Source organism: Anabrus simplex, chromosome X (genome assembly GCF_040414725.1).
Source record: "Anabrus simplex isolate iqAnaSimp1 chromosome X, ASM4041472v1, whole genome shotgun sequence".
Taxonomy (NCBI): domain Eukaryota; kingdom Metazoa; phylum Arthropoda; class Insecta; order Orthoptera; family Tettigoniidae; genus Anabrus; species Anabrus simplex.
In genome coordinates this window covers 154,668,560-154,812,738 of record NC_090279.1, presented here as the reverse complement: position 1 = coordinate 154,812,738, position 144,179 = coordinate 154,668,560, and the positions used below count along the sequence as shown (strand labels likewise).

Sequence of the window (144,179 nt, the reverse complement as noted above, 5' to 3'; positions counted from 1 at the left end):
TAGCAAAATCTCCAGTGTGCTCCCTGGCATTGTCAGTCGAAACGAACAGCTGTCAGTGCAACGGAGCTTCGATATAAGTCGAATGCTTTCGATCGATTGACGAAATCAGGTCGAAGTAAGGAAACAATTTTGAATTACCCGTATCCATAAATGCGTGAATATGCGCTACAACTGGGTGTTCACGTGCTCATGTGCTCCTGAGAGCCCACCACCACTGCACTGGGCACTTCCAGGAGGTCACGATACGATAGTGCCACGAATATTACTTTTGAAATACTACCATCTCATTAACTTACTTTTGGCATGTTACCAACACCAAATGAAATATCAGAACCAAGGATACTGGATGGATGGGGTAAAGGACATTTTGGAAACGGTAGAAATGTGGCACTACTGGGAAAGGGATTGTTTAAAGCAGCAAAGGATATGTAGAAAAACATAGTCCTAAGCGTTAAGGAAATTGAAAAGCAACAAATTTGTAATGTAATTGGGAGAATGTGGACAAATATAGATAACATTTTAAAAAAAGGAAAATGAGGGGAATACTATAGTGGTTTATGGGAGTACACAAAAATAAAGCGTGCAGACAGAATAGGGGTGATAAAACATGTTCGTTATGTTCTAAAGAAATGGGATGGGCACATCTTATAAAATATTGGTTTTATTTCTAGTTGCTTTACGTCGCACCGACACAGATAGGTCTTGTGGCGACGATGGGACAGGAAAGGGTTAGGAGTGGGAAGTAAGCGGCCGTGGCCTTAATTAAGGTACAGCCCTAACATTTGCCTGTTGTGAAAATGGGAAACCACGGAAAACCATTTTCAGGGCTGCCGACAGTGGGGTTCGAACCAACATATTGTTTAGAGACACGGGAAATAACAGAGATGAGGAGGAAATTTGATAATGAAACTCAGTTGTATACCGTAATTTCTACCGGGTTTAACGTCCGAGTTCCACAGTCGTACAAGGCCACCATTCAGACAAAGGAGACTAGCATCCTAATTGGAATATTTACACGAAGTTTGTTTGTGCACAATATTTCTTCATAAAAGCTACTTTAGCCTTAACTATTATACACTTGACTCTTGTGATACATCTAGCATCATTCAGTTATTTTATGCCAAAGGTACTTGAACGTTTTCACTTGTTCAATTTGATCGTTACATGTTTTTAATCATAGATTCACAGGCATATGTACCATAAGCAACCCGGCTGACTGACTGATTAATCGTCGCCGACCCAAAACTACTGGACATAAAGAAATACATTTTGGGGATACATTTATATTACAGAGTAAGTGCTCACTAAGGATATTCTGTCTCTAAGGGGGGTGGGGGTGGGGGTGCGGGGCTGAAAAGAGGGATGACATTTTAAAATGAGTATATCTCAAAAACTAAACAGTTTAAAGATGTGAACATCGGTATTTGGAATCTCGTTTAAAAATAAAGAAACGCGTATTTTTTGTTTTCGGAAAATCCACTTAATCCTTTTTATGAGGATACTTATATCTCAGAAACTGAAGATGTTACAGACGTGAAGGTTGTTACATAGAATCTCCTTCAAAAAGAAAGGAACATGTATTTTTTGTTTTCGGAAAATGTACTTAGGAGAGGTAAAGAGAAGTGCAAAAATGGGTGAATTTTTAAAATTGGTATATATCAAAAACTTAACACGTTATAGACGTAAAAATTGGTATTTGGAATATTCTTTAAAATAAAGAAACACGCCTCTTTCTTTTTTTGGAAAATTAATTTAAGAGGGGTTAAAATAAGTGAAACTGTGGTGATTTTTTAAAATGAGTATATCTCAAATACTCAACATTTTGCAGATGTAAAACTGGTATTTGGAATTTCTTTAAAAAATAAAGAAACGCGCAAGCTTTCTTTATCGGAAAATCCACAGAAAGGGGATATAAAGGACCGAAAAAGGGGGTTGATTCATTCAATTGGGATACTTACTGTATATTTTAAAAACTGAATGTGTTACAGACGTGAAAATTGTTATTTGGGATCTCCTTTAAAGGTAAAGAGACACGGTTTTTTTTTTTTTTCGGAAAATCCGTTAAAAGGAGCTGAAAGGGATCGTAAAAATGGGTTGAATTCTTTTTATGAGGATACTTAATCTCAAAACTGAAGCTGTTACTGACGTGAAAACTGGTATTTAGAACCGACTTTAAAAATAAAGAAACACGCCTTTTTTGTTTTCGGAAAATCCATTTAACCGGAGGTTGAAAAGAAATGAAGAAGGATTTGAATTATTTTTATGATTATAATTAAGACCTTAAAATTTTGTATCTGGAATTGCCTTTAAAAGTAAATAAATAAACACGTGATTTTTGTTTTTAGGAAAATCCCCTTAAGTGGGTGAAAAGAATTGAGAAAGCAGTTGAATTTAAAAAAAAAGAGTATATCTACAGCATATCCCAAAAACGTAACGTGTTTTGAGGGGTGGTGTTTCGAATCTTCTTTAAAAATAAAGGAACACATATTTCTGTTTTCATTTTCTACTTGAGAAAGGACTGTTTCTCATATTTACAGTTCTATGTCGCATGTTCCAGTGTTAGCTATGCCAGTAATCTGGTCATCTACCCGCTAGAACAGGGCCTCTCAAACGCCCAAAATCTCACGCGTGCAAACTGGGGCGCAGAGTTCCTGTGCACAGTGCATCGGTCCCGCTCGGCTCGGTTCGGCTCGGCTCGGCTCGGCTCGGCTCGGACCAACGCTTCGTCTCTGGGCTACTCGGCTAAGCTCGGCTCAACTCGGCTCGGATTTGGAGCGCTACGGAGCAAGTGAGGAAGAGGGAGACAGGGAGAGCGAGCGAGACAGGCGTGGGGGAAAGAGAGAGACAGCGCTATTGCTCCAAATCGAGGAGTGGGGGTCTGCACTCTGGTCAACCAAGCGAAGTCGTCTTTTGCACCGTGCACAGTGTATGCACCAGGCGCTTGCACTCTGACTGCGCTAGAACTGTTTGGACCGGACTAGTTGATCGTGCGGTCAGGGGTGCGCGGCTGTGAGGTTGCATCCAGGAAATAGTGGGTTAGAATCTCACTGTCGGAAGTCCTGAAGATGGTTTTCCGTGGTTTCCCATTTTCACACCAGGCAAATGTTGGGACTTCACCATCATTAAGGCCACGGCCGCTTCCTTCCCACTCCTAGCCGTTTTCTGTTCCATTGTCCCATCGTCGCCATAAGACTTATCTGTGTCGGTGCGACGTAAAGCAGCTTGTCAAAGAAAAATAACTGCTTGCTCGTCAACAAACTTTATATATATATACCGGTCGAGTTGGCCGTGCGCGTAGAGGCGCGCGGCTGTGAGCTTGCATCCGGGAGATAGTAGGTTCGAATCCCACTATCGGCAGCCCTGAAGATGGTTTTCCGTGGTTTCCCCATTTTCACACCAGGCAAATGCTGGGGCTGTACCTTAATTAAGGCCACGGCCGCTTCCTTCCAACTCCTAGGCCTTTCCTATCCCATCGTCGCCATAAGACCTATCTGTGTCGGTGCGACGTAAAGCCCCTAGCAAAAAAAAATACATTGATCATCTCCTCGCTCACTTTGATTCCCATGTTCGTACTTGTTAAGGCTCCGGTCATCAAGTCCCTAAAAATCGCCGAAGAGAATTGTTGATAGAGGGCAGTCCTGTCTCACACCTTTCTTGATAGTTACTGGGTTCGATTATCCTTCTTTATGTGCATCATCTATAGAAATAATATTTTGTCCATACACTTCAAATTTTGGCCTCGCACTTCGTATTTAGGCCGTATTAGATGTACAAACGCGATCACAAGAATTCCGGGTGGAAAAGGAAACAGGTAACGTTTGGGCGAAGATTTTGGCCAACCCTGAGGATGAAGGAGAAGTAACCAAGGCAACGTCACATGTGTTCGTCTTCCAGGAGGTGTGGTCTACACTCAGAGGCCACTCCCAACTCCATTTTTTCGGGAACTGATAAAGATGTTTGTATGGTTAAACATCCTGGCAATACTAGCGTTTCCTGATCAAGGAAAACAATTAATTAAGTGTAATTTAATTGCGATGAAGTGCGCACGATGTAATCCCACCCCAATATATGGCATTTAATTGTTCGATCAGCGCTGACAATAACTTCATAGGAATGGTTTTCCAAACGCCCGTACGTCTCTGATAATCATACTTATTTAATGCCAGGTTATTTTTACTTTGGTTTTTGAGGATAACGATTATTATTATTATTATTATTATTATTATTATTATTATTATTATTATTATTATTATTATTATTATTATTATTATTATTATTATTATTAGTAGTAGTAGTAGTAGTAGTAGTAGTAGTATTTAACAGGGCCTATATTGACGAAAATAAGGGTAATTCTTTCTTACAGTGGTTGAGCGCGATGCCATTTGATAATGAAATCATAGTCGACATTGCTAACATTTCAGCCATACTTCGCACAGAAGAATTACAAAGAAACTGGAGAATTTGACCCTCAATGAGTTAACATACACATTACGTCTGTTGTCTTGAAGAAGCCGTGTGGTTCCTCCCTTCATTGTCGAGCCAGTGGGAAGTGTGGGGTAGCAAGTACCTTCCCCTCCGCGTGTGTTTCGTTCATGCTAGATATCCTCGTACTTCATTTTCTCCACCTCCCCTCACTCTTCAGATGTGTGCAGGTGTGGAAGTGACCAATGAGAGAGAGAGTGTGTGTAAGCAGGTACTGGGTGGTTCTGAGTGCTGTACTGATTTCTTGTCTGAAATAAATATTTCTGACCACGAGATACTAAAGATTTCGAGTATACAAATTTCGACAACTTTTGGATAATTTCGCAGAATTCTGATCATGTTCTCTTGGTCCTACATTTTACCACGATCATCTGCTTCTCCATATCTCCCACTCTAAGGCTTCGTCTGCACCAGAGGTGACTCGCTTAGCTCCTAGATGGAGGATAGTCGCTGGGATGATTCATCCAAGCAAACGAGCTCCCAAGAACGAATGTAGAAGTGACCGCACCGAGCGCTTGGCTTCAGGGTTGCCACCTTTAGTACTTTATTACTAAATCCAGTACATCATAGACATTTTTAGTACGCTAGTTCTTTGTATGGAGGTAGAGTAGAAGCTCTTCTATTGGTGCAGAATAACAAGAAATAAATTTATAAGAAGTTTCAGAGCCAAGTGCCCATTTTTCATATTGAGTTCTGCGAACAGATTTTTAAGGCGGTGGATTTTCGTGATCCTATTTTAAGAAATCTGTCCATATCGAACCTTTTAAAAAATGCAAAAGAGATGGCAGTTTCATCAGTATAATCCGATTAGCTATATATTTCCCTAATGTAATTGCAGAAAGTAATTATGAAGTTAGATAGGAAATGGTGGTTAGCCAAGTACAAAGAGCCTTAAAAGCTTTTCCATCCGGGAGATAGTGGACTCGAACCCCACTGTAGGCAGCCCTGAAGATGGTTTTTATGGTTTGCCATTTACATACAAGGCAAATGCTGGGGCTGTACCTTAATTAAGGCCACGGCCGCTTCCTTCCCATTCCTAGGCCTTTCCTATCCCATCGTCGCCATAAGACCTATCTGTGTTGACACTGAAAATTATGGCTTCCTTATTAACAAACAAGTCCACAGAATCGTTGAAAGAAAACTACGAATTTATGAAATTTTTGAACTCTGTTTCTGAAATGAAAAATTCTGTAGGCGACTGCATCTTTCAGAATTTGACGAATTTTGTAAAGGCACTGCTCTGTTTACCACATTCTTCTGATCCAACACGAGGGTTTTTTCCCCTGCTATTCCTATTAATGAGACCAAACTGAGAAACAAACTCCAATCCTGTATGTTGAATGGACTCCTTCCAACAAAGGAGAAACTAAAACACTCGTCTCCCCGAATTTTCACATTTCAAAACAGTTCATTGCTTTGGCAATGTTTTCCGAGAATTAACAGAATAGCAAAATGTGAAATGCATGTGAAAGTGTATGGAGACAAAAGGTGCATGTGTGTGGTGTGAATGTTGAACAGAAATACATGAGAAAATTCATAGGGCCGATTGCAGAAACGATCGATAAACGACGATAATCATCGTCTACCTAAACAACGTCTACATCGAGCACGATCTTCCATTGCATAAACAATGTTCAGTCGATGCTTGACTAGACATCCCTTAAAGCTTCAATTTTGGTTTGAAAATGGAGACAGAAGTATCTTTCATGCAACTCTTTGCTTGTCGCAACCAATGAAATTCGTCGGTGCGCGCGCCGAACGCCAGTCAGCTGTTTGTCTTCCTACACATTACTCAAATATGGCTGAGCATGACTTGCCCACAGATAAGAGTATCGCTTTCGGTGGAAATCAAATCTCATCATAATATTATCGACACTAAAGCGACACGCTGTCGTAGCTTTCATTATAGCGTTGTTACGGTGAGTGTAATCTACTCATAAATACGGTAGCTTCGACGAAGAGAAGATGAAGCCATAGTAATGTGTAACCGAGTGTGTTGTACGGGCCATATATTGTAGATGTAGCTTGCATTCTGGAGATCGTAGGTTCGAAACGCATCATTGGTAGCCGTGAAAATTGTTTTCCGTAGTTTCCCTATTTTTACACCAGGCAAATACTAGGGCTGTTATTATGGCCACGGCTCTTCTTCCCCAGTCCTCTTTAAACAATAATCACCACCACTTGCCTTTTCCTATATGATAGTTGCCGAAAACTTATACGACTATATATATATATAAACCGCATACAACCTACTTTTTAGTTTTCACTATTATGTGTGTTAACTTGGCAGTAATGTCGTATGGCTTTTAGTGCCGGAATATCCCAGGACGGGTTCGGCTCGCCAGGTGCAGGTCTTTCTATTTGACACCCGTAGGCGACCTGCGCTTAGTGATGAGGATGAAATGATGATGAAAACAACACATACACCCAGCCCCCGTGCCATTGGAATTAACCAATTAAGGTTAAAATCCCCGACCCGGCCGGAATCGAACCCAGGACCCTCTGAACCGAAGGCCAGTACGCTGACCGTTCAGCCAACGAGTCGGACAACTTGGCAGTAAATATAAGTGAATCCCTCCCGGATGATGTATGTGACAGCGCTCTTACGATCGGGACACGTAATTCTGATATGTATGTAGTCGAAGTGACCTATAATTCCATGGAAATTACCCTATGTATATAATAAAATATATCGGTTGCCAAGAATTGTATTCAAGTTGACAGTTACCGGACTGTTTCTCGCAAAGCGAATCCTTATTTGAAGATCTATCTCCCCGTGCTTGTCAATCGAATTGCTGCGATTTGGCAGCGGGCGACCCACAGAGAGGCCGTCGGACTAACCTTTCTTCCCGGATAATACCAAATACATGTTTCTTGGTACATAACCTCTGATTGTGATTCACTCCTCTCATTTGAGGTTAAACAGTGCTCTCGGCAGTGTTTAAATATGTCCAGTTGAACATCGGTTTTAGACAGTGTGTAAGTGACAAATAACGTCTCTGCAATGCGGCAGCCATACTCACGCATTGTTTAACCGTCGACATCGTCTAAACACCGTTTCTGCAATCGGCCCATAATGTTCATATTCTTTCCTCTTAAAAAACAATAATCACCAGCACCATCACCTGTTCATATTCTAAACATAAATAGAAGACTCAACTCGTAGTCGGCTTGGAACTGGAAGTGTGCTTCCCATCATAGACATCAAAACCAGTAAGTTCTAATAATTATACATTTCTCATTTAATAAATGTGTTTTCTATAAGTACAGGCCTACTTTGTTTCCTATACTGCCTTTATGAATAATCCTACTCCATTGTAAAAAAAATGATTTAGTACTTTTTTCCCATAAAATTTACTACGAATTATTTTCCCGGTGGCAACCCTGCTTGGCTTGGCTTGGCTTCCTGGGTAATCGCTAAGCGTCTATCCTAGCAAACGAACTGGGCTGTTTTTCTTAGCTTCTATCCAGGTAGATGCGTGAAATTGTTTTTGTACTTATCGTACATTTTACGTAACTTTTATTCACTTTTGACTTAAAAATGGATGAGTTATTTACTGTATGTCAGCAGTGTTTGAAAGAGGAGCCTTGTAGAACTCATCACAGGAGCTACACAGATATGTCATTGTGCTCAAAAGGTTTCGAGAAGAGTTAGCGCAGGAAGCTGGCAAAGATGGTAAGAACAAATCAGTAGTGTATTATTTATGTATTTGTGATACCTAAAGTATTTACAGATTGTGATATTAATTAACGTTTCCATCAACATTTATTTGTTTGAAATTAAATGCGGCCATCATAGCGTTGGATTATGTTTACAGGTAAAGCTACAGCTCCATTTCCGTTTACTTCGTTTACCCAACAAGAAGAAGAACGCAGCTACTTCAAACTAGCATTCTCAATAAGAAGACATTTTCTTCCTGACTTTGACAGAGACATGTTTAAGTCGTCCTCGTCTTGAGAGCAACTATCTAGGCACCTTCCTTTTGGTGCGAACGTAGCCTATTAGTTGTTCGGGGCGTCGACCCGAGTGGATCTTTTACCGCTACTGGCACCATATTGTATGAACCTGCGCGTAATTGGAATGGCGGTAGTGTGGAATGTTGTGTGCCACAAGGACGTCACAAATACCCAGTCCCCAGGCCAGGAATATTAATCATTACAATTAAAAACCCTGACCCGGCCAGAATCGAACCCGGGCCCGTCGGGTGATAGGCGAACGCGTTGCCCCCTACACCGCGGGGCCGGACTAGTTACTTTATTACTTGGCTTCTTAACTTCAATAGATCAATATTTAATGTTTTGTCCTATCTTTTCGAATAGTGGTGATGGTGGTGTTTATTGTTTTAAGAAGAACTACAACTGGGCACCAATCCTCCATTTCGAATTGCCATTAATATCACCTTACCGTATCGTGAACAATGTCTGCGGTGTCGCTATTTCATTAGCACGTGCCCAATTGAATCCTCCCACGTAGCGCCAGTCACAATGAAGTTTCCATCCGGCCTGTTTTACTACTTCCTGACTACAGGAGGCCATTGATCTGTTTGTGCCGGCCAACTGGACCAGAAAGATAGCCTACAATCGCAGCCATACAGGCTGTGGCTGTCTCTTTTATTGTTTGTTGTTCACTGAAATATGATAAAATGCATTCGGAAGTCACAATACATTCATTACGAGACTAAAAACATCACGTTGTACCTGTGACACCTTTCAGAGTGTACTAGAAGGAAATGAGACATACATACATCATCATTATTCTCCTAGGTAACCTATCCTCCTCCATTCGCCTCACATGACCCCACTACCGAAGCCAGTTTATGCGTACACCTTCATCCATCGATTACATTCCTAACTAAGCCTTTATTTCCTCATTACGAATACCTTCCTGCCATTGTTCCCACCTGTTCGTACCAGCAATCATTCTCGCTACTTTCATGTCTGTTGCTTCTAACTTATGAATAAGATATCCTGAATCCACCCAGCTTTCGCTCCCGTAAAGCAAAGTTGGTCTCAAAACAGACCGATGTAAACATAGTTTCGTCTGGGAGCTGACTTCCTTCTTACAGAATACTGTTGATCGCAACTGCGAGCTCACTGCAGTAGCCTTACTACACCTTGATTCAATCTCACTCACTATATTACCATACTGGGAGAACACGCATCCTAAATACTTGAAAGTATCTATCTGTTCCAGCTTTGTATCAACAATCTGACATTCAATTATGTTGGATTTCTTACTTACTGACATCAATTTAGTCTTCGAAAGGCTAATTTTCATACCATTACTCATTGCACCTATCTTCAAGTTCCAAGATATTAGACTGCAGACTTTCGGCACAATCTGCCAAGGGAAGTTAGGACTGAATTTATAAAAAATAGTAATTATTGATAGAATTGAATGAAATTTAGTTTATGGTCTCCTAATGGTGAAAGAAGGCAATATACCAATTTTCAGAAAAACACCAACAAAACTTTCTGAGAAATGAACACTTACAATTTAAAGTTTTAAAAAAATCTATAAGCATAAAAAATGCTCCAGCTGAACAGTTACTTCAAATATCACATTCAAAACTGGTGTACAGGCACTTCAAGGTATGGGAAGAATTTTAACAGAGAGAAAGTCTGCATATGTAGTCCATGAATGTGAGGAAAACATGTGTTTATGTTTTTCTCAAATTATGCTAAAATAATACCCCTTTGTAGGCTACTTTCTTTTAAAGTATCAACATTATAAAAAAAAAAATCCTTCTGTTAATATGAAGACAATACAGGTGTTAACAACCCATGAAAATCTCATGGAATTTGAAACCAAATTGGTTCAGCTGGAACATTTTAAATACCTGAAAATGTATATATGAAAAAAAAAACAAAAAAAAAAAAACAACACATATTTGTAAGTAAAAGCTAGTGGATGGGGACTCAACCGGACATTTAAATGTCACGCTAGTACTTTAAAAATGGCGGAACCCAAAAAATACCCCCGCCAAATGATCCGCAGGAGTCCGGCCTACAATAATATGCATAAATTGAAAAATCAATAATTTTTACTTTTTTCACCAAAAACTCATTCCCAGCCTCCCTTAAGACCAAGTCGTCAGCATAGGCCAGACTGCTTACTACATTTCCACCTAACTGAATCCCTCCCTGCCATTTTATACCTTTCAGCAGATTATCCATGTAAACTACGAACAGCAAAGGTGAAAGATTACAGCCTTGTCTAACCCCTGTAAGTACCCTGAACCAAGAACTCATTTTGCCAATCAATTCTCACTGCACCCCAATTGTCAACATAAATGCTTTTGAATGATTTTAATAATCTACTTTTAATTCCATAGTCCCCCAGTATGGCGAACATCTTTTCCCTCGGTACCCTGTCATATGCTTTCTCTAGATCTACGAAACATAAACACAACTGTCTATTCCTCTCGTAGCATTTTTCAATTATAGTGGAACCTCGATATATCGAATCACCTAAATTTTATTTCGAGATATCGACATTTCGAGATATAGATAATATCGTTTTAGAGCATGTACAGCACATAATTGAATCATATGTATCTACGGGCTTACATTGAATACATTATTTTAACATTGCACGTTATAAATTTCATATTAGAGCCCGTATTGTCAAAGTATCAACTTGTGAAAATTTAGTTTTTATAATTCCACCTTTACAATACTGTAATTGTCTTTATTAGATGTCCTATAAGAGGACGAAACATGTTTCACGAGTGTAATTTTTTCAAAGGTGATACCATTGGCCTCAGTCCATTAGCACATGGACTTAACCGCATGCAAAACTCATTTAGGGCTCAACTATAAGGGCGATGGCACACACAGCGGTTTTAACCGAGTCGGCGTTTATCGCCCTTTTCTTGTGTTTGTACCGACTCTGCACATCGAACTACCGCTGCGCAGCGAGCTGTTTTATTACTAGGAAAAGGATTATAAGGCGGAAAGAATGGTTAGAAAAGGGCGATAAACGCCGACTCGGTTAAAACCGCTGTGTGTGCCATCGCCCTTATAGTTGAGCCCTAAATGAGTTTTGCATGCGGTCAAGTCCATGTGCTAATGGACTGAGGCCAATGGTATCACCTTTGAAAAAAATTACACTCGTGAAACATGTTTCGTCCTCTTATAGGACATCTTCAGTCACAAATACAAATACATAACATTAAAAATAAGGCGAGGACACATTAAAATATATAAATGTAAAGTCTTTGTATCCTGTGACGCAGCGTGATAGCGTCTTGTCAATCTTCAATATTAAAATGGTGCAGCGTGAACATCATATGAAGCATGAAGTCCAATTAAAATCATATGTTAAAAATGTTGTTCAAAACAACGAATTGTCGATTATAAAACACCGTAAGTGGCTATGCGAATAAAATTATGTGCATATTGTACATAAAACAGTGTTGTGATGATGCCACATTATAATAGTTTTCTTGATTAGGGGGTGGAGTTATACTGATGCAAGTTGAACCTGATTGTGTGTTGACAATAGGGGCCTCCTTGCCCGTCCTACGTCGACCACTCCACTTCAAGTGCTAAGGCTAACTAAGTGACGTCCTCGAAGGTCACAAGTTGTTATTTTAACAGTAATTAAAAGTATACAAACTCTATTTTATGGCATTACTTTAATTATAACACTTACTATAGTAACTTTTTAGAAGATAGGATACAGTATATACAGTAGTGAAACAGGAAACATAGCTCCATTAAAACCTTTGGAAAAATCCGTTAGTCTCCTGTGTTTGTCACGGTTAACCTTTCCTCCCTTCACGTTGGAACTTCTTGTCAATACCACGCAGCCGAGTTTCGTAAATGGAGCTTGTCACCGGCGACTTTGGGCGTTGCTTTCGTAAGTGACCGTTAATAAATTCACATCCGAGAAACATGAGGCTTCGCCGATTTTCCGATCATTAGAAGTTCTAGTTTTTCGGTTCCCGTCATATTAGCTCCCAGCATCACAGTGACTTTTTTTTTTTTTTTTTTGCTATTTGGTTAATGTCGCAACGACACAGAGAGGTCTTATGGCGACTATGGGAGAGGAAAGGCCTAGGAATGGGAAGGAAGCGGCCGTCGCCTTAATTAAGGTACAGCCCCAGCATTTGCATGGTGTGAAAATGGGAAACCACGGAAAACCATCTTCAGGGCTGCCGACAGTGGGGCTCGAACCTACTATCTCCAGGATGCGAGCTCACAGCCGCGCGCCCCTAACCGCACGGCCAACTCGCCCGGTACTGTAACGCTTTCTTTACTTTATAACTGTTCCTCACAAACCACAAATGCCGTATCGGATAGTTAATATTGCACAAAATTCGAGTCACAAAGTATGTTTTTGCTTCAAGGGAGGAAATGTTTGTTTCGAGAAATCGAGAAATAAATGCACGTGAAAAATAGGACAAATGGCCGGGAAATTTAAGTTACTTCGAGGTACTGAAAATTCGAGTTACGGAGTTTCGAGATATCGAGATTCGACTGTACCTGGCGCATGTTGAAAATCTGATCCTGACAGCCCCTTTGTGGTCTGAAACCACACTGGTTGTCATTCAACTTCCGCTCAACCACTGATCGCACACTCTCTTCCAAGATGCCAGTGAATACTTTGCCTGGTGTAGTAATCAATGAGATATATCGATAGTTGTTGCAATTCTTTCTGTTCCCTTGCTTATAGAAAAGCGCAATTACTGCTTCTGTCCAATCTGAAGATACCTTACCAACACTCCATGCTAATCTTACTACTCTATGGAAGTGAGACTTCAGTTATAATTGGCCTCAGGAATCTTTAGTCCCTAACCCTTTCCCACCCAGTTGCGGTAGTCGCTCCCCACCACTTCGTGAAGAAAAATAATTTTTGTTCCATTTTAGACACCTAAAACTAGGGATTATTAAAAAAACACGTTATACAAACTCTGTTGTCTAACACCTAATTCTTTCCTTCAGTTTCTTTAAATATATATTAAAAATGCTTAGCGTAAATACGCACAAAATGTCATGCCTCCATTCCTGTATGAACATCCGACTAACTCAGGGTTGGGCAGAGTGTGGGTTGGTTGTCGATTGGGTCAGGATAAAAAGTCGAAGTTCTACACTATAATAGCAATCAATGACAGGAAATGGAGGTATAACACGAATGAGAAACAATCATAGGGGGTAAGATGGATTTATTAACAAATATCCCCGATCAAATCACTCGAAAATAAATTAAATAAAAAAAATAATAACTTGTAAAAAATGAACTCAAAGTAATGAAATAAATCGAAATCAGAGACGTTAATAGAGTAATGTACACATCTGACATAAAAAAGAACAAGTTCACCAAAGAACATTTATATCAATCAAGACTGAGTATCTTCTCATAGTCCAATGTTTATGTTATATGGCAACAAGTGTACGCAAACACTGCCACGTGGTATTTCGGTATGGAGTTTCACACTATCGCATCCCAACGACACGGTTTCAAAATTAAGTTACTCCCGAGAGTCATCAAACTATTTCCGTAAAATCAAAGTTACATCATATGAAAATTTACGACGGAAAGAAAATTAATTAAGACGCACCGGACGCTATGTAAGTAATGCAAAATACTAGGGGCAAATCCTACACTATAATTACAATAATTCAAATAATCAAACTAAACATATATATACATCGGATATCGAGTAAAGTCTTAAATGCTACACTGCTTCTAATGTGAATCCCGGTTCACTACAAAAGATCTAGACAGAACTAGATAAACCAACGATACATCAGCACTCGGGCTGTTCCCTTTAAAAAAACAACGAGACAAGGTATGCAATCACAAAATAATAAGGTAAAACCATCCTGTAAGAGAAAAACATATAAATAATCCTTGATGTCATGAAGAAAGCAATGGGCAACATTGCCTCCTTCTGCTGCGTTTGAGCGCTCAACAGCGCGGTCATCCGTCATGTACTTCCGGGTAGATTACGAGCTGTAAAGAAATATTGAACTCCACTACGCTAAAGATTGGATTTTGTCTCCCGTGGCCGCCGCAAGGAAATACTGTCTCTTTCACACATGCCGATAACACAGGCCAGGAATTAACTTGCCATGAGATAACGCCCATCATCAACTACACGGAAACTCCCGTATATTAATTACTTCTTAGCATGCTTGGGCCATTTAACAACATCAGACTCAATAGTCTGGAATTAACACTGTCCATTCTGATCACAATATACTCAGAAGACGCTAGGCAGGCGCACACATCTGCACAATTTCTCTCTATCTTGTCAGGCATACAATCGGCCTGCACCAATACATTATAATTAAGCATGCAATTATTATCTCATCATTCCTCATGAATCCTACTGGCCTTTCTACATAACGAGACGCTGTTCGAGTTCTTGGCAGGCCATCGGGCAAACAGAATCCAACTTAACTTCAAAGATCTTAATTTAACAACGACGTTCTGCAGCTCCTTCTGGCAGCTTCTGTAAAACCATGCATCATGCAAAATAGCTATACCTGTCTCTCTGAATAACCGAAATAAAATGAATTGATACGTGTTTGACGTAATATAGAAATGAACCTGTCGATCTAGCCCTTCTAGCATATATTTAAGGAAAACACGGAATATCCTACTCTAATTACTAGACAACAGTACTGGACCATATTTACGATAAATACCTCCGACTCCAGACTAATATTCCAGCATAGGTTTACCAGTCCTGAATCATCAGCATTCATTGCAAATATCATCACCATTTTCTTAAGACTGAGGCGATCTTAAGTTCCTAGCCTTACTCTAAATCAAATAAAATTATCGTTACTGGCAATTGAAATTTGATCTACACACAAATTCCAGGCTATGTCAAGATCAACATATGTCTGAAGGACACGACCTCGACCACTTTACCGCATTAGAGGAATCTTTTTATAGTTCTCTGACTCAAATAGAGTTCCTTTATTACTACGACACGCCTTACTTATCGGCCATATGTTTCTCATTCTTCCTAACATAATTTAAATCAAACTTTTTGCCGATGTCCCTACCGTAATGCATTTAGATTTTACTCTATTTTCTAAACACACGATTTCCGATGAAATCTTGCCCTTTCATGTCCGCCTACTATCATTCGTAGTACTGAACATGGGACTCTAGACTCAAGTTGTCTGAACGTTAGGTTGCCAGATTCCTAAGTTGCGCCTATGGTTCGAAATTACCTATCTACCTCTCTTAAATTTAATCATTATCTGGATACCAATTATTGGTCTCTTCCAGCTTTCGAACCATGATCCTAATCCTATCTAGCCTTCGGAATAGCTTGTCAAATCACATTCACTCTCGTAAATCTCAATTTGACCTGCCCAAGTTTGTAAGAACAACCTAGACATCTTTGGGTAACACAAAAATACTCCCAGCGGGATACGAACATACGCCAAAGTGTCTATTTGCCCCACGTTGGGCGCCACATATATATGTACCGTACCCAGGGGAAAATACCCTCTAGGACGATGCCTCCATTCCTGTATGAACATCCGACTAACTCAGGGTTGGGCAGAGTGTGGGTTGGTTGTCGATTGGGTCAAGATAAAAGTCGAAGTTCTACACTATAATAGCAATCAATGACAGGAAATGGAGGTATAACACGAATGAGAAACAATCATAGGGGGTAAGATGGATTTATTAACAAATATCCCCGATCAAATCACACGAAAATAAATTAAATAAAAAAAGTAATAACTTGTAAAAATGAACTCAAAGTAATGAAATAAATCGAAATCAGAGACGTTAATAGAGTAATGTACACATCTGACATAAAAAAGAACAAGTTCACCAAAGAACATTTATATCAATCAAGACTGAGTATCTTCTCATAGTCCAATGTTTATGTTATATGGCAACAAGTGTACGCAAACACTGCCACGTGGTATTTCGGTATGGAGTTTCACATTATCGCATCCCAACGATACGGTTTCAAAATTAAGTTACTCCCGAGAGTCATCAAACTATTTCCGTAAAATCAAAGTTACATCATATGAAAATTTACGACGGAAAGAAAAATAATTAAGACGCACCGGACGCTATGTAAGTAATGCAAAATACTAGGGGCAAATCCTACACTATTTTTACAATAATTCAAATAATCAAACTAAACATATATATACATCGGATACCGAGTAAAGTCTTAAATGCTACACTGCTTCTAATGTGAATCCCGGTTCACTACAAAAGATCTAGACAGAACTAGATAAACCAACGATACATCAGCACTCGGGCTGTTCCCTTTAAAAACAACGAGACAAGGTATGCAATCACAAAATAATAAGGTAAAACCATCCTGTAAGAGAAAAACATATAAATAATCCTTGATGTCATGAAGAAAGCAATGGGCAACATTGCCTCCTTCTGCTGCGTTTGAGCGCTCAATAGCGCGGTCATCCGTCATGTACTTCCGGGTAGATTACGAGCTGTAAAGAAATATAGAACTCCACTACGCTAAAGATTGAATTTTGTCTCCCGAGGCCGCCACAAGGAAATACTGTCTCTTTCACACATGCCGATAACACAGGCCAGGACTCAACTTGCCATAAGATAACGCCCATCATCAACTACACGGAAACTCCCGTATATTAATCGCTTCTTAGCATGCTTGGGCCATTTAACAACATCAGACTCAATAGTCTGGAATTAACACTGTCCATTCTGATCACAATATACTCAGAAGACGCTAGGCAGGCGCACACATCTGCACAATTTCTCTCTATCTTGTCAGGCATACAATCGGCCTGCACCAATACATTATAATTAAGCATGCAATTATTATCTCATCATTCCTCATGAATCCTACTGGCCTTTCCACATAACGAGACGCTGTTCGAGTCCTTGGCAGACCATCAGGCAAACAGAATCCAACTTAACTTCAAAGATCTTAATTTTACAACGACGTTCTGCAGCTCCTTCTAGCAGCTTCTGTAAAACCATGCATCATGCAAAATAGCTATACCTGTCTCTCTGAATAACCGAAATAAAATGAATTGATACGTGTTTGACGTAATATAAAAATGAACCTGTCAATCTAGCCCTTCTAGCATATATTTAAGGAAAACTCGGAATATCCTACTCTAAGTACTATATTTACAACAATAACTGATCCTATCAATCCCTCATTTTCCCAAACATCTAATCATAAATCAAAATGAAAATAAAATAAACATGCATTAATCTCGTATCCGAATCTACCATAGTAACCAAATTAAACAAATACATGCCGTCAGGCTTACTTTAAATGAAAATAAAAATTCTATCTACACTGCCCTAGTACCTTAACATAACTTACATATCATGCCATATATAATACGTGCGTCTTACTTTAGATGACTCTCGGGGAACCAGGATAGCAGCTTACATCCCCACTAATTTTGGGATCTACACCATGTTGATCACAGCATTAATATGTGGGAATGCACTTCCTTCCTCTGCAGGCGTATCCATCATCTTGCTGGAAAACAATTCACTGGAACACAGAAGACTATAGTTGATAATCTCTTCGCTGCTTAATGCTGCGAGCCGCAATACCCTTTCCTTTACCAGATCAGCTAACACACTGATTCACATATATATAACACACTTCACTTAAAGGGTAAAAACACAGTTTTTAAAAGCAGCCCACGGTTCGGTACGGAAGTTCCACGCGAATACGCGCCCGTCGCGAAATAGTGAAACACTAGCACGTTTCCACAACACTTGTTACTCAGCGGTCACTACACCGTCTTTATCGATTAAAAGTAAACTCTGTCAAAGCACAGTAAATATTACGACTGCACAATTTGAAGTATCAATGAGAACCAGTTACTGTTTCTGGAATATCGCCACGTTAATTACAATCACCAGTCACAGAGTTGGTACATCCGCACTGTTCAAATTTTAACTACAGAGTGCCGAGTTAGTACATCCGTACTGCTCAAATTTCAACTACAGAGTGACGCTCTCCAGAGCTTGGGTTACTAAGGAGGCTTCGGTGACGCTAATAATGTTGGGGTTCCCGGGTATCTGAACCAACCACCAATCAGAGAGTTCGTCATGTATGATGATACAATACTTATTGTGATATATTTATAAAACACAGCTCAAACATTAGCAAATCTCTTCCACCAATTTCTATAATACATTTCCAAATATATCTAACTTCAGAAACTGTGGAAAACCGATTGTCTACAGAGACTGACTTTATCCACAGAGCATGTTGGTCATCCTGGAATTAATATATGACGCGGTGTAGCCTCCAGGTTTGCCAAGTCCTTAAGTTCCCATTGGCTGAAATATCTTGCTTGGTCAGCATGTAATACACGTGTCGATCCTTGCCAGCGCGTGGGTACGCTTACTTTCTCACGGTCATACGGAAATATGAAGCAACATCCAGCGACTTACAGTCTTGCTCAACATCCGGTATTAACTATCTTGTTATACGATACTTTAACATATTGAACTGTAACTTTTTATGAATGAAATTCACATATTTGGTCAAATAATATTCCAATTATTATTATGGGCCGGTCGGATACGGCTCAGTATAGTGCCACAGCAAGTAGTGGAGACTCGCGCAGCAACGTGTAGAAGCGCGATAACAATCTGATAGCACAAAACCTTTTGCGATGGTACACATAGAGCGGTTTTCACCGAGTCGACAGCAGATTCGGCGCTCCCTGCTTAGCATTTAAGTCGGTGAAACCACACGCAGAGACGATACCGTACCGGGCGAGTTGGCCGCGGCTGTGAGCTTGCATCCGGGAGATAGTAGGTTCGAATCCCACTATCGGCAGCCCTGAAAATGGTTTTCCGTCGTTTCCCATTTTCACACCAGGCAAATGCTGGGGCTGTACCTTAATTAAGGCCACGGCCGCTTCCTTCCAACTCCTAGGCCGTTCCTATCCTATCGTCGCCATAAGACCTATCTGTGTCGGTGCGACGTAAAGCCCCTAGCAAAATAAAAAAAAGAGAGACGATACCATTCTCGCGGTGCTTGGACCGACTCTGCACATCGAACTACCGCTGCGCAGCGAGCTGTTTTATTGATAGGAAAAGGATTATAAAGCGGAAAGAATGGTTAGAAAAGGGCGATAAACGCCGACTCGGTTAAAACCGCTGTGTGTGCCATCGCCCTTATAGTTGAGCCCTAAATGAGTTTTGTACGCGGTCAAGTCCATGTGCTACAGCGTGAGTGAAAGAGAGGGGAGAGGATCGTTCACTTTGCTATTTGCTACCGAAGTGTTCACATCGGCTCTTGGCGACTACGTTAGTATGACAAGGCCTCATACAAAAAGTGCAAAAAATGTGTTACCGGGCGAGTTGGCCAGTCGGTTAGGGACGCGCAGTTGTGAGCTTGCATCCGGGAGACAGTGGGTTCGAACCCTTCCCATCGTCACCATAAAACTCATCTCTGTCGGTGCGACGTAAAGCAAATAGCAAAAAAAAAAGTGTTGATGAAATCACGTTATTAAGGTTTAGAACAGTTTCATGAACTTTCCTTATCCCATATTCTGGGTTCTTATTAACTGATTTTTCAGAGGGGCACTACTATCAGCAGGCAGGTTACGTCAGAAAACGAAGAGATAAAAACCGGACGGTCGCTCGCAGCATTTTTCTCAGCGCTACCCGTCTAATGCAACCCCTTGGGTTAGAAAACCTCATTTGCGATTGCATAGTACTAGGCTGGTGTATGTACTATTGTATAGAAGCACTACATTTGTTGTCTGGATATCGACAATGGCTAGTGTGTTCAGCAACAACGAATACACAGACATCATTTTAATCTGTGGAGAATCTTGTGAGAATGTAGCCGAAATTCCAAACAGACGTCTCCCTTTTACACACGTATTTCGCTGAACAGTGTTAATTTTTATTTCCTAAAACAACTCTTTTATAGAGTGGATAAATTAATAAGTTATTAAATTTTCTTTTCTGCACCTTTGGCGTATTTACAAATGCACCTGTTATGGAACGTGTGGTGTAAAATGACTGCTACTTGTTTCACAACATCCACTATATAGCACGTTGTAGCACTGCTTCGGAAACAAGTGATCAGGCATCCCATGTATCACTAGTGCAAGAGGGACAATTGTAAGTAGAAAGTACGGCGTTCGCGTGCCGCCTGGTTTATAGAGAGAAACTCCGCTCAACATGTACAGAACCCAATGAAGCATATCTCAGTAAAATATTAGAGGCCTTTGAGATATGGCTATACCGAAGGATGCTAAGAGTGTCATGGACAGATCATGACACAAATGCAGAGATCCTTCGAAGAATGAGGAAAGATAAGGAAGTACTAACCACTGCAAAACGAGAAAGCTACAATACATCGGTCACATCATGAGAAACATAAGTACGTACCACCTACTGCAAGAAATCCTGCAAGCAACGATACCTGGAAAGAGAGGTGTTGGCAGGAGACGAACCACCTGGCTAAAAAAACTTCAGAGACTGGACTCTCAAGACATGGGCAGAGTTACTCCAGTCTTACCTAGTCAGGTATCAAGAGCAGACATGCTGAGTCGAGTGTGCCGGTAGAGCGGGAGTGGAGTGTGAGCGGTGAGTGGAAGAAGGAAGACGGGAGTGAAGAGGAAGATGATTGGTGTGGTTCAATATCGGATAGTTATCGGAAGATGGTAGGGGAGAGGGAAGAAGGAAACAGCCAGGAGTAAAAGAGGTAAAGTGGAATAAAGATTGAAGGGTGAAATGATATTGGTGGCAGCGGTGATTATGGTACTGCTAGTTATAGGGGCTGTGGAAGTAAACCCCGCCCCGACTCCCAGTGGCAATATGAGCTGGGATGATGAGGAGGTCATAAGGAGGGAGGTTAAGGAGGTTGTGGAAGAAGTATACCCATTTGAACAGATTAAAAATATGATGGAGGGAGAAGTGGAAGAATTTGAAAATATGAGGCAATGGATACAGGGAAAAGCAGACCAAACAATAACCAAAGTGGGAATCAACGAGAGAGAAATTGTGTCACTCAAGGAGAAAATAAGGGAGATGGAAGAAGAGGTGGTGAAACTGAAGACAGTAGCCAAGAACGCAGGTTGAAATGCTTATTTATATATGGAGTGCTGGAAGAAAAAGGAGAGGACAAAGTGTTGACAATCTACAAAGTTGTGGAAGTCATCCAAAGAAGGATAAAAATTAACTTTAGTGAAGTTGATATAGACGATGTGGAAAGGATAGGTAAAGTACTGGGCAACAGGCCGATAAAAGTGAAGTTGTTTCCACTCGGATGGCGGAAATAGTGATAAGAGGCGCGGATAATCTACGGAGTACAAAAATTTGGATTAAAAGAGACATGGGAAGAGAAGGGGTTAAAAATATAAATACCCTAAAGAAACATTTAGACTGGGTCAGACTTCAAGGGTTAAGAGCTTACATTAAGGTTCAACAACTAGTGGTAACCAATGGCCAATGGACCAGATTTTGGACAGTGACGAAACTACGGGAATTGGAAGAGAATATGAAGAAAGAAGAATGGTGAAGAGAGTGGAAGAAAGACAAGTTATAGGCAGCAGTGTTGGTGAAGACGGACATGGTGATAAGGAAAAAACCAAGGGAAACAGGAAGTTAAACGAGGAAAGGCAGGGAGATGAACATAGTGAAAGTGTGATCGTGAATAGTGAAAAGGAAAGAGCAGTGGACAGCGGGGTGAGAACAGGAAGGCTTAGGGATACAGCTATGGACATAGCCAGAGAAGAGGAAAGACAGAGAAGTGAATGCAGTGAAGGAATGGATATGCAGGGTGAAAAGGATAGGTCAGCGGAACAGTTAGCACAATCACACAATCACACCTAACGAAAAAAAAAAACACTGAACCACTTGGTACACTATTAACTTGTTAAAAGTATATTCACTTAAAATACCATACTCTTCTCTTAATCATCATTCATGTCAGAAAATCTGCTTGTCTTTTGCGGCAAACCATTCGTCGAGCCATTTTCCAACTTCCTCGAAATTGCTGAAGTGCTGCTGTGCGAGGGCGTTTCCCGCTGATACGAAGAGGTGATAGATGGTGCCACGTCGGGGCAGTACGGCGGGTGCGGAACGATGTCCTAACCAAGCAATTTCAAGGTGTCTTTCACTGGTTTTGCTGTGTGAGATGGCGCACTGTTTACAAATCGTTTTCGGATCAATGCGTGATTTAAATTAATCATTGTTGGCGATAGCGTTATGCATTGACGGTTTCGCTGGGCTTCAAGAGTTAATAATACACAATACCGCTACCAGAGTGCGCACTGTCCTTCACATTGAAATCACCTCGTTATATTTAAATCACCATGTTTAAATCGTATCACATGTTCTAATCCTTGGAGCGTGTTCTTCACCATATGTTTCTACCAGCAAACGAAGTCTTTCCACAGCCTTTTCCTTTTGATTAAATAAGAAAAGCAATGCGTGCCGCCAATGTTCTTTTTCAGGCACAAACGTCATGTTCACTGAACGATACAACACAGACACTAGTGGTTGGCGGACTCAACATGTGTGTGTTGGTAGATTAATATCAGACGAACAAACTGACGTATGTGTCAAATTCATACGCTGCGTACTGTTCGCAGGAGCCATCTCTTAGTGAAACCGAAAAATACTTATGCATACACCTGGTATATCGACCTAATTGTATGAAAGTGCTGCACCTTAATATGCCTTCACTATTTATTACTCCGTCCATTGAATTCAATACCACAGGGGATTCAGAGTCGGCCCATGTAATGTTCTCATATAATTTGTAATTTGATTCTTCTTCTTCTTTTCCTACCGCTTTTCCCACACTTGTGGGGTCGCGGGTGTGAACTGCGTCACACATATATATATATATATATGTATGTATGTATGTATGTATGTATGTATGTATGTATGTATGTATGTATGTATGTATGTTATGTTGATTTGGCCCTGTTTTACGGCCGAATGCCCTTCCTGACGCCAACCCTATATGGAGGGATGTAAGCACTATTGCGTGTTTCTGTGGTGGTTGGTGGTGTAGTGTGTTGTGTGAATATGAAGAGGAGAGTGTTGGGACGGACAGAAACACCCAGTCCCCGAGCCAGAAGAATTAATCAGAAGCGATTAAAATCCCCGACCCGGCCGGGAATCGAACCCGGGACCCTCTGAACCGAAGGCCAGTACGCTGACCATTCAGCCAACGAGTCGGACATAACTTGTAATTTGATTATTGAGTAAAAATAAATAATACTAAATTCAGTTTAAAATGCCAGTGTGTGTTTGGTATTTACCTCAGAGATAACCAATTTCTCCTCCGGGGTTATACTTGTATACGAGTATTTTTCTTTGTTAGTTTTGTTTTCAGTAAATTAAGTAATTCGTCGATACAAGCGATTAACATTCGGGTGACCGAGCCAGTTGGCCCAGCCGGTTTATGCCAGACGAAGTACAGCGAAAAACCCCGATATCTTGAAATCACCTCGGGAGCTAAACTATATTTCGATTTATCGAAATTTTGAGATATAGCGAATACCGATCATGAGCATGTACAGCACATAATTGAATCATATGTATCTACGGGCTTATATTGAATACATTATTTTTAACGGTATTTAAAAATATACCCGCTCTGTGGTGTAGTGGTTAACGTGATTAGCTGCCACCCCCGGAGGTCCGGGTTCGATTTCCGGCTCTGCCACGAAATTTGAAAAGTGGTACGAGGACTGGAACGGGGTCCACTCAGCCTCGGGAGGTCAACTGAGTAGAGGTGGGTTCGATTCCCACCTCAGACATCCTGGAAGTGGTTTTCCGTGGTTTCCCACTTCTCCTCCAGGCAAATGCCGGGATGGTACCTAACTTAAGGCCACGGTCGCTTCCTTCCCTCTTCCTTGTCTATCCCTTCCAATCTTCCAATCCTCCACCAAAATCCCTGTTCAGCATAGCAGGTGAGGCCGCCTGGGGGAGGTACTGGTCATTCTCCCCAGTTGTATCCCCCGACCCAGAGTCTGAAGCTCCAGGACACTGCCCTTGATGCGGTAGAGGTGGGATCCCTCGCTGAGTCCGAGAGAAAAACCGACTCTGGTGGGTAAAACAGAAGAAGAAGAAGAAGAAGAAGAAGAAGAAGAAGAAGAAGAAGAAAGCCTTTACCTTCCACCCTTCCAAGGGCCTTCACGGCGTGTACGGAGATGGCTTTGCTTTGCTTTACACACACAGACACTATTAGGTCTTAAACCTTTGACATTTGCCAGTTGACGGCACCAATATCAGAAATGGACATACGAAAATACTTAAAAAGCTTTTTTCCATCTTTTCTTAGATCTTCGCATAGCGTATAAAACAGACCTGATTCGTCCCTCTTTTCATTTTTTGATGAACCCAACAAATTCTATTACTTTCGTTTTTTTCGGTAGCGTCTATACAAAAGCCACATGACAATAATACGACTATAATCCATCCTGTTCAAGAGCTGGCGTAAGACTGAACGTCTGGTTTCAACCGGCAAGTGTGAAAATGAAACTCAGGTCAAAAGCGCTGTGTGTGAAGGGAGCCTTAGGGGCGCGCAGCTGTGAGCTTGCATTCGGGAGATAGTGTGTTCGAACCCCACTGTCGGCAGCCCTGTAGATGGTTTCCGGTGGTTTCCCTCATTTTTACTTTTGAGACTGGCTTTTTATATTTTTTAAGTGCTAGCAACTGTTTTCCTTAACTAACACTATTAGAAAAGTTCTTCCTTGTATCTAGACTAAATGTTTTTGTGTGTTTTAAAATATGTCATCTGTTGGGAATCTTGACTTGAGGGGTGTCACCTATAGGGACAAATATTAAACATGAGGATAAATTTAATTATCAATAGTCGAATGAAGAACATAGAAAACTAAACCCATATTGCAGCAGGGGATAGTCGAGGGCACTTAAGCTAGGTTCTTGTTCGATAAAATAGCATTATGTGTAAGCACAGCTCTCATTTTGCCATTTTTTGTCTCTTAACGGTGTCAGCTATTGGTACCTTTACATTATTACTACTAAATGCAGACGTACCAACTTTCAAAAGTAAAAAAAAAATCAGAAGATTTTTTGGTGGAATATCCCGACATGTTACAACACATTATTGATGACGTAACTTTGAAGAATATTTAACACATCATACTACTCAATTATGTAATTTCTCTGGTTACGTAGCGGATATATATCTACGAAATGTCACTGTAATGTTTATCCCAAATGGAACACAATAATTGCTTTTACACAAATAAAGTAGAAAATCTGCGGTAAATTAAGAAATAGTACGAAATATTTTACTTGCAGAGAATGATATGGATACATACTTTACTACCTTACAACTATTGTTTTCTGCTACCTCGCAGTGCTTCCGTATGTATTTTGTTTGTCTAACACTTTCGTGTGTGATGTCTTTGCTCACTTAAGTTGTTTGCATTAATTAGGTGTCGTTTTCTTCATGTTGCTCATTCGTTTTGTGTCCTAACTCATTCATTAAATTATATATTTATTGGTCCAGGTATCATGCTATTTTGCTGTTTGAATTGCCCGCGCTAGTCATATGGACAAAGATAATGAGAATTCACAGACATAACACTCCCATTCGTCGGTGCTAGTCCTGGACCTCAAGAAAGAAACAAAAGACGGCACGAGCAGCGGAATACAATTGTCTACAGCCCGTGAGTACGTATACCGTACGCGCACCTTTTAGCGATACATGGACCAAGACCGACTCCAATCCTCAGACCTTAATGCTACTCTCGATCGTTCAAAGATGGCGAATCGAGTAGCCGGAATTGTTGGAAATCTGGATTTGTTTTGGTTTGTTGTTATGGTATGTACTCTCTGTAATTTTATGAAAGTTGACGATAAATGTTAGTTTCTTTGTAGAATATAAGTGTGCGAGTGTATTTATATGAGTCAGTGGACACACAAGATCTGTAATTATACGCGGTAATGTGAGAATATGCTTGATTTGATCGTGTTTTTACCCAGAACATGAGTGCACAAGGTGGGCCAGGTTTTAGTCTAACTATAACAATGCCTCTCATACAACTATTCTTAAGTTTCCTACGGAATAGAACATTAAGATAGAAATGGATTAGGAATATACATCATGACTATTTTGAAGTCCATGAAAAAACTGTAGCGAGAATACATCATTTTGAGAATAAATCTGAGGTTAGGAAAGCCATTTCCCTACTTCCAAACTATTCGTGTTCCTCGAACAATTTAATTTAGATAAAATATAATTGATATTGTGTTATTCCGTCAGTGTCTGTATGCTTCAAATTGTCGAGTGATTTAGATGCAAGTTTATTTTACAATAATCTGTGCTTTGCCTGCGGAAATGTTTGGCTGGATCTTGGAGTATAACAAAACGTATAAGTGTGACAATTATAGCAATCTGTATACCTGTATACTGTTACACAGAAGAAATAGTGACTTAGAGGAATTAGCTGGGTTTGTAACGTAGCGTTTTACACTGCCAACAACCTTCCGATTCATGTTGTGGTTATCTGTTATCAAGCAGACTGCACCGAATTGAAGCTCGTGCATGTGGTTAAATATCAGTGTTTAGTCATAGAGTTCTTGCACTCATGTTCTTTAATGACTAAAAACCTATTAAGTCTTTAGTGTCTGAACGTTTCATTACTAAGGTTACTATCATTGTGTGAAGTGCTGTTATGCCATATGTCAACATTATCTTAACATTACCAGGGCCTTTCGTTGGGTTAACATAATCATTTCGGGTTTACTTGGGCTAAGTTAAAGCGCTGGCCTTCTGACCCCAAGTTGGCAGATTCGATCCTGGCAGTCTGGTGGTATTTGAAGGTGCTCAAATACGTCAGCCTCGTGTCGATAGATTTACTGGCATGTAAAAGAACTACGGCAGGACTAAGTTTTGGCACTTCGACGTCTCCGAAAACAGTAACAAATGTAGTTAGTGGGACGTAAAGCCAATAACATTATTATTTCGGGTGTACTTCCTATTCGTTGGGTGCTGAATTTAAGAAATTGTCCATCACTTCAAAACGTTTTTTTTTGCTAGTTGCTTTACGTCACACCGACACAGATATGTCGTGTGGCAACTATGGGATAGGAAAGGCCTCGGAGTAGGAACAAAGCGGCCGTGGCATTTATTAAGGTACAGCCCCAGCATTCGCCTGGTGTGAAAATGGGAAACCACGGAAATCCATCTTCAGGGCTGCCGACAATGGGATTCGAACCCACTATCTCCCGGATGCAAGCTCACAGCCGCGTGCCCTTGACCGCACGGCCAACTTGCCCGGTACACTTCGAAACTAAGGCAACAAATTATGTTTCACAGTTCTCATGAGAGCGAATAAATCGAAGAATTTCGTACCTTAATTTATTTTGAGTCCGCCTCTGTGGTGTAGTGGTTAGTGTGATTGGCTGCCACCCCTGGAGGCCCGGGTTCGATTCCCGGCTCTGCCACGAAATTTGAAAAGTGGTACGAGGGCTGGAACGGGGTGCACTCAGCCTCGGGAAGTCAAATGAGTAGAGGTGGGTTCGATTCCCCCCTCAGCCATGCTGGAAGTGGTTTTCCGTGGTTTCCCACTTCTCCTCCAGGCAAATGCCAGGATAGTACCTAATTTAAAGCCACGGCCACTTCCTTCCCCCTTCCTTGTCTATCCCTTCCAATATTCGCATCCCCCACCAAGGCCCAATGTCTCACGCTCCAGGACACTGCCCTTGAGGCGGTAGAGGTGGGATCCCTCGCTGAGTCCGAGGGAAACCAACCCTGGAGGGTAAGCAGATTAAGAAAGAAAGGAAGAAATGTATTTTGAAACATTCAAAATGATGTTTGAAGTATCATTTTAACAGTTTTATCATGTATTTTCATCTATCCAGCGAAGTGAAGTCTAAGAAAAAGCGTTATTTGACGAATGGAAATTTTTTGGTCTCTTTTCTAGTAGAATGTTGGCGAAGCGTTTTCATACGCGTAAAAGTGATTTTCCCCATGATGTTACATTTATCATGTTAATTTGCCGGCGTTTATATAATATGTACGTGAGATTTTCGTATTAGCCAATGCCAGCAATCCGGCTACTTCGGCCGCCATATTTTTTTAAATATTACGGTCTGAGGATTGGAGTCGGTCTTGCATGGACACCCTAGTGCTGAATTGGTCGACCTCGGGCATCTTCGAGATTCGTATTGGCAACCTTTGAAACACAAACTATGAATCGCTTATGCATCGCTGTGTGACATCTGGTGTACACTTTACGTACTAGTACTGTTGTTGTTTACACAGCAAAGCCAAACTATAGAATTCATGCTGGGAACAAGATTCGCATCGAGAAATGTTATATAATGTAATATATAGTGTGTATGATACAGTTGTTGGCTTAAGATAATAAAGGTTTAGAAAAAAAATGAAATCTCTTATGGCTTTTAGTGCCGGGATATCCCAGGACGGGTTCGGCTCGCCAGGTACAGGTCTTTCTATTTGACACCTGTAGGCGACCTGCGCGTCATGATGAGGATGAAATGATGATGAAGACAACACATACACCCAGCCCCCATGCCATTGGAATTAACCAATTAAGGTTAAAATCCCCGACCCGGCCGGGAATCGAACCCGGGACCCTCTGAACCGAAGGCCAGTACGCTGACCGTTCAGCCAACGAGTCGGACAAAGGTTTAGAAAATTCATATCGATCGATCAAATTAACGATTCAATTCAGATTTCATTTTCATTCAGTTGGCAGTATTACCGGAACCGTGAGAGGTCCCTCCTTACTCCACCGCCCCGTACAAAGAAATATCGCTTAAAGGTGCGCGGACTATACATATTTTTCTAGTAACGACGGTATTTCTTAATTTACCGCAAATTTTTCACTTCATTTGTGTAAAAGGAATTATTATGTTTCATTTGGGACAAATATTACAATGACATTTCGTAGATAGGTATGCGCTACATAACCAATTTGGGGCAATTTGTCTTATTACTTGATTTATAAATACTGAAACCTTGCATGTATTTTATAAATACTGGATGTATCTGAACTTGAGAACACATGACTCTTCATTGTAACTGCCTTAGGCCTCTTCAAAATTGTTTGAACTAGATTCATGCTCAAAGCGTTGGCCTTGTTGAACGGGTTTTTAGATTTCATTTTTCAGAATCCTTTTTTCGGGGAGCTTTGATCTGAATTGAGTTTTTGTCTCTGTAAATATGATACAACATATAGTCGGCATTGCTATGTGGAAATGTTAAAATGAAAAGCATTACGTTAGAGATTCTGATATGTTTAAGAACATCACCAGCTGATTGCATCTGTGTTGTCAGAGCCCACTGAACATAGTTCTCTCCAGCTATAGAACGGGAAAAAAACCTGGGATTTTCAAAAAATACAGGAATACTAAATCTGTTCTCAGAATCAGGAGAGGAGGAGGAAGGGCCAAAAATAGGGAGACTGCTGCTTGAATCGGGGGAGTTGGCACGTATGTAAAATGTTTTCATTCCTCCCCTGAAGGGGGAGGCGGGCCTCCTAACCGGTGATGCCGTCTCTCAGACCCGGAGATTTGAATCGGAGAAGGTGAGAGGGTTGGTGGCCGTGGCCTATACTAGGAACTGCACCGGCATTCGCCTTAGTGCAGGAGAATGGAAAACCATTCTCATGATAGTCGACGATGGGGACCAGCTCTTCACCGTTCCCCAAATGCAGAGCCGTAGGGCCGTAAGACACACTAGTCCAAAAAACAAATGTACATCAAATGTGTTCTATCGCTGAAATAATTCGGAAGAGGGCATATGCCCATATGAAGGTTTTGCTTCAAACGATAGTTCCTGCCATATTCCTGAATATTGACCATTCCTCCTGGGACACTCTGTATATAAGAAAATAGAAAGGTCCAATAATAGTGCCTTGGGGGACCCCCTGTTAATCACGAAAGGATCAGATAACGCTTGATCTACTCTAATTATTTTCTAGAAACGTAGCCACTCATTCAACCATCTATTGTCTAGTCCAATAGCCCTCATTTTTGTCAGTAATCTCCCACGATCTGCCCTACCAAAGCCTTGGAAAAGTCAATAGCGATACAAACAGGCGAGTAGTGTCCATGGATGTGTTGGAAGCACCATTGCCGTTCAAATTTTAAATACTTCGTGAATTTACTGATTTAGAATTCGTATGCGATGTTATAATTTATATTATGCTCGAAGATGCCGAAATATAAATATTATATGCCAGCAAACTGAATGTTAATGCGGCTCATTATAGTTCAAGTTTCATTATGATACCGGTTCTCCGCCAATCAGAGTTCAGATTTTCATTATGATACAACTGTTTGACCAATTGTGTAAGGATAGCATCGCACCTGCGCTCAACCATCTAGCTTCCCACTTGTTTCCAGAATCAAAAATGTCAGACACAAGTGAGAACATTGAACTTACAACAACCACACGGCACATTCCCGCAAATTCACTTCACCAACTGTACAATAAACAATTTGTATTTGAAATAAAGCTAGGTTATGATAACCTTCTATCAAAGCTTTGAAAACATATGACATTGTCAAGGTCTCCGATTAACTCACGGACAATCAACAACCCAGCGCATGCGCTCTGTTCACTAAACTCAACTGTCAAGCGACATCTCGACAGAAATTTATGAACATTTAAAAAATAGAGTTATAATTATCGTCGAGCTCGTTTTATAAACATATTCGTGTCTTAATCATTGCCATTATAGGCTTGTTGCATAATGTACTATTAACTTTCTCTAGTAAATCCGCATGCTGGCTAGCACACAAATCCCCAACCCTCATTGCAAGGTCGGCCGTCGGTTGGTAGCACGTAGGATCTCCCGAGCAAAATGGATGTAATTCTGAAGTTACAGGCAAGGTGACGAAGTTGTACGATCGCATAGTAAAATTATCTTCTGTATTGCTGTTTAGTTTATCATTAGGTGCATTCTCAAAGTCAGTAGTATACAGAGTGTTTCTAAATTCCCAATACAGACTTCGAGGGCTTGCAGTAGGGACCAAGACGGTTAAGTTTATCACAGGAACTTGTGTCCGGAAACGTACCGTCTTCCCGCTACCTGCAAAAAACCACCACAGCACACGTTCACAGCTCCCGCATTTTCGACGCTCTCTCCGACTCCTGCTGCTTGTCGTCTGGGTCCAATTACAGGTGGGGCTCAATGTGACGACCACCAGCGTCAACACAGACACGGCACCTCCGTGCCATGTTCTCGTATACATGATCACCGATCTCTGGCCCTCCAACATCCACCGCAGCCACAACCCACGCCAGTAGGTCTTCCTCGGATTCCACATGGGTCTCATAAATCAAGGATTTCATGTGACCCCACACCTAGTAGTCTAGCTGTGCAGGCCAAGCAATCGGGCCACCACGACCTATCCACTGTTGCCAAAATCTTAGGTGCAGATGATCTCGAACCGCAAGTGAAAAATGAATGGGTGCGCCATCGTGTTGAAACCACATGATTTGACGCACATGCAGTGCTACATCGTCTAAGATCCCATGCAGTACGTCTCCAAGGAATACCAAGTACGCGGCACCCGTGAGATTTCGTGGAAGGAGGTATGGCCCAATCACACATCCATTCAAGGACCCTGCCCAAATGGTATCGTTGCTGAAACCCATGGGGGCGCGGACCATGCGGGTTTTCAACAGCCCACACATGACTGTTGCGGGAATTGAAAACGCCTTCCCTGGAGAACTTTGCTTCATCAGTGAAAAGAGTCCGCCGTGGGAAGTGGGGATCATCCACAGAACGGTGAAAGAAACACCTGCAGAAGTGGGCTCTTGACGCAACATATTGTACCCTCTGGGTTTGGTACGGGTGTAGCTGCTGCTCATGTAGAACAGGCTAAATAGTTGTGTGATCCACATTCAGTATCCTTACTATGTTTCTGGTACTCGTAGTATCGTCCTCTTCCACTGCGTGGAGTACAGCCTCTTCAAACTCGGGTGTGCGGCGCCGCCGAAGAGCACCACAGTCATCTCTGTTGGCGATGAATCTACCCGTCTCAGAGGCTCGCTGATACACTTTAGCAAAGAGGGCGTTCTAAGGCGTCAGGCAGAGTGGAAAACGCTCACCATACAACTGACGAGCATCTCTCACATTGCACCGAGCTTCGCCGTACATCAACATGTCGGCGTATTCCGCAAACGTGTACGCCATGGCCAACAGCATCACACTGCTAAAGAACGAGTGTAAGTACAGCTTACTGCTGTAGTGAAGAATTGCTACTCTACTGTAGTATGAACGAAGATCACAAGCACAACAGCAGGTACAACACGTCTCCGTACGCATCACACACTCAACTGCATGGCATGGAATGTCAACAAACCTGTAGAGGTCAATCAATCAATCAATCAATCAATCAATCAATCAATCAATCAATCAATCAATCAATCAATCAATCAATCAATCAATCAATCTATCTATCTATCTATCAATCAATCACTACTGATCTGCATTTAGGGCAGTCGTTCAGGTGGCAGATTCCATATCTGTTGTTTTCCTAGCCTTTTCTTAAATGATCGCAAAGAAATTGGAAAATTATTGAACATTTCCCTTGGTAAGTTATTCCAATCCCTAACTCACCTTCCTATAAACGAATATTTGCCCCAATTTGTCCTCTTGAATTCCAACTTTATCTTCATATTGTGATCTTTCCTACTTTTAAAGACACCACACAAACTTATTCGTCTACTGATGTCCTCCCTCGCCATCTCTCCACTGACAGCTCGGAACATACCATTTAATCGAGCAGCTCGTCTCCTTTCTCACAAATCTTCCCAGCCCAAACTTTGCAACATTTTTGTAACGCTACTCTTTTGTCGGAAGTCACCCAGAACAAATCGAGCTGCTTTTCTTTGGATTTTTCCCAATTCTTGAATCAAGTAATCCTGGTGAGGGTCCCATACACTGGAACCATACTCTAGTTGGGGTCTTACCAGAGAATTATATGCCCTCTCCTTTACATTCTTACTACAACCCCTAAACACCCTCATAACCATGTGCAGAGATCTATACCCTTATTTACAATTATATTTATGTGATTACCCCAATGAGGGTCTTTTCTTATATTAACACCTAGGTACTTACAATGATCCCCAAAAGGAACTTTCACCCCATCAACGCAGTAATTAAAAGTGAGAGGACTTTTCCTATTTGTGAAACTCACAGCCTGATTTTTAACCACGCTTATCATCTTAGCATTGTCCACCGTCCATCTCACAACACTATCGAGGTCACCCTGCAGCCGCTCACAATCTTGTAACTTATTTATTACTCTGTACAGTATAACATCATCTGCAAACAACCTTATCTCTGATTCCACTTCTTTACACATATCATTGATATATATAAGAAAACATAAAGGTCCAGGAATTCCCCTCTTAATTATTACAGGGTCAGATAAAGCTTCACCTACTCTAATTCTCTACTCAGAGAATTATGGAACATCACGTGATCGTTCAATGACGTACGTACGCTAGTCAGTGGCGAAAATGCGGGAGATTTGTACGTGTGTTGTGGTGTTTTTTTGCGGGTAGCGGGAAGATGGTACGTTTCCGGACACAAGTTCTTATGCTAAACTTAACCGTCTTGGTCCCCCCCCCCCCCGCTGCAAGCCCTCAATGTCTGTAATGGGAATATAGAAGCACCCTATATTTAATCAGTGTATGGTGTTATGTATATCGGTGAAGTGAATTTTATGTTGCGCTAGAGGTGAATTAAGTTACTCATTTGCGTCTTGCAGTACAGTGCGTAGATGTTTGTAAGTTGGAATCTCACATCCAACTGAACCCAGCATTGGGGACTTGGTGACTGTGGTCAAAAGCGCTGTAAATACGTACTGCGGCACAGGGATTACAGAAAATGAAGTGTTCAATTGAAAACTACTTAAAGTTCCTTTCTTTTTGTTACCATTTCATGAGAATTTAGATATTGTTGAAAATGATCCACTAAAGCTAATTCTTTGTTTGAAAACGAAAACAATTCATTTCACCAGTTCAATGAGCGCATTTATGATTGTATATCTTGGTTGTGTGGATGTATTGTAGGCCCTGACTTTTATTTTCCGAAAGATGGACAGCAGGCAATGGTATGTTGATAAACGGGGTTAAAAGTCACTAATATGAAATGTCCTCTACTGCGTTGATGGGGGTGAAAGTTCCTTTTGGGGATCATTGTAAGTATCTAGGTGTTAATATAAGGAAAGATCTTCATTGGGGTAATCACATAAATGGGATTGTAAATAAAGGGTACAGATCTCTGCACATGGTTATGAGGGTGTTTAGGGGTTGTAGTAAGGATGTAAAGGAGAGGGCATATAAGTCTCTGGTAAGACCCCAACTAGAGTATGGTTCCAGTGTATGAGACCCTCACCAGGATTACCTGATTCAAGAACTGGAAAAAATCCAAAGAAAAGCAGCTCGATTTGTTCTGGGTGATTTCCGACAAAAGAGTAGCGTTACAAAAATGTTGCAATGTTTGGGTTGGGAAGAATTGAGAGAAAGAAGAAGAGCTGCTCGACTAAGTGGTATGTTCCGAGCTGTCAGCGGAGAGATGGCGTGGAATGACATTAGTAGACGAATAAGTTTGAATGGCGTTTATAAAAGTAGGAAAGATCACAATATGAAGATAAAGTTGGAATTCAAGAGGACAAACTGGGGCAAATATTCGTTTATAGGAAGGGGAGTTAGGGATTGGAATAACTTACCAAGGGAGATGTTCAATAAATTTCCAATTTCTTTGAAATCATTTAGGAAAAGGCTAGGAAAGCAACAGATAGGGAATCTGCCACCTGGGCTACTGCCCTAAATGCAGATCAGTATTGATTGATTGATTGATTGATTGATTGATTGATTGATTGATTGATTGATTGATTGATTGATTGATTGATTGATTGATTGATTGATTGATTGATTGATTGATTGATTGATTGATTGATTGAAGAAAAGAACGTATGAAACACGCATGGGTAGGACGATTTGAATAACATTTATAAAGCAGATAAAAGACACAAATCTAAAAAAGCTTCAGTTATCTAGAAAAAACTACGCAAATTGAGTTCTGTTTAAGAAAGCAGCATAAAAGAGCTATGGAAAAGCGCAATGAAACTGTTAAACTGAACAGGAAAATTATGTGTCTTAATAACTACCGTTTACTTTCTAGGCTCGCGGGGACTTGATTTTAGGAATAAAAAGGAAAGTAGTGTATCTTTGAACCGAGATATCTATGTTCAGATTTTGAACATCTTGGTACGTTACGACCATCATCAACTTGGAACCTACTTGGACACTTCAGTGGTACTGCACCCGACATTCAGAATGATTTAATATTCTCTCTCTCTCTCTCTCTCTCTCTCTGTCTGTCTCTCTGAGGTGTTGACTATCACAGGCGCGTTCTGTTTCCTTCATTCTTACCTTACCTATCCATCAAAAACGGAAGAGTTGATCTAGTTTACAAGGAGTAAGTTTAGCAATATTTTACTTAAATGCTTTCATAACCATTCAGTAACTATTAAAAAGCTAAAAATAATGTACTGGGTTAGTTTTGACGATGAACGCAATTGAATTCAATAACATGTTTTAGTTGACAGTTTCCTCTAAGTAGAAAACCACGCTTAGCCCCTGGATACAGTCCATTTGCCTTCTGAATCTAAAGCCTTTACAGCAGAGATGTAACCGGCAAAGCCAGTGTTGCCATGACGCTAAGAAATGTGTAAATATATTTGTGATGATGATTATGATGATGATGCTTCAACAGGATGGAGGACTGAAATTAAACAAGACTAATACACTTTATTTGGTAAACAGGTACTTTATTTTTATTCATTAAATAACGTCACTCTGTTGTAACAGAAATATTGCATTGCTTTTGCCGTCATTTGTAAGGACCACTATGAATTCACGAATACTAGGTGCATGTAAATGAAATACTAAGCAACAGAACTATCATTACATTAGACAACGTCACACTTAGTACCATTAATAGCGGCCGTTACTGGCGCCATAAGGATCCTATAATTAACTTCTTCTGGATTAATTTTCCTGTACAAGAATGTTGGGAGCTTGTCACTGAGTACCCAGAGATTGTCATTGTTACAAACTTTCAGGTCATTAACAAATACCAGTGTCTCTTCGTCTTCCGCCACGATGTCCTGGTTTTCTTCGAAGTCCTTCTTGATGTTCCAACAGCCAACAGCGTTCTTATTCGGCTGGGTATAGAACATGACACCGGTCTTCTCATGGATGAAGGAGGCACCCGATTGCCCCTTTATCCCGCGACATCCTACTAACATGTACTTGGAGAAACTATTTGAAGCGATGTTCTTGTCCTGGACAATCTTGGTGGAGACGGAGAATTCTCTAGTGCTGGACAGAGGATGGAAGTACAATGTCCGGTAACCGTCTGCTTGCACGGGCGAGAGAGACACACCAAATATGCCGTCAGTCCACTGGAAGTCGATTCCTGAAATGCGATAGCTACCCTCCAGAGGATCGAAATGGAAGAAATGATGAGTGACCCTCCAAGAATCACCCTGCTTCCAGCTGTACACTACCAGACTACTGCTGCCGAAATCTGGCAGGTAAGCATAGGCATTCTCGCAGTTCTCCTTGGACACGTCGACGACGATGTTGGCAAAGAAGGAGTCAGGCGTGACGTCGTCGTCTTTGAGAAAGTAAGTGCGGATGAGGGTGTCAGTGGTCAGGTCATACACCATGATCTTGGGTTTGGAATACTTCTTGATCCCGCACAACAGATCAGACATACCTGTATCCATCACCCACAATCGCTTGCAGGCATCCGCGCGAACACGGAATGTAGAAATGATGACGGAACTTAAATTGTACACGCCGTCTTTAGGTATCGAGTTTGATTCCCAGTTTGGGTACGGAATTAGCGGCGGAGACTTGTTCTTCAGCGTTTCTGTAACAGAGGAAAATTTCGATTATGGAATGCTTACGTCTGAGTTCATAGGCTGGGCCAGATTTGGCAGGATGGTTGAAAGAAAAAGAAAATTCAGGGGGGGGGGTGATAACAGGGGAAATTAACATAATTAACAGATAATATTAAATGTAGTATTGTTGTATTGTCGTGTCATTATCTTTTTTCCTTAATTTAATTTTTAAAGTGCTGGTGAATAGAATGAGAACATCCCTTCACTCATTCATTCATTCATTCATTCGCTCAACCATTCATTCATTCATTCATTCATTCATTCATTTACGAGTATTTACACTCCCGGCTAAAAGTTTCCGGACAAGTATTGAAATGTTAAAGAATGGAATGAGATTTAAAAAAACAACATACCTATGCATGGAAATGACAAATAGAATGTATCATAAAACTAATATTTTAGAATATTTTACATCTGAGCAAGGGACAATATGTACACATTTACTCCCACAGATCGCCAGAACACATCAAACTCTCTTCACATCAAAGAAACCCCGCTTTGCTGCAAGTACATTTTAAACTATTCTCGGAATTCTCAGAACAAGTTTTTTCTAACACTGATACAGGCATACTTTTCCAGGCATTCTGAAAGAGACCCACATCTTTTCCAATGAAGGACACTCTTTTCGGACTTGCAGATCCAACTACTGACACAGAACGTCAATTGGATTTAAGACCGGGGATTGGCGGGGGGCCATTCCATTACAAACAATTCCCCAGAGTTTTGTTTGTTTTGTAGATAATTCATGCACTAGCGAGACCTGTGTCGGGTCATTGTCTTGTTGGAGGACAAGCCCACATTGCTGTCCAGATGGAAGAGCATAACGAGATATGATGGACTGGTAGCCTTGCATTCGGTGCACTCTGCCAACTCCACTGAATGTGAAACAACCCCACACCATCACAGAGCCCCCCCGCCCCCATGTTTCACTGTAGTGTTATACAGCAGAATGAATTTTTTCCGATGCCGAACGTCGAACATAAATTCGTCGCCGTTGTCCGAAAACCTTCGAACATGGTCACATTAATATATCGTCGCTGCCGGGACAAAACCTCCTATGTGAAATATTTTAGCTTAGAACTTTGGCCGCTAAGCTTCTGTCATCTATTGTGTAATATTGTGTGAACATTGTCAAGGCATTCTCGCTCTTCATAATGTATGTGCTGTGGGTCAGTATATCTCCTAAATTATTTTCACATAGGAGGTTTTGTCCCGGCAGCGACGATATTCTGTAATTAAACTGTACCGTGAATTATCACTGGCGAAACCTACAGAAAGTGCGGCCTCCATAGGGTCTGGACTCCCCGAGAATATAGTACAACCCAGAGGGCAAGAACACAGATAGCCGAGGGAATCAGGTTAACAAAGTTTATTAAACAAATAGGTAAACACCAAGAAAAGTAAAAAGATTTAAAGTATTTAAACACCAACATCACTCAGGTTCCTCCGACACGTGCCCTATTGTAATTTACAGGGATCCAGCCCCTGTTCACAGTTCATCACCCAAAAAAACAGTGTAAAAGGTAATTCTGGATAAGACTTATTGATAAAACGCCACCTCAGGTGGCTCAAGGAGGAGCGCAAATTTCCCTTAACATGACATACCATGATACCATATACATACATACATACATACTAAGGGCACAAGCGCCCAATAAGTTAAGTTGCAGTAAGACTGCAATAAACGATCCCAAGAGGTTCACACATACATTACGATTTAGAGGCAACTGTACTTTTATAACAACTTGAAACAACTCCAGCGCCTATTCAGTGGTTTACAATCAATAATGTCCTCCCATCGTCTGTGATCGTTACGTAAGTTCAGGGTGCTTACCTCCCATACCCCCTAGCGGTCCGGGGTTCGAAGGCGGTGCGTGAGATGCTCAAGTCAGAGAGCGAGGCAAGAATTAGAGGTGGGGACGGAGCGAGTAATACCGATGAGTAATCCGGTTGTAGCGGTAGAGCGCACCACCGATCCCCTCCGCTTACAACTGTAAGTACTCGCGGAGGACCAGAGCACAGTGTAGCGCACGACAAGTGTTTAACAAGGGCAGACCACGACGTTGAGATCACGGATCATCTTCAAATTTTGTAAACTTTTAGTAGTCTATTAGGACAAGATATTGTGCAAATAGTAAGGCGTACTATTAAAGCGTTTTCAAGAAAATAGCAAGAGAATTTTCGCGTCGAATGTGTACCGGTGCGTTGCAGTTACGAGCACGAGGTGGCGATGGTCGAGTGGTTAGCGTTCAAGCTCCGTAATCGCTGGATCACTGGATCGAGTCTCGCTTTTCACTTTTTGTTTTTCAACACTGGTCATATTCTTTCATATATATTGCAGGTCAGAGCGTCCAGGTGCAAAGCAGTTCCGGGTACCTTACTCGATTTCACTGTGAGGTATGAGGGATTTCACAAATCGCGACAGGCATACATTTTCAGGAATACTTTATGCATTGGGCCGTTTACTTGTTGATAATTATAAATGATATATTTGTTTTGTAGTCCACCTCTGTCGTGGAGTGGTTCGTGTGATTGGCTGCCACCCCCAGATGCCCGGGTTTGATTCCCGGCTCTGCCACGAAATTTGAAAAGTGGTACAAGGGCAGGAACGGGGTCCACTCAGCCTCGGGAGGTCACCTGAGTAGATGGGGGTTCGATTCCCTCCTCAGCCATCCTCGAAGTGTTTTTCCGTAAATTCCCATTAATTTCTCCTCCGGGTAAATGCCGGGATGTAGGCCCCTACCTAATGTAAGGCCACGGCCACTTCCTTCCCTCTTCCTTGCCTATCCCTTCCAATCTTCCCATCTCTCCACAAGGCTCCTGTTCAGCATAGCAGGCGAGGTCACCTGGGCGAGGTACTTGTCATCCTACCCAGTTGTATACTCGACCCAAACTCTCGCGCTCCAGGACACCGCCCTTGAGGCGGTAGAGGTGGGATTCCTCGCTGAGTCCGAGGGAAAAACCGACCCTGGAGGGTAAACAGATAAAGAAAGAAAGAAAGAAAGAAAGAAAGAAAGAAAGAAAGAACGAAAGATATTTTTTTTTGTAATGATAAACATTAGTAAAGAGCCAAATAACATTGGAAATCCAATAAAGTTCATGCAAATATACCTTTTTTTCAGTATATTACCTTTGAATTGTAATGTATATGAAAGAATTTGACCAGTGTTGAAAAAAAAAACAACACGCGGGACTCGATCCAGCGAGCCAGCGATTACGGAGCTTGAACGCTAACCATATTCGACGCGAAAACTTATCTTGAGATTTTCTCGAGAACGCCTTAGTAGTACACCTTACTACTTGCACATTATCTTGTCCTAATGGACTACTAAATGTGTACAAAGTTTGAAGATACTCCGTGATCCGAACGCCGTGGCCACCCCTTGTAAGGTTATTATGCCTGTATTCAGTCTGTGTTTCTTAATTTGCGTCTATATTTCCTCCGCTTGTTGTGGTTTGTAGATAATACAAAGCATAGTAGATAATAATTGTGGCATTAGTTTGATATTTAATCCCATTTTGAGATGGTATTCATCATCATCATCATCATCATCATCATCATCTGTTTACCCTCCAGGTTCGGTTTTTCCCTCGGACTTAGCGAGGGATCCCACCTCTACCGCTGCAAGGGCAGTGTCCTGGAGCTTCAGACTCTTGGTCGGGGGATACAACTGGGGAGTATGACCAGTACCTCGCCCAGGCGGCCTCACCTGCTATGCTGAACAGGGGCCTTGTGGAGGGATGGGAAGATTGGAACGGATAGGCAAGGAAGAGGGAAGGAAGCGGCCGTGGCCTTAAGTTAGGAACCATCCCGGCATTCGCCTGGAGGAGAAGTGGAAAACCACTTCCAGGATGGCTGAGGTGGGAATCGAACCCACCTCTACTCAGCTGACCTCCCGAAGCTGAGTGGACCCCGTTCCAGCCCTCGTACCACTTTTCAAATTTCGTGGCAGAGCCGGGAATCGAACCAGGGCCTCCGGGGGTGCCAGCTAATCACGCTAACCACTACACCACAGAGGTGGACATGATGGTATTCATGGTTTAGAAAATTTAAGGAATTGCATAATTTTTTACAGAAATTTGTACCACAAATGCCACGAAAACCGTCTGATGCATGGCATTTCTTTGAAATTACTGGTGATAAAAATAAGCAAAATGCAAATTTTGCGGCCGCATTTACTTGACGGGTGGTGGCGTATCAAATTTGTGGGATTATATCAAGAGGCATCACAAGGATGAAATGAGTAGGTCGGCTTCTCCAGCAGAAAGCAACATTGCTGTATTCAGCGAAATGGTTATGTTGTGAGAAAAGGGCATTGAATTTACGTTGCCATACCAATAACGTATTTAAACGTGCCACCACATTACATTCACTCGGTAGTTTACTCGGTACTACCGGGTGATGACGTCACAACAACTGCTCCGCTCCGCTCCGCTCCGTCCCCACCACTAGCAAGAATGACACTTGCTCCCAGCCAGACCGCACGGCCTGGCCAAGAGAAGCCGTGACGCGAGACCACGTGACGCGAGGCGACACGGTGTGTCTGCGTAAAGAGCTTGGCGCATCCGCAGGGGTACGGGAGGGAAGGCAGAGGGGAGGCAGCACAGGCCGGGCCGTTCCCAGGGCGGAAATAGTTCCTTTACCCTGGGAGCATCTTTTAGGAATAATTTTATTATTATTATTATTATTTGCCCAAAGGGACAACAACGGGCGAAAAAACACAATAATGTACCAAAATTGAAAAGCATTAAACAGGCACAATAAATAGTATAGGAGGGGAGAGAATATCAAATACATGGCTCATAAACAATCATAAAAAATATTCGTGAGGGTACATACGTTTTGTCCGGACACTTTTGGCTGGTAGTGTACACAGTCAACATTTAAGGGGAGTACAAAAGGTGGTACTGGTAAAAATTCTATTTTTAGTTTTATACAGAAAATTATTATTTGGAGTTTTATCTTTAATTTGATGTTCGTTTCATTGATTTTGAATGACTGTAAGTATTTATAAATCTGAAAAGAATATATTACTGCACAATCCATTTCTCCAGATTTAGTGAGCATTTGTTCAGTCAAGACAGGATATCTCGGGAATTACTTGCTCTAGAAGGCGGTAAAATATGTTGATTGATAGTAAACACCCTTTTGCATAAGTTGGCTACATTTTTTGGTATGATATCACTAGAGCCAGGATTTCCATGCAAATGCCAAATTTTGCAGATATTCGTTTTATGGCTTAACGATTCCAAATAACCGTTCTTTTTCCGTGCATGTTTGCATGTTTTGGCCGTTTTAGGAGAAAATTCATGCATAATGCATATTTTGAATATTTTGGATTTAATAGTGAATATTTGGACATTTAATATTGCATAATATGACTATTCTTCTGACTTTGGCGCTTATATAATGTTAACTTGCATGATAGTGCCTTTTAAAATGTTGGTTTGCAGAATTTGGGACCGCTTTTCCAGGTTGTACAGTATGTCTGTTATTGAGAGACGGAGAGAATGTATTCCTGGCATTCTGTCTGATAACCGAAGTTAGTATATACGGTAGAGGTCCTATAAAGCAATTAAACAAGCACTTTCTTATCTGGTGCTTGAGTAAAAGTTGACGTAAGCCGATCTCTGTAATTCTTAGGAATAAGGTATAAATTTAACCGTAAATTGTGTATTACTAAATTACGGCTCATTTTTCGTCACTGTTAGACGAAAAAAACAAAACATGTATCACACTTCTGCGGCACCGTGCTAGTGAGACAGCACCTTACAAAGCTTGGTTTTGCATTGAACCCTCTTCCGTTGTTATCCTGGAATTTTCTACCCGGAACTCTCCCTCGTCACACGTCTTTGTTATCGCAGCTACAAACTTTAGTAGTTGAAGACATCATCTGCAATCATCGCGTGGAGAAGTAGCTGCTCGGCAGCTAGAGTTAGGTCGAACAAAGTGATCCGTTCAAATCCTGACTTTGAATTCGTCAAACTTATATAAGACAATGCAAAAGACGTACAATTTGACCTCCCTTTGTCCCAAATGCCTTCATTTAAGTATGCATCTGTCACTTCTTGTGACGTAAAATGCTTAAGAATGTGCTGACAGATAAACGGATGAGCTTAAATCAAGACAATTTGGAGAAATTACGGTAGTTGTACAATGTTTCAAAAGGAACTGAATTTTGATTGTGCATATTTTCCAGTTTATTGTGCATGTTTTGCCATATGATAGTGCATGAATGCATGCATATTTTGAGATTTGATAGTGCACGGAAATCCGGGCTCTACATATCTTTTTTTTTTTTTTTTTGCTAGTTGCTTTACGTCGCACCGACACAGATAGGTCTTATGGCGACGATGGGACGGGAAAGGGCTAGGAGTGGGAAGGAAGCGGCCGTGGCCTTAATTAAGGTACAGCCCCAGCATTTGCCTGGTGTGAAAATGGGAAACCACGGAAAACCATTTTCAGGGCTGCCGACAGTGGGGTTCGAACCTACTATCTCCCGAATACTGGATACTGGCCGCAATTAAGCGACTTCAGCTATCGAGCTCGGTGCTCTAGATATCACATTATATCTGGTGTTTATGTGGTAAGAAATATAATAACATCCACGTTTTGTAAGTGGCATTACGCTTTCAATTGTGATTTCTGAAAAATACCTTTTTTTTTTCTTTTTTTTTTTTTTTGCGAATGTTTCCCATTTCCTCAGAAACTACTTAAGATACAGCTTAAGCCCTATAGCTTTATCTTAAGTAGTTTATGAGAAAGTGGGAAACAGAAACTACTTAAGATAGAGCATTGATTTTTTTTTTTTTTTTTTTTTTTTCGATATAGATATTGCCCGACCAAGGCGAGTGGATCCGCGGAAAGAATGTGAACTAGTGCTGTGACGTTGGCGCAGCGCACGAAAATACCGTAAAGTCAGGTTCAACGAGCTAGAATAACATAGAGAGGTGGAAGCGCAGCCTGGCTGAAGCTAATTGAACGAACGTCCGCCATGTTTTCAGTGGTTACATTAATAAAGAGGCGTGGCAGTCGTATGATAAAAAATGTTGAAAATGCGCATTATAGAATCACTGGTGCAAAATAAAAGATTGATCCGGTTAGATGATACCCTGTCTCAACACTTACACTGTAACGTTCTTTAACATGCTGTGTTTGTTTGGATAATTTGAGACGGATTTAGCTAAGCCCCTCTTTAATTGCAAGACCTGGCATATGTTATATATGTAGTTAGAATATATAACCAAGAAGAAGAATAAAACGGGTAGTCGTATTTCTGTCCTAACAGGACGGTTAAGTTCAGTTATCGGCTAGTAATAAGAGGCCGGATGCAGGTCTTTCGAGTTGACAGCGTATGGGCGACCTGCACATCTGTGAGAATGGGGACCTGCCTGTGATGAATTATAATGCTGAAGACGGCACACACACCCAGCCTTCGAGCCATTGGAATTAACCAATTCAGGTGAAATTCCCCAACCCGGCCGGGAATCGAACGCGGGACCCGCTGGTCCAAAGTCCAACACGCTAACCATTTAGCCATGGAGCTAGGGATGGAGCGTAAACCGATTACATTAATACATGAACAGGCTCGGCGTGTTATTCAAATATCGTTAAGTTTCGTGAAGAAGAAAGGTATGAAAATACCGGTTACAAATGCTACCGAACGTGCTGTTGCCTCTACCGGCTGTAATAAGAAAAAAAAATATGTAAAAATGTAAAATACGAAAAGAGTGCCAAAGAGCAAAATTAGGCCACCTCATAAAAACGGCAAACCGCCTGTAAATAAAATTATCTTCTTCTTCAACAAGGGATCCCACCTCTACCACCTCAACGGCAGTGTCAATCAATCAATCAATCAATCAATCAATCAATCAATCAATCAATCAATACTGATCTGCATTTAGGACAGTCGCCCAGGTGGCAGATTCCCTATCTGTTGTTTTCCTAGCCTTTTATTAAATGATTGCAAAGAAATTGGAAATTTATTGAACATCTCCCTTGGTAAGGTATTCCAATCCCTAACTCCCCTTCCTATAAACGAATATTTGCCCCAATTTGTCCTCTTGAATTCCAACTTTATCTTCATATTGTGGCCTTTCCTATTTTTAAAGACACCATCCAAACTTATTCGTCTTCTGATGTCCTCCCACGCCATCTCTCCACTGACAGCTCGGAACATACCACTTAGTCGAGCAGCTCGTCTCCTTTCTCCCGGGAGCTTCAGACTCTGGGTCGGGATGAAACTAGGGAGAATGACCAGTACCTCGCCCAGGCGGCCTCACCTGCTATGCTGAACAAGGGCCTTGCGTGGGGGATGGGAAGATTGGAAGGGATAGACAAGGAAGAGGGAAGGAAGCGGCCGTGGCCTTAAGTTAGGTACCATGCCGGCATTTGCCTCGTGGAAAAGTGGGAAACCACGGAAAACCACTTCCAGGGTGACTGAGGTGGGAATCGAACCCACCTCTACTCAGTTGAACGAGGATGACGTATTTGAGCACCTTCAAATATCGCCGGACTGAGCCAGGATCGAATCTGCCAAGTTGGGGTCAGAAGGCCAGCACCTCAACCGTCTGAGCCACTCAGGCCGGCAAAATTGGCCTTCTTTGGATTCGACCCGAGGTTCAACCTAACTGTCCTACTAGGCAAGATGGCTCTTACACATTGCTCTTATGGGGCAAACTCTCGAGAGTTACACAGGAGCTCACATCTTGTAACTTAGGACCTATTGGTCGTACTTGGATTCAACCCCAGGTTTAACCTAACTGTCCTACTATGCAATAAGGCAACTATACATTGCTCGTATGTGGAAAACTCTCGAGAGATACCTCAGAGACTCAAAACTTGTAACTTAGGACCTATTCGTCTTATCGCTTTAACTCTGAGGAGCTGGCGTAAAGGCTACTGGTCTATATGGCTGCTATACATTGCTCTTATAGATCTCTCTCTCTCTCTCTCTCTCTCTCTCTCTCTCTCTCTCTCTCTCTCCAGTTGGTGGCTATCCGTGACTGGGAGAGAGACCTCTTTTTACGCATGCACAGATCATTAATTAATTAATCATTCATTCATTCATTCATTCATCATTCATAATCCCTATTGTCATCTAAAGATAACATTTTTCATACTAGTGACACAATTAAATACTTGGAATAACACGAATTAATAGGGGGTAAGATACATATTGTCCTAGAGTATATAACAATGTTAATGTCTAGGACAAAAGTAAACATCTTAGAAACTACAGTTTAGAGATAGGTGTACTTAGTGAGTATGCGTAATTGTATTATTTCAGGTGCCTAGTAATATATTAATTGTAACAAAAGTTTGCATGTGTCAAATAATTTAGATTGCAATAAAGGATTACTCTCTCCCCAGTTTCTGGCGATCCCAGATTGGGGTATGAGAATATTCTATTTTCATAGAGCTAACTGTGGAGAGCTACCTCACAGACTCACAACACGGACTAACTCTAGCGAGCTAGCGCAAGGGCTACTGGCCACGATGGCTGATATACATTACCTTTATACGGCAAACTCTTAAGAGCCACTTCAGATACCCACAACTTGTAACTTATGACCTATTGGTCTCATTTAGATTCGACTCCAGGCTTAATCTAACTCTCCAACCAGGCAATATGGCTGCTCTTATGGGGCTATCTCAGAGACTTAGAACCTGTTGGTCTTATTCGACTAACTCTGGGGAGTTGGCGCAAGCACTACTGGGCAAGATGGCTCCTATAAATTTCTCGTATGGATCTAATACTGGAGAGCTACATCAGAAACTCACAACTTGTACCTTACGACCTATTGGTCTTGACGGACTTACTCTAGGGACCTGGCCCAGGGTTGACTGGTGGTGATGAAGGTAATTCTTGTTTCAAGAGGAAGTACAACCCGTCTTCTCTGGACGAAATGGCGGAAAAAATTAGAATAAAAACTAATGATTTACCTAATGGAGGAACTTGAAAATGAATTAAAAATAAAACAAAACTGATTTTATTAAGCCGAAATGGTCATAAACCTGTCAAAAGTGAACGTAAGTTGCTTGAGTAACCGAACACTTGAGATAATGATATAGGCTTTGAGGCTTTTGCCATGTTAAGAAAACAAAGTTAATCTCTTTACGTTTCGCAGAGAACTTTGCTCCGCGTCTTCAGGAGAAAATCTCGACTGTTCACGAGGAAGACTTCTCCAATAATGAGGGTTTGAATTTAAGAATGCGTTACCTTTGGAGCTGTAGTGGTACGCTCATTTGTCACCAGGTGGTTCGCTGTATGCTACCACAGCGCTCCAAGCGCGAGCTGACGACAACATTAAGCTCCAATTAAGACGTTCTATCACACCGTGTGTGCGTGAGAAATAACAGAGAAGATATCAGATGAATCAGGAACGAATGTGGTAGAAACTAGTTTCTATTTACTTCTGTTACCACATTCGTTCCTGATTCGTCGGCTAATTTCGGGGCTGCTCGTGTCTATTACTGGTCCACTCACCAGTGATACATGAGCTATGTTTAGGGAAGGTTATTCCACTGAAGCTCAATTTGTAGGATTCCAGTAAGATATAGCAGATCTCCTAGATTCGGGAGGTCAAATGGACTGTGCCGCGATTGACCTATCGAAGGCATTTGATAGGGTAGATCATGGGAAAAGTTAGTGCAATTGGACTATTGTCGCGGCCAGCAAATTAGGCGGGTCAGAGAAACTACGCTGTTGCCAAGGTTACGTCGCAACTGGCGAAGAAATGTCTAACTGAACACATCATTTCGGAGCGCGAAGCAAGTTGGTATCTCTCAAGCTCCTGATGTCACTTCATATAATGTTTCAAAACAAATTATATTAGAAGCTTCAGAAAATACTGCTGATTTCAGTGATATAACTATTTTCCATATAAACCACTTCAAATAATTATTAAAAATAAAATCTTGAACTAGTAAATTTAAATCCGTAGAATCATGTATTGAAAATTTCAGTAAGCGGCCAAGTTTTTATTTCTTCAGCCAATAAAATTTTGTCTGCGGGAAAATGTAAAAAAATTGCCTGACTTACGTTTTTTATCTGAAACATATTTCCGTGAGTCTTGTAATTTTCCTGGAAAATGGCCCGGAAAGCGATCATGTAAATGTCGCTGGCTGGGGCAGTTCGGGGCGCGGGCGCCAGCACAGGCTGCAGGACGCCGTAAATACTTTCGGATTACATATTAATCGGTATCAGTTTTATTACATTATAACTTTAAATATTTGAATACTGTATATTGTACTGAGTAATATGGAAAAAGAACGACTTTAAAGAATAGGTTAACGTTAATTTACAATGAATTAAGAATCGGTTTCTAGCTTCAAGGCAGTCTAAGATTTCTTAGTCACTGTCATCACTCATCTCACTATCTGTCGAGTCGTCATTTACACTGATGATGAATGGCTCCATTCTTTCGTCCCTTACTATTTCCTTGGCCCGATCGTCTGATTGAAGATTTTCCGCGCGATTGAAGTACTTTTCCCAATATGCAGCAGTCACGCGGTCGATGGCTTCTGACGTGAGTTTTTCTACGTCCTTTATTTTGAATGTCTTGGTCCTCTCTGCCAATTCTCTCTTGACTTGAGCCCAAATCAATTCACATTCACTATCCATTTTAACTGCATTTACGGTGCGAGCTCAACAGCTGCATGACAGGGAACAACTCGGGTTAAGGTGGCCTGGAGCGGATGGGCTTCAACTAGACAGCACTGCACGATCAGCGTTGCCAATCCGTGCCCAGGGGTAAGGGACTCTCGACCATCTGTCGCTTTGTCGTTCCCATATCTGACGACAGCGCAGTTTTCCTCATCCGCCTAATTTGGTGGCCGCGACTTCAGACATACCAGACTGAATGGGTGGCTATATCTCTAGATAACAGAACTCAGAGAATTAGAGTACGTGAAGAATTATCTGATCCTGCAACCTCAAGGCAGTATTATTTTCTTATCCAGGATGGCGCACGAAATGTCATACATCGGAAATGTTTTATAATATGTGTAAACCTGGGCTCACAACCATGTCCTTATTCCATGCGTGATCCGACAGGCAGCGCCACATGTCACGCATGCGTACCGGCTGTGAGTTATACAGCATGGCGGACAAAGGGAGATTGACGCGTGAACAGAAGGTGAAGATAGTGTTGTTTTATGCGGAAACAAAGAGCGTAGCTCGGACCTATACTGCTAATAATAAGAGTCGGCGTGTGACATTTCTTAGAGGGAGGTCCGTTTACTGCCCGCCGAGACGGGATAAAAGGAGTGGCTGTGTGGTTGCCATGGAAACGAGGGTGAGGCGACTGCGGTTGCCATGGAGATAAAACTTCAGGGCAGCTCGTCTTGCTGGGAGTTGCCAAACCTGTCACTGTCACTGATAAGAACCTGATTGTTTGTTAAGAGCGATCGCAAGTGGGACGACACCGCCTGGCCAGGTAGTCTACAACAGATCACAGCGGTCAGAATGAAGGAGGGAACAAGTGAGCCGGAAGCGAGGGGTAACAGCATGTAGAAAGGAATGCTGGAATGTGGCAACATCGTGAAATGGCACGTGCAGTGCTCCTCCCTCCAACCTTACCTGTCAGACGCCAACTTTAGTTAAGTCTAGTATAGGAAAGGTTTCGTGTTCATTTCCGTGCTCGGTGGGCTCCTTGCCGGGAGACTGTATACAGACTGGCCAGGCAATTTGAAACAGAAGGCAACATACTGGAGAGAAAACGTCCCCGCCTCAAGCCGGTCCGTTCACCGGAGAATGTTGCTGCTGTGAGAGCAGCTGTGGCTCGGAACCCCTCCAAATCCACCAGAACTTCATGTGTTCAGCTGGACATTTCTCGTCGGTCAATTCAGAGAATACTGCAGTCTGACCTTGACGTGTTTCCATACAAAATGACAACAGGTCATAAACTAACGGCGCTTGACAAGCAACGGCGAGTACAGTTTGCTGCATGGGCTATTGCAGAAGGTGATCCCTTATTGCACAACACATGGTTCAGTGATGAGGCACACGTCTGTCTCAATTGGTGCAGTGAACAAACAGAATGTCCGGTTTCGGGCGAAAAAACGGCCTGCTGTTGTGCACGAGGTTGAAAGTCATGGTGTGAAAGTGTATCAGTATGTGTGGGCTGCAATTTCCAGTCATGGAATTATTGGGCCAATCTTTTTCAGTGACACAGTCAATAGTGCACGTTACTTGGACATGTTGACAAACAGTTTCCTTCCAGAACTCTTTGCATCACGACTACCAATAGAGAGACAATGGTTCGTGCAAGATGGAGCTTGTCCGCACACAGCAAATGTTGTTCTGGACTTCCTGAATGAACATTTCGTGCCCCGTGTGATGTCCCATCGATATCCCGAGCGTTTTCAGAGCGGCTCAATCTGGCCACCACATAGCCCCGATCTCAATCCCTGCGACTTCTTCCGGTGAGATATTTGAAGGAGACAATCTACCGCCATAAACCAGAAAATGAACAGGAATCGCAAGCGGTCATTGTGACTTTCTTCCGAGGGTTGAGTGAGGACTTGCGTCGTAGAGTGATCACGAGCATGCGGGTGTTATACATCGAGAAAGTGGACATATTGAACATGTCCTGCACACGGACGAACCATGCACATGTCAGTGAATGTTGTAACGCCATTTTGTATTCAATATGTAGTATATTACATTTTCTATAAACAATTTCCAGTGTATGACATTTCGTGCGGCACCCTGCACGTATAATTGATATTAGTAAAGAACTGGAATCAGAGATACGGATTTTTGCGGTTAATGTCATTCTGTATAGGGTAATAAATAAGTTACAAGACTGTGAGTAACTGCAAAATGACCTCGATAATGTTGTGAGATGGACAGCAGGCAATGGTATGATGATAAACGGGGTTAAAAGTCAGGTTGTGAGTTTCACAAATATGAAAAGTCCTCTCAGGTTTAATTACTGTATTGATGAGGGGGTGAAAGTTCCTTATGGGGATCACTATACAGTACCTAAGTGTTAATATAAGGAAAGATCTTCATTGTGGTAATCACATAAATGGGATTGTAAATAAAGGGTACATATCTTTGCACATGATTATGAGGGTGTTTAGGGGTTGTAGTATAGATGTAAAGGAGAGGGGATGTAAGTCTCTGGTAAGACCCCCAAATAGAGTATGGTTCCAGTGTATGGGAACCTCACCAGGATTACTTGATCCGAGAATGGGAAAGAATACAAAGAAAGGCAACTCGATTAGTTCTCGATGATTTCCGACAAAAGAGTACCGTTACGAAAATGTTGCAGAGTTTGAGCTGGGAAGAACTGGGAGAAAGAAGACGAGCTGCTCGACTAAGTGGTATGTTCCTAGCTGTCAGCGGTGAAATGGCGTGGAATGATATCAGTAGACGAATACGTTTGAGCGGTGTTTTTAAAAGTAGGAAATATTACAAGATGAAGATAAAGCTGGTATTCAAAGGAAGAGGAGTTAGAGACTGGAATAATTTACCGAGGGAGATATTAATTAAATTTCCCAATTCTTTACAATTATTTAATAAAAGACTCGGTAAAAACACAGATATGGAATCTGCCACCTGGGCGACTGCCGTAAATGCAATGTTCTTCTTGTTCCTCATATCCCCTCGCTTTGCGTCCCACAGCCCCACATCCACAGTCCAGAAATTGTTCCGGGGAGCAACCGAGTGTTGACGTCAAATTTAATAATAATAATAATAATAATAATAATAATAATAATAATAATAATAATAATAATAATAATAATAATAATAATAATAATAATAATAATAATAATGTTATTTGCTTTACGTCCCACTAACTACTTTTACGGTCTTCGGAGACGCCGAGGTGCTGGAATTTAGTCCCGCAGGAGTTCTTTTTACGTGCCAGTAAATCTACCGACACGAGGCTGTCGTATTTGAGCACCTTCAAATACCACCGGACTGAGCCAGGATCGAACCTGCCAAGTTGGGGTTAGAAGGCCAGCGCCTTAACCGTCCGAGCCACTCAGCCCGGCGACGTCAAATTTACCGCTATGTGCGCAAATATACAGAGCTAATTAAAGGAGTAGGCTCTGAATAAACCTTTTTACTAACACTCTAGGAGGTTCACTGAACCAATGAACATATAGAACGCGCCACCACGCCGAGTAGTTAAGAAAGAACGGGCTGTGGCGGTATACGCAGGGATAATCAATCAATCAATACTGATCTGCATTTAGGACAGTCGCCCAGGTGGCAGATTCCCTATCTGTTGCTTTCCTAGCCTTTTCCTAAATGATTTCAAAGAAATTGGAAATTTATTGAACGTCTCCCTTGGTAAATTATTCCAATCCCTAACTCCCCTTCCTATAAATGAATATTTGCCCCAGTTTTCCCTCTTGAATTCCAACTTTATCTTCATATTGTGATCTTTCCTACTTTTATAAACGCCACTCAAACGTATTCGTCTACTAATGTCATTCCACGCCATCTCTCCGCTGACAGCTCGGAACATACCACTTAGTCGAGCAGCTCTCCTTCTTTCTCTCAATTCTTCCCAACCCAAACATTGCAACATTTTTGTAACGCTACTCTTTTGTCGGAAATCACCCAGAACAAATCGAGCTGCTTTTCTTTGGATTTTTTCCAGTTCTTGAATCAGGTAATCCTGGTGAGGGTCCCATACACTGGAACCATACTTTAGTTGGGGTCTTACCAGAGACTTATATGCCCTCTCCTTTACATCCTTACTACAACCCCTAAACACCCTCATAACCATGTGCAGAGATATGTACCCTTTATTTACAATCCCATTTATGTGATTACCCCAATGAAGATCTTTCCTTATATTAACACCTAGATACTTACAATGATCCCCAAAAGGAACTTTCACCCCATCAACGCAGTAGAGGACTTTTCCTATTTGTGAAACTCACAACCTGACTTTTAAACCCGTTTATCATCATACCATTGCCTACTGTCCATCTCACAACATTTTCGAGGTCACGCTGCAGTTGCTCACAATCTTGTAACTTATTTATCACTCTATAGAGGATAACATCATCCGCAAAAAGCCTTACCTCCGATTCCACTCCTTTACTCATATCATTTATATATATAAGAAGAGCAGTCGGCTTTTCGCTGGCCTTTCCAAGTTAAAGATAGTCTGGACCAGTTTATGAACAACGCTAACAGCTAACTTACTATATACTATAGTTGGTGGAACAGTGGTTTCAGTGGTCTCTTCTTCATCTGATAGGCGCTTGTTGTTGTGGCTTGGCTTGTATTCCCTCTCCTCTTCTCCTTTCGCGTCACCTCTCGAAGTTCCTGAAGGAGAAACACTAAATAAAATGAAACGAGTGCTAAAGTATTTTATCTACTGTTCATACTACTCCAACTGCTACAAGACACAAACATCTACGTTTCTAACTACTTAGGAAGAGTCTATTGCTACAGACGACACGCTTTTACTCGCTGATAAGAGCGGCGCATCAATTCCGCCGTGGTTCTGAGCCAGTGTTCCACAAAGTACCTACTATCCGCGAAACATTTAATGACACTTCGTTTTACGGGGGTGAGGACTAAGGAGGGAGCTATAACGGCTCTGGTAGTACTGCCAACTGAATGGAAATGAAATCTGAATCGGATCGATAGCATGATCGATTGTTATGTGTTCCTAACCGTCGTTTACGTGTAGGAGTTCTATACTCCGTACGGCTCTACTTCTAAATTGACGTTTTGGCAGATTTTGGCTCTGTCTGGTGGTTATGCGCTGAAGCACAGACATCCAACCAATCTCAAACTGCCATTCATACCGATTTATATTGGCAGAGCACGATCTCGAAACCTAGTTGCCAACTCTAATATTTTATTCACCACGTGGTTAACCTATCTCGCTCAGCGTGTATGGTATTCGATACGGTTCGCGATCTTTTGCATTTTCCTTCAGTAATTAGTGTGTTTTTCATATTGCTGGACTCTGAGATCAGTGGAGTGTTCCGTTTGTAGGCAATAACCTCCTTGTGCCAGCCATTAGCGGTGAGTGATGTGTTATTTCCTCATTCCCTTTTATTCGTAATAAAATATTCTCTTTTAGTGTCAGAAGTTGCTATTAAATGTAGTTTTTGTGCATTCTTTTTCAATCCATATTCATTAGTTTTTCTGATTACGGTATTACATTTGACAAGGGCTGTATACCGCGGTCGCATTGCATCAGCTGTTCTCGCGGGTGTAGCGCGCTGGCAACAGAGGAAAGGCGATGCTCATTTGTTTTGCGAAACTTCAATTTAGAAGTAAGGCCGTGCTGAGTATAGGTTGTTCCTGTGATATACTTTGATTTTCTTCACTCATGTTCAAGCTTAACATATATTTTGACTTTGCTGTGTAAATAACAACAGTATTTAAAGTGTTGCAATTATACCGCCAGATGTCTCACGGCGATGCATAATGGTTTCATATTTTTTGTGTCAGAGGTTGCCAGTACGAATCTCGAAGATAACCGAGGTCTACGGATTCAGTACTAGGGAGCCGAAGTATCACTAAGAGTTTCGTGGATAGTAGAGAGCGCGTCTAAGATCGGGAGCTCATACTCAGATGCTCAAGAAGCTCTTCCAATCCTATTCAGACCGAATATACTTTCAAGGAAACGCACTACCTTACCGTACAATGGGGTGAAGTCGATCAGGTGGGGTGAAGTCGATCATTGTGACATCTCGATGTTTTTTAATTGTTGGCATCCTGTAGGTAGATGGAGAAGTAACAAGTTGAGCTTCTTTGGAATGTGGAAGCTCCATGCTATTTATGCGATATTCTTTAGATGTTATAATGATAACAAGTAAAGTGTGGTTATGTATTCAATAAGTGTCCGGGTTTAGCATAGTTTGAAAAAGGTCGTAAAAAATCTGTCATCCACCGGTACAATTAATAACCTGACCTCATCACTGACTTCATTTGGTAACTTAATGTGTTGTTCTCTTTTCCTGCACTTTGGATTACAACCAATTTTCTCCGCATTCGGGCAATGATGCAATATGCCTAATGTTTACATTTTATAGGGTGAAGTCGATCATGAGACGAATATACCAGAAGAAGCCAGGTCCTGTCGGTAAACGAAATTATAATATGGAAGATGAAGAAAATAGGTGTGTTACCCAAGTGTGAGTTTCCTTCCATGCTCAAGAAGGCGTTCAGTGTTGTGGGAGCCCATGACAGCTCAACTATTCTTTCTGGTTTCAAGGCTTGTGGGATTGTTCCAATAAATCGAGAAATGGTCTTGAAGAAATTGCCAAGCCTTAACCAGGATCCCGGAGATTCGCTAATAGGAGCAGAAAAGAGATGGAGTGACACACTTGTGGAACATCTGCACCAGGCACGAAATGGAGGAACAAGACCTAGTGAAAGACGTCCAGCAAGAGAAAAGAGAATGAATATTGCTGCTGGTAAGGGAATAGTCGTAAATGACCTCCTTGATTCTGATGAAGAAGAACTAGTTGAGACAGCAGCATTGGAGGAATATTATGATGATGATCTTCATAATGCCGAAGATAATGAAAGTCACTCTGATGTGAATGAGAATACAATTGCAGTTTAAACAATCAAAGTGATGTCAAAGGTGAACTAGACATTTTTTGTGTTGATGATTTTGTTGTGGTTTCATTTCCCACTGAAAAGAGACAGAAACTTCGTAGGACAAATTGTAAAAGAAGTTGATAATGGCCACGAGATATCATATCTGAAAAAGGAGGTGTCAAGCAAATATATTTCTCATTTCCAGATGTGTCCGATATTCAAGAAGGGCGTCTCCGAAGACCGTAAAAGTAGTTAGTGGGACGTAAAACAAATAGCATTATTATTATTATTATATTCAAGAAGCATCTGGTAGACAAATAATAATGAAATTGTCCTCAGAAAGTTTGCAAAGGGGACGCTATATCTTTCCAAACATAGATGTCTCCAGTATTGAATGATATCGCAGAAATGTACAGAACATTAATTTAAATTAAATAGGGATTTTATTTTGTGATTTGTATTCCATACTTGGAGACTAGGCATCCAGGTGTCAAATATTAGTTAAATGTAGTCATTTTGTCATTTTAAAAGTGTTAAATCTTTAACGAAACATTTATAAAACTAAACTGATGATCGAAGTCACCCCACATCATTTATAAAGTCGTTTTTAGGCTGAAATAAATCTGTGATCGACTTCACCCCACCTGGTGGGGTGAAGTCGATCACACTTCAGACCGTAATAACTTCGTAATTTATTGAGATTGTCATGTTGTTACGCAACCTTTAGAAAGATAAAGATTCATTACATGTATGTACGCTTTTTGAGAATTGTTTTTCTCTATTTTCATCCCGTAATATGCAAAAAACTATTTATTTTGATCGACTTCACCCCATTGTACGGTACTTGGAATTTCATAAGTGCTGAACAAAAATGCTGGCAATTAGACCCTGTCAGGCACGAGTTCGGAGATTAGGTGCTGCCATACGTTTTTGACCACAAATATTTCCCCAGTGCCCTTCCAGATCCGAACTTCCACCCATTGTAGCTTACAAGGAAACCCTTTCATCTGTAATTCTCGGATCTGACTGAGATTTGGCACAACAACTTCAGTAGGAATACTTTATTTATCCTTATCAAAATTACATGCCGAGTCGTACATTTAGCACCTGTTTTGAGGTGTCAAAGTTTGCTTGGACTGGAGTGAGCGGCGGGAAGCAGGTAGAGCACTCTTCACGTAAGGCTGTACACTTCAAGGCAAATATCGCCGCCCTGTTCCTTTTATTAGTGACTCATCACTGCTGCCAACTTGACTAGTTACATACTGAAATCACGAGACATAACCATCAACAAACGGTACAACTTTTTCTAACCCTCACCAGCGCAGGATCCGCTGTTTAATGTTCATTTTTGTCATTGGGGATGTAAGTACGTAAGTTCTTGGCGACTGGTACCAACTGATGTGACGTAATTAGTTCCTAGTACCAGCTTTGGTCGGGCTGGTTAATTTATTCGTGGTTAGTTGTTACGGTGGTAAATAAATTCTTCGTTGCTATGGTAATCAGCAAGGTATTGTTAAACATGGATGTTGTTCCATACGGAGGTTGCTATGTCAGAAGTACCGATTTTCGAGGGAACGAATTATTCTTTAGATTCTCTCCAATAAGCTATGCTGAATTTTGATATAAATTTTCCTTCCTTCCCTTCTCCTATCTATATTAAACTTTGTTTATGTGTATGTATCAAATGATTTTTGAGCATTCGTCTACCCTGGACCATTATTGTCACTTTTCAAAGGCCCGGCTAGTCAGAAAATCATTTCACTGGATAGGTTAGGTCCGGGTAGAGACAAAACCATTGGTCTGGATACGTTAGGTCCGGCTAGTGACAAAACCATTGGTCTGGATACGTTAGGTCCGGGTAGAGACAAAACCATTGGTCTGAATACGTTAGGTCCGGCTAGTGACAAAACCATTGGTCTGGATACGTTAGGTCCGGGTAGAGACAAAACCATTGGTCTGGATACGTTAGGTCCGGCTAGTGACAAAACCATTGGTCTGGATACGTTAGGTCCGGGTAGTGACAAAACCATTCGTCTGGATACGTTAGGTCCGGGTAGAGACAAAACCATTCGTCTGGATACGTTAGGTCCGGGTAGAGACAAAACCATTCGTCTGGATACGTTAGGTCCGGCTAGTGACAAAACCATTCGTCTGGATAGGTTAGGTCCGGGTAGAGACAAAACCATTGGTCTGCATACGTTAGTTCCGGGTAGAGACAAAACCATTGGTCTGGATACGTTAGGTCCGGCTAGTGATAAAACCATTAGTCTGGATACGTTAGGTCCGGCTAGTGATAAAACCATTGGTCTGGATACGTTAGGTCCGGGTAGTGACAAAACCATTGGTATGGATACGTTAGTTCCGGCTAGTGAGAAAACCATTCGTCTGGATACGTTAGGTCCGGCTAGTGACAAAACCATTGGTCTGGATACGTTAGGTCCGGGTAGTGACAAAACCATTGGTCTGGATACGTTAGGTCCGGGTAGTGACAAAACCATTGGTCTGGATACGTTAGGTCCGGCTAGTGACAAAACCATTGGTCTGGATACGTTAGGTCCGGCTAGTGAGAAAACCATTGGTCTGGATACGTTAGGTCCGGGTAGTGATAAAACCATTCGTCTGGATACGTTAGGTCCGGCTAGTGAGAAAACCATTGGTCTGGATACGTTAGATCCGGGTAGAGACAAAACCATTGGTCTGGATACGTTAGGTCCAGGTAGAGACAAAACCATTGGTCTGGATACGTTAGGTCCGGCTAGTGACAAAACCATTGGTCTGGATACGTTAGTTCCGGCTAGTGATAAAACCATTCGTCTGGATACGTTAGGTCCGGGTAGAGACAAAACCATTGGTCTGGATACGTTAGGTCCGGCTAGTGACAAAACCATTGGTCTGGATACGTTAGGTCCGGGTAGAGACAAAACCATTGGTCTGGATAAGTTAGGTCCGGGTAGTGACAAAACCATTGGTCTGGATACGTTAGGTCCGGGTAGTGACAAAACCATTGGTCTGGATACGTTAGGTCCGGCTAGTGACAAAACCATTGGTCTGGATACGTTAGGTCCGGCTAGTGACAAAACCATTGGTCTGGATACGTTAGGTCCGGGTAGTGACAAAACCATTGGTCTGGATACGTTAGGTCCGGCTAGTGACAAAACCATTGGTCTGGATACGTTAGGTCTGGGTAGAGACAAAACCGTTGGTCTGGATACGTTAGGTCCGGTTAGTGAGAAAACCATTCGTCTGGATACGTTAGGTCCGGCTAGTGAGAAAACCATTGGTCTGGATACGTTAGGTCCGGGTAGAGACAAAACCATTGGTCTGGATACGTTAGGTCCGGGTAGAGACAAAACCATTCGTCTGGATACGTTAGGTCCGGGTAGAGACAAAACCATTGGTCTGGATACGTTAGGTCCGGGTAGAGACAAAACCATTGGTCTGGATACGTTAGGTCCGGGTAGAGACAAAACCATTGGTCTGGATACGTTAGGTCCGGCTAGTGACAAAGCCATTGATCTGGATACGTTAGGTCCGGGTAGTGACAAAACCATTGGTCTGGATACGTTAGTTCCGGCTAGTGAGAAAACCATTGGTCTGGATACGTTAGGTCCGGGTAGTGACAAAACCATTGGTCTGGATACGTTAGTTCCGGCTACTGACAAAACCATTGGTCTGGATACGTTAGGTCCGGGTAGAGACAAAACCATTCGTCTGGATACGTTAGGTCCGGCTAGTGACAAAACCATTCGTCTGGATACGTTAGGTCCGGGTAGAGACAAAACCATTGGTCTGGATACGTTAGGTCCGGGTAGTGACAAAACCATTGGTCTGGATACGTTAGGTCCGGCTAGTGACAAAACCATTGGTCTGGATACGTTGTAACGTTCCAGACGTTACAGTGTAATTATGTTAATTTTATTATGTGTAATTAATTCAGGAATTTAACGTCATGATATTTATTTTGGTATGTAATTGTATTATAATTCATGTTTAATCATTTGCTCACTATCATTTCATTACTTTGTAACTACGACTTGTAAACGAGGGCTGAATATCCTAATATTCACTTAGATTCTTGCGACATTTGTTTAAAATTAACTTGCAGTAGATTTCCTCTATCTTGCCACATCACCGAGGAAGAAGGAAGGACAAATTTAGACACCAAGTTCTGGGAAAAGCGAGCACGTGTTCAAGCGTTCTAACGTAAGCTACCGTATTTCGACCAGAATTATTCAAACTGATCACCGCCTATATTTTCAAAGGAGCGTCATGTTGCCATGGATACTGAGTGAAAGGACTAATAGAAGAACAGTTGATATCAGGGTTAAGACCCGTCAACTCTAATATCTGGAGTGGGGAGAGACGTGTCATCTGATTGGACCACGTGTAGCGACCTGTAATTAGCGCCAGAGAAGGTTATAAAAGGGCGTGTTGGAGCTCTTGGCTGGTCTCTTCTGCATTCTACTTGATTCTTCGGATTCTTCGTTTGATTCTGCATTCGTATTCTACATTAATTACTTCATTTACCACGACGTGGTACTTAGAAATTCTGAATGAGGGGTGTATAGCCACTCTCATCAGGAAGTACGTACAGCTCGGCTACAAGACCGGTTTGAACCAGTCTAAGTCAATAGGTAGTATTAATCGAGATAGAAATGAAACTTCAGAGCACATTTTCAGTAAAGTTGGAAGGATTCTTAATTGAGTATCCTCTCCAAATAACCCAAGGTGGTTCTTCTAACTATGACTTAGGGCTTATCTCCAATATATGGGATAGAGCATAATAGGGAGTGTTAGTTTTGAAGCCATCTTCCAATTAGTGGGAGGTGCAATTTGCAAGGTAGGAATGGTACTTAGCTGCAGATGAAGAGATCTCAAAGACGACCGGTGATGTTCCCGCTACAAGGATGGAAGCTTCCCAAGGACCAGCAGAACAAGACTACATGGTGAGCAAACGAGTTAAAGATATTGCAAGTTTTCGCGAAGTAGAGTCATTCAATTTTTTGTTAAATTCATTTTCTATTGTAAATTCAGTTCTCGTTAAACCGTCGTCATTTATATTAAATAAAATAAATAGTATTTTTCTAGTTCACTTTAATCAATCTGCCTTAATTAGCCTTTTGATTTCTAATTCTCCTGCTTAATGATTAGTGCACTATCACCCCACCCCTGTGATAAGAGTCCGTCCAAGCTTGATTATAAATTTTTATCTTTAAGTCCTCAACTTAAAGATTGGCGCCCTTAGCTTGAATGGTTGCATTTCTCGTTCGATGATTGTTCTCCGAGAGGGGAAGTCACATAAATGCCGCTCCAACGTGTGGCGAGAAAATCATTAAGTACGGAGCAGTTAATGACAGTAACGATATCAGAATTCGTATTATGGGCAAAATTTGGATATCCACGTTGCATTAGGAGTGTTTGATTGTGGGAAGGGTCATGGCTGATCAGACGAAAGAGGAGAGGATGTTGCGCAGTGGACGGGCGATAAAAGGCAATAATGTATTGAGTTCAGAGGAAGAGTTGTGTAGTCTAGTAGAGGAAATTGAAGATAGAAGTGTAAGTAGTATGGAGAGTGAAGGCAAGCAGAAAGAAGTCAGTATGGAGTCAGATGATAGTAGGATGGGGGGCGAAGCGGAAGTAAACACTAACAATGAAAGTAATAATAATGATCAGTTAATGGGAATGATGCAGTTAATGTTAAGTAAGATAGAGGACAGTAAAACTGAAATAAAAAGTGAATTGGAACAAATTAAAACAGATGTAGAACAAACTAAATCTGAGCTTAAAAGTGAATTAGAACAAACTAACACTAAAATTGAGAATATTAAATATGAACTTGAAGAACAGTTAGAACAAACTAAAGCTGAATTAAGCAGGGAGATGAGGGAAAATAAGGAGGAAGCGAATCGGAGAATGGACGAACACAGTAGGCAGTTACGCGATCTGGTGGTAAAAAATGAACATTTTAATAAGCGATTAGAGGACCAGAAAAGCGAATATGTACGGCAAGGGAAAGAGGTAGAAGAAAAGTTTGCGGAGCAGAGAAGTGAATTCCTGGAATTAATGGGGAAGGAAAACAACTCTACTAGGGAGGAAGTAATGAGGCAGGTCACTAGTATTGATAAGAGAGTTGAGACTCAAAGAGGGGAAATACGGATATTTAAAGACCACGTCCAACAAGAGATTGACACGGTAAAGCTTAGAATAGAAGATGAGACCCGGGCAAGTGAAGAAAGGTTTGCGATAGCTGAAGAGAATAAGATTGAAATTAGGACATTGAAAGAGAAGCAGGTTAATTTGGAGAGAGAAATTGATAGGAGAGACAGAGATGTAGAATGCCGGATGGAGAAAGCAGAAAATAAGTTAAAACAGGTGGCAAAGGATAAACAGGTTTTCACGGGAAGGCAATGTCTAGGAAATAGCTACATTAGGGAAATTGAACTACCTAAATTTAATGGGAAACAAACGAACCCGCTAGATTTCCTTAAGATGATAGAAAAACGATTTGAAAAGCGTCTAGAGGAAGGGTCTATGGACTGGGAAGACGTTATGGAAAATATTGACCATGCTTTTGTAGGAGAAACTCGGTCTTGGTTCATGGTATATAGGCAGACGATGATGAACCTGAAAGAATTCAGAAATAAGTTTAGAGAGAAATTCTGGAATGAAGCGATACAAGCTCGGGAGAGAGAAAGGGTGGTATTTGGGAGGTACAAACAGCATGAAGGAGTTACTATGACCGAGTACTTCCTGGCACATGTCATGATTTGTCAGAACTTAGATGGTATAACCGAGGGGTCTGATGTAGTAAGACTACTTTTGAGACATTTTCCGGACAGGGTGAGAGAAGCGGCCTGCATGCAAAAAGTTGGAACTATTCAGGAGATGGAGAACCTACTAGGCAGTTTTGATGCGTTAGGTAACCTTAGGAGTAGAACGGAGAATATTCAGAACTCTAGTCATCACAACGGAATGAGACATAACGGTAGAATACAGAATCACGAAGCTCGCAATCAGTTCAGACCTCAGCAGAACAGCAGGAGCGGAGCACTTGAATATAGGGCAGGAAATTCCCAACGGAGGCCAGAGCAATGTACTAATGAGTCCAACGTCAATACACAAAGGGAACCTTTAAACTAACTAGAGGCTGTAATGTTAGGTCAGAATTCCAGCCTAGTACGAAGGTAGCGAAGTGTCTTGCCATGAAAGTGTTACCATATGACCTAGATGTTAGAGACGATTTGTTGTATGAACCCGAGCAGAATAATGGAGATTCAAGTAATAAAGTAGTCAATCCCGTTGTTAAATTGAAAGTCTGGGGGGCGTGGGTTAAAGTTTTGATTGATTCTGGTAGCCAAATATCATGTATTAGTTCTCAGTGGTATGAGTCATTAGTGAAACAGGGTATTCAGTTGGAGGAAATGCCTGTTAAGTCTACTTTCATCATTACGGCTGTTGGAAAGAGGTCTAAGCAAATTTGTAAACAAGTAGCTGTCCCGATCTGTATTAATAATTTTATTAGCGTTCAGATATGTTTGGTAATTCCGCATTTAATATTTGATCTTATCTTGGGATCTGACTGGTTAACGTTAAAATTGGCTCAGTTAAATTACAATGATCTAGTGCTAAATTTGAGGTGGAATAATGAGGATATCAAGGTCAAGTTTGAGGAGGAAATTCAGAGGAAAACGGAAGTTAGTACAGTGTGGAGAATGAGAGAGGTTTCTAAAGTAAATGAAGAGGCTAGTGAGGGCCTGAAGTTGTGCCAGTTGTGGATTAATGAGGATAAAATATGTGGCTTGAAAGAAGCCGTAAGTAGAAATCAGTTGAATGAAATCCAGAAGGACAAGTTATATGAAGTGTTATGTGAACACGTGGAGATTTTCTCCGAGAAACCTGGTGTTACCCATCTGTATGAACATTCTTTTTCTGTGCTGGATAAGACTCCATTCAGCGGACCGCGGTATCCGATACCACACAAATATGCCAAAGCCGTAGAGGATCAAATTCAAGCTATGTTAGCAGACGATGTGATTGAATTATCAAACAGTCAATATGTTAATCCCTTAATTGTCGTGCCTAAGTCTGATGGATCAATACGTTTGTGTATTGAATGCGAGAGCGTAGTGAGAGTGTTAGGTTTGCCTGAGGAACCACCTCGTAATGCTGAATTTTACGTCCGACTGGCACGGGAGAACCTGATTAAATCTGGAGATAAACGTAAAAGGCAGCAGAAACGTAAGGTACTTGATAACTGTGAGGTAGGTGATATGGTTTTGGTGAGAGTTCCCATGTTGTCAAATAGTGAGGATAAGGTAACAAAGAAATTTTTTCTTTTATATCAAGGCTCTTATAAAGTACATAGAAAACTAGGACCCTGTGCTTACAAGTTAGCGGATGGTGAGAGCGTAATGAATGGTTCATATAACATTAGTAGTTTACGGAGATACCTGTCGTGTGAGGTGGCTGAACCGGATTGTGAGATATAGGTCAGTAACTCGGGGAAGTTGCTACTTGTTATGTCAGACTACGAGCGAAATGAGTTTACGTCTCAATTGTGGTGGTATTTCCTAGTGGTGTTTGTAAACAAGGGAGGTGTTTGTGTGGCGGTAGATTTACGCTCGTTCATTGACGATAGATCATCTGTTTTCCGTATGTGAGGCCATGAAATTTTATATATTTGTTTTCTGAGATGTTACAGAAGGCTAATTAAAGCTGACGACGGCAAATAATTAATTTTCCCGTATGTGCATTTCTAACTTGCAATAATTTTACCGTGAGCTTAAATCACGTGTGGATTTGTGCGAAGTGTATTGCATCCTGCTTCAAGATAAGGTTGAAACATTCGAAAGAGTGATAAAAGTGTAAATTGTTTGTATCATTTGTTTTCCATGTTTCTAATGTAAAAGATTGGAAGAGAACGTGTTACTGCTATCTAGCAAAGAATGTCGGAGAGATGGGGAGTAAAAGGACAAATAGACACTCGGCAGAGTCTGTAATCTGAATTGTATATATATTATGTTATATTCTCTAGGATAATCTTGTTTTTTACAAAAATGGAAAGTTGCTTGTGTTGGGCATAATTTAGTATCTAAACCTCAAGATGAACTGAAATAACAGACATTCGCAATGGTAAGCAGTCTAAGAGAGATATGGAAACAGTGAGATATAATTAATTGTATGAAAATAATGTCGCTCGTAATGGGCAGGTAATAGAGGTATTTCAAGTCAATGTGGGAGTAAGTGTGTGAGTTCTCAACTCATGTGATATTTGTTAAGAACTCATGGGGGCGTATGTAACGTTCCAGACGTTACAGTGTAATTATGTTAATTTTATTATGTGTAATTAATTCAGGAATTTAACGTCATGATATTTATTTTGGTATGTAATTGTATTATAATTCATGTTTAATCATTTGCTCACTATCATTTCATTACTTTGTAACTACGACTTGTAAACGAGGGCTGAATATCCTAATATTCACTTAGATTCTTGCGACATTTGTTTAAAATTAACTTGCAGTAGATTTCCTCTATCTTGCCACATCACCGAGGAAGAAGGAAGGACAAATTTAGACACCAAGTTCTGGGAAAAGCGAGCACGTGTTCAAGCGTTCTAACGTAAGCTACCGTATTTCGACCAGAATTATTCAAACTGATCACCGCCTATATTTTCAAAGGAGCGTCATGTTGCCATGGATACTGAGTGAAAGGACTAATAGAAGAACAGTTGATATCAGGGTTAAGACCCGTCAACTCTAATATCTGGAGTGGGGAGAGACGTGTCATCTGATTGGACCACGTGTAGCGACCTGTAATTAGCGCCAGAGAAGGTTATAAAAGGGCGTGTTGGAGCTCTTGGCTGGTCTCTTCTGCATTCTACTTGATTCTTCGGATTCTTCGTTTGATTCTGCATTCGTATTCTACATTAATTACTTCATTTACCACGACGTGGTACTTAGAAATTCTGAATGAGGGGTGTATAACCACTCTCATCAGGAAGTACGTACAGCTCGGCTACAAGACCGGTTTGAACCAGTCTAAGTCAATAGGTAGTATTAATCGAGATAGAAATGAAACTTCAGAGCACATTTTCAGTAAAGTTGGAAGGATTCTTAATTGAGTATCCTCTCCAAATAACCCAAGGTGGTTCTTCTAACTATGACTTAGGGCTTATCTCCAATATATGGGATAGAGCATAATAGGGAGTGTTAGTTATGAAGCCATCTTCCAATTAGTGGGAGGTGCAATTTGCAAGGTAGGAATGGTACTTAGCTGCAGATGAAGAGATCTCAAAGACGACCGGTGATGTTCCCGCTACAAGGATGGAAGCTTCCCAAGGACCAGCAGAACAAGACTACATGGTGAGCAAACGAGTTAAAGATATTGCAAGTTTTCGCGAAGTAGAGTCATTCAATTTTTTGTTAAATTCATTTTCTATTGTAAATTCAGTTCTCGTTAAACCGTCGTCATTTATATTAAATAAAATAAATAGTATTTTTCTAGTTCACTTTAATCAATCTGCCTTAATTAGCCTTTTGATTTCTAATTCTCCTGCTTAATGATTAGTGCACTATCACCCCACCCCTGTGATAAGAGTCCGTCCAAGCTTGATTATAAATTTTTATCTTTAAGTCCTCAACTTAAAGATTGGCGCCCTTAGCTTGAATGGTTGCATTTCTCGTTCGATGATTGTTCTCCGAGAGGGGAAGTCACAACGTTAGGTCCGGGTAGTGACAAAACCATTGGTCTGGATACGTTAGTTCCGGCTAGTGAGAAAACCATTGTTCTGGATACGTTAGGTCCGGGTAGTGACAGATCATTGGTCTGGATAAGTTAGGTCCGAGGTCCGACTAGTGTCAAACCCATTGGACTGTAACCAAGCCAAGAGGGTCTGCGGACGTAAGCCCCCAGGTTAGGGTCGCGAAGTGCCTTTAGGTCTGTTGACATCAGCACAATATACACCTTACTATGTCGACTTTTACGTTCCTCTCAGATATGGACCATTTACAAATACTACTGCTTTTCTTGTATACATATAATTCTGTTTCCATTATTGAGGTCGTATGTATTCCAAGAGTGACGACAGCGTAATCTATACTTTACAGTGACGAGATCTGTATTTATTGTACCGTAAGCTATGAACCATTTCAACTTGTTATTATTTGTCTTTCTTATTCATATCAAATCATAAGTGGCGCAATCTATGCTTTGTAGTGTTGAGATTCATAATCATTGCATCGCTCCCTCTCAATTATTTAAACATGTTGTTATTTGTCTTTGTTATTCATATTAAATCATGGCTGGCGGTGGCACGAATGGACTTTGCCATTGCCGTGGATGACGATGAAGACAAGAACGAAGACGATGAAGAAGAAGGTTTATGTAACGTTAAGTGCTACAGATATGCCCTATCAGACGTAAACAGAACATTCAGTCTACTTCGCTAACGAAAAATGACGTAGAATTGTTGTATATAATTCTGTATAGTAATACTCCTACACCTTATAATTAACCCTACTTGCTCATTAGGAAGATTAAACTCATATACCAAAATGTGTAATCAAATAATAAAGACACATACTAGGAAACCAATATAGAAAATGACTGACAAGTCTCATTTTTTTAAATTCAGACAACACTCATTTTAGCAAAAATAAAGTTTAACACATAAAAAATTCGTACAGTTTTATAGCAAAATATGTTTTTAATCATTTAAGCATATGGATACGCATTCCGTATAAACATGCTTCATATAACAAAACATCTTTTGCTACAAATCGACGCGCCATGGGAAGACAAATCATGTACCGGGCGAGTTGGCGCGCAGCTGTGAGCTTGCATCCGGGAGATACGGGTTCGAACCTTACTGTCGGCAGCCCCGAAGATGATTTTCCGTGGTTTCCCAATTTCAAACCAGACAAATGCTGGGACTGTACCTTAATTAAGGCCACGGCTGCTTCTTTCCCACTCCTAGGCCTTTCCTATCCTATCGTCGCCATAAGACCTATCTGTGTCGGTGCGACATACAGTAAAACAAATTGTAAAAAGAAGAAAAGCTATCGTGTAACACGGAAGGGATAATAAACGGATTTTTATTACTAAACAACCCAGGTTATTTAGTCAGACTAATATGTTCATAATTTGATTTGGACACCAGATTTCATTCTTGATCGCTGTCCCAAACTTCACTTTCACATGACACAAAATGTCAACGCTGGTTTAGAAAGGGAAAGAGTTACTTAACGAGTCCCATTTTAACATCAACAGATGCGGAATCATATAAAGACAAGAACCAGAGTAATAACTTATATACCACGAAAATGATGACTAGTCCCGTATTTTATCTCAGCGCCTGATTTGAGAATCAGGGATAGTGGTGTCCGGCGTACAATTTATTCTGAATTACTGGAAGAAGAAAATGATAGTACTACTTATTACCATTGGTGTTATTTCTATAAAGTATGTCATGTGTATTAAATAAGTGTATGTACTGTACTGGGCTGCCTGGCCGAGGCGGTAAAGGCGTGCTCGGCTCGCCCGGAAGGACGTGGGTTCGAATCCCCGTCAGGAAGTCGAAAAATTTAAGAAGTGAGATTTCCACTTCCGGAGGTGCATATGGCCCTGAGGTTCACTCAGCCTACACCAAAAATGAGTACCAGGGTAATTCCTGGGGGCAAAGGCGGCCGGGCGTAGAGCTAACCACTCTACCCCATCAAGTGCCGAGGTTACGGATAGTGGAAGCCTTTACCTTCCACCCCTCCAAGGGCCTTCATGGCCTGTAGGGAGATGACTTTGCTTTTACTTTTATGTACTGTACTACAATGCAATGCGAAGAGGTTCTAAGCAAGAAGAGATTTGTGTTAGAGCTCATGAACTAGTGTATACAGAAGATCGTTCGGAATCTCTGGTGACGAGTTTGAAGGCCACTGGTGGTGCTGTTATCAGCTTGAGCACATCACAACGGGGAGTGCTGATTCAAGTCCGTACTGAGAATGTGACATTAGCTTGATGCAAGTGTAACTAGTGTAACTTCGAAACAGTTCTCTAACCCATGGGTAAATAATGAAAATATTGAACTCGATTATTATTATTATTATTATTATTATTATTATTATTATTATTATTATTATTATTATTATTATTATTATTTGAGAAGTGTGGCTATAAAGTTGTTTACGTCTATTAGTATTATTATTATTTACGTAGTTATGTACGGACTTTATTTGGTACAAATCGTGGTCTTATTATTTTTGAGTTGTTTGTGAGGTTATGTTAACGACACGTCAGCTGTAGCCTATGTATATTTCTAAGAATTGATTTAATGTAAGAACACATAATTAATATTATATAATTTATTATTATCTGTAAATATGATGTGTAAATCCAAGGCAATGTTGTAAACATACGGTAATAGTCCAGAACAATGTACGAGTATCTTTGTCACTAGAGAGTTACAGAAAAACTCTAGAAATTACGAAAAAACATGCTGTGTCGTACTCTTGTACAAGCCTGGCAAGGCAATGTACGAGGGTCGAGTCATACGTCATGGCAACTTTTTTTTTCTCGCAAACAGGAGACAACACGGAAAATCTAAGATATGCATTTGGAAATATAGGGCATGTACTTATGCCTGAAGACAAATTCTGACTTCGGGAGATTCTCGTAGGAAAGTGACAGAACACAGGTCATTGGTAAACATTGTTTTACTATGGTATAGACAGCAAATACACAAGACTGCGTACAAAGGACAGGTCTCCACTGGTTACAGACTTTCAAAATAATCACCCAACGTTTCCACTGTGCGTTGCCAGCGGTGGGGCAGGCGCTGAATACCATTCGCTGCATGTGTATCGCTAACGTGTGACACCTCTCTCCGAAATTCTGTTACGATGTCCACCCACCTTGTCACTGTTCTATAGAGCATGGCATGCACACCTAATGCTTCCCGCAGCTCTGCATGGCATTGGCGTGCAATTCTGCCGCGGAGAACTGCTATTTTAATATACGATCGTTGTTCCTGCTTGTTGACATCCATTTTTTGACGCTCTCACTCACACACTGAACTTGGGGGGCATGCTTAGATCCACACTGTTGTTTACATACACCATCTAGTGGCATCATACGTAAGTACATACCGTACGTTTCGAAATGCATATCTTAGATTTTCCGTGTTGTCTCCTGTTCGCGAGAAAAAAATAGTAGCCATGACTTATGACTCGACCTACGTATATAAAGAGGTAGTCGTAGGTAGTGGGGTTGAGTTGTTTAGTGAGAGTTGTGAGTGCAAGTCGTTAATCGAGTATGTGAATGTTGTTGCGTTGGTAGTACGTTGACATGCTATTGTGGCAGTCTTTTTATTTCTTCTTCTTCTTCTTCTTCATAGCAGTGTTTTGTTCAAGACGGCAGTTTATTTGTGTGTGTGTGTGTGTGTGTGTGTGTGTGTGTGTGTGTGTGTGTGTGTGTGTGTGTGTGTGTGTGTGTGTGTGTGTGTGTGTGTGTGTGTGTGTGTGTGTGTGTAAAGGTGCGTCCACACCAAGATGTTTTCGTTAACTTTGTTAATAAACAAAATACCGTGTTCATTAACTTTTCGAGCATGTTGATAAACAAAATTTCTTTAACTTTTGTGAATGAAACTTTTCATTAACATTTCGTGTTTTCGTTAACATTTCGGTTCGCACATGCGCAAAGACGCAATTAGAACACGCAAACTCGTAGCGCGGAATACAATACTTTTATTTATTTTTCGAAATCGACTGTCGAATCGCAAGCAACTCATATACACCATACAAATACATAAGTGAAGTGTAGGAGTACCTATTTCTCTTACACTCTTACATGATCCTTGGTAGGAGTCACCAGTCGCTAGGAATCTTCAAGTTATACTTAGTCTAACATTAATGCAGATGACATTCCGATAAATTTGTATCATTTCTTGCAATTTCAGACTCAATTACTATCAACAAGAACTGAAAGTCTTGTGGGGACATTCTCAGAAAGTTTTGAAAGCCTGCTGCATCATGAATTGAAAGTTCTGACATAGGCCTAAGTGTCCTATCCAAACTTCATTCTAAACGCTTTTCCAATATTTTTCTTTGCCACACTTTGCGTCTTCATTTTTCTCTAATTGCACTCATTAAAATAATGAAAGCTGCAGCTGTATTTTCTTCTTCCTGACCCTATCCATTGTAACCTCACAAACAGATATTTTTGTGTGGACACAATGTTAAAGAAGTTTGTTAACAAAAGTTTACTTGGTGTGGAGTAATGGGAAGAAGCAGTTCACCTCTGGGAACTAGTTCATTCACTCTCGCTCCCAACAAAGAACTACTTTACGAACTACTTCGCGAAATACTTCAAAATGTGAAATGTTTCCGCCAGAGCACTCTGCAACCGCTGAAGTAGTTCGTACGCGAACAAGTTCTTTCTCATTCCCTTCACTCAAGGCTTCATCGCTTCGCGAGCTTTCCAGAACGAGGAAGTACACAAAGCGGACAACAGGTAGCACGCAGGTGCACTTCTCTGTAACATTCATAAATGCTGTAGAGGTGAACGTTCCTATTACCGGTAATGTCAGTTCACACTCTGCCCCCCGCCCTCAAACCCTCAGAAATGTAAGTGTAAGAAAAATCCATTTCTTTTCAAAGATAATCAAAATTTCTGTTAAATATTGTCGACTTGAAAATGATATGTTTTAAACGTGGATTTGCTAACGCAGGAGAATCCTTTTCTTGGGGATGATTTCATCCCCTGACTGAAACATAAATTTATAACATCTGAGCGTTGGTCAACCTTTTCCTTGCCGGTGGCGCTAAACGTCAGACTCCAACACTCTCGCTCCCAAGAAAGAACTACTTCACGAACTACTTCAAAATGTGTAATTTTCCCACCAGAGCACTCTGCAACCGCTGAAGTAGTTCGTCCGCGAACAAGTTCCTTCCCATTCCTTCACACTCGTGAAGTCCTACAGTTCGCGAAGTAGTTCTCGAGAGACGAGTAAACACTTCACAGTTCGTTGGAGTGAAGTAGTTCCCGAGAACTAGTTCGTTCGCGAACTACCCATCACTAGACTGTGGAGACAATGTTAAAGAGGTTTGTTAACAAAAGTTTATTAACATCTTGAGAAATGTTTTCGTTAACATTGTTTATTAACTTTGGTGTGGACTAACCATAATGTGTATATAATTTGTAAACAAGACAGTGTACACATTTGCCAGCATCTCCTGTGTGCGTCCTTGTGGTAACAATAAGCTGTACCGATGCCGAAGCGGATTGGGAGGGCTACATACAGCCCATTTCGATGCTAAATATAGCTATTCTACAATCCAAAGAAAGTGCAAGAAGCGTGATTTCTTGATACCAAAGAACAGGATCAGTGCTGTATTGAATTAAAAAAAGCAAAGGCTGACGGGGCTTAATTCCAAAGGGGAAACGGTAAGCAAATACACCACCAGCCGTACACCAGAAATGGTGAGGAAAGTGAATGCCCTTGTCTCAGATGGTAGCCCTGCCGCCCAAAGGAGTATCACACGTAAGTTGGGGGTGTCAGTTTCAACAATTAACACCATAATCAACAAGGAGCTGCAAATATAAAAGCGGCATAAGCGACGAGTTCACAAGCTGTTGCCTCGTCACATTTCGTAACGTCGAACTAACGCAAGAAAGCTGTATGAGGGCTATCTGGCAGGAGACAGGCGGAAAAATGGGGTGACATTAGACGAAGCATATGTATACCTTGGTGACTATAACAAACACTGCTCGATTTACTGCCGCCCTAGAGACAAAAATGGTTTATCACACATTGTATAAAGAATGTCAAGAAAGTTTTCAAGGGAGTTTCACGATCATCGCTGGATACTGCTACGATGGAAAGTTAACCATTCGCCGTGTCGCTAATAATATTATTTATTATTATTATTTTCCTCCAGATCTACAGTATTTCCTACTTTAGTGATCCTTAATGGAGAGAAATAATATTGCCCAACCTAGGCGAACACCTTCAACTTTACTCTTCTAGATAAAATAATAATGTAATAAGAATAAGCATAATAATAGATATATAAAGGTAAGTTACTTGGTATAGTGGGTCCTTCACGCAGTCAACACTGCGCGGTGGAGCGTGGTATTGGCCAGCTATTCGGCAATCGCCAGAGATTCACGAGGCTACTGGCAAATCTAGTAGGAGTATGGTATAAAGGGATGATTGCTCCCCACTGCAGTGCTAACTGCTGGCTGGAGCCTGAAGATTTACAGGAGAATAACTGTAGTATGGCTAGTGGGCCCTCCCGTCGTGATCACTGCGCGGTCGAGTCTGCTGAATACCATATAATCGGTGATTGCCAAGGAATTGCGAGGCAACTCACGAAAATAAGAATGGCAACTCAGCAGCAGGGGGTTTAAAGACCTCCACCTCCAATTTGGCTGAAACTCGCGAACCTCACACATCCGTAACTAATGCCTTCCACACTCGCTGACCTACTACCGGTTCGCTGATTCGTGTGGCTAATAATATGAATAGGGGCCGATGACCTTCGATGTTAGGCCCCTTAAAACAACAAGCATCATCATCATCATCAATGATATGAAGGTGAACTCTACAAACTATCAGCAAGAGGTTTTAACACCCATTTACAACACAAATATTCCACCACTGTTTGGGAGGGGGAAATATCAGGTATGGGCACATCGAGATATAGCATCCAGCCACACCTCCTGTTCGACTCGTCTGTTCTTAGAGAGAGTTGAGATGGAAACTGGAATCCGTGCAATTCATTCTACGGACATTCCGGTGAAGGCACCCGATGGATCATCCATGGACTTCTGTACATTTGGACTGCTAAAAAGGGCCTTAGGAAATAGACGTCCACGCATTATCAATGGCCTCTGGGAAGCCTGTAGGAGGAGTGGGATAAGGCAGACTCTGCTGCAATTACAGTACGTTGTCGGGATATAGCTAGAAATGCTGGCTTTCCATCTGAGCATGATTGTTGGTGGAGCAATGTGTTTTCATAAGCTAATTAATTACCCTTCAGACATCGTCCCCAGAGATGCAGAACGACCATCTGTATAAGTGTGTGATAAAAATCATATAAATATACTGCTGCATTATCCACCGGAAGTATACACTATCACATTTATGTTATACTAGCAGGTGCCCGCGACTTCGCCCGCGTTTATTAATTCAACCGCGTTAGAGTTTTCTAAACTGTTTAATTAAAGGCAAAAGAAAAACGATATTTATTAACATACATCGTTTTCACTTATAACATTGGTCGTTTTCTATTATTGTAATATTTCACCCCCTTTCCACACCCGCCCGTAGGGGTGTCTTACCCTACAGTTATCTTTCCCAAACAGTAAGTCATATGAGTATCATGTTTGGTTGAGAGTTATGCTGGAACATGCACAAGTACATTCATCATCTCGGTCATTTTGGGCATTCCTTCCACTCCTTCTAACCCCAGTCCCGATTCGGAATGAAATTTGGCTCAAACGGCATCCAGAGTGTCACAATTCATCTCAACTACCCCAAAGACTATGAATTCGCCACTAATATCGCTCATTTTTCGGATTTTTACATTACACCCCTTCCTTCAGGGGTGCTAAGGGTTTCTTGCCCCTACCGTAATTTTTTCGGATAGTAAGTTATATGTGTATGTAGTTTAGTTGAGAGTTATGCTGAAACATTCACCCGTAATCTCTGTCATTTTATATATTTTCTTTCTTCACTCCTTCTCACACCTTATGGGGACTGATCTTGGACTTTTCATTGTTATCATCATAACCTTCACATACTGTTGGCTAGGCAACCCACTGATCAGATTTGTCATGCGGTTTACTTACCTTCCCCTATTTCCTTTTTTTTTTTTTTTTTTCACCTTGCTCACCCCCTATGCCGAACTACCCATCAGATTTCGTTCAATCCTCTTCCTAAACCCTCCCGGGAGTAATAAGAACAAATTGCAATATTTTCAGCCAGATCGCTCCAGTAGTTTTTGAGTCCATTCGAGACATACAAACAAACAAACATTCATTTTTATATATACTAGCAGTTTCCCGCTGGCTCCGCCCGCACTGTACAAAGTATGGTGTTGTTCGTTATTATCCTCACGGATGTATTCGCAAAGTTTCGAGTTAATGAAATAAAGCACATGATCTGCTGTGGTAATAGAATGTAATATTATGTCAACAAAACACTTGACAATACATCACACAAAGAAATTGAATTAAACGTTCATTGGAACGACACTACGCGCCGAACTGTTAAAAAGCCCTTCAAAAATCTTCGTCATGGAGACAAATTTACTCATAACTTTTATCAGAATCTACCAATTTAAGTAGTTATTACCTCAAAAGAAAGCGGTTGATCCACTGAGTGTTTTAGACCAAAACGAATTGCGTACCTAAATTAGAACGAAAGATATGATTGCTTCTATGAGAAAAAATGTTGAAGAAATGAGGCGTCAAACTGAATGTGCACTCATAACTTCCCTCAGAATCAACCAATTTGAATAGTTAAGAGCTGAAATGAAAGAGCTTGATCCACTGAGTGTTCTTAGGCCAAAATGAACTCTGAATGTACCTCAATTAGAACCAAAGATATGATTGCTTCAAAGAGACAAAGCATTGAAAAAAATCAAATAATTTGAGGAAGGTGGAAGTTAAGTGATTTACAGTACCTGATGACAAATCTGTGCATGAATACCTTTCAATTAAATAAAGATGAAGGAAATCGACCGGATAGAATGGCCGGACTGACTGACTTTAGTTTTCATAATTTTTTTAATGTATAGATAGAAGATTTAACCACATTTATGAACCGGGATCCTGTATACTGCGGAAAAAATGTCCAGTCCCTTGGTTTTCCGCTGAGGACAGATTTTTATGTACAAGTGCAGTGGTGAAAAATATGAAAGCCTTTAAGATAATATACACAGGTCTCCATTTCATGCATACCATTATCGAGCTTGATGAAGTTGAGAGTGGAGGGGACACCAGACTTCCATCTTGGGACCGTCACGAACAGCCTGTCCCCAGCCACGTCCAACCCCAGTGGCAGATTGTTGGCGGGGATAAACAACTCCTTGAGCTTGGCCTCCTGTCTCGCCTCTGGGGAAGAATACGCGTAGTCCACCTCGTTCCATGCGAAGATTTCCGTCAGTCGGGTGTTCCTAGCCCAGACCGTTGCTACGAGGGACAGCAGTACCTGACAGGCGGTGGTGAGCTTCATGGCCTGGCAGCAGAACTGTAAATGAAGAAAATATTTCAGTAAATACAATTGAAACTGTTTTTTTTTTTTTTTTTTTGCGACATCGCTTTTAACTAACGGCGAAATCTAATTGTCCCGTCTAAATCCGGTATAAACATCGTATTTTTTAAAAAAATTAGTACGACGTATCGTATAAACAGTCGCGGCGACAAGGACTCCGCAGGACGGGGAGGGATGATGACTGTTTCTTAATTCAGTAGCTGATTTTACATATTGATAAAGCTACAGCACACAACACAGTATTATTTGTATTACAGAGGTTTATTCCAAACTTAGGCCGTCGTAGTGCAGAGCTTCTTTCATCAATAGGAGTATGGTAGTTATTTCTGAAAGAATGTGGGTTTCCCAACCTGTTCCATCCCTTGCTTCCACTCACAACAATCAACAAGGCTTTTGAAGTTCTGAGAACCGAGCAGTCAGCGATAACAAAGACATCCTCTTTATTAAATCTTTCAATACTGAAGTCTGGAGCCCGTTTATAACTCTCGGCAGTCAGTGTAGCTAAGTAGGCCTACAATGAACGGTTGAGTTTTAAATAGTAGTGAATGACTTGCTCCAAAGGAAAGAGAATATTTTTTTTAATATTTGACGGTCAGCGTGTTTTGGTTACTATAATTGGAATATACATTTCTTGTGTGTGTGTGTGTGTGTGTGTGTGTGTGTGTGTGTGTGTGTGTGTGTGTGTGTGTGTGTGTGTGTGTGTGTCATATAAGTGTGTCTGTCTATTAGGTCATCAGCCCAGAAGCTGGTTGGATCCTCAAATAGCACCACCAAAGTTTATGCGGTTATAAGAAAACCGCAAAAACCAATGGCAGTACCAAAATGAGGCGTACTAGGCAAGACGAGGAGTGAGGTAGTTTGCCATTGCTTTCCTCACTGGGTCAGAAAGTGCTATTGCAGCATGACTGACCCTATGAGCAACACCTTCCATAACACTCAGATGCACTAGTCGTGCTCTGAATGTCATTACTCAGCACCACTCATACCCCAGCAGCTTCCATATTGTCACAGCCATGGATGAGACTGGGACTTAGGTGAAAGCTACACTTTATTCCGGCCTGTGCCAAGAGATGGATACAAAAGTACTGTATCCATCAAGAAATGGCAGCAGGAAATCGTATAAGTGTATTATTTTCAATTCCTTCGGATTTGAAAACCATGTTGTGTAAATTAATGTTACTATTAACATTGCTGTTCATTGTAATAATATACAACCTTGTACTACGAAATAAATTGTAACTTTCCTTATCAGGAAACGAAGGGCCACTTTTCAATTATTGCAGGTGGTGGTGGCAGAGCTTCTTAGCACCGCTACTGCGTATTAAAAAATGTATTTTGATCACATTTTTGGAGAAATGTATCGGCTATAACGTCCAATGTTGATTTTTGTTTGTTACGTATTTCGGAATTGCTGACAACAATGTAACGCTTTACAAATGAGTCTGTTAAATAGTCAAGACAAGATGCTGCAAAAGAAAAGGAAAGTGTTTAATATTGAACGGATATGATACCCATATGGCGATAAGAAAATGGGGAAACAAACGTCAACATCAGGAACGAATTGGGTGTATCACACTGAATGATTTCTACAATTTGGAAGGACAGAGAGAAATTAGTCTCTTTTCGAAGAAAATTATTTTAAAATCAAGCGGGCCAGATCATCTGAGCACAAATATATTGAAGAATCATTACTGAGAGGGTTTAAGCAACAAAGAACAATGTCCTGTAAAATAATAATAATAATAATAATAATAATAATAATAATAATAATAATAATAATAATAATAATTTTATTGCGCACAATGTGCATAAAGGACCACAATTAGATACAATAAAGTGACGATTATACCTCCGTGGCTCAGGCAGCAGCAGCGCCGGCCTCTCATCGCTGGGTTCTGTGGTTCAAATCCCGGTCACTCCATGTGAGATTTGTGCTGGACAAAGTGGAGGCGGGACAGGTTTTTCTCCATCAGCACTCTCCACTATCATTTCATTTCATCTGTCAGTCATTAATCATTGCCCCAGAAGAGTGCGAGAGGCCTCGGCAGCCGGCACAGTTCCTATCCTCGCCGCAAGATGGAGCTTCATTCATTTCATCTCCGACCCGGTCACTGAGTGGAAAACAGGTTGTAGGTTTTCATTTTCAACGTGACGACTGATTCGCTCTGCTTAAGTGTTAGTCCTTGATAAACTCACTAACCGAACAGGGCCTCGAGGAACACTTCTGGATATGACATCTTTCACATTCTTGGTCACATAGCGTACACACACACACAGTTTATGTTTGGTTCATGAAGTACTTTGTCTTTACACATCTTGAAGTGGAAGCCGTGAACAGCCAATCTCGTAACTATATGTCTCAGTTGGTAGCCCGTTTCCATCCATTTCCGATCCGTCATGACCTCCGTTAAGTAGAAGTCGTCTCTTAGTTTTTGCATCATTTTATCTTATCTGCACCTCCTGGTAAAGTGAGATTGTATCTCAGGTCCTCAATAAGAAAAGTTTCTCTCGCAAGCTCATATACAAGTCGAGATCTTGTAGTACAATCAGGACTTGCTTCAGTTGCCTGAATTTTATCTTTTCCAGATTTTGTAATTGCTTCACACTCCGAATTTCTCCTATGATCTCACCCTATTAGGTTAACACTGGTAACCCGAAAGAGCACCATGGCTGTCTCTACTGCAATTTTTGCGATGTTCTCAATGTCATTCATCGCTTTCAGAGCTGCAATCATGCTAGCTCTTATATGGATCCTGAAACTGCTGAAAGTGGTCTACAACAGGCATCGTCAATCGAGAGCGAAATGCCTTCGCAGCCAGTTTGCTCCCCGCTCTCGAGGAACGACAGGAGCTTAGCGAGCAAGTAGAGGAAGTGCATGACGTAGTATGTACTGAAGGCCAGTGGCGCAAGTACAGTACGGCCACGGTATGCAACCCGCCTGACTGCTCTGTCTTGTCACGTGATCAACACCCGTCCCGAGCGGAGCAAGTAACACCGGCTCCCTGGAGTAACTACGTGATGACGTCTGGTCTACAAGGTTACACCTAGGTATCTGAAACTGCTAACTCTGCGAAAGCGGACGTTGTTAGTTTACATCCTTTCCTAAATACGACTAGTTCCTGTAAAATACAGTACTTATTTCAGTTATCGGTACGTTTTCTGAAGTTTTAACTTAATTCTGTTAATTAACCATGTAAGTGCGCAGTCACCTAAAAGTATATGATATTTTTAGCAAAATATAAAAAATCGTTTTGTGCGACAGTCGCAATATCAACCTTTGACTGGTGGTCACTTCGGGATTGTTAGAACGGATTTCGACTGTATTTCATTATGGCTGCCTGGCCAGAGTGGACCATACTGTACAGCCAGCAATGGCGTTTTCTCAGGGTGTGTAAGATGTGTGTCAACGCCCAAATAAAATCGAAATAAAAATAAGAAGGTATTATACCTCATTTGTTTACTGTAGTAACAGAGGGTGGCCAAATTATTAGACTTTAGGTGAAAAAGTGAATAAGTACAGTTCCTCAATAAAATACTTTTAACTTAATGCTAATATTATTCACTTAACAATATCTTGGGTATATTTAGAAGGAATTTTTCTGTTATTTGGTTTGTTGTGGTAGCACTGCAGTCAGCCGGTGCTTCATCTAGTGGATTACGAAAATCAGCGTCTTTAGCGTCGGACTGAAGTGAAACTACGCTGTAATAATAGACACAAGCAAATATATTACATGTGAGTATGCCGTAAGTTGATAAGAACACACAAAGGCTAAGTCGTGACAAGACAAGGTTAGGTTAGGTTAGGTTAAGTTGATTACGAAATATTCATCCATTTCAACTGAACTGATCTCTATAGAGGAAGTGACGTTGCTTTCCTTTTCGGAGGAGTTCTTGGAGAATTTTTCTTTCTTTTACATCCTACATACATACGAACTGGACGAAATAAGACCGTATTATTAAAATACTGCGTTCGTCATTTTACACAAACTATAGTTGAACCCACGAGAGTTGAAGTCTGACATTTGAGCGTCGAAAGGCGCAACTACGTAGTACGCTGCGTTGTCATAGTTACCTCAAACTGCGACATATCACCCTTTCATAAAGCTGAATAGTTAATCAACTATGTTGGCCTAATGCAATTCAATAAACTTTGACCCGTTCCTAAGTTCGTCCTAATAAACCCGGTATTTAATACAAAGCACGTCATTGCCGACAAATATGAGATTTCATGTTCACTAAACTGACAATAACCTCAACAAATGCACATGTCAAATAGAGAATAGAACTGTACAACTAGCCTCTGATTAACTTACAAAACAATAAACTAACCACAAAAATAATATTCAGGAAACAAACACTTAAATTATTACATAAACAAGCAACAACTAACACAGTACCACTCCGAATAATATCACAAACGCGACTGAGAGCAAGCCAACCCACGTGGCGATACCTTCTTTAAATGTGGCATCGCTGTTATCGTTGCCATAGCAACAGACCATTTTCGAGCAGCGTTAGTCAACTTTTTCTCCCCGGTGGCGCTAAATGTCAGACATCAAATCTCGTGGGCCCAACTATACGTTATTAGCCTAAATGCCTTACTCGAACATGCCACCATTCTGTTTACCTGGTATTACGCAAACAGATATACAATCCTACAGAAAAAGAAAATATGCATTATTTATACCCGAAAATGTAACACGAATAATTTTCTCAATACTGCAGTGACAACACGTAACTCTCGCAAGTGACGATGACTGTATAGTGTCAACGTGCCGGATTAACAGTACCTGTAAGACGTCGTATCGGCAAGTAGGATCCTTAAACTGTAAGGTTAGCGACACTGAGTCGAACCCAACAACAGTTAGAAAATAATAAAATAGCCTTCAGTGTTAACAGGAGAGAAAGAGCAAGGTTGTACCCTTAGGCCCGGTTGTATAAAGACATCTGACTGGAGATCAATTAAGAACTTAGTTCTGAAAATGAACTGAGATTACGACTTCATCGCGTTGTATAAAACTGAACTCGGTTTACACATGTATAGTTCAAATGTAATCGGAGTTCAAAAAATTGGACGTGGCAACACCGCAAAACAAATGAAATACGAAATAGCTCGGCCCGTTGGATAATACTTAAATAGTGGGATTGACCTGGCCGTGACTGTCAACAAATGAAGTACGAAATTGCCGTGACTGTCGAAGAGGGGGAAGAAGATAATATTGTAATCTCGCGAAGTAAACATGGAAGGAACTTCACACAGAAAGAAAAGGGCGATCTGGTGGATATTGTACTGTCATGGTACAAACATATAATAGAAAATAAAAGAATCTATATGGTGACATCAAAGTTGAAAGATAAAGCCGTTGACTTGTCAATGTTAAAGAGCTCTCCAACAACCATTTGAAAACTTACTGTAGCATAAAACCTAAGAGTTGTTAGGAACATATACATGGGTGACAGGGGATCATTTATTTGACTAGGTTTTTGTAGTGTGTCCCTTAACTTTAGTTCCAGTCGTTCCACAACATCTTTCGATAAACGAAATCTTATTTTGAACATTTCACACAATTCAATAATCGGATTCCGTCTGTGCCGAAAGACGCGAGGAGCTCGTTGTAAAATCAACTCTTCATCAGACGAAAAGTCGGGATAATCTGACATTCCTGCGAAAGAAAATATATATGCTTTGTTTTGTAAACTTGAAACATAATAGAAAACTAAGTAACAACATGTTGGTATAGCAGTAGGCTATTGTTTATATGATATTCACATAACCTCACTTCTGAAAAAATCGAGCGATCTTTAGCAATATTATTTAACTGCTAGCATTCAATATATTTATAACGCACCTCGATATTATTAAGGTACGGTATTCTTACGCAGATACGATACAAGGAAACACTCTCAAGTCTTCAGGTCTAGTTCAATGTTTAATATGAATGATAATGATCTAAGTTCAAGGAGATTAACCGACGAATATTCGGCAGTCAAATCTGAACTTAGATCAAGACGAGACGATCTTAGATTAGCGTTTATACAACGGAAAATCGAAGTTCAACTTGACTGGCAGCCATTTTTCCTCTTTAAACTCAGATCAAAAGTTTTATACAACCGGGCCTTAGTGTATACGTTTACATAGCAGGGAGTATACCACGCCGCCAAGGCGATGGTTCTGTTTCCAATAACTCGGCAGCTTCACTTGCTGGAATCGCGCATGCGCACATGCGCTCTCGGTACACTTGCCTCCTGCTTGCTAAACCTGACCAAGGCGTTGTTTCAGTTTGTATTCGTGTTCCGTGTCCGCCTCTGTGGTGTAGTGGTTAGCGTGATTAGCTGCCACCCCCGGAGGCCCGGGTTCGATTCCCGGCTCTGCCACGAAATTTGAAAAGTGGTATGAGGGCTGGAACGGGGTCCACTCAGCCTCGGGAGGTCAACTGAGTAGAGGTGGGTTCGATTCCCACTTCAGCCATCCTGGAAGTGGTTTTCCGTGGTTTCCCACTTCTCCTCCAGGCGAATGCCGGGATGGTCCCTAACATAAGGCCACGGCTGCTTCCTTCCCTCCCTTCCAATCTTCCCATCCCTCCACAAGGCCCCTGTTCAGCATAGCAGGTGAGGCCGCCTGGGCGAGGTACTGGTCATTCTCCCCAGTTGTATCCCCGACCAAGAGTCTGAAGCTCCAGGACACTGCCCTTGAGGCGGTAGAGGTGGGATCCCTCGCTGTGTCCGAGGGAAAAGCCGACCCTGGATGGTAAACAGATGATGATGATGATGATGATTCGTGGAGGTTTAAATGTTTTAATATGGGTAGTGAAAGCATAGTAAAACAATCATTAAACACTAGATTTTCATCACTTTCGTGAAGAAGCAAGTGATTGACAGTGGCCGACCATGTCCAGCCATTTTCAGGGCTGTCGAGGAGGGTTTTTTTTTTTTTTTTAATTTTCTGTACTTTAGTTTTGCAACATTCTTCATTCATAATCGATTTTGGCAACTGTGGACCACGTAAATAACTCTTCCTTCATTCTCTTGCTTACAGCTTCTTTATTTTCAGCCGTCCAATGTTGTTTCTTCTACTTCGCTGTTTCCGGCTCTAGGAATGTCTCAGATGTGTGGATTTTGTTCCTGAAAGTCGTTATCTTGTGGATGTCTCGAACCATGATGTTCATTTCCTTCTTTGGGTTAACAAACCATTTGTCATAAGAGTTCCTTTCCCTATTCGGTTTGTTGAAATGGTTTTAGGAAATCTTAGCGAGATATCGTCGGGTATTCTTGAAATATGTCCAAAGAATTTAACCCTTCGTTTGCGTACTGTATATGAAATCCTGGTGCATGTTTTATATACTGCTTTGATACTGCGTAATCGGTATGTGTTAGTACAGTTTTTATGGTCCGAGAATTTTTCTTAAAATCTCTCTTTCTTTTTCACAATATTTTATTATTACAGTATATAAAATTTCACAATGGTGAAATGACTGAAATGGATAAAGTACGTATTTAATCTTTCAAAGAATATCGTAATTTTCTGCAGTCTTTCTCTTTTTTAACCATGTCTTTCTGTAACATTAATTCATTTCGTGATCTGAATAATCTGGTAAGATAAATGGGGAAGGGGGACAGGGTGTGAAATCACGGGGGGTAAGGGAGGGTTCGTCCCCCACCGACGAATTTATCTTGAAGGTTCCTCCCCACTAAACTGTCTGGGGGAGAGGGTATTCTTTCATTATAAAATAACGAGGTCCGCCTCTGTGGTGTAGTGGTTAGTGTGATTAACTACTAGAGCTTCCCAATAAGTTGAAGTATATACTTTTCTGAAAGAAAATGCCAGTGTCTGTGCAATGTGCATATAGGGCAATGGAGTACCATTTCACAGGTATTTTCCTTGAATTCATTTCCTTGCGTATAAAATAATACTTTGCGTGACACTCATTGTCATGTGAATTGGCCTACTTGGGCTGTCTTCGCCACTGATTCCCCTGTCGGCGTGAACGAGACTCTTTAGATCTTACCCTGAAGACTGAAATTCATGTTTAGGAAATATAAGGGATAACATTTTCCTTTCACTGAATGGCCATGCCTTTGAAAGCGAATATCCAGAAAAATCATGTGCATGGTACCGAGTGAGTGGCTGCAGGCTTTCATTCGGGAGACAGTGGGTTTGAACCCCACTGTCAGTAGCCCTGAAGATGGTTTCAGAATTTTAGACGAGGCAAATGCTGGGGCTATACCTTAATTAAGGCCACAGTCATTTCCTTCCCACTCCTAGCCCTTTCCTGCCCCATAGTCGCCGTAAGACTTATCTGTGTCAATGCGACGTAAAGCAAATTGGTACAAAAAAAAAAAAAAAAAAAAAAAAAAAAAAAGATGTGCATGATAGACTGGAATTATGTTCCGTTTTCACTTTTTGAGTGTATTTATAATATTAACAGCTATTAAATATATTTTCTCTATATACAGTTTGTTGCTTTCCCTTCGTACGATACGTGTACCAATCCACATTCATACCTCACCAGATTTTTACAATTTAGAGACTAGATGTGCGACACCGTGTGAACATCTGAGTGCTTTACTTTCGTCGATATTATTATTCCTTATGCCATATAGGACTATATACAAGCATAATAAATTATTGACAGAACGAGTTGGCCGTGCGGTTAGGGCCACGCAGCTGTAAGCTTGCTTTCGGAAAATAGTGGGTTCAAACCCCAATGTCAGCAGCCCCGAAGATGGTTTTCCGTGGTTTCCCATTCTTACACCAGACAAATGCTGGGGCTGTACCTTAATTAAGCCCATGGACACTTCCTTCCCACTCCTAGCCCTTTCCTATCCCATCGTCGCCGTAAGACCTATCTGTGTCGTTGAGACGTAAAGCAAATTGTAAAAAATATTGCAAGCATTTTTCCAGTTCTCTTCAATCATATAATTTACCACCCTACCTTTCTATTAACAGAAATCATTTTACAAGTTAAAATCTTAAAGCAAATCGGAGGTAAGGCTTTTTGCGGAGGATGTTATTCTCTATAGAGTGATAAATAAGTTACAAGATTGTGAGCAATTGCAGCGTGACCTCGAAAATGTTGTGAGGTGGACAGCAGGCAATGGTATGTTCATAAACGGGGTTAAAAGTCAGGTAGTGAGTTTCACAAATAGGAAAAGCCCTCTCAGTTTTAATTACTGCGTTGATGGGGTGAAAGTTCCTTTTGGGGATCATTGTAAGTATCTAGGTGTTAATATAAGGAAAGATCTTCATTGGGGTAATCACATAAATGGGATTGTAAATAAAGGGTACAGATCTCTGCACATGGTTATGAGGGTATTTAGGGGTTGTAGTAAGGATGTAAAGGAGAGGGCATATAAGTCTCTGGTAAGACCCCAACTAGAGTATGGTTCCAGTGAATGGGACCCTCACCAGGATAACTTGATTCAAGAACTGGAAAAAATCCAAAGAAAAGCAGCTCGATTTGTTCTGAGTGATTTCCGACAAAAGAGTAGCGTTACAAAAATGTTACAAAGTGTGGGTTGGGAGGAATTGAGAGAAAGAAGAAGAGCTGCTCGACTAAGTGGTATGTTCCGAGCTGTCAGCGGAGAGATGGCGTGGAATGACATTAGTAGACAAATAAGTTTGAGTAGCGTTTATAAAAGTAGGAAAGATCACAATATGAAGATAAAGTTGGAATTCAAGAGGACAAACTGGGGCAAATATTCATTTATAGGAAGGGGAGTTAGGGATTGGAATAATTTACCAAGGGAGATGTTCAATAAATTTCCATTCTTTGAAATCATTTAGGAAAAGGCTAGGAAAACAACAGATAGGAAATCTGCCACCTGGGCGACTGCCCTAAATGCAGATCAGTATTGATTGACATTTCAGGAAAAGCTAAATAAAAACTCCATAATAGGTCGAAATCACAACCGAGTGTCCTATTTCCACTTGTGATCGCGTTTAGAATGCATCGAAAATAATAATAATAATAATAATAATAATAATAATAATAATAATAATAATAATAATAATAATAATGGCCTTACGTCCCACTAAGTACTTGCACGATTTTCGGAGACGCTGAGGTGTCTGGATTCTTTCCTACGGGAGTTATTTAATGTGCCGCTGGACGTATTTGAGCACCGGCTCGAACCTGCCAACTTGGGCTCAGAAAGCTAGGTTCTAAACCGGCGATGATAATATTTTGTCTACTTTACCCCAAAATCTCGCGAACGTTTTTAGGCCTGAAAACTGGCTCAACCGTTTCGTACGAGAGAGGACACTTTCGGTCGTTGAGCAGAATTATACCAAAAATTTCTGGTCATTTACACAAAACATAGCGAAATATACGTGGCCTCCTTCTAAACGTATGCACCTGAACACCGTCCTTTATCACCCATTTAGTCCTGTATTCATGCTTTTTGGGCTTTCTTTTTTACTGGAGAAAAGCATCGCAAGTATACTGTATTATCTGAGAATATTTACTTTATCTATATCTACAAAGTTTAAAAAAGTCCCCTATTTACATTGATGAGTAGGGCCTACTGCGGAATGAGCTTTTTGCCAAACAGCTGCGATTTCAACTAGGTCCGCTCAGTACAGTGATTCTCTCGTAGACGGTGGCGCCAATGCTACCATTTACTAACTCTAAGCACTGACAGCCAGTGGATCATTGCCCAGTGTTGAGTGGCGACAAATAACTCGAGTCTCATTAAAGGAGCCAACGACTTCGGGCGGAGGAGCTTCTTCAGTTGGCTGCTGGTCCCCCAGTGAAGGAAATGTCACTGAAACCCAACATGTAGCATCTGCTCTACAGGTTAGAGGCTAATTGAAACCTGGTCAGTGTTGCCAACGCAGTGGTTTTCCCACTAAAACTAGATATTTTTCAATAATTAAAGTTTCATATAAAATATATTGTTGTTGTTGTTATTGTTGTTGTTGTTGTTGTTGTTGTTGTTGTTGTTGTTGTTGTTGTTGTTGTTGTTGTTGTTTGGGTCATCAGTCCATAGACTGGTTTTGCGCAACTTTTCGTGCCATCCTATCCTGTGATAATTGTTTCATTTCTACGTAACTATTACATCCTTCATCTACTCTAATTAGTTTTTCATATTTGTACCTCGGTCTACTCCTGCCGTTCTTACCTCCTAAACTTCCGTCAAAAACAAACTGAACAAGTTCTGGGTGTCTTAAGATGTGTCCGATCATTCTTCTTGTGGTCAAATTTCGCCAAATCATTTTCCTCTCGCCAATTCCATTCAGTATCTACCCATATCACCATCAGCATTCTTCTGTAACACCACATTTCTCTTTCTTTCTGAGCTAGTTATCGTCCATGTTTCACTTCCATACAATACCACGCTCTAGACGAAAGTCTTCAAACACATCTAATTCCTATATCAATGTTCGAAGTGAGCAAATGTCTTTTCTTAAGGAAAGCCTTCCTTGTGCTAGTCTGCATTTTATGTCGTCCTTACTTCTTCCATTGCTAGTTATTCTACTACACAAGTAACAATATGCGTCTACTTCCTTTAAGACTTCATTTCCTAACCTAATATTTCCTGCATCACCTGACTTCGTTCGACCGCACTCCATTACTTTTGTTTAGGATTTATTTATTTTCGTCTTGTACTTCTTCTCCAAGACTCTGTCCATACATTCAGCAATTTCTCCAGATCTTCTGCAGACACAGATAAAATAACAATATTATCGGCAAATCTCAGGGTTTTGATTTCCTTTCCTTGGATTGTGATTCCCTTCCCAAATTCCTCTTTGATTTCCTTCACTGCCTGTTCTGTATAAACATTGAAAAGGAGGGGGAAAACTCCAGCTTTACTTCACTCTTCTCTGGATTGCTGCTTCTTGTTGATACTGTAGCCTTCCATTCTTATCACTGCAGACTGATTTTTACATAATTTGTAGATAATTTTTCTTTCTCTGTATCTGATCTGCAATATGATAGAGTGTACAAAATGTAAGAGTTCAAATTTAAATTTTCAACGTTGAGAGTCGTGATGCCATCAAAAGGCGAGCCGGGGAATACCTGAACTGTAGGCGGAGCTGAGATGTAGGGGATTCCCTTCAGAAAGTAAGGGACGCTTCAGTGCATCATTCTTTCTTTCTTCCTTCATAGAGAAGTGTCACTTCTTCAAGTGTCAAATGCACTTTAGGGTGTTGTAGGTAGAATCCTTGATTCCCCTTCTTGAATCATGTGACTTGTACGGCAGAGCAAATATTAATATAACACTTAGAAAAATGTGTCCTTTGAAGAAGGGTCTCAAATCATGGACCTGTTAATTTGTGGTGTAAAGTGATGAAATACTGCCATGCAAGAAAGACCAATCCATTTCAAGAGCTGGGGATATTTGCACTATTGCTATGGTCAAATGCGTAATTTTTTATTATTATTATTATTATTATTATTATTATTATTATTATTATTATTATTATTATTATTATTATTATTATTATCCGACTCGTTGGCTGAATGGTCAGCGTACTGGCCTTCGGTTCAGAGGGTCCCAGGTTCGATTCCGGCCGGGTCGAGGATTTTAACCTTCATTGGTTAATAACAATGGCTCGGGGGCTGGGTGTTTGTGCTGTTCCCAACATTCCTGCAACTCACACACCACACATAACACCATCCTCCACCACAATAACACGCACTTACCCTACACATGGCAGATGCCGCCCACCCTCATCGGAGGGTCTGCCTTAGAAGGGCTGCACCCGGCTAGAAATAGCCACACGAAATTATTATTATTATTATTATTATTATTATTATTATTATTATTATTATTATTATTATTATTAGCTACAAAATCGCATGTATTTGCTAATTTCTTCTTTCTTAATCTGCTTACCCTCCAGGGTCGATTTTGCCCTCGAATTCCGCGAGGGATCCCACCTCTATCGCCTCAAGGGCAGTGTCCTGGTGTGTGAGACATTAGATCGGGGGATACAACTGGGAATGAGGATCAGTAACTCTTCCAGGCAGCCTCACCTGCTATACTGAACAGGGGCCTTGTATGGGGATGGGAAGAGTGCAATGGATAGACAAGGAAGAGGAAGGAAGCGGCCGTGGCCTTAAGTTAGGTACCATCTCAGCATTTGCCTGGAGGAGAAGTGGGGAAACTACGTAAAACCACTTCGAGAACGGCTGAGGTGAGAACTTGCTTTTTTCGCATTTCAAATGTTTGTATACCTTCCCTAAACTACTACTTCACCCAGAGTGAATACAATAATTTATAGTCTAGAATATACTGTAGTGCCTTGTCCGATTCCTTGACTGAATGGTCAATATTGAGACCTTCGATTTAGAAGGGTCCCGGGCTCGATTTCCGGCCGAGTCGGGGGATTTTAATCGCGTCCAATTAATTCTTCTTGATCGTACCACAGAAACGCAATAGGGCTTACACACCTGCACATAGGGTAATAATAATGGCGTACAGCCTCCGGAGAGGCCTGGGGCAGGTCTTTTTCTAGTAGACGGCCTATTAGGCGACCTGCATGTCTGTGAAGATGTGGGCCCTACCTAGGATGATTTCTAATGTTGAATACGCCACACACACCCAGCCCCCGAGCCATTGGAATTAACCAATTAAGGTTAAAATCCCCGACCCGGCCGGGAATCGAACCCGAGACCCTTTGACCCGCTGACTATACAGCCAACGAGTCGGACTGCACATTGGGTCAGGAAGGGCCAAATACTCATGCCACGACCCCACAGGTGTGAGAAAAACGGCAGAAGGAGAATAATATTATACTGTAGTGCCTCCCCCCCCCCCCCTGGTCTTAAATTCCGATTTTCACCGAGTTCTGTTTATCCGTCTACTTGTGACGCGTGTCGTACATGCATAGTGACGGGAATGTAAAAAGTCGGGCTGAATGGCTCAGACAGTTGAGGCACTGGCCTTCTGACCCCAACTTAGCAGGTTCGATCGTGGCTCAGTCCGGTGGTATTTGAAGATGCTCAAATACATCAGCATCGTGTCGCCATATTTACTGGCACGTAAACGAACTTCCGCGGACTAAATTCCGGCTCCTCAGCGACTCCGAATATCGTAAAAGTAGTTAGTGGGACGTAAAGCAAATAACATTATGAAATGTAAAAAATTGCATTTTTTTTTTTTCTTATTCTGGACATGATCGAATACGATTACGAATTTTTAAACATTCCAAGTACACATAATGATCATTCTTTATATAGGAGAATGTGTTTATGTCCACAGCTCATTACTACGTGCTAATTAAGGAAGAAGAAATGGTGACTGTCATTTCTCACCTCCCCATACCTAAATTTACGAGCCATTATCGCCACCTGTCATTAGCAATAGCTCCAGGCTTTTTGTTGCGTTCATCAACAGGGGTTCAGGAAGAAGGATCGTAATGTTGTATCTTTAACTTAGCGTTTCACAATGACTTGAGTAAACGATGTTCTTAAAGGTTTAGGAATCACCAACTTTCTCTTTGACGACTAAAGTGGATGTGCAAAACAACCACACTTCAGAAGAGGTGGTAATACTGTCGTTTGCCCAACCATGAAACAGAGGTAGTCTTTTATATAATTATCAGGGCCAGGATGCCCGGCTCCATGGCGTGCTGGCTTTTGGTCACAGGAGTGCAGGGATCGATTCCCAGCAGGGTCGGGAATTTTAACCATCATTAGTTAATTTCGCTGGCGCGGGGACTGAATGTATATGTCGTCTTCATCATCCTGATCACGACGCGCAGGTCGCCTATGGGGGTCAAATCAAAAGACCTGCACATGGCGAGCCAAACATGTCCTCGGATATTCCCGGCACTAAAAGTCATACGCCATTTCATTTTTTTCAGGGCCAGGATTTTGATGACCTAAAAGTGTTTAAAAATGATCTATAAAATGACAGCAAAATCCAGTAAAATGAACCGAAATTTTTTTAAAATGACAAGTTTGAAATGAAATTTTACAACCAATTTACTAATCGAGTTGGTACAGCCAGTGGTACAGCCTGTATTTATGTTACAGAGATTGTAATAAGCTCATGGGCTTTTGCCATGTCAAGAAAACAAGGTGAAATTCTTTACGTTTTTCAGAGAAGAAGAAAATCTCGACTGTTCACGAGGAAGACTTCTCCAATCGGAGGTGTCTCTCCTGGAATGTGGACATTTCCAAGAAGTAAGAGGTGAAAACAAAGTTTCTTTACTCCTCAGAATGACAAAGAATCGTCTCCGTATTCATCCTCACTTTAAGCTGCGATAATATCATAAACGACACGTGTAAATGCTTCAGAATCCTCAAACATGTAAGAAAATGACTCAAAAAATATAAAATAATCTAATAAATTCCATAAAATGACCAAATAATGACGTATAATTTTAAAGTGGGCGGGTTTGTTGCACAAATCTTTTTTCCCCATAAATAAAGATCGCGAACAGTAAGATCTGGAGATTTTGCGGGCCACAATGGTTTACTAATTACCCTGTTGTCAAAAATTTCCTCAATTAAACTTAATTACTCGTTAGCCGTATGTGCGGTTGCGGAGTCTTGCTGGAAATATCCAGGTTGGCATTCATTGTCCGTCAATTGTTAAAACATGGTCCGAGGATGCCATCCCTATATCTCTGCCCAGTGATTGTGGTTTCAAAAACTATAGGCCTATTATCCTGCCTGCAGTTACTGCCGCCAACACTCCCATTTTCACACTCTAGATCAGGGATGGCCACTGATCTCTATACCTGGATGGCTGGTAGCTTGGGTAGCAGTAAGCCGAATAGAAGATGACTGGCGCAGTAAGATGGCAGTGAGCGCACGGTGCAGTAGACCACGAGGAGTGCGCTTGCTTTGTTTATGCTTAGTTCAGTGACGCCAGGCCTCTTGATTGTAGTTCCACGAGTGTTCTGTGCTTTGTTATTGCAAAGTAAATAGTAGTGTATTTTACGAATTTAGGTTCGTTGCCTTGTAGTATACTTGTGGATTACAAGATTCAATTTAAATATGTATGTGTTTATCTGAGTCCGCCTCTGTGGTGTAGTGGTTAGCGTGATTAGCTGCCACCCCCGGAGGCCCGGGTTCGATTCCCGGCTCTGCCACGAAATTTGAAAAGTGGTATGAGGGCTGGAACGGGGTCCACTCAGCCTCGGGAGGTCAACTGAGTAGAGGTGGGTTCGATTCTCACCTCACCCATCCTGGAAGTGGTTTACCGTGGTTTCCCACTTCTCCTCCAGGCGAATGCCGGGATGGTACCTAACATAAGGCCACGGCCGATTCCTTACCTCTTCCTTGCCTATCCCTTCCAATCTTCCCATCCCTTCACAAGGCCCCTGTTCAGCATAGCAGGTGAGGCCGCCTGGGCGAGGTACTGGTCATTCTCCCCAATTGTATCCCCGATCAAGAGTCTGAAGCTCCAGGACACTGCCCTTGAGGCGGTAGAGGTGGGATCCCTCGCTGTGTTTATCTGAAATATGAATGAAGAAACATTCTACGGGGTATTAACATACCGCAGTGTTCAGCTTATGGATGTACAAACAGAACCGATCAGCAGAAGGAGAAATCATTTCATCGGGGAGTTTTATACTGTACATAAGAATCTTCCTAGGGTAGTGTTTTGAGTTTTAGGTTTATTGTATCTTATTTCGCATATTCCGGGAGCAAAATGGCAATTAATTTTTGTAGGTTTCCTTTCTCGAGACCCGAACATCTAAGATCATCGATTAGGAGTATCAGGCGGGAGAATTGCGAGCCTTCTAAAACAGCTGTTCTCTGCTCGGATCACTTAGAGGAAGACTGTTTTGATAGAAATGGACAAACTGTACACCTTAGAAGTGATGTACAGCCAACTGTTTTCAATTTTACTGAACATTAACTGCAAGTAAAAATTTACTTATATTTTTTTATTTCTCGTAATTAAACTGACGGTTTCGATGAAATAATTGACGTGACCTTATAACAATCTTAGAAAATGAAGTCTGGGGGAATTCTAGACCTTATTTACATCAGTAATAATTATGGGTGGGAGAAGGGAAAGTGTGGTGGGTGTTTGGGGCTATCCCATTATACAATTCGTGGTATTTGGGACTCTTAACTGGTGTTACATATTTCTGATGATGACTATCAATATCGCTTTGCTAGCTGAATTTAATTAAAGAGGTCTGTAATAGTAAATTAAGCTGCAAGTAATGTGATATATTGACAAGTTTTGAATATTTGCTGGTTTTATAAATGTGTACATTTGCTTCACTGATATTTTAATTTGATAATGTGCGCGTTATTTCATGGAAACAGGAAACAGAAATTCATTATCAAGCACCGATTACGAATGTCGAATCTAGGCCTGTATAGTGAGCTACGTTTATAGGTACATCATTTTAAGAATGCATAATTTCATGGCATACATGTATACAATTTACAGCATGTTTCCAGAAACTGGTTTTTACTTGTATTGTGTTACCGATCGCTAACTGCATGTATTCAGCACCTAAGTTAATATTTGTCGGCCGTTATTATACACACATGTTTATTGCTATCCCGGAGATTTACTGACCTCGGAATGACGTGTCAGTGATCCCAATGTCCTTATGCTTTGAGTGAACATGTCTCTATATTTTTAATTATTCCAATGAGCCATTAATTGCGACTAAAAATTGACTATATTATCATTGCTTCGCCATAAGGAGAGCTCTAGGTTGGGCACGCCAACTTGGCGAACCGCGCACTCAACTTGGCGTACTTTCTCCTGCAGCGGAGACCTGCCATCAGCGATCCATGTATAGAGATCAGTGGGGATGGCGAACCTATGCCACGCGTGTCACTAGGTGACACGCGAACACGATTTCGGTGGCACACCACATCCACATATTAACGTTTTCCTGTACGTCTTGTACTATAGACTATACATATCTCATGCATGGTATAGTTATAGTGTTTGAGGTTTAAGAAATAAATACCGAAAATCTAAGTTCTAGTTCCATTCAGACGTGCATTATGGCAACACTTCATCACTGATAGGTCCGGAAGTCAACTGAGATAAATATCAGATGCGTCCGACGAACCATTCGCTCAACCACATCAGTTTGACTTGTGTGTGGTTGCCAGCATCGCGTAATTATTCGTAGAGTGTAACTGTTTATTGTTTCGAATTTTGTAAGAAATAGTTGCCAAGAGATTATCCCAACTTCGCGATTTGGAGAAACTATCGCCCTTTATTTCAAAACCTCATATTGCACAAATGAGTGATATTAAGGTCAATTTTTGAGTGGTTAGGTATTGACAGTTTAGAAATGGAGTTGAGTGAATTTCAAGAACACAGTACATAGGTGAACATATTCCTACAAATTGGTGAAGTATTGGTGAAAATCCAGTGTGCCGTTGATGGTGAATGTTCTTTGCAGAAGCCAGAGAACTTAATATTTGAACAGCGGAACAGCCTCCCACAAATATAATCGTCCATGAAGAAACTTGCTACAGCTTTAGTTACTTTGTTTTTGTCATCATACGCCTGCGAATAGCTATTTTATGCAACGAACGTTGTGAAGTCAACTGTTAGAAACCGTCTTATTTCGGATCCAAGTGCTTCTTGTGCTTTATCGAAGACAGGAAATTAAGAACCTAACATAAATGACATGGCTACTAAGATTCAGCAACAAATTTCACACTAAACTTGAGAACGAAATTTCACTTAGTCATTCTGCGATACTGGTATTTTTGATTTTGTACTCAATAATACTCAATGACGAAGTGTGTAACAATGAGCGCTTATTATATTTTTTAAAACATTAAGGTATTCTTAAAATTTCATCATCATCATCATCATCATCATCATCTGTTTACCCTCCAGTTTCGGCTTTTCCCTCGGACACAGCGAGGGATCCCACCCCTACCGCCTCAAGGGCAGTGTCCTGGAGCTTCAGACTCTTGGTCGGGGATACAACTGGGAAGAATGACCAGTACCTCGCCCAGGCTGCCTCACCTGCTATGCTGAACAGGGGCCTTGTGGAGGGATGGGAAGATTGGAAGGGATAGACAAGGAAGAGGGAAGGAAGCGGCCGTGGCCTTAAGTTAGGTACCATCCCGGCATTCGCCTGGAGGAGAAGTGGGAAACCACGGAAAACCACTTCGAGGATGGCTGAGGTGGGAATCGAACCCACCTCTACTCAGTTGACCTCCCGAGGCTGAGTGGACCCCGTTCCAGCCCTCGTACCACTTTTCAAATTTTCGTGGCAGAGCCGGGAATCGAACCCGGACCTCCGGGGGTGGCAGCTAATCACGCTAACCACTACACTACAGAGTCGGACATTCTTAAAATTTACATATTAAAAAATGTAGTTTTGCGGTATTGGTAAAATACGACCACGGACATGCAATGAAATGTATTATTTTACGGTGTGTTTGTAATAACATATTATGAAACATAATTTGGAATTAGGGATGGAAGTTTGGGGGTTGAAGGGGGTGGTTGTAGACATTCCAAAGAAAAATAACAATTGGCACAGTATACAGTTGAGAAAAATAAACCAGATTTAAAACGGCACACTAGTTGGAAAAGGTTCGCCATGACTGCTCTAGATGAACTCAAACAGAATATCACGAGATAAATTGAGGCTATCTCGGGAGATGAACTAATGCGTATGAATGAAAATGTCCTTAGATGAAGCCAGAAATGTGTAGATGCAGGTGGAGGACATTTTCAACATCATCTGTGACAAGGTGAGAAATGATTTTACACTGATTATGAGTGCTTGTTATTTACATGCGGTTCATACGGGCGCTCTCCCGGCCCCAAGCTCAGCGACTTGCCGTGTGCTCGTCTGACCTTCAGCCCGCCCATCTACCCGCTGCGCTGTGCCGGCCGACCGGTCGGCCCCACTTGGAATGAAAGACCCTGCAAGTGTTTCGTCTTCTTTGCATTTTGATTGTGGCCGGTTACAACCAACCTTTACTTTTTATTATATTAAGGTCAGTTAGTATGGGCTCGTCCGCCTCTCCGGTGTAGTGGTTAGCGTGATTAGCTGCCACCCCCGGAGGCCCGGATTCGATTCCCAGCTCTGCCACGAAATTTAAAAAGTGGTACGAGGGCTGGAACGGGGTCCACTCAGCCTCGGGAGGTCAACTGAGTAGAGGTGGGTTCGATTCCCACCTCAGCCATCCTCGAAGTGGTTTTCCGTTGTTTCCCACTTCTCCTCCAGGCGAATGCCGGGATGGTACCTAACTTAAGGCCACGGCCGCTCCCTTCCCTCTTTCTTGCCTATCCCATTCGATCTTCCCATCCCTCCACAAGGCCCCTATTCAGCATAGCAGGTGAGGCCGCCTCGGCGAGGTACTGGTCATTATCCCCAGTTGTATCCCGCGACCAAGAGTCTGAAGCTCCAGGACAATGCCCTTGAGGCGGTAGAGGTGGGATCCCTCGCTGAGTCCGAGGGAAAAACCGAACCTGGAGGGTTAACAGATGATGATGATAGTATGGGCTCTCGTGTCCCTGTTTATTTGGTAATTGTTTCTGGTGTGAAGTTCCCTTGAGGAACAGAAAGTTATAAACTGTTGATAAGCCCACCTCGGGGCTACATTGTGTAAATTCTTTTATTAAGGACAACCAATAGGTTGTAAGTGCGCAATTAGAGGCTGGACAATGCTATAGTTGGAGCGCAGACTCCTACAAAGGGTATTTTCCTGGAGCTTCCTAGCTCTTATAAAATTTTATACCTGGCAAGAGCAGCCAAGGGCGCTCATACCCGGGGGCAAGGTGCCCCTCCCCCCACCCCCAGCTCTCAGGGAAAGGCTAAAATCTAGTCTAGTCAGGTGTTTTCCTTTCAAGGAAACGATTTAAAAGTCAGTATTACGTAGAAGCGGTAGTACCGTTCCCCACCAACAGGTAGGGAGCACCGTGGGTTATTCTAACACAGAATACAATTCGCCATTTATCTTCCAAAATATTAAAAATACTACGTACCCTCCAGGTCTGCCCCCCTCCCCTACCAACTGTCATATGAGCGCTTATGAGAGCAACCCAGCTCTTTTCTGTATAAATTAGCATTTGTAATTCTCTCTAGTTTTGTACCTGATTTTTGGACTTTAAGTCACTGTTGTTGGACCTGACGAGCTCATTATAAGATTGTTATTGTTTATTCAGATCTTCTATTTATCAAATTTTAAATTAAAAAAGGGAAAAAATAAAATGTCAAAATTTATTGTGTTAAGTTGTGCTCTGTCCGCCTCTGTGGTATAGTGGTTAACGTGATTAGCTGCCACCCCCGGAGGCCCGGATTCGATTCCCAGCCCTGCCACGAAATTTGAAAAGTGGTACGAGGGCTGGAACGGGGTCCACTCAGCCTCGGGAGGTCAACTGAATAGAGGTGGGTTTGATTCCCACCTCAGCCATCCTGGAAGTGGTTTTCCGTGGTTTCCCACTTCTCCTCCAGGCGAATGCCGGGATGGTACCTAACTTAAGGCCACGGCCGCTCCCTTCCCTCTTTCTTGCCTATCCCATTCGATCTTCCCATCCCTCCACAAGGCCCCTGTTCAGCATAGCAGGTGAGGCCGCCTGGGCGAGGTACTGGTCATTCTCCCCAGTTGTATCCCGCGACCAAGAGTCTGAAGCTCCAGGACACTGCCCTTGAGGCGGTAGAGGTGGGATCCCTCGCTGAGTCCGAGGGAAAAACCGAATCTGGAGGGTAAACAGATGATGATGACGATGATGATGATGATAGTATGGGCTCTCGTGTCCCTGTTTATTTGGTAATTGTTTCTGGTGTGAAGTTCCCTTGAGGAACAGAAAGTTATAAACTGTTGATAAGCCCATCTCGGGGCTACATTGTGTAAATTCTTTTATGAAGGACAAACAATAGGTTGTAAGTGCTCAGTTAGAGGCTGGACAATGCTATAGTTGGAGCGCAGACTCCTACAAAGGGTATTTTCCTGCAGCTTCCTAACTCTTATAAAATTTTATACCTGGCAAGAGCAACCAAGAGCGCCCATACCAGGGGGCAAGGTGCCCCCCCCCCCTAGCTCTCAGGGAAAGGCAAAAATCTAGTCTAGTCAGGTGTTTTCCTTTCAAGAACATGATTTAAAAGTGAATATTACGTAGAAGCGGTAGTACCGTTCTCCACCAACAGACAGGGAGCACCGTGGGTTATTCTACCACAGAATACAATTCGCCATTTATCTTCCAAAATATTAAAAATACTACGTACCACCAGGTCTGCCCCCCTCCCCCCCCCCCCCCCTCAACCACAAACTGTTCTGATGAGAGCAACCCAGCTCTTTTCTGTGTAAATTAGCATTTGCAATTCTCTCTAGTTTTGTACCTGATTTTTGGACTTTAAGTCACTGTTTTTTTTTTTTTTTTGCTAGTGGCTTTACGTCGCACCGACACAGATAGGTCTTATGGCGACGATGGGGCAGGGAAGGGTTAGGAGTGAGAAGGAAACGGCCGTGGCCTAAATTAAGGTGCAGCCCCAGCATTTGCCTGGTGTGAAAATGGGAAACCACGGAAAACCATCTTCAGGTCTGCCGACGGTGGCGTTCGAACCTACTATCTCCCGAATACTGGATACTGGCCGCACTTAAGCGACTGCAGCTATCGAGCTCGGTAAAGTCACTGTTGTTGGACCTGATGAGCTCATTATAAGATTGTTATTGTTTATTCAGATCTTCTATTTATCAAATTTTAAATTAAAAAGGGAAAAAATAAAATGTCAAAATTGATTGTGTTAACTTGTGCTCTAGTTAATTCCTTGTCCACTTATTCCCCCCAGGCTATTTTTATACCTCTGTAAACCACGGAATCCCCGTATCATTGACCTTCATGAACTCTTTGCCTACTCTTTCAATATTTTCCAGTATGAGTTGTAGACCTTTTCCTGATTCCGCTAATACCGCCACATCATCCGCATATTGTATGGTCTTTGGTGGTTCTCCAGCCATTACAACGCCCCTTGCTTTCTCCAGGGCCTTCTATAACAAGTCTTTCAGCATATAAATTGAACAGCGCTGGTGACATGCAACGTCCCTGTCTCACTCTTCTTCCGATTTGGAATTAGGGAATGGATTACTTTACCAAGGGAGATGTTCGATAAATTTTCAAGTTCTTTGAAATCATTTAAGGAAAGACTAGGTACAACTGATGGGGAATCTACCACCTGGGTAACAGCCCTAAATTCAGATCTGTGGCGACTGATTGTTTGATTGAATAGTACTGCGTCATTCATGCCGGTGTGCGGGTGCATTCCTGGACAAAGCTCAAACAACTCAGAAGCAGATAATAATAATAATAATAATAATAATAATAATAATAATAATAATAATAATAATAATAATACCGAGCTCGATAGCTGCAGTCGCTTAAATGCGGCCAGTATCCAGTATTCGGGAGATAGTAGGTTCGAACCCCATTGTCGGCAGCCCTGAAGATGGTTTTCCGTGGTTTCCCATTTTCACACCAGGCAAATGCTGGGGCTGTACCTTAATTAAGGCCACGGCCGCTTCCTTCCCACTCCCAGCCCATTCCTGTCCCATCGTCGCCACAAGACCTATCTGTGTCGGTGCGACGTAAAGCCAATAGCAAAATAATAATAATAATAATAATAATAATAATAATAATAATAATAATAATAATAATAATAAGAAGAAGAAGAAGAAGAAGAATTGCTTTACGTCCCACTAACTACTTTTATGGTGTTTGAAGACGCCAATTTGCCAGGATTTTGTCCCGCAGGCGTTAATTTACGTGCCAGTAAATCCACCGACAGGTGGCCGACGTAATTGAACACCTTCAAATTACCACTGGAACGAGCCAGGATCGAACCTGCCAAGTTGGGTTCAGAAGGTCAAGCGCCTCAACAGTCTGAGCCACTCAGCCCGGCACAGAAGCAGAGAATCGTGTACAACAGGGGTTGTATGTTGGGTATTCAGCCCGAAGGCTGGTTTGATCCTCCACAGTTTCGCCAACAGCTGTCATAGATAGTCTAGGCGTCACTGAAGAGGCATACTAGCGAAATGAGGAGTGAGGTAGTTTCCCGTTGCTTTCCTCACCGAGCCAGAAGGTGCTATTACATATCAGTCTGCCAAGCCCACTCACCCTATGATCGATATTTTCGCACCATTCATAGCAGAGACTGGCTGCATAAGGAATGGTATTACTAGCATAGCTCATTCCTCGGTCACCTTCATTTTGTCAAAGCCAAGGATAAGACTGAGACAGGTCAATGAAAGTAACAAGTTTATTCTAGCCCGTACCAAAAGACATAGTGCACTGTAAACACTACATCTCACCAGCAAAGGCCTATAACAGGGGTTTTTAGAGGAAATACAACTGGGCAACCATTCTCAACATAACACTAATCAGAGGGAAGAAGAAAAAATGGAAGAGATCCGGCACTTCGAAAAATGAAGGTATCGGGTAAAGAAATACAACAGTCACGAAGGGCATGAAAATGAAAGACTCCCTAGGCCTCCGTACGTGATTCCATCGGGGTCGGAAAAGAACAAGAGTTGATCAAGGGAGGTCAGATAGGATGGATGAAAGTGAGAAGCCTGGCACAAGTAAGTGGAAGCTACGGGCCCCGTGATCACCAACCCGCGCTCTGAAGTAGAGAGCCCCTGGGGCTCCTTTTAGTCGCCTCTTATGACAGGCAGAGGGTGGACTGCGTAGTTTTTCTGGAGGGAAGAAATGACTGCCTCACACATTCACACGAGATTAGCAGCATTGCTGATCTGTTAATTGCACTCTTAGTATGCAGGTAAATAGACCTATGCGGTAATATTTTGTCGCGTTGGAACTGAGAGTAGCACCCGCTTTAAAAATGTTATTAAAAGGAGTTCTGATTATGTATTTACTTTTTACTTGCCGATGCACTGAGCTATGCAGTAAATTCAACTGCCTTGAACATGGTCAAAATTGTCATCTTGAGAACAATAAGGATCAGTCTCGCTGACCGTCAGCTAATCAATTTACTCCAAACAAGATATCCGACATTCATGAAGAGTAAAGTCGCTAACCTCCATGTAAAAACCAGAAATTACCGTTTCTGCAATGAGTGGAGGTCACGCAGACTTCAATTTTAGTGCGTGAACTCGTCATCCAAGTTCGCTTCTGCCCATTACGGAAGAGAAACAGCGTGCTAGGTCGCGAGCGAAACAAAACGACAGGTGGCTGCCATTTGCCAGACTAGACTGGCAACCGTTACCCTGCGGGATCACTCAGCACCCAAGTGAACAATGATCGCAGAGGTAGTCGCGAAGATTTTAATGGTGAAAAAATGTGTATTCGACACTCTACGTCGTACGATATGGCATATAAAACATCTCTAGTGACACATTTGGTATTCACCCGACTTAATACTCGGCCATAGTTGGCCCAAGAGAGATCCGGTTCACTCTGACATCTGGGAGAATAAAATAAAAATTCCAAATTGCCACACAGGCAACGTAAATGGCGTCATATTAAAATGTCCACATATGTTAGCGGAGCTGAGACTATATTATTACTATTATTATTATTATTATTATTATTATTATTATTATTATTATTATTATTATTATTATTATTATTATTGAAACCGTTTGCTCTCCAGGGTTGGTTTTTCCCTCGAACAGAGCTAGAGATCCCACCTCTACCACCTCAAAAGCAGTGTCCTGGTTTGGTTGGGGATACAACAGGAGAGGAGGACCAGTGCCTCGCCAGGCGGTCTCATCTGCTATGCTGAAGAGGGGCCTGTCGTAAGAGGCGACTAAAAGCGGCCCCAGGGGCTTAAACTTGGGAGCGTGTGCTGGCGACCACGGGGCCCTTAGCTGAGTCCTGGCGTTGCTTCCACTTACAGTACTTGTGCTAGGCTTCTCACTTTCATATGTCCTATCCGATCTCCCTTGGTCAACTCTTGTTCTTTTCCGACCCCGACGGTATCAGAGCATGCGAGGCCTAGGGAGTCTTTCAATTTTACACCCTTCGTTGCTGATACCTTCATTTTTCGAAATGGTTGGATCCCTTCCATTTTTTCCTCTGAGTAGTGTTATATAGACGATGGTTGCCCAGTTGTACTTCCTCTTAAAACAATCGTCACCACAACCTCCTTGTGGGGGATGGGAAGATTGGAAGGGATAGACAAGGATGAGGGAAGGAATTGGCCGTGACCTTATGTTAGCTACCATCCTGGCATTTGCCTAGAGAAAAAGTCGGAAACCTTGGAAAACCACTTCGGAGGAAGCCTGAGGTGGGAATCGACCTCCCCTTTACTCAGTTTCACCTCCCGAGGCTGAGTGGATCCCGTTCAAGTCCTCTGGACACTTTTCAACTTTCGTGGCAGTGCCGGGAATCGAACACGTGCCTTTGGGCCCTCACGGCAGAGGTGGGCGTAATTTACTACTTGAAATAAAATTGCAATTGTTACATTTAGTAATCGAGATAGATCGCATCGAGAGTTTGGTAACTTCGGAACCCTAGCACTTGCAAAGTGTCGTGCCAAGGGCATAAAGCCAAAGACATGGCGCGCAGCTTGTTGTAGTTGACTGGTTGACATTTTGACATTTACAGCGGATAATCGTGAATGGCATCGGAATAAACATTCCCCTATTTGAATTAATATTTTGCGCTCATCGATGCAGTGATCAGAATTATATTAACAGTACAGGGTGATCACAAAGTCCCTATGCATTACATAGATGGTGTTTCCTATGTATAACACTGATGTTAATGAATTGTTGCAGTGTTGTAGGTGTTGATATACACCTAAATCATGGCGGATGAGTCCACTTACACTATGGAGGAACGGATCGTAATGAGCACGTGGGCTCACGAACGACCGCATACAGGAAAGTCAATGAGATATATTCAGATATATTCACTGTAAGGTTTCAGAAATCTTCCCCACCAATGAGGTATTGCCTGATAAATGGATTGGACGTGGTTCTATCCATTTGCCCGCGCGTTTGGAGTGGCCACCCCGAAGTCCTGATCTCTCATCCTGTGATAATATCCGACTCGTTGGCTGAATGGTCAGCGTACTGGCCTTCGGTTCAGAGGGTCCCGAGTTCGATTCCCGGCCGAGTCGGGGATTTTAACCTTCATTGGTTAATTCTAATGGCCCGGGGGCTGGGTGTTTGAGCTGTTCCCAACATCTCTGCAACTCACACACCACACATGACACTATCCTCCACCACAATAACACGCAGTTACCTACACATGGCAATGTCCCCCACCCTCATCGGATGGTCTGCCTTGCAAGGGCTGCACTCGGCTAGAAATAGCCACACGAAATTTAATTTTATTTATCCTGCGATAATGCATTATGGGGGTTCGACGTGCATTTACTACCATCACGCCAGCAATGTTGAGGATAATTTCACATCGTACATGGAGGAGAATCATACTCTGTTATGAAAACGATGGTGTGCACACAGACACTCTGGAATAAATAATAACGAATAGTCACACTACCTCAAAGTTGTCCTCTGCCATGATCCCACAACAATAAGACACAAGAATTCGTTACCGTCTATGTAAAACATAGGGGGTAATGGAACTTTGTGATCACCCTGTAGAGCCAACACACAGCATTGTTGAACTTCCTACGTATTAGTCCTTATAAATATGAAAACGTTTTAAACGAACGGCTAACCAACTGTATATTAAAATTAGGTTTTACATTTACAAATATCTGTCCCGGGAAGTTGTGAGAAAAATCTGGCAACCTTATGTGAAGGTAACCGCTGTACCATATTATCGTCCTCTCGATAGAATTTTCCAACGGTAGCTCATATGGAAGGTAGAAATTATTCTTATTATTAATATTTTTAATAATAATTATTAATAATGGCTGAATTTTATCGGGTAAACAACAAATGTTTCACTAGAGATCTTTTGCATGCCGACATCGCACGACATGGAGTGTCGAATGGATTTTTGTCCGCTCTTCAAAAATCCGACTGCCTCTGCCGGGTTTGAACCCGCTATCTTGGGAATAATAATAATAATAATAATAATAATAATAATAATAATAATAATCTACGTCTTTTCCCCCACATCTGTGGTAGTGTGGTGGTGGTGGTGGTGATTATTGTTTTAAGAGGAAGTACAACTGGGAAACCATCCTCTATATAACACTAAAGAAAGAGAAAATAATGGAAAGGATCCGACACTTCGATAAATGAAGGTATTGGCCAAAGAAAGTCAAGGGCCACGAAGGTCATGAAAATGAAAGGCTCCCTAGGCGTCGAGTGCTCTAATACTCTCGGGGTCGGAAAAGTACAAGAGTTGACCAAGGGAGGTCGGATAGGATAGATCAAAGTGAGGAGTTTAACACAATTAAGTAGAAACAATGCCAGGACTCAGCTGAGGGCCCCTTGGTTGCCAACCCACGCTCCCAAGCTGAGAGCCCCTGGGCCCCTTTTAGTCGCCTCCTACGACAGGCAGGTGATACCGTGGATGTTATTCTACCGCGCCCTTCTACAGGCGGACCACATCTGCAGGACCACGAACTGCGTCGAACATGTGGATGCCCTTCCTGACGCCAAGAAGGATGTAATCACTATTGCGTCTTTCTGTGGTGGTTGGTAGTGTTTTGTGTTGTGTGAACATGAAATGTTGGGACAAACACAAACGCCCAGTTACCGAGCTAGAAGAATTAATCAGACGCGACTAAAATCTCCAACCCGGCCGCGAATCGAACCCGGGACACTCTGAACCGAAGGCCTGAACGCTGACCATTCAGCCGAGGAGTCGGAGAATAATAATAATAATAATAATAATAATAATAATAATAATAATAATAATAATAATAATAATAATAATAATCGTATTGCAAGCATTTTAATTTGACGCCATCCGTTTTACTCTAGACCTACCAGATGGCAGAGACGATCGAATTTCTCTTGGGCGTCTATGGTGGAGTTTTAAATAATTTTCTCGGGTGAACACCAAATATATCACCAACGATCTTTTACATGCCGATATCGTACGACATGGAGTTTTTCCGCCCTACAAAAATCCGACTTCCTCAGCCTGGTTTGAACCCGCTGGATCCGCAGAGAGAGCTGAAACTGATGAAGCCCAACATGTTGAGATTTTTAAAAATCGGTTGAGACAGTCATATAAACAACGTTTCTAAAAACCCTTCAAATTTGGGCCCCTTTTCTTATCCGACTCGGATCAGTTCGTTATGGGAACGAAAGACGTCAATTTCTCTATCTTTAGACATCTGAACCGTCAGCACTTCCAATAGTAATATATCTTGGGTATTCAGCCCGAAGCCTGGTTTGATCTTCCACAGCTCCGCGAACAGCTGCCATAGATAGCCTAGGTGTCATTGAAGAGGCATATTAAGGGAAATGAGGAGTGAGGTAGTTTCCCGTTGCTTTCCTCACTGAGTCAGAAGTTGCTATTACATATCAATCTGCCAAGCCCAATGAAATGCATGCACCAACCGACTCTATGAGCGAAATAAGTAATACTATTAAATATAAAATTTGAATGTACTGTAGTCCGGCTCTGTGGTGTAGTGGTTTATTTGCCACCCTCAGAGGCCCGAGTTCGATTCCCGGCTCTGCCACGAAATTTGAAAAGTGGTACGAGGGCTGGAACGGGGTCCACTCAACCTCGGGAAGTCAACTGAGTAAAGGAGGATACGATTCCCACTTCCGCCATCCTGGAAGTGGTTTTCCGTGGTTTCCCAATTCCCCTCCAGGCAAATGCCGGGATGCTACCTAACTTAAGGCCACGTCCGCTTCCTTCCCTCTTCCTTCTCTGTCCCTTCCAATCTCTCCATCCCCCCATAAGGCCCCTGTTCAGCATAGCAGGTGAGGCCGCCTGGGCGAGGTACTGGTCATTCTCCCCAGTTGTATTCCTGACCCAAAAGTCTCACGCTCCAGAACACTGCCTTTGAGGCGGTAGAGGTAGGATCCCTCGCTAAGTCCGAGGGAAGAGCCAACCCTGGAGGGTAAACAGATTAAGAAGGAAAGAAAGAAAGAAAGAAAGAAAGAAAGAAAGAAAGAAAGAAAGAAAGAAAGAAAGAAAGTACTGTATTTAAAGTTTTAAAATAGGTGATCTTCAATGTTCATGCAACTTTGACTCGTAGCGAAAAAAAAAAAAAAAAAAAAAAATCGCTCAGCATCGCAGGATGTTATAGGGGTATGTTTGAGATACGTCTAGTCATTAGAGTTCAATTGAAGCTCACCTTTCTGTCGCTTTATATACATATGTCTCTTTCTACTCTCCTAATTCACATAAATACATATTTCTAAGAATTACAGACAACAATTATGAGGTAAGAAAAATCCGTCTTTGAGGCGACTGCAAGCAGGTATGCGAAAATGGAATAAAAACGATAAAAATATGACAAAAATACGAAAATTGGCGGGGAAATATGACCATAACATCAAAAATTACTGGAAAATGACAAAAAACCGTTAACAAGCCAAAATATGACTTTATATGGCACGTGAAAATTGCATCAATTTAGTCGCCGTAGATAAAATCTCACTTAACTCGTATTTTACATTTAAATAACATGACGGAAAAGAATATGACATATCATAAACATGTATGTGTATGTTGGGTATTCAGCTCGAAGGCTGGTTTGATCCTCCACAGCTCCGCCAACAGCTGTCATAAACAGCCTGGGCGTCACTGAAGAGGCTTAAGTGCGGCCAGTATCGAGTATTCGGGAGATAGTAGGTTCGTACCTCACTATCGGCAGCCCTGAAAATGGTTTTCCGTGGTTTCCTCATTTTCACACCAGGCAAATGCTGGGGCTGTACCTTAATTAAGGCCACGGCCGCTTCCTTCCCACTCCTAGCCCTTCCCTGTCCCATTGTCGCCATAAGACCTATCTGTGTCGGTGCGACGTAAAGCAACTAGCAAAAAAAAAAAAAAAAGGGAAATGAGGAGTGAGGTAGTTTCCCGTTGCTTTCCTCACCGAGCCAGAAGTTGCTATTACATATCAGTCTGCCAAGCCCACTGAAATGCATGCACCAAGCGACCCTATGAGCGATATTTTCACACCATTTATAACAGGGACTGGCTGCATAAGGAATGGTATTACTAACATCACTCATACCTCAGTCACTTTCATATTGTCAAAGCCAAGGATGAGACTGAGACAGGTCAATGAAAGTAACAAATTTATTCTAGCCCGTACCAGAAGACATAGTGCACTGCAAACACTACATCTCACCAGCAAAGGCATACGGGCCCTAATTATTAGGTTATTATTGCAGTTTTATTGTTATAGAGCAAATGTACATAATATTTAGCTTTTAACTCATGTAGGCCTACATGGATCAATCTTTGTTTCTTGCCACGCTTGTATCTCCGTTGCTTTATTATGTATTGTGTTCTGTTTATGCGCTCCTTAGCCTATGTTTTCATCATCATCATTATCATCATCATCTGTTTACCCTCCAGGGTCGGCTTTTCCCTCGGACTTAGCGAGGGATCCCACCTCTACCGCCTCAAGGGCAGTGTCCTGGAGCTTCAGACTCTGGGTCGGGGATACAACTGGGGAGAATGACCAGTACCTCGCCCAGGCGGTCTCACCTGCTATGCTCAACAGGGGCCTGGTGGAGGGATGGGAAGATTGGAAGGGATAGGCAAGGAAGAGGGAAGGAAGCGGCCGTGGCCTTATGTTAGGTACCATCCCGGCATTCGCCTGGAGGAGAAGTGGGAAACCACGGAAAACCACTTCCAGGATGGCTGAGGTGGGAATCGAACCCACCTCTACTCAGTTGACCTCCCGAGGCTGAGTGGACCCCGTTCCAGCCCTCATACCACTTTTTCAAATTTCGTGGCAGAGCCGGGAATCGAACCCGGGCCTCCGGGGGTGGCAGCTAATCACGCGAACCACTACACCACAGAGGTCTATGTTTTCCAGTTTGTATATAACTTATCATTACAACTTTTTCTCATTCTATTTTTACTTTTATGCTCCGGATTTCTTTTTATGTTGTTTTTATTTATTGAGCTTTGCTTTCATTATTTTTTATATGTTCTTCATATGTGTTATTTAGATTAGTTATCTTTAATTTTATAATATAATAGTACATTTTTATACAGGGTGAAGCGAAATTCGCGCTCTCGGGCGTCGCAGCGCGAATCCTCACATGCCAGCAATTAAAAAATGTCTCTCACAAAAGTTCGTCCTGCGAGTATATCCGGCAGAAAAAGAACGTTGAATAATAGCAATCTGGCAACACTGTAACCACATGTAGGGTAACTACCTCTGTCAACATGTGTTAATCGTGCTGTACAGTTGGTGCAGAGGATAGAGTTTTGGCTTAGCATGCATTAGGTCGAGGGTTCGATTCTGGGTTGAGGCACACTTTTTTATTTGCTAATTTCCATCGGACATTACATACTGTAACACAGTAAGACACCGTTTGTTAGGTCACATGTATCCTACATTTACAAAATTTAGTAACGCTGAACACATTGTAACGCATCTAGAAGATTTAATTTCGTGCAGCCCTTGTAAGGCAGACCCTCCGATGAGGGTGGGTGGCATGTGCCATGTGTAGGTAACTGCGCGTTATTGTGGTGGAGGATAGTGTTATGTGTGGTGTGTGAGTTGCAGGGATGTTGGGGACAGCATAAACACCCAACTGAGTAGAGGTGGGTTCGATTCTCACCTCAGCTATCCTGGAAGTGGTTTTCCTTGGTTTCCCACTTCTCCTCCAGGCAAATGCCGGGATGGTACCTAACTTAAGGCCACGGCCGCTTCCTTCCCTCTTCCTTGTTTATCCCTTCCAATCTTCCCATCCCCCCGCCAGGTCCTTGTTCAGCATAGCAGGTGAGGCCGCCTGAGCGAAGTACTGGTCGTCCTTCCCAGTTGTATCCCCGACCCAGAGTCTGAAGCTCTAGGAGCTCTAGGACACTGCCCTTGAGGCGGTGGATGCAGGATCCCTCGCTGAGTCCGCGGGAAAAAACACCCCTGGAGGATAAACAGATAAAGGAGAAGAAGAACAAACAAGCTCGTCATTCCCCGTCATCGAACTAGCGCATGTAAAAACTCCTTTTCTGTGTCAGCCGCACATGAATTGAACCGGTTACGGGATGACGTCAGGGTCACCACAGTGTGATTAAAAAGATCATTAAGAGGTAGAGCGGGATTTGAGTGATCTGTGCATTTCTGGTCTTTTATTGATCGTGCTGTGGCGTAACGATTAGTGTTATTATCTGTCGCCTTCGGGGGCCCGGGTTCGATTCCCGGTACTGCCAGAAATGTAAGAATGGCAGGAGGGCTGGTATGTGGTTAAAATGGTACGTGCAGCTCACCTGCATTGAGGTTGTGCCTGATAAGAGCTGCACCTCCTCGGTTTGAGGACACGGCATTGATCGTGTTTCTAGAGTATTATTATTAGCCAGTAGTAGTAGTTTGTACAATCGTGTAACTATGCATGTCTCACTGAGGAGGAATTTTATTTCAGTTATAAAATATATTGGTTGTGTTAAGTGTAACTGTGCTTTATTTAGTATTTATTAATTACGATAGTATTAATGATGATGTACTTCTCGAAATATATCTTTACACATTGTTGTTAAATCTGAAATTGTAACTTATTTAACTAGAATAAGTCTTATTACTTCTTTGAAATAACCAGGGGAAGAATTAACTAAAAATGATGTTTATTCCCGGCAACTACAAACAATCGTTCATCTGTATAGTCTACAATTCCTTTTACATGAATTTCATCAACCTGAAGATTCACGACTCTTTCGTTCTCCGAAATTTGGATGACATGCTTAAAGAAATGTGTATTCCCAGATCTTGAAGGAGATACACGTACTTGAGTAGAAGCGGATGATTTTTTCAAAATCGAATCCACGGAAATTACAAAATATTACTTAATCTTAAAACATCACAGCACTTCGCACTCTGCTTATACTGTATACATTTTTAAAATTATTATTCAGTTAATTTACCGTCTAGTTTTGGTTTTTCTTTCCGAATTCAGCGAGGGCTCCCACCTCTATCGCCTCAAGAGCAGTGTCCTGGGGCGTGAGACATTTGGCCGGGGATACAACTTTGGAAGAGGACCAGTACCTCGCCCAGGAGGCCTCACCTGCTATGTTGAACAGGGGGGATGGGAAGATTGGAAGGGATAGACAAGGAAGAGGGAAGCGGCCGTGGCCGTAAGTTAGGTACCATCCCAGCATTTGCCTGGGGGAAAAGTGAGAAACCACTGGAAACCACCTTCCGAGGCTGAGTGGACCTCGTTGCAGTACTCGAGTTATAATAGAATGCTACAGGTCCTTCGACGGCACGCACACCCAGTCCCCGAGCCATCGGAATTAACCAATGAAGTTTAAAATCCCCGGTCCGGCCGGTAATCAAACCAGGGACCCACTGCACCAACGTCCGACTCGTTGGCTGAATGGTCAGCGTACTGGCCTTCGGTTCAGAGGGTCCTGGATTCGATTCCCGGCCGGGTCGGGGATTTTAACCTTAATTGGTTAATTCTAATGGCCTGGGGGCTGGGTGTTTGTGCTGTCCCCAACACCCCTGCAACTCACACACCACACATAACACTATCCTCCACCACAATAACACGCAGTTACCTACACATGGCAGATGCCGCCCACCCTCATCGGAGGGTCTGCCTTACAAGGGCTGCACCCGGCTAGAAATAGCCACACGAAATGAAAACAAAAAACTGCACCAAAGGCCAGCACGGAGCCGGAATATATACCACATGATTTACTCGTTACTGACTACCTGCTATTGATATCACAACTGGTAAGATCTTTGATAAATATATAAAAATAATGATCTCTTTCAAGTGGAAAGATTCACAGAAATAAGTCATTGAACTTGGCAGACATAAAAGTGGTGAACTTTTCCTGTCACAGTCGTAACAACGTGTAATCCATTTTTTCCTGTTATTAAATCAGTGATAAGAAACAATTAATTAGTCAGGTTATTTAGAAAGTATAGCTATTTTGTTTCCAGGTTAGTGAAAATAATTTCTTAACAATTATCACAAATTATATTGTTGCGACTCTCACAGCCGTAACCATAGATTTACCCATGTGTTTCTTTTTTCGTTTTCCTTTAATGTGTTTTTATAACTACGTGTGACTACAGTTCAGTATTACAGTGCATGTGTGTGGGTAATATATTGTCAAACTGTATGTACATTATAAGACATGGATTAGTGATGGTTATTATTGTTTTAAGAAGAAGTACAACTAGGCAACCATCCTCTATATAACACTAATCAGAGGGAAACATGGAAGGCATCCGACACTTCGAAAAATGAAGGTATCAGCCAAAGAAAGGCAAGGGCCACGAAGGGCGTGAAAGTGAGACTCCCTAGGCCTTGCGTACTCTAATACCGTCGGGGTCGGAAAAGAACAAGAGTTGACCAAGAGAGGTTGGATAGGATAGATGAAAGTGAGGAGCCTGACGCAAGTAAGTAGAAGTAATGCCAGGACTCAGCTGAGGGCCCCGTGGTCGCCACCCACGCTCCCAAGTTAAGAGCCCCTGGGGCCCCTTGTAGTCGCCTCTTACGACAGGCAGGGGATACCGTGGGTGTTATTCTGGCGCCCCCACCCACACGGGGTAGTAATATTTCTTTCTTTTTCTTTCTTTCTTTCTTTCTTTCTTTCTTTCTTTCTGAAACCCAAAGTCTCACGCTCCAGGACACTGCCCTTGAGGCGGTAGAGGTGGGATCCTTCGCTGAGTCCGAGGGAAAAACCAAACCTGGAGGGTAAATTGATTAAGAAAGAAAGAAAGAAAGAAAGAAATGGCAGATTATTTGAAAGGCTAAACGTAATTAACTAAAATAAAAATTATGGGGGAAAATATGTGAAAAATTCTACGGTATCACTTAGTGATGATAGCCACTTAATGTCTCTATGCTAAAAAAAATCACAAGATGAAGTTATACAGTGCATTCTCGCTGCAAACTTTGGTATCATTCCAGCCCTATGTAAAATATAATGTCAGTGATTACCACTTACATCAGATACTAGACACAGTTGAGTGCTAAGAAAGTCAACGTACAGAATTTTTGTCAGCAAAGTAAGTGTAATTCTGTTTCTAACAAGTAAACTTAAATACAACTATTAATCATTAATATGATGAAACCGATTCAAACAGTCTGGACAAATTCTAAGTTAAAATAGTTGACACCTATGCATCTCAATATTCAAATGCGATTCCTTTCATGTCAGCATTCTGTGAAGTAAATGTAATTATAGTAATTTGAAATTGTGATTGAGTAGGTAACCACAATTCAGCCATCACTACATTTCAGCTTTCAAATGGTTTCCTAGACACAGAATACGAAGTGAAAATGCGTGAAGTGCTAATTGGAGAATGGTAAGTCACTCACCTGCAGAGCTGTGGCTACCGGAGTGTTGTCGTAGTGACTGCTTGGTCCAGCGAGCAGCGACTACATTTAAGCGGTCCCTGCTCCCACGTGAACTCAACTGACTTCCTCATTGGTGGCTTACAACGTTCCGAAACCAGTGATCTGGCCTTCACTGGAGCACAAGTTGTCTTTATTTTGGTAAAATACCAAGACAAGGCCTTTTCTTCTTGTCAGTCAAGGTTACAGATGTCGATACACTTAACAATTCTTCTGGCATGTTGCTTATAATGGATCTTACACCTGGAGTTAACCAACCAAGAAACTTAATAGTAGAAAACTTTCAAAGTAAATTAGCAACGAAATTTAATAATCTAGATTCAGTTTTGAGGTGTACGGGTCTGAACGCCGCAGAGTGGGCCTAACCACCCGTTTTGCGGGGAAATCTCCTGACAGGTGCGTAATGATTGAAGAAGCAGCTGACTATAGCGCGTTATCTAGAATTTAAGAGAAAAAAACACTACAGAATCGAATTAAACTTTCCCGAAATGCTACGTCTAACTGTACTGAAGATATCGCGATGTACTAGGTCGGTTCAATAAATAAAGTACATCTATTTTCGTTGTTGTAGTTGTGAAGTGAGACGTTGAAGAAATTACCAAATTTTATATAGATCAACTACAAACCTTCCTTGGCAATGTCACGAAGCTTCATTGTTGTCCTTGCCATGGTAACAATCGTTTTGTTGTGAAATGCAAAAGGTATTACCCGTCGTTACATAATTATGCTCTAGAAAGCATTTGGTCACATCTTGCTTGTCAAACATTCATGCCATCTCGTCTCGTATACATTATACTACTCTCATGTTCATACAAACCAGAACATTTGAAAGACTGGAGATAGGAAGTTCATATTCACAGGACATGTGCATTAGTGTGTTCTGAAGATTGAACCATGTCAGCCCTCAGGTTGAAGGTCCACATCAATATCTCGGCGCACCACCACCGACTGGTAAAATGTGCCTGCGTCTTTCGTTTTCGCCATAAACCGAAGGTTATGAATCAGTGTGACTTGAGCAGACGTGCAGGATGCCTCGCAGACGTATGCGAGAACCGTACCGTCAAATGAGTGAGTTTGAAAGAGGGCGCGTTATTGGCATGAGAGAACGTGATGCATCCATCCGGGAAATTGCTGCTCGTGTGGGACGAAGTGCGTCGGCAGTGCAACGGTGTGACAGAATGGTTCACAGAAGGCATCCTCCTCGGCTCTGGCGCAGCAGTGGAACAGTGTAACACATCCTACACTGTCAAGAGAAACAGTCCGTCGCCATTTATTACGGTCTGGGTTACCGGCGCGTCGTTCACTTATCCCCTTACCTTTGAGTAATGTGCATACGCATGCTAGACTGCAATGGTGTATGGAACGACGTCACTGGGGACATTAATGGCAGCAGATAGTATTTTCGGACGAATCCATCTTCTGATTACTTGAAAATGATGGCCGCGTTTTGGTTCGCCGCAGATAGTGCGAGAGGCATCGCATCAACTGCATTCGCACAAGACGTACAGCGACTCTTCAAGGCCTTATGGTGTGGGGTGCTATTGGATACAACCACAAATCACAGTTGGTGCGTATCCAGGGCACCGTGACCAGTTCGACCTACGTGAATGACATCCTGCGACCCGTAGCCATACCCTTTCTGCACGAAACCCCAGACGCCATATTTCAGTAGGACAATGCGCGACCACATGTTATTGCACGAACAAGCTATGCCATGCCATGCCATGCCATCCCCATGTTCATTGCATTGAGCTGTTAGGGTCAATGCGTGAACTTTTAGCCCATCGACCTTGTTTGGTCTTGAGTGCTATGTCTATCGTAGTTGATCCCATTTCTCTAATGCTGCTGGTGGATTGGGATACTGTGAAAATCTTGTAATCATTCATTGGTCAGAATATGGCCGGGCGCATTTGCGCTAAGTGTGCTTGTTCAGCATTCAGTAGTGGTGCAAGGTGCTTGTGTGAGCGAAGCAAGAGTGCGGACGTTGGGCCACCCATGCAGTGAGTGACGCTGTTGCTTAACCGTCTGTGATTGCTGATCCAGTGCTTAGAAGAAGAAGGCTTAGGTGTTGGTTTGGAGGAAAGAATAACAAGGCGACTTGTCAGGATTATGGTGGGTGGGGGGTGGGGTGGGGAACTGATTGGGACTAGGGGATAAACTTGAAATTTGGTGAGGGGTTACTTGCTTACAGGGTCTCGGCTACCCGATCCACCGAGGTGGCCCTGTGGAAGGGGGGGAGGGGAGACTTGGTTGATTTTTTCAATATTGGTTGAAGGGGAGGGTATTAGGGGTCGGGAGTTGGAGGGCATGTTGTCCCGGGAGGGGGTCGTCCACCGCAGACGCGAGACACCCCGCCGGATTCGGAATCGCGACGCATCGGCCGAACCTATCAGCGAGCATATCACCGCCCGAGTGCGGACTCCCCCACATCCGCAGGAACCATGATTTCACGACTCATGTGAGAGTACAGGAGCCGTGAAGGGGGGAGGTCATGGGTTTTAGGTAACCATTGATGACCTGGGAGGGAGGATCCACGAATTACAGGGTGAAGTGTAACAGTGGGGACCTGGGATGAGGTTCCCATGGGACATGGGTGTCTCTACCATGGGGTGACCTGGAAGGGGCTGGAGGGGTGCGTTTGGAACACTGGAAAGGTCAAACGCACTTGGCGGACAGACCAAGAGTGGCATCCCGTTGCCTGAGTCGTGACAGGGCTAGTACTTGTAAGTGGTTAACGCCATTGACAAGCCACGATCACAGGGCACCGAACCGCCCTGACAAATAGCTGTTTCAGCTGGCCAGCTGAGTTAGAATGCGTTGAGCCCAGACCTGGGCGGTCCACGCTGCTGGTACTTGACTTGGCTGGGATTAGTAGCAACGCAGAGGCCTGGCTGGGCCCGTCGACAAGATAACTGGGTTGCTGGCAGACTGTGGTCGCTGATTGGTCGCTTCGTCAGTCGGTGGGCTGCTATTAGATGGTTGTCTTGATTGGCCAGCTCGGGACTGCCGGCTCGTCTGGGGAGGCCGTGAGAGCTGGTGAGCTCCCGTACTTGGCGGCCATTTGTCTTGAGTGTTGACAGGGTACGAACACGTGCCTTCTTGTCTGCACAGGATGCCAGACTGTTGGCCTGGCCCACCCGATCACCAGACTTGTCACCAATCGAAAATGTGTCGGATATTGTGAAAGGACGGGTGCGGCGCTATGACACAATGCCAACCATCAAAGATGAACTGTGGAACCAGGTGAATACAGCATGGATGGCTATAGCCCAGGACGCCTTATGCGCATCGATACCATCACGCATTGGACAACGTATCTGTGCCTACCAGGCAACAGGACACATACTGAACCTAGGTGACTGAAATGCTAATAATTTCTGCAGAACATACTAATGAACATGTCCTGTGAATATGAACTTCCTATCCCCAAGGTGTTCTGTTGTTTATGAACATGAGTGCATATTTGCATCGAATGCATATTCTGATAGATTATTTTAAATAATAACAATAAAATGGAGAGATGACAGAAAACCGAGTCACATAGTTATCAGCTTGCATTCGGGAGATAGTGGGTTCGAACTCCACTGTCGGCAGCCCTGAAGATGTGCATTTCAATCTGAAGAATAACACATTATTAGTTTAAAATAATATAATAAATATTTCACGCTGGTATGTTATTTCTTGTATTTATTAGTAAATATATCCATGGTCCCTTATTTCGTTCAGTATGCTCAGCTTAGATTACTGTAAGCCGCAGGGTTAAGCACTGGAAATACTTAAATTGTACGTAAATTTGTATGTGGTAATGCTGGATTTAGAATGTTAAACTAGCAGTCTATTCGTTTATAGGAAGGGGAGTTTGGGATTAGAATAACTTACCAAGGGAGATGTTCAATCAATTTCCAATTTCTTTCGTATCATTTAAGAAAAGGCTAGGAAAACAACAGATACGGAATCTGCCACCTGGCCGACTGTTCTAAATTGCAGATCACTATTGATTGATTGATTGATTGATTGATTGATTGATTTATTTATTTCATGTCATGTTCTTGTAATATTTAATATTTTCTTTCCATGGAATTGTTTGTTGTACACTTGTTGTACTTGTGTTTTAACTTTATTATCACACTACTGTAAGAGACCATTGTCACCGGGATACTTCCCAGTTGCGAAGTACTTGTTAATCTTTATTATTATTATTATTATTATTATTATTATTATTATTATTATTATTATTATTATTATTATTATTATTATTATTATTATTATTTTCTTCTTCTTAATCTGTTTAACCTCCAGGGTTGGTTTTTCCCTCGGACTCAGCGAGGGATCCCACCTCTACCGCCTCAAGGGCAGTGTCCTGCAGCTTCAGACTCTGGGTCGGGGGATACAACTGGAGAGGATGCCCAGTACCTCACTCAGGCGGCCTCACCTCCTATGCTGAGCAGGGGCCTTGTGGGGGGATGGGAAGATTGGAAGGGATAGACAAGGAAGTGGGAAGGCAGCGGCCGTGGCCTTAAGTTAGGTACCATCGCCCGGAGGAGAAGTGGGAAACCACGGAAAACCACTTCCAGGATGGCTGAGGTGGGAATCGAACCCGCCTCTACTCAGTTGACATCCCGAGGCTGAGTGAACCCCGTTCCAGCCCTCGTACCACTTTTCAAATTTCGTGGCAGAGCCGGGAATCGAACCCGGGCCTCCGGGGGTGGCAGCTAATCATAAGAACCACTACATCACAGAGGCGGACTATTATTATTATTATTATTATTATTATTATTATTATTATTAGCTGCCTCTGTGGATCAGTGGTAGAGTGTCGGCCTCCGGATCCCAAGATAGCGGGTTCAAACCCGGCAGAGGTAGTCGGATTTTTGAAGGGCGGAAAAAATCCATTCGACACTCCATGTGTACGATGTCGGCATGTAAAAGATCTCTGGTGACACATTTGGTGTTTACCCGACAAAATTAATTAAATCTCAGCCATAGACGCCCAAGAGAGTTTCGGTTTACTCGGTCTGCAGTCTAGTGGGCCTAGAGTAAAACGGAACGTCGAAATTGAAATGTCTGCACACGGTACCTGAGGCCATACGATTGTTGTTATTATTATTATTATTATTATTATTATTATTATTATTATTATTTCTTACTTAATCCGTTTACCCTCCAGGGTTGGTTCTTCCCTCGGGCTCAGCGAGGGATCTCACCTCTACCGCCTCAAGGGCAGTGTCCTAGATCGTGAGACATTTGGTCTGGGGATACAACTGGGAAGGAGGACCAGTACTTCGCCCAGGCTGCCTCGCCTGCTATACTGAACAGGGGCCTTGCGAGGTGATGGCTGAGGTGGGAACCCAACCTTCTCTACTCACGTGACCTCAACAGGCTGAGTGGACTCGGTTCCAGCCCTTGTACCACTTTTGAAATTTCATGGCAGAGCCGGGAATCGAACCCGGGCCTCCGGGGGTGACAGCTAATGACATTTTATTCTTATTATTATTATTATTATTATTATTATTATTATTATTAGTTTCATATAAGGGTTCATTACCATTATTACTTTTATCTTCTCTTGACATCCAGAATCAGTATAGTGTAGTTGATTTATTTCATTTTATTGTGTAATTATTTGTTCTTGTGATTTTTTTTTCTAGGGGCTTTACGTCGCACCGACACAGATAGGTCTTACGGCGACGATGGGATAGGAAAGGCCTAGGAGTTGGAAGGAAGCGGCCGTGGCCTTAATTAAGGTACAGCCCCAGCATTTGCCTGGTGTGAAAATGGGAAACCACGGAAAACCACCTTCAGGGCTGCCGATAGTGGGATTCGAACCTACTATCTCCCGGATGCAAGCTCACAGCCGCACGCCTCTACGCGCACGGCCAACTCTCCCGGTCTTGTGAATTTTATGCTGCCATCGGTTGTAAGCCACTTGTAGCAGACTTAGTACTTACTAGATTCGCTGTGCATGGTTTTCATCATAAGTTATGTCCGGCTCCATGGCTAAATGGTTAGCGTGCTGGCCGTTGGTCGCAGGGGTCCCGGGTTCGATTCCCGGCTGGGTCGGGAATTTTAACCTTGATTGGTTAATTTCGCTGGCACGGGGACTGGTTGTATGTGTCGTCTTCATCATCATTTCATCCTCATCACGACGCGCAGGTCGCCTAAGGGTGTCAAATCAAAAGACCTGCATCTGGCGAGCCGAACTTGTCCACGGACACTCCCGGCATTAAAAGCCATACGCCAGTTCACTTCATCATAAGTTATGCAGAAGATCAATGTGTCATCATCCTGATTCAGACTGTATATGCTCTCGTTGCAGGGATCAGTGTGGTAGAGACATGAATCATTGACAAAGTTTTTTTTGACAATGATAAGACTTCCTTTGTATGCATTTGTATTTATATAGCCATTGGCTGCAGTTAAACTTTTCTCACTAAAATGGTTGCTGCTCATGAAGTTCGTCCAAAAAGAGAGAGCTGTGATTGGTCTTCTTTTTGTGGAGCTAGAGACCGTTGCATACACTCACATGCGGTTATAATAGTGTCTATGTAAATCAGGCACTCAGTCGTTGGGTAAGGCCAGCGTTAGGCCGGGCGCACATTGAGAAGCAGGTGGCCGCAGAGCAGGGCAGATCAGGTCAGGGCAGCGTAGCTCTGACGAAACTGCGAAGTCTATGTGTGCGCACATTGCCACGCAGTCTCGCGTCAGTTCTCAGAAGGATGGAGCAATGGCTAGCTACATTGATCTAAGTTCCGAATGAACAAAATGTTGATGGTGTTATGCATCAACTGACCAAGCGCCAAAATGGATTTTTTTAGATTATTGCACCATCTGGTAGCTAAAGGCGTAAACTTTACATAGGTTATTGTTCAGACTTTTATTCTCAATATGATTTCGCGGGAAATGGATTTTGACCAAACGGCAACTTCTGAATCATTAAATTGAAGTTTTGCATCAAGTGACCAACCACCATTTCTGAGTCTGAATTACGCATCAAATGACCACACGACAAGCGTGCAGTCGCTTGGTCGTGTGTTTGAAAATCCCGCTTCCAGCATTTGTGAATAATTTTGAACCATTGCCGTACGTTTTTGTTGGTGATGAGGCCTTTCCATTGTTGGAAAATTTAATGAGGCCGTATCCCAAACGAAGTGTAACCGGAAACTATGAAAATAAGATTTTCAATTACAGGCTGTCACGAGCATGGCGAACTAATGAATGTTCTTTTGGCATACTGGCGTCCAGGTTCCGTGTTTTCCGAAAACCGTTCGAGATCAAAGTTGACAGTGTTGAAAGCGGCTTGTGTGTTGCATAATTTTCTGAGATACAACACTTTGCGAGAGCCTCTCACCGCTGGGTCTCGCAGTTCAAATCCCAATCACTCCATGTGAGATTTGTGCTGGACAAAGCGGAGGCGGACAGGTTTTTCTCCGGGTACTCCAGTTTTCCCTGTCGTATATCATTCCAGCAACACTCTCCAATATCATTTCATTTCATCTGTCATTTATTAATCATTGCCCCAGAGGAGTGCGACAGACTTCGGCACAATTCCTATCCTCGCCGCTAGATGGAGGCTTCATTCACTCCATTCCTGACCCGCTAGAATAACATCCACGGTATCCCCTGCCTCAGGAGCTCTGAACTTTGGGTTGGAGACCACGGGGCCCTTAGCTGAGTCCTGGCATTGCTTCCACTTACTTGTGCCAGACTCCTCACTTTCATCTATTCTATCCGAACTCTCTTAGTCAACTCTTGTTCTTTTCCGACCCCGACGCTATTAGGTTTGAGAGGGCTAGGGAGTCTTTCATTTTCACGCCCTTCGTGGTCCTTGTCTTCCTTTGGCCGATATCTTCATTTTTCGAAGTGTCGGACCCCTTCCATTTTTCCCTCTGATTAGTGTTATATAGAGGATGGTTGCCTAGTTGTACTTCCTCTTAACACAATAATCACCACCACCACCACCTGACCCGGTCGAATGACTGGATACAGGCTGTGCATTTTCACAACACTTTGCCTGAAAATAATGTAGATGAGGACTTTGTCAAAATGCCTAAGAACCAGTTGCTTCCACTGGCACACAAGAGGAGTGCATCCAGTGCTTTTGCAGTGAGACAGAACTTTACCAATTATTTCAACACGGTAGGAAGTGTGCCGTGGCAAGCGGATAAAGTTTCAAGAGCGAACTACTGACTTACAACGATGACAAGAAATTCCAGGTAACTGACAGTGTTCCCCTTTTTCAGTCTTATATGCATTATCAAAAATATACCTGGGGAAGCCGAATTATTGCCTGGTGTGCTGGCATATTCTTCACATTGTTTAATTTCTTTTTAATTTTCGTATTTAAGAAGATGACTTATTGTTTTATTGTATTACGATTATTCGTTTTCTACACATAAATGTCCTTTTCCTAAAAATAAATTGTTTTGATAATACTTACTAAACATTCACGTCCTTGGCGATTTCGCTCCAAATATCTAGTTTTATTTTATTATTCACATCGTATAAAACAGGGTACGACCGCACGGCTTTGATATTTTTTTCCTCCATGCGTTAACTATTCAACTAACTACGCGACACGTGCGCAGGAAACTGTGTTTCGAAGACTGCGCGTAGTAGGCGGAAGTAGGTGCAGAACTGATCTGCTCTGCTCTGACCTGCCCTGTCTGTCAATTTGCGGTGCCGCAATGACTTGTGTGGATTACAAAAATCTGCTCTGCGCTGCGCTGCTTTAGCTGCTTCGCCTGCGTCCCAATGTGCGCCCGGATAGAATAGATGAAAGTGAGGAGTCTGGCACTCAGCTAAGGGCCCCGTGGTCTCCAACCCAAAGTTCAGAGCTCCTGAGGCAGGGGATACCGTGGATGTTATTCTAGCGGGTCAGGAATGGAGTGAATGAAGCCTCCATCTAGCGGCGAGGATAGGAATTGTGCCGAAGTCTGTCGCACTCCTCTGGGGCAATGATTAATAAATGACAGATGAAATGAAATGATATTGGAGAGTGTTGCTGGAATGATATACGACAGGGAAAACTGGAGTACCCGGAGAAAAACCTGTCCGCCTCCGCTTTGTCCAGCACAAATCTCACATGGAGTGATTGGGATTTGAACTGCGAGACCCAGCGGTGAGAGGCTCTCGCAAAGTGTTGTATCTCAGAAAATTATGCAACACACAAGCCGCTTTCAACACTGTCAACTTTGATCTCGAACGGTTTTCGGAAAACACGGAACCTGGACGCCAGTATGCCAAAAGAACATTCATTAGTTCGCCATGCTCGTGACAGCCTGTAATTGAAAATCTTATTTTCATAGTTTCCGGTTACACTTCGTTTGGGATACGGCCTCATTAAATTTTCCAACAATGGAAAGGCCTCATCACCAACAAAAACGTACGGCAATGGTTCAAAATTATTCACAAATGCTGGAAGCGGGATTTTCAAACACACGACCAAGCGACTGCACGCTTGTCGTGTGGTCATTTGATGCGTAATTCAGACTCAGAAATGGTGGTTGGTCACTTGATGCAAAACTTCAATTTAATGATTCAGAAGTTGCCGTTTGGTCAAAATCCATTTCCCGCGAAATCATATTGAGAATAAAAGTCTGAACAATAACCTATGTAAAGTTTACGCCTTTAGCTACCAGATGGTGCAATAATCTAAAAAAATCCATTTTGGCGCTTGGTCAGTTGATGCATAACACCATCAACATTTTGTTCATTCGGAACTTAGATCAATGTAGCTAGCCATTGCTCCATCCTTCTGAGAACTGACGCGAGACTGCGTGGCAATGTGCGCACACATAGACTTCGCAGTTTCGTCAGAGCTACGCTGCCCTGACCTGATCTGCCCTGCTCTGCGGCCACCTGCTTCTCAATGTGCGCCCGGTCTTCCAACTGACAAGGCAAAGCGAGTCTGTCACATCTTCAACGTTCGGGACAGCTGAGACTCAGGCGTCGGGCTTTTGCGGAGCGATAAGCGAATAACAACCAAATAAGTGGCTACTCAACTTCACATCTGTGTGGCCAGTGCCAACACAATTATCCACCGCTTAGGCTATTCAAGGTTTGTTCCATGTGGATCCCTAAGTGTCTTCCCCCTCTGGGTGGGGGCGGCGAATAACACCCACGGCATCCCCTGCCTGTCGTAAGAGGCGGCTAAAAGTGGTCCAAGAGCTATTAACGTGGGAGCATGGGTTGGTGGTGGTGGTGATAAGGGCCACGAAGGGTGTGAAAATGAAAGACTTCCTACATTTCGCAAACCTAATACCGTTGGGGTCGCAAAAAAAAAACAACAACAGCTGACCACGGGAAGTCGGATAGGATAGTAAGTGCAAGCAATGCCAGGACTCAGTTAAGGGTCCCGTGGTTGCCAACACATGCTCCAAAGTCAAGAGCCCCTGGGGCTTCTTTTAGTCATTTCTTACGACAGACAGGGGGATATCGTGGTTGTTATTCTACCTCCACCATCAACAGGGGCCACCACGGGGCCCTTAACTCAGTCCTAGCATTGCCTCCATTTATTTGTGCCTGGCTCCGCACTTCATCTGTCCTATCCGACTTCCCTTGGTTAACTCGTGGTATTTTCCGACTCCGACGGTATTAGGTTTCCGAAGCCTAGGGAGTCTTTCATTTGCACGCCTTTCGTGGCCCTTGTCTTTGGCTGACACCTTCACTTTTCGAAGTGTCCGCCCCTTCCATTTTTCCCCCTGTGATTAATGTTAAGAGAATGTTTGCTCAGCTGTGTTCCTCTTAAAACAATAATCACCACAACTACTTACCACCCTAAATGCATAACTGACGACAATAAGGAACAAAGGAGGGCCATTTGTGCGGAGTTGCTTGGACATCACGAGGCTGATAATTTCTTATCCAAAATCGTCAAGAGGGATGATTTTTTGCTACTTGCTTTACGTCGCACCGACACAGATAGGTCTTATGGCGACAATGGGTTAGGAAAGGGTGAGGAGTGGAAAGGAAGCGGCGGTGGCCTTAATTAAGGTACAGCCCCAGCATTTGTCTGGTGTGAAAATGGGAAACCATGGAAAACCATCTTCAGGGCTGCCGACAGTGGGGTTCGAACCCACTATCTCCTGTACACTGGATACTGGCCGCACTTAAGCTACTGCAACCATCGAGCTTGGTTTTCTTTTTTGTTTGTGAATGAAAATGAAAATCTACGACCTGTTTTCCAGTCAGTGACCGGGTCAGGGATGGAAGGAATGAATGAAGCCCCCATCTTGCGGCGAGGACAGGAATTGTGCCGGCTGCCGAGGCCTGTCGCACTCCTCTGGGGCAATGATTAATGGCTGACAGATGAAATGAAATGATAGTGGAGAATGTTGCTGGAATGAAAGATGACAGGGAAAACTTCCGCTTGGTCCAGCACAAATCTCACATGGAGTGACCGGGATTTGAACCACGCAACCCAGCTGTGAGAGCCCGACGCACTGTCGCCTGAGCCACAGAGGCTTTGTTTGTGAATATTGTTATTATACCAGGGTGTTTCAAAATTGGGGGGCATAATTTCAGGTATGTATTTCTTACATGTAGACAATCAAAATAGTTCATTACAACATGTGTCCGGAAATGCTTCATTTCCGAGTTATGGCCTTCACAACACTGAACTTCACCGGAACGTTTTTCTTCCGCAGGTCATTGTCATTACAGAAGATGTTCAAAATATCCACCTCCTGCTTGAATACAGACCTCACATCGATGTCTCATTGACTTGTATCGAATGTTTCCTGATCGATGGATAGGTAGAGGTGGCCCGATTGCTTGGTCTCCACGCTCACCTGATCTGAACCCTCTCCTTTTCTACTTGTGCTGTAATTTAAAATCATCAGTGTATTCGTCTCCGGTGCCTGATGTGGAAACCCTTCGGAATCGAATTGTGGCATCGTGTGAGGACATACGCAATACTCCTGGAGTTTGGAATCGTGTTCGCAGGTAAATGAGACATCGATGTGAGGTCTGTATTCAAGCAGGAGGTGGACATTTTGAACTTCTTCTGTAATGACAATGACCTGCGGAAGAAAAACGTTCCGGTGGAGTTCGGTGTTGTGAACGCCATAACTCGGAAATGAAGCATTTCCGGACATATGTTGTAATGCACTATTTTGATTGTTTACATGTAACAAATACATACCTGAAATTATGCCCCCTATTTTTGAAGCTCCCTATCTAGGAATGTTTGCATAAAGAATTGTTCCTTACTTTACCTGCCTGTGTTTATGTTAATCATGTCCCCCCCCCCCTTCCCGAAGTCGGCGCAGCTGGCATTGACACATTGCTTGCTGGTCACACAATAACCTCAGAAGTTTACATCGAAAATTCAAAAAATTGAAGAGCCGATTTCGGCGTGTTCGTCCCCACAAAGATGTCAACATCATCCTTGAATATGACAACGGGAGGCCGCACACACAAGTCTACTCTTCCTCATCCACAACACAGACCGTACCTTGCACTATATGATTTTTATTTGTTTGGTCCCCTTAAAGATGCACTGCGTGGGGGGGGGGGGGCGATACGACACCAAGAAGGAGGTCATAGGCGAAGTCCAGACGTGACGGAGAAGGTAAGCAGTTGAACGGTGACGCAGCGGTTCACAGCCTCTTGCAAAGGAACGAGACCATGTCGAATGAAAGGTATTTACAGATCATGAATTTGAGAATAATGGGATATATTTCCTGTTTCAAATAAACACACCCTAATGAGAAAAAAGAAACTTTTTATTTCGCAAAAAGCTAATGATCATGAATAGGTATTTCAATCAATCAATCAATCAATCAATCAATCAATCAATCAATCAATCAATCAATCAATCAATCAATCAATCAATCAATCAATCAATCAATCAATCAATCAATCAATCACCGCTGATCTGTATTTAGGAGAGTCGCCCAGGTGGCAGATTTCCTATCTGTTGTTTTATTATATAATTGCAAAGAATTTGGAAATTTATTGAACATCTCCCTTGATAAATTATTCCAATCCCTAACTCCTCTTCCTATAAACGAATATTTGTCCCAATTCGTCCTCATGAATTCCAACTTTATCTTCATATTGTAATATTTCCTACTTCTATAAGCACCACTCAATATTATTCGTTTACTAGTGTCATCCCACCTCATCTCTCCACTGACTGCTCGGAACATACCACTTAGTCGAGCAGCTCGTCTCCTTTCTTCCAAGTCTTCCCAGTCCAAACTTTGCAACATTTTTGTAACGCTACTCTTCTGTCGGAAATCACCCAGAACAAATCGAGCTGCTTTTCTTTGGATTTTTTCCAGTTCTCGAATCAAGTAATGTTGATGGAGGTCCCATACACTGGAACCATACTCTAGTTGGGGTCTTACCAGAGACGTACGGTATATACCGTGAGATCTCCGAAGTTAAGCAACATTGGGCGTGGTCAAGAAGTGGATGGGTTGCCACGCGCTGTTGGTCGGGGGTAAGGGAATGGAGGAGCGGAAAGGAACTGGTCACCCTACCGTACGTAAACTCCGGTACAGGCACACCTCTGTGGAGGTTCGGACCTGCCTTCGGGCAGAATACACCCTTACCTTACCTTTACATTCTTTCTTTCCTTCTTAATCTATTTACCCTCCAGGGTTGGTTTTTTCCTCGGATTCAGCGAGGGATCCCACCTCTACTGCCTCAAGGGCAGTGTCCTGGAGCGTGAGGCATTGGGTCAAGGATACAACTGGGGAGGATCCCCCGACCCAGAGTCTGAAGCTCCAGGACACTGCCCTTGAGGCGGTAGAGGTGGGATCCCTCGCTGAGTCCGAGGGAAAAACCGAACCTGGAGGGAAAACAGATTACGAACGAACGAACGAACTAACTTTTTTTTTTTTTTATTATTAATACAACTTCCCCCATGCGGAGGCTGCCACAAGGACAAAGTATGTCGACTACAAAGTATATTTCCTTCTAAGTTACTGTTGAGTTTGCTAGTGTGCCAGATAGAAACAACTATCACAAGGCTCAGGAATAAATTTGCAATGAGTTTGGGATATGGCTTGAACTACAGTATATAGTATATACAGTCATATACTCTTAGTTTATTTCTATGAGACGGTGTTCCTGGCGCGCTAGAGAATTCACTTACCGAGCTCGATAGTTGCAGTCACTTAAGTGCGGCCAGAATCCAGTATTCGGGAGATGGTGGGTTCGAACCCCAAATGCTGGGGCTGTACTTTAATTAAGGCCACGGTCGCTTCGTTCCCACTCCTAACCCTTTCCTGTGCCATCGTCGCCATAAGACCTATCTATCTCTGTCGGTGCGACGCAAAACAACTTGTAAGAAAAAAGATAATTCGCTTCTTATTATCAGTGTTTTTCTCGTTAATATTTATTAATATTATCATTATTAATTAATCTGGTGGTCAGTTTCTGTTAGTAATCTGCAGGCCTTCCGGTTGAACAGCGGTCGCTTGGTAGGCCATGGCCCTTCGGGGCTTTATGCCATGGGGTTTGGTTTGGTTTAGCCAGTTTCTGTGTTGGTGTTCAGTTAACTTTCAAGTGGTTCTCCGTAGTTCAAGTCTCCGACGTACTTCGTACTTTGCACCTTCGATTTTTCAAGCATTCAAGGGCAGATTTAATTTCTATTAGCTTGTACAAATAAATAAAAAAAGCTTTCTAATAAGTATTTAGTTTTCACTACATTTATGTTGTTTCAGTTAACCCATTGTAATTAGGATATCTGTATCTAAGCGCAGTTTAGCATATTGTAGTGTAGTAATTTTATTAGAAAATATTTTGATTGTTTTATTATTGCGTGATCCTTGTGATGAAGGGGGAAACCTCTCTAGGAATTTAGTTCTAACTATATTTCTATTGTATCAGTTAGCCTGTTGTAATTAAGATAGGAAGTGCAGTTTTGAATTGTAAAATAGCCTGTTTCCAGTCATTTGACCGAGTCAAGATTGAATGAATGAATGAAGCCCTCATCTAGCGGTGAGGACAGGAATTGTGCCGGCTGCCGAAGCCCGTCGCACTCCTCTGGGACAATGATTAATGACTGACAGATGAAATAAAATGATATTGAAGAGTGTTGCTGGAATGAAAGATGACAGTTTTCTTAACTACTGACATCAATTTAGTCTTGGAAAGGCTAATTTCCATACCATACTCATTGCACCTACATTCAGGTTCCAAGACAATAGACTGCTGGCTTTCGGTACAATCTGCCATTAAGACCAAGTTGTCAGCATAGGCCAGACTGCGTACTACACTTCCACCTAACTCAATCTCACCCTGCCACCTAATAGCCTACCTTACAGCAGATGTTCCATGTAAACTATGAACAACAAAGGTGAAAGTTTACAGCCTTGTCTAACGCCTGTAAGTACCTTGAACCAAGAATTCTTTCTGCCATCAATTCTCGCCGCAGCCCAATTGTCAACATGAACGCCTTTGATTGCTTTTAATAATCTACCCTTCATTCCTATAACTCCCAGTACGGTTAACATCTTTTCACTTGGTACTCTGCCGTATGCTTTCTCTAGATCAACGAAACAAATACATAACTGTCCTTTCCTCTCGTAGCATTTTTCAATTACCTGGCGCATACTGAAAATCTGATCCCGACAACATCTCTTCTCCTTGATATAACACTGTTTGTCAGGAACAGATCAGATGTAAGGCTTTTCAGGCGTTTGCTCTATTAACCAGCGTTTCGTCTTAGGTCTGACACTAGACTTATCAGAGTGGGATGTGTCAGACCCTACCCACTGACGCTGGGGTATATGCAGGTGAGCTTATGAGAAGCCCATTTAAGAGGCATAACTGCATACGGGAGATAAATCTCCACAATGGAATTATTACCCGCCTAGCAATTCCGAATGGATGAGTCTAGTGTCAGACCTAAGACGAAACGCTGGTTAATAGAGCAAACGCCTGAAAAGCCTTACATCTGATCTGTTTTTGACAAGCTCTATTGGTGAAAAATATCTAATTCCCTCCATGAGAACTTAGAATTTTCCATTGTTTGTCAGGTGTAGATGATGGCCTCATATAATAAAATAATTATACAGTTTTGATCAGGTGTGGTCTATTTGTAACGATGGACTTCGACTATCAACAAAGAAGAGGAACAAAAGCACAAATACAGAAAAAAAACTGTGAGAGAAGAAGGGGGTTCGTATAAATAGAGAGTATTGAAATTATGAAGCACTTTCAACTTTTTTTTTAAGTCAAGAATTTCATGTTTGGTCCGTATTGAATAGAGATTACAAAACAATAAGTTAAATGGTACAAGATCCACCTTTTCAATACAAGATGAGTTGTTGATTAAAATTACAACCTCATTTATTTATGGTACCGGTGTCAACATCCATGGACGTCATCATCAACCAAATAGCGTCATTATACAAAGATACACATTAAAGTTAAAACACACAAAATTGACCCTCATAATTAAAACTATCTATAACAAGTTAAAATACAAAGCATATTTATGCTAAATGTCCAGGTTTGAATATGTAATAAGTACAAGATTAACAACTTGTTAGTCACGAATAAAATAAAAAACTGAAGCTGAGAAGCCTCGCAGAAAATAAGTTCGAAGTCTTTGACATTCTTAAAATGTTTAGATTTGGGTGCTTTGTACAGAATTGGCAGCCGCCGGCGTATGTAGAGAAATGTATGTTAAGTGCGATGCGGTAAAGTTAAATACGTTGAATGAAGTGGACGATGTTCCTCTGTGAGCATAAAAACAATACTAAGTCAGTAGATAATACATATAAAAACCATCTTCGTAAATACGATGATATGTCGTATTTTTCTGGAGCGAGTGGATCTTGTGACTGGAACTGTGTGTTGAAGCCAGCACAATGAACTTGTTCATCTATAATCCACTGTAATCCAGAGGAAGACCTGAAGCTACATCTGTATTCCTAACGCCGCAGATACATCGAAATAATAAGTACTATTGTAATATTGTCCTTTCTTTCTGTAGATTACTAGTTGGATTGTATTCTTATGTAAATAAAATGTCGAGTTGAGTTAGAGGAGTAGAATTTCACAATTTTGGTGTTGGTAGAGTAGATATTGATTTATTGATTCATTGATTTCTCGTTTTATGATTTCTTGAATTTTTGCTGTATTGATTCATTGATTAATCCCCATTTGTTGGTGAATTTCATGAGGGTATGAGAGTAATTGAGACCTTCAAAATGGATTATTGGGAAATGAAGGCTATAATAATAATAATAATAATAATAATAATAATAATAATAATAATAATAATAATAATAATAATAATAATAATAAGGACGATGGAAGATTTCATTAAAAATCATGACAATAATAATAAAAATTCATCAGTCAACTTTAAAGCAATGATTTAACCGAAGCGTTCATAGAGAATGACTTTTGAAAATCATTCTGACCTTAAAAGGGAAGGTGACAGTTGTTAGCCAGTAGGCAGTTCATAATGCGTAGGAATAATGTAATGATGTTGTTGAGATGTAAATGCGAGTGACGATTGTGTGATGACTTTTTTATGAATATAAACTCAACTCTGCAGCACACACAACCAGCCAACCAAAAGGTGAGTCTCTTCATAAAGCTTTACTTTCTTGCCCCATTTCCGCTATCCGAGTTTAACTCGTTTTTATCTTTCATACTGCAGGCTCGCATTGGATCGAGAATATTTTTACTTCTTCAACACACAGTTCCGGTCACAAGATCCACTCGCTTCAGAAAAATACGACATATCATTGTATTTACGAAGATGGTTTTTATATGTATTACCTACTGACTTAGTATTGTTTTTATGCTCACAGAGGAATATCATCCACTTCATTCAACGTATTTAACTTTATCGCATCGCACTTAGCATACATTTCTCTACATACGTTGGGCTGTCAATTCTGTACAAAGCACCCAAATCTAAAAATTTTAAGACTGTCAAAGACTTCGAACTTATTTTCTGCGAGGCTTCTCAGCTTCAGTTTTTTATTTTTTATTCGTGACTAACAAGTTGTTAATCTTGTACTTATTAGATATTCAAACCTGGACATTTAGCATAAATATGTTTTGTATTTTAACTTCAATCAATCAATACTGATCTGCATTTAGGGCAGTCGCCCAGGTGGCAGATTCCCTATCTGTTGCTTTCCTAGCCTTTTCCTAAATGATTTCAGAGAAATTGGAAATTTATTGAACGTCTCCCTTGGTAAGTTATTCCAATCCCTAACTCCCCTTCCTATAAATGAATATTTGCCCCAGTTTGTCCTCTTGAATTCCAACTTTATCTTCAGATTGTGATCTTTCCTACTTTTATAAACGCCACTCAAATTTATTCGTCTACTAATGTCATTCCACGCCATCTCTCCGCTGACAGCTCGGAACATACCACTTAGTCCAGCAGCTCTTTTTCTTTCTCTCAATTCTTCCCAACCCAAACTTTGCAACATTTTTGTAACGCTACTCTTTTGTCGGAAATCACCCAGAACAAATCGAGCTGCCTTTCTTTGGATTTTTTCCAGTTCTTGAATCAGGCAATCCTGGAGAGGGTCCCACACACTGGAACCATACTCTAGTTGGGGTCTTACCAGAGACTTATATGCCCTCTCCTTTACAACCTTACTACAACCCCTAAACACCCTCATAACCATGTGCAGAGATCTGTATCCTTTATTTACAATCCCATTTATGTGATTACCCTTGTTATAGATAGTTTTAATTATGAGGGTCAATTTTGTGTGTTTTTAATGTGTGTCTTTGTATGATGACCCTATTGGGCTGATGATGACGTCCAGGCATGTTGAAACCGGTAGCTTTCAACTTTGACATAAATAACGACCTAGCTCTCTCAACGACGAGCAACAAAACCTGCATCGACGCCGTATTCACCCGTCAAGTTGAACGCATGCTTACAACCAATTACATCTCCTACTTTTCCTACCACACAAACTTCTACTCAGCGTCAGCAAGGTGTCTTGATGAGAACAAATAACCTACGTACCCATCACAGTGAAATGATGCAAATAATTCGTTCGTTATCAATATTTGAGTTTCATTTATTGACACACATATTCACGCGCATTAGACCAACTCTTTGGCTGAATGGTCAGCGTTGAGGCCTTCGGTTCAGAGGGTTCTGGGTTCGATTACGGGTAGGGACGGGGATTTTAATCGCGTGTGATTCTGGCTCGGGGACTGGGTGTTTATGTTTGCCCCAGCACTCTCCTCTTCTTATTAAGACAACACACCACAGAAGCACGCAATAGTAATTACGTACTTATCTTCATGTAGGGTTGGCGTGAGACACAGTTCGCACCCGTGACCCCACTTCTTCTTCTTCTTCTCCTACCATATGCTCACTGGATGTCGGCTGTCATCAGGACGATCTAGTTCTTGTTCTCAGCAACTTGGAAAAGAATGGGAGTACTAAGTGTTGTAAACAAGGTTGGGTTTACAAAAAACACAACTTCTTTATTTGCTTCACATGTAAAATCACAATATTTACACTAACAAAACTGAAAGTTATCTCGAAGCAAATTGAACTATGAATTTGGAGAAAGAGTCTGTCTTTGTACACTATATACACGTTGGAGTATTCACGTTCACTACTATTTCGGAAAGATAGTCCTTGTGACATGAAAAGTTCTTGATAGTCGAAAACTATCAGAAGCACTGACGTAAATATCTCAGAGAGTCCTTCCTTGTTGAAGAGTCTGAGTTCATTAACGTAAGTTCAATGACTGAAGAGTTCCTACTTAGCGAAACTAAGTCGATAATGGGAGCTTGCATTAGCTAGGGAATGATAGTGGTATAAAATGGTAAGACTGGGCATGGACAGCGGAACAGGCAAGAGGAGCGGTGACCCGAGGTGAGACCTCTTACTGCCAGAAATTCAGTCCACCTGGCCGAAGCACATTTTCAAGAGGAGTAGCCTCCGTGCTCGACGTAGGGTGTATTCTGGAGCTGGACACCGGGCTCAGTGGTCGTCTGGACAGGCTAGGAGCTCCTTTTTATAGCACACACGACGTTCCAGGCACGCGCACTGAGGGCTGCGCGTCGAGGCTCGAAGAATAACACACTGGCACGCGTGTAGCTGGCTGGCGGATCGAGAAGGGAGCGACGGACATACAACACTAAGTATACACCATTCTCGTAGATTCCGTAGCCAAGATATTCTCCTTCTTCCCTTACTTCTCTTCCTTCAATTTTACCTTATAAGTTGAGCTGAAAGAGTCTACATTCATCCCTTGTTCTTTTTGATGTTGTACATGACCTCTAGCTCTTGGTTCAGGCATCGGAGTACTTCAGTGTTACGTTTTCTGTCAAGAGGTGTAGGTAGCACCACATCTCAAAGGATCGAAGTTTGTTGGAGGTGTTCTTTGTTAGAGTCCAAGTCTAAGACAGAAAATACATAACACCGCAGTAAACGGAATATTTTTAAATTACATGTGTAAAGTATTATTTTTTAATGTACTTTTCTAAAAAGTACATTTTTTTCCGGAACTGTAGAACCAATTGAAGTAATATTTGTTGAGCGTGTCCACATGGATAGTATCTATATAACAGGTGAACGATATCTGGAAAATAAGTAAAATTTTGATCACAAAAAATATTAAGTACCGGTAGTGTAGCCTTAATGTTATCAAAATATGGTGGTTTAAGTTTAATATTTTTTGTATGACCAAGTTAGTATAATATCTCACACAGTATCTAAATCTACGTCTATAAATAATAATAATTTTCTGGGTAGTGGCTAGTGTGATTAGCTGCCACCCCCGGAGGCCCGGATTCGATTCCCGGCTCTGCCACGAAATTTGAAAAGTGATACGAGGGCTGGAACGGGGTCTATTCAGCCTCGGGAGGTCAAAAGAGTAGAGGTGGGTTCGATTCCCACCTCACCCATCCTGGAAGTGATTTTCCGCGGCTTCCCACTTCTCCTCCAGGCAAATGCCGGGATAGTACCTACCCTAACTTAAGGCCACGGCCGCTTCCTTTCCTCGTCCATGTCTATCCCTTCCAATCTTCTCACCCCCCCCCCCCCAACAAGGCCCCTCTTCAGCATAGCAGGTGAGGGTGCCTGGACGAGGTACTGGTCATTCTCCCCAGTTGTATCCCCCGACCCAATGTCTCACGCTCCAGGACACTGCCCTTGAGGCGGTAGAGGTGGGATCCCTCGCCGAGTCCGAGAGAAAAACCAACCCTGGAGGCTAAACAGATTTAGATAATAATAACAATAATAATAATAATTTTTTGTGGCTATTTATAGCCGAGTGCAGCCCTTGTAAGGCAGACCCTCCGATGAGGGTGGGCGGCATCGCCATGTGTAGATAATTGTGTGTTAATATGGTGGAGGATAGTGTTATGTGTGGTGTGTGAGTTGCAGGGATGTTGGGGACAGCACAAACACCCAGCTCCCAGACCATTGGAAGTAAGCAATGAAGGTAAAATCCCCACCCGGACGGGAATCGAACCCGAGACCCTCTGAACCGATCACAAATCATGCCATATCTTATTTCTGTTTTTGGGTTAAAGAAGAACTGTATAGAGCATATGTAAAATTTGGGTGTTCTATGTGTAATAGGATTGGAATAAGATGGAATAAAGCGTGCTACAGAGAAGTTACAGATGTGGGAAAAGTGGTAGAAGAAGAAGAAGAAGAAGAAGATATTAATGATAATTAGCATTTTGGAAAGGGAAAGGGTTTGTGTTATTTCTGAATTTCGTCGTCCCTACTTATTTTCAACTGCGTGTTCCAGTCTTTGGAAGTTGAAAACAAATGACGGAGTATAATAATAATAATTCCGTGTGGCTATTTCTAGCCGGGTGCAGCCCTTGTTAGGCAGACTCTCTGATGAGGGTGGGCGGTATATGCCATGTGTATAAGTCCTCTCCGTGTAAGGACGTACCCTAAGGGTGCAACCTTATCCTTTCTCCCCTGTAATATTAAGGTACTGATTTATAGTTACTTTTCTTGCTGTTGGGTCTTTTTCAGTGTCGGTAACCATACAGTTTAGGGACCCTACTTGCCGATACGACGTCTTACATTTACCGTTAATCTGGCACGTTGGCAACGTTCAATCACTGTTCTAGCGTGAATTGCGTGTTGCCACCGCATTGCCGTTAAAGTCACTAGTGATATATTTGCGAGAATATTTAAAGTATATTTTCTTTTTCTGTGGGATTGTAAATATATTTGGCTAATACCAGGTAAGTAGAATTGTGGCATGTTCGGATAATGCATTTAATAACATTGTTTGTGTGAAATGATGAAAGTGCTCAAATACGCCAGTCTCATGTCTAGATCTACCGGTACATGAAATAACTCTTGCGGGACGAAATTTTGGCAGTAGAACTTGTAACATTATTATTTTCAAATCCGCAGTGAACTTGAAAGCTGACCTAAATTCCGTTCACGGAGCTTGGCACATTAGTATTCCTATATGTTTCCTGATAAGCTTGAAGATATAACCAGCCTGCAGGCTGAAAATATGCCCAATAATCTCTCTCCTTACTGGTTACCGGTATTGAAGAGAGAAGGAAATGTTCGCGCAAAAGAAAGGGAAGTCATTGGATGTCTGGAACTTTCGAAAATCACACTGCAAAGACTTATTAAATAAACTGCATCGTTTAACATGCCCCGCTTTTCAAGAATATGGTTATAGTACGCCTACTGTATATCAAAATAAAGACAGATAATTTGAGTGAGAAAATGTGTTTATTTCCTTAATTCCTCATTGAGCGTGGAAATCGACGAGATATTTATAATTATCTTGATTTATTTCATCTTATCTTTTATCATTTACCAGGGTAGGGAAACATTCATTATCGGTGTTTACATTGAGGTTAGTTTTTTACGGTATGTCTGGTGATTTTAATATGTAACCAGGCAGGTTGGCAGCAGTGATCAGCCATTAAAAAAAAGAGAAAAGAAGAGCATCGGGCGGCGATATTTACTTTCTGGGGTATTTCCTTACGTGGCGATTACTATAGGTAACTGCGTGTTATTGTGGTGGAGGATAGTGTTATGTGTGGTGTGTGAGTTGCAGGGATGTTGGGGACAGTACAAACACCCAACCCCCGGGCCAATGAAATTAATCAATGAAGGTTAAAATCTTCGACCCGCCCGGAATCGAACCCGGGACCCTCTTGACTAAAGGCCATAGAGTCGGACAAACTCGTATCCTCGTCCTGAGGTGGTGCAGCTATTTTCAGGTGAGCTGCTTGTACCATTTTAATTAACCACACACCATTCTTAAATGGCTGGCAGTACCGGGAATCGAACACGGGGCCCCGAGGACGGCAACTAATAATTCTAGCCGTTACGCTGCGGAGCGGACAATGAACGAGTAAACGGAAGTCATATCACAACAAAGCTTATAAAAAAGCGACTGTGCGGCAGATTTACACAAAGAAAAAATAAGAGTAAAAAGGGTGCTAATAGGTCAAAATATGGGAGCCCGGGAGACTATTGAAAATTAGGGCCAAATACGAGAGGGTTAGCAACCCTATTACCGACTGTCCAGACTTGTTACCTTGACATGTATCTCGCAACATATCATTAACTTTCACCTGCTTGCTGCAGGGAGTACGTGTGTTACTCGTACAAGATAATCTTGATGATAAAAAAGAAGAAGAAAAACACCTTCATTCACCTGTCGAGAGTGAATTCTCACCAGGTCGCAGTTTATTACTGGCAGCTGTTGTTAGTTCACTTACCTCATGGCCTATAAAAGGTGACATTACATTAACCAGACGATTACAAAGGATGAGGGCAGCGGTGATTATTTTTTAACAAGAACTTTTTCTTTTACAATTTGTTTTACGTCGCACCGACACAGATAGGTCTTATGGCGACGATGGGATAGGAAAGGCTAGGAGTGGGAAGGAAGCGGCCGTGGCCGTAATTAAGGACACGTGGTAGAGTTGGGAATAGAACTAAGCACACTTTATGACATCTTATTCCAGTCCTATTACACATAGAACACCCAAATGTTACACATGCACTATACAGTTCTTCTTTACCCCCCCCTCCCCTCCCAAAAAAGAAATATGGCATAATTTGTGATTGGTTCAGAGGGCCCCGGGTTCGATTCCCGGCCGGGTCGGGGATTTTACCTTCATTGCTTAATTCCAATAGCCTGGGGGCTGGGTGTTTGTGCTGTCCCCAACATCCCTCCAACTCACACACCACACATAACACTATCCTCCACCACATTAACACGCAATTATCTACACACATGGCGATGCCACCCACGCTCATCGGAGGATCTGCCTTACAAGGGCTCCACTCGGCGAGAAATAGCCACATGAAATTATTATTATTATTATCTGTCTTACTCTGCTTACCTTCCAGGGTTGGTTTTTCTCTCGGACTCAGCGAGGGATCCCATATCTACCGCCTCAAGGGGCAGTGTCCTGGAGCGTGAGACATTGGGTCGGAGGATACAATTGGGGAGAATGACTAGTACCTCGCCCAGGCTGCCTCACCTGCTATGCTGAACAGGAGCCTTGTGGAGGGATGGGAAGATTGGAAGGGATAAACAAGGAAGAGGGAAGGAAGCGGCCGTGGCCTTAAGTTAGGTACCATCCCGGCACTTGCCTGGAGGAGAAGTGGGAAACCACGGAAAACCACTTCCAGGATGGCCGAGGTGGGAATCGAACCCACCTCTACTCAGTTGACCTCCCGAGACTGAGTGGATCCCGTTCCAGCCCTCGTACCACTTTTCAAATTTCGTGGTAGAGCTGGGAATAGAACCCGGGCCTCCAAGGATGGCAGATAATCACACTAACCACTACACCACAGAGGCGGACTATTATTATTATTATTATTATTATTATTAATATTATTATTATTATTATTATGATTATTATTATTATTATTATTATTATTATTATTATTATTATTATTATTATTATTATTATTATTATTATTATTATTATTATTATTCCGAGGTATCTGTGGAACAGCAGAGGTGAAAGAAGGTGCGGGCTGGAATGGGTCTAAGTCCGAAAGATGAATTTAAAATATAAATAAAGGTTATATTTTCAACAGACAACAATTTTCACAAGGTGAAATAACAAGAATATCAGGTACAATGTAATTTTACAAATTCTGGGCTACGAGCCCCAAGGTTTGTGCTCTCAGCTCATAACCACAAATTACCAAAGGGCAGAAAACCCTTAATTGCATGGAGCATTAGCTCCCAACTTTACATCTCAAGCCTCTCTAAGGCACTTTTACCACAACACCATAAAGAGCTGACCCGCTCTCGATCTTTCAAGCCTATGAAGGCAATAACAGACTTTTACACAAACTGCCGTCAAGGCATAATAAAGAAACAGAGATATCTCGTACCCAATCTACTGGGCCTTAGTGTGCAAAAACTAGGTTAATTCAAATGGCCCAAAACAAAAAATTTGCACTCCTAAATCTACATTTTAAAACCGAAGTGGCGCTAGGCCGATACACAGGGGCTAATCCCAAGCTAGGGAGGTGACTCGTATGAGAAAACTTTAATACATTAAGGAAGAGAAGAAACGGTTATGAAAACGTAGTCACCTCAATTTCAAATGAAGGGGAGCTCGAGAGGGTAAGGCACTCTCTATCCCCGATTTAAAGTTCAAAAAACTGGTTTACCAGGAAAAGGGTTTACATGTTTAATAGTTTACATATTAAAGGTTTCGAACCCTCCCCGAGAGTTAAACTGCTGAGCTAGCAAGAAATAAAGATGTCAAAAGGCCATTACCTTGTTGGAGATCTGTTGCCCGAAGAAAGAGGCGCTTCCCGCCCCCTGCTACATATCCACACACTAAGCTAGATGTTACTGAAGTGGCCCGGAGACAAGAAAATCAGCAGTTTTTATACTCTCGTGGAAAATTCGAGACCTTTCAGGAATGAGTAGACACACCCACTCAATTTTTATTGGTTGACTAAGAATTACACATGGAAATTTGAAGAAGAAAGCTATGATTGGAGGAAAATTAATTACAGAAATTACTGATTGGCTAAATTCAAAACAGGCGGAAAGAAAGGATTAATGTTGCCAACCCACAAACCACAGAACAAAATTTAGTAAAGACAAAACTTATGAATACAACATTTCTCCAAGAAGGTTCATTCCTTTACACCAGAGTGCGTTATCATAGTTTTTGGTAGAGACATCTGTTAGAGAATGTCCACACTTCTTGATCAACAAAAGCAAATCAAAAACACTCAGTGACATCTTCTGATAAACCGTAGAGTTAGTTCAGTTGTTAAAGTTCCGGGTTTCTCCAGTAGAGAAGTTTCAATTAGCGCAAGATTTGAACTTGCGTCGTAGAGGTGTACCGCCCGGTACAATTATTATTATTATTATTATTATTATTATTATTATTATTATTATTATTATTATTATTATTATTATTATTGTTGTTGTTGTTGTTGTTATTGTTTCGTATAGGCCAGCTAAGGACCACGACATTTTACATTTTGGAATGGGCTTTGATGTTTGCCCAGTAGTTGCGCATCCTCAGGCTGTGTTGCTCCTTCCTCTCCTTTGTCCAAAGGGCGCCAGTCTTCTTCGTTGGTAGTCTGTCCTGGAACTCCTTATGTTTAAGTATCTTCCTGAGTGTTGTCCGATCCTTTAAGCTTCCTTCTGTTATTCCTAGTTCCTGTAGATCTTTACCCACTTCCATCAACCATGGTGACTTGGTCTTCCTATTTTGCCAGTAGCTGAGAATCCGGTTGGTCAACCTGGTAGGATGCATCCTATAGATGTGCCCATAGAATGCTAGGCGTCTCTTCCTTGCTACATTCGTTATTCTTTCACAGTACTTGTAGAGCTCTTGGTTAGGCCGTCTTCTATAACTGTCACCTTCCTTGACTGGCCCCAGAATCTTCCTCATTATCTTTCTTTCCCGGATTTCAAGTTTTTCCATAAGTCCCTTCCTGTTGAGTGTTAAAAATTCTGAAGCATATAAGGCTTCAGGGCGGATGACTGTCCGGTAGTGCTTCATCTTAGTATTACGAGAGAGACACTTTTTATTATAGGTATTCTTCGTCAGTTGGTAGGCCATTTCAAGCCTGTTAACTCGAGTAGACAAAGCTGTTCCTTCAGTGAGATTAGATTCCAACCATCCTCCTAAGTACTTAAACCTGTTGGTTTTCCTGATCTCTCCCTGTTCCAGATGCAACGTACAAGGAGATTCACCGATGTTCGTGATGAATTGTGTTTTTTCAAGAGACACATGTAGCCCAACCCTTACTGCTTGTTGTCTGAGAACATTTAGTTGTTTCACTGAAGTTTCTATTGAATTAGATATAATGACCAGGTCATCGGCAAACGCCAGACAGTCAACATTGAGCTCATTGCGCTTATATCCCAGATAAATGCTACTTGGAATCTCCTTTCTAGCTAATTCCTTTCGCCACTCTCTTATTACCTTTTCCAGGGCACAGTTAAAGAGGAGAGGGGACAAACCATCTCCCTGTCTCACTCCTGATTTAATTTCAAAACTTTCCGATATGGTTCCTCTGAACTTTACTCGTGACCTGGTGTTGCTTAAAGTCTGTTTGATTAGGTTGTGGGTCTTCTCATCTAGTCCTAGTTCCTGCGAAATCTTCATAAGAGTAGGTCTGTCTACTGAGTCATACGCCTTTGTAAAGTCGACGAAAATGACAACGTATTTCTTACCGGCCATTTTTGCTTGATGTAATACTGATTGAAGATTGAGTATCTGTTCTGTACAAGAGCGTCCTTTTCTAAATCCTGCCCGGTACTCTCCTAATTGTGGGTCTAGTCGAGGTTCGGCTCTATTTAACCCCTTAAAGGTTGGTGGCTAAATATTTAACAAATTGCAATGAATTTGGTCTTTATCGCCATAAGCCACATGCCTGAACGGATAGTGGCTAAATAGTAAGCCACAAAGAAGATTATGAAGGCTGTGCAAGCAACTGGGATTGGAAAACGATCGAAGTGGCTAAGGATATTGCCACCATCCATTGAGGCTCCATGGAAAAACATGGTTATGCTGTATTGGAGAGAATTCGATGTTGTTTTTCTAACAAACAGAATTTGAATTGCTAGTTGTGGTTATATCAGTGTCTTCAGTTGATATTCAGACAGTCTATTCTGCCAACGGCAAGCAGATCTCATTTCAAGTACATTATTTTATGAAGTTGTTTTGTTGAACTTGCGCCAAACAATACTACGCTTGCCAACTAATTATTTTACATTGTAAAGGAAACACTTACAGAATATTGTGAGGTATAAATACATGTAGAAATAAACATACATGTAACCAATATGCGACTTTGGTATGGGAAATTATCCGCTCAGATAATATTATCGCCTTTATCCGAGTTGGCAAGTGACAAACAGTAGTATAATGGGAGAGTTCTGCGGCACCTCCGCCGCCGCACGCCTCCTCCGCCGCCGCCGCCCGCGGGAAATTTGAATTTTGGCGGGAAATTTGAATTTTGGCGCGAGATTTGAATTTGTAAACAAAGCCACGTGCTTTTTGACAGCTGTCATCGACAACAACGCAACGCTAACCTCACTGCTGCCATCTTGACGGGCCTAAACCTCACTAGTGCCAACTTAACCTAACTAGCATGAGGTAAACAAAGCCACGTGTTTTTTGACAGCCACGTGCTTTTTGACAGACAACAACGCATCGCTAACCTCAGTACTGCCATCTTGACGGGCCTAAACCTCAGTAGTGCCAACTTAACCTAACTAGCGCGAGGTAAACAAAGCCACGTGCTTTTTGACAGCCACGAGCTTTTTGACAGATTTGTAAACAAAGCCACGTGCTTTTTGACAGACAACAACGCATCGCAAACCTCAGTACTGCCATCTTGACGGGCCTAAACCTTAGTAGTACCAACTTAACCTAACTAGCATGAGGTAAACAAAGCCACGTGCTTTTTGACAGCCACGTGCTTTTTGACAGATTTGTAAACAAAGCCACGTGCTTTTTGACAGCTGTCATCGACAACAACGCATCGCTAACCTCAGTACTGCCGTCTTGACGAGCCTAAACCTCAGTAGTACCAACTTAACCTAACTAGCGCGAGATAAACAAAGCCACGTGCTTTTTGACAGCCACGTGCTTTTTTGACAGCTGTCATTCGCCATCTTTAAGCTACAGAGCACCGTGCTGCCCTCTTTCGTCACCTGTCATCGGCAGTGCTGCCATCTTGACGGACCTAAACCTTAGTGCTACCAACTTAACCTCACTAGCTCGAGATAAACAAATCCACGTGCTTTTTGACAGCCACGTGCTTTTTGATAGCTGTCATCCGCCATCTTTAATCTATAGAGCACAGTGCTGCCCTCTTTAGCTACTTACCTTTGAAATGTGGTGGCGGATAATTTGAAAAATGCTTTTCGACAAGCAGCCATCTTTAATCCAGAGAGAACAGTGCTGCCCTCTATGTGGTGGCGGCAAATTGAAAAATTCCACGTGCTCTTGTTTGAAAACAAACTCACGTGCTTTTTTGACAGCTGTCATCTGCCATCTTTAATCTATAGAGCACAGTGCTGCCCTCTTTAGTTTGAAATGTGGTGGTGGTAAATTCCACGTGCTCTTGTTTGGAAACAAAGCCATGTGCTTTTTTGACAGCTGTCATCCGCCATCTTTAATCAACAGAGCACTGTGCTACTATCATGCGGGCAATTTCATCACCTGTCATCCGCCACCTTTAATCCACAGAACACCGTGCTGCCCTCTTTATGGCTACTACCTTAAGCACGTAGTAGCGGGCAATTTGAAAAGTTCTGTTAGCTATCATCCGCCATCTTTAATCAAGAGAGCACCGTGCTGCCATCTTTAGCTAGATACCTTTGAAATGTGGTGGCGGCAAATTGAAAAATTCCACGTGCTCTTGTTTGGAAACAAACTCACGTGCTTTTTCGACAGCTACCATCCGCCATCTTTAATCAACAGAGCATAGTGCTGCCCTCTTTAGTTTGAAATGTGATGGCGGCAAATTCCACGTGCTCTTGTTTGGTAAACATAGCCATGTGCTTTTTTGACAGCTGTCATCCGCCATCTTTAATACAGAGAGCACCGTGCTGCCCTCTTTATCGTAGTAGATGTAAATTCGTCACCTGTCATCCGCAGTGCTGCCATCTTTAGCTAGATACCTTTGAAAAGTGGTGGCAGATAATTTAAAAAGAAAAATTCTACAGCAGCCCTCTCTCGACGCTAATTGCATAAGATGGCGGCTATACATGACTCCTTAAGGGTGCTTACGCAAGATGGCTGCTATACACAGGTTCTTATGAGACGCCCTTGGGATGCTTGCGCAAGATGGCAGTTATACATGGCTCCTTATGAGATACCCTAGGGATGCTTGCGCAAGATAGCGGCTGCTCTTATGGGACGGCTTAAGGGTCCTTGCACAAGATGGCTTGAGACGCCCTAAGGATGCTTGCGCAAGATGGCGGACACAAGATGGCTGCTGCTCTTAGCTTAGAGGCTAACGTGTCGTGCTAGTTCGATTCATTAAATTTGGGGCTTAAATGCATAATGTTAAATATCTCGAAAACGATGCATCGTAGAGCAAAACGGACAAAATTTTTCTACCCAATACCTCGGTTCGCAGTATGGGGAACAAGTAAAACATAGTCTAATGATGGGATCAACGGTTCGGTTCCTACTTAGGCCCTTTGGCATTTGCTCTGTTTTAGCTTGTATTGAAGCGAGTCTTCGTAACATGATCAGGTCTAGCTATGGTAGAGAGTATAACGTACCGTGCAGGTTCGATTCATTAAATTTGGAGGCTTAAATGCAAAATGTTAAATATCTCGAAAACGATGCATCGTAGAGCAAAACGGACAAAATTTTTCCGCCTAATACGTAGGTTCGTAGTATCAGGAACAAGAAAAAACATAGTCTAATGATGAGATCAACGGTTCGATTCCTACTTAAGCCCTTTGGCATTCGCAGCTATCTATTTCTACAAGATGGTGGCTGCTCTTATGAGAAACAAGATGCCTTGAGACGTCCTAGGGATGTTTACGCAAGATGGCAGACACAAAATGGTGACTATACATAGCTCCTTATGAGACGGCCTAGGGGTGCTCGCACAAGATGGCGGCTACTCTTATGAAGAAAGCTAGCTTAGAGGCTACTGCGCAAGATAACAGCTGCTGTTATGCATGTGGTGGAGGGCAATTTGAAATTCTATGTGCTTAATCAACAGAGCACCCTGCCGCCCTCTTTAGCTGAAATGTGGTGGTGGATAATTTGAAAAATTCTTTTGACAGCTATCATCTTTAAAAACAATGGCGACTATACATAGGCTGTCAAGGCCTTATCATTCTCCTCCTCCTCCTCCTCCTCCTCCTCCTCCCCCCTCCTCCTCCGCCTCTTATGTCAAGGCATAGCTTTATATCGAACAAGTTTAAACCTGCATCGCGAAGGCAAGCGTGTGCAGCGATAACATTATTGTGCATGTTTAGACTTTCGAAACATAAGAAGAGTAGAATCAAACGCTGTACTCGATACGACATGTGATCAGAACATTGATTGATGCGTTCAGAAAACAAAATAAGTGATCAAGACTAGAATCGAACAATGTACTCAATACATCATGTGTTTAGAATATGTCAGGGGATACGCTTGTTCTAAGAAGATCAGATTGAAACATAACAAGACTAGAATAGAACACTGTAATCGATGTTGTTAACTTCAAC

General features: G+C 42.0%; 1 protein-coding gene across 1 annotated transcript; it reads right to left on the bottom strand.

The window, feature by feature from the left end:
* Positions 1–36,298: 36,298 nt before the first annotated feature.
* On the bottom strand, positions 36,299–112,516 carry LOC136886066 (protein yellow). Its single transcript, XM_067158797.2, has 3 exons — positions 112,495–112,516; positions 75,910–76,198; positions 36,299–37,380 (listed from the first exon to the last, which is right to left on the bottom strand). Exons 2-3 carry the CDS (start codon positions 76,181–76,183, stop codon positions 36,413–36,415), a joined length of 1,242 nt encoding a protein of 413 aa, XP_067014898.2. The 5' UTR covers positions 76,184–76,198; positions 112,495–112,516; the 3' UTR covers positions 36,299–36,412.
* Between the last annotated feature and the right edge of the window lie 31,663 nt (positions 112,517–144,179).

Bases quoted from the DNA above. Each gene is read 5' to 3' on its own strand.
- LOC136886066 (XM_067158797.2), bottom strand. From the start codon at position 76,183: ATGAAGCTCACCACCGCCTGTCAGGTACTGCTGTCCCTCGTAGCAACG. The intron at 37,381-75,909 runs GTATGCATGAAA...CCTCTGTTACAG, and splicing joins CTTCATCAAGCTCGATAATG to AAACGCTGAAGAACAAGTCT.